This window comes from Malurus melanocephalus, unplaced genomic scaffold (assembly GCF_030028575.1).
Source record: "Malurus melanocephalus ecotype Western Australia unplaced genomic scaffold, MMel_1.1 scaffold_116, whole genome shotgun sequence".
NCBI classification, from domain to species: domain Eukaryota; kingdom Metazoa; phylum Chordata; class Aves; order Passeriformes; family Maluridae; genus Malurus; species Malurus melanocephalus.
This window is the reverse complement of record NW_026623348.1, coordinates 1,471,844-1,607,816: the sequence shown is the minus strand read 5'-3', so window position 1 is coordinate 1,607,816 and position 135,973 is coordinate 1,471,844. Positions and strand designations below refer to the sequence as shown.

Below are 135,973 nucleotides of genomic sequence, written 5' to 3'. Positions count from 1 at the left end.
CAAAACAAATCAATTTTTCTTGTTGTTATCTCTATTTCAGCATGTTGGGCTGTTTCCTCAGTTCTGTAGCTCAGCCTAGTTTTCCTACTTTAGCAAAAAACTTAGTGTATGCACCTTTCTGAAATGAAAGATGTGCTTAGGGCTTTCAAAGGCTGGGTATCTGCAGCTGATATGCAAAGTGGCTGTCAATATTTAACCCTTGTAAACTGTGATTACAGCTATTTCCAGTTTGACTTGTATCTTGTCAGYCCATGGCCACCATTCTGACCCAGAAGTGAGGACTGAAGTGACTTATCCCAGTTGTGGATTTTGCCAGTACATTTGCTGGATTTATATCCTCATGTACTCTGACCCATTCCGCAGTCTGAATTCAGAATGATAGCAATGAAAAAAATTTGTGGTATTCAAAAGGCTTAGCTGTTGTGTATTATAAAGAAAGCAATCAAGGATAAAAGGTAATCTGTGTTTCACTCGGCAAAATACGATGCAAGTAGAAATGTTTTTGGAAATATTCTGGGTCTTCTATGTGCAATAACAAYCTGCACTTTTATATCCATACCTGGTTTTAATTTTTCCTATTCCTTGCTAACTTATTGTTTCTGACAGTTAGTAACAGAAGAAAAAATACATACCTGAGGTTTCAGCTCCAAAAACCTCGAGCTCTTCATGGTCCAGGCATAGGCATGTATTTCTCTTGGCTCTGAAAAAATAAATCACTTATTGTGAGTTTTTTAAAGTGGTGCCTCAGTTCTCTGTAAAGTTTTGTAGTTAAGAATAAATGAAAAGTGGCTTGGATAAAGCACTAGCTCTAATTTTAGTTGATGAACAATGCAGTTACTCTTGAATTATTGCTGATAACATTCATATACTCTTTTTTTTTTTTTAAATTACAGAATAACATCTTTCCACTGGGCTTTAGCAGCAGTTTTCCTTAATTACACATTTTGATGTCTTGCTATACAAAAAGTACAACTCCATATTTTTTAGTGGAAGGATGCCATCTTGCTGTGCATGTGCACATCAGGCTTGTTTGCAGGTGTCTTCAAGCCTCTGAATGCATCTGTTTAAATCAAGCATAACTGATATCTCTCTCAACTKGAACTGGTTTAGGTTTAGAGGAGGTTTAGCTTGACCATCACTTGGTCCTCTACCTGTTCACAAAAGTGAACCAGGTCTTTGCATTACAATTCCAAGCAAATCTTTAATAATATATATAAATTTTCCACCTAAAATGCTTGTGATTTTCTGTTCCTTTGGTAATGTGCTCAGGTTTCAGGAGCACAGGAAACATGGSAATGTGCAAAATGCACATGCTGTAAGCCATCCTTTAATACTTAATGCATGCATTGGTTCCCCTTTCCTGTTGATAAGAGTTTTCTACAGCATTGTTACAGTGCCTGTGCTGAAAAGGAAAGTGGAAATGAATTCCAAGCACTTTGCTTCCAGTTGTAAAGCTCGTGCATAGGTCTCCAATTCAAACAGAGCTTAATTAAGTTTATTSCCTTTTTCCTTACATCGGAAATTACTTTTTGTCCTTTTAGATGAAAACATGACCATGAGGACCCATGCTTTCCTCATCTCCAGGCTGACCTACAAATTTACTGCCCAGGTTGGGTCACAAATATGACTTTTTAAAAACCTCCATTTTGTCCAGTTTGCCCCCAGGGCAACACAAACCTGTCAAGAAACCATCATTCTCTTCCTCCTTGTTCTGTGATGCCTTTCAAATTTGCTTTAGAACATCTTCCACAACTTCCAGAGTTAAAGACAGTAAGAAGATAAAAATCTCTGTATCAGACTTTAATCTCATAATGCTGGGTTTTAATGCCCTTCAGCAATAGCTAAAATGGGATTGGAAGGTCCTAGGGAAAAATACAGTAGATGTGAAGGTGCTAAATCTTCTTGTGGTTGAATCCTTTTCCACAGTTTCCAGATCTCAGAAATCAGGATCAGATCAAGGCCTATGTTTATTACATGTAAAAGAKACAAGAAAAGTGCTACAGTTTGAGCAAATCTTCGATCAATGTTGCAGTATCTGAGAAACAGTGCAATGTGCATGGAAAATAAACTCATATAACTAGGCAGTAAAAACAGGAGACACTATGAATATTGCACTTCAGTTTGGATTTATCTTTTCAGGTTGTAAGCCTAAGATTGAAAACTGTAAGTATGAATCCTTTGTCTCCCTGACTATAAGAATGTGTTTTCGGTTTTGGCAACTGGTATGGGTTATTAATATCATATTGAAAAGACARCAGTAATGTTTTCCTAGCAATTTTCAAAACAGATCTCCTCAATATCATTCCTTTTTTGTTTCTTTCTATTCATTCAGATCATATTGAGATGATTTAGATCTACAGGAAAATTTGAATGGGATGCAGTAGATACTTGGAAAAAACCCTCCCTTCAARCTATCAAATAGTTTGACAACTACRTAATTAATTCCTTTTCTCTTATTAGTTACAGCAAATGTGTTTTCTATAGCTTCTTTTAGGGAAAACAAAGCCTGGGAATACCTCAGCTCAGTTCATAGTAAACTTAAAGGTACATCCATCCAGGCTTTTTTCACTAGGACAATGGTACTGACTTTTATSATACTGACTTTTGAAGGAGAGAGAATGAAAAAAATAATGCAATGGGCAGCCAAATGARTGCTCCCTTTCTGAGTGGAATTTGCACTGTAAATGGTTATGCTTGATCTGCTTSTTATTCATAACAAASAGCTTCAGGGGATCCTAYTTGTGATGATATCAGGACACTTGGRCTATGTTCATCATAGCCTCACATGTTGATGCAGAATTGTAACAGTKCATTTTTGGTGGAGATACAAAAAMTAGAGAACTGGTATGAGAAAATACTGAGGAGTGTAATTTGGTTTATATCATTTATTACCAGGTATGATGTTCAGAGATCTCTCTGCAGTGATCCATACATTTGCAGTCAAATTTTTGTTTTACCAAAATACTTATCCATGCAGTGTTTTTTTCTGCCTGACTTTGAATATATTCATTTTACAAAATACAAACCTTTGCAGCTTCTTTTTATATATACAGATGGTTGGATAAGAACCAGCTTTAAAACGTGGATTTATGGAATCTGTGTGCTTAGAGCCACCTTCTGTTTCTCCAGTTAAATAGGTGTKATATATCCAATATGTGCTTACTGTAGGTGCCAAAATTCTCCTGTGATTGAATTCTAAAAACCTAGACTCACATATATACACATCATACACTGAAACATTCTTAATAATGTTAATAATGTAAAGCAAAATACTGAAAAGGCACAAATTCCAGTTATCCATCTCATGCATTCAGTCAGGGAGGAAAATAATGAAGAAAACAATAATGRTAAAACTTAGAGTCTATATCATTCTCACACACTCTACCAAACCAGTATTTATCAAAGTAAGCTCTTGCCATCTCTGTATGCTTCAGCTAGTCTAGGATTTCACCCAAGGTTTGATGTAAATTCCTTCTTTATGGTTTTGTGTTATTTACAAGTGTCTTAAGTCTTGAGATTTAACTAAACTTTTTATCAGTGGCTTTCTCTTTTCTGTRCAAAGAGGCAATAAAGCAGATTAGTACAATCAATGCAAACAAATGCAAAATAACGAAACGTTGGGCTGTGTATGACAGAAATGCTACTGGCTKACTTGTATTTGTGGTTTTATTTTGGGAAGCAGCTGGAGTAAGACCTTGCCCAAGTTTTAGCTGATTTTATGGGCGATTGTTGCATGTGCTCTAAAAGCAAAATAAGAGAGGGGGAAACTGCTCTGTTCCCTGTAAAGCTGTGATCCTTGTAGAGCTCAAAACTCACCRGCTGACTCAGAGTAAGAGTGATTCTCTGTAATGATTGCGTTATTTATTACCTGTCTGTCACAGACAGGGACACCACTTAGGCACAAAAATGTAAGGTTTTCCAGCTGTTTGCCATTTGAATGGTAGATAAGCAYTTGCTAAACAGAGGGAATCTAATAAAAGAGTGTCGTTCCTAGGGAATCTGTGTTAGCAATTGGCTTACAGAGTGAACTCCACCACATTTCCTCACTTTTTCCATTCCCTCACTTACTGATAATGAAGTCCATGATATCCTACTAAATCCTATGTAAATTCAGGCCAGAACAGTCATTTCATAATCTAGTAAGGGTGTGAAAGAAGGATGTAGAGTGCTGGAGATCTGAGTGCAGTTCAGCATATCAAGTGCAGGGTCAGAACAAGCATATCAGCATTATCCCTGCGGCATCTGCTGTGGGCACAGACTGGTGAGCCAGTTTTTCTAATTATAAAAGGAAGAAAGTGTCAAAATACCTTTGCATTCAAAGGGCAAATTGAGGCTATGTCAAAACTGCATTTTCTTTCAGAGCTCCTTCAAGAGAGGCAAGAAGGGATGCTATTGATTTCAAACTGGCTGGAATTTAAAATTGCTTACACTGAGGGTTACCAGATAGTGCTATTTATTTGCAATATGAACCATCCTGCTCCTCTGTACGTATAATTCTGCAGATTGCAGGAGTGATCCCTTCTATCTGGGAATAGCTGTGCTTCCAAGAGTTTAAATGTCTCCCACTGCAGCTGTTGCTCTGTTGGATGGTTATTTGCCTGCTTGTGGCATCAGCAAGGATTGAATTTTGTCAGGGACTGATGAGGGTCAGGCGTTGAAACAGATTGTTATCASACTTAATGTTGTTCTGATTTGCCTTCTTACTCCTGCCTTGCTTTGTTTGTCATAACGATCACATTGCTAAAGTAATTTCTACCTTTTTAATAGTAATGCTGTTGCTAGTTTTTCGCAGCTTTGATAGAGACTGTCCATTGCAACTAAAACATTTGTTCTCCACAAACCTAAATATTACTGTTCTGTGAGGCTGGAATGCAGAACATTTAGGAGGGGATAGAAAGAAAGAAAGAGGGGGGGTTAAAGAGCTGGGACTAAAGGATCTGTGTATTCTTTTCTCCCCTATAAAAGAGGAGGGAAAACTTGATTTCCTGATAGGAATTTGTCTGTTGTTGTGGTAAATTCCCTTTATCAGCCTTTTATGATATGAGTTGGTTGCATCTGTAGCATCTGTCTAGTTTGTGTGCCTCTTGCATCTGTGTTATCACTGCCGTGGGTTATTGCACCTTGCAAAGTTTTCTGGAGTAGAAAAGTTTTATTGATGTGACTTTGTGAAAACTTCTTTCACACTGAGTCTGTRTRTTGGCTCCAGTGCTGAAGTCACTGTGCATAACTCCGTCATGCTGAAGTACAAAGTCCCTTGACACGGCAATCAACTGAACTAGTTTTTTTTTTTTTTTTAATCTAGTTGAATGAAAGCCCCAGAATAAGAGGATACAAATATAAAGGGATGTTACTGAAAAGCTATTTTTTAAAGAATTTTGACAGGCAGTTTTTTGCTAGTTAACCACATTTCAATAAAATTTCTCTCTGAAGATCATGCCATTGTTTGTTTGTTTGTTTCATAGCATTGTTAGACAGGAACAATAAGCTGGCAGTATCTGGTATGAATTCTTGGTCTCTAAAAAGTCTCTGGTGAATGGTTTATCAAATTGAACATGAATTCTATAATCTTAAATTACAGATTAAGTTTTTTTTCCTCAAATTAGTCTGCCATGCCCTTCCTCATTATTCCTAATGGTGACTAAAACTTTTATATCTTTTCTTGTTGAGAAGCCTGTGGAAGAAAAGACAGCTCTCTCAAAGTGACCTGAGATTTTGGGAGCTTATTATGATTGAGACTCTTCGGTGAGGATTGTGAAGTTTTTATCATTAATCCCAATACCAAYATGATTTTGATAGCCAATACTTCAAAAGCAATAAGAAGGTATCTTTTTATAGGAGTCTCGAGTTGTGGAAATCCACAGATGTGGAAAAAATTATGTGATAATGCAAAGAATAATCAACAGTTAAAGTAAGGCTACRTGAACAATGTTATTTCTGGTGTTTCCAAAATTCAGAGTGTTTAACTTTATGTTCTTAATTTTCTTCTGATATTGGAGTAATTGGTAGTTTTAATTGCTGATTCACACAGTTGGCAGCAGCATCTCAAATGTTGCAGGGGATGTCTCAAAGRAGGGAACTTTGATCCAATACCACTCTTTCAACATCCACAAGTGCTGCTCCTCAGGCAGGTGATTGTCTGAGTGCACAAACTACGTGAATTTCTGTGTGAAGGCAGGGATGGGTTTCCTGAAATATCCCAAGGGGCCCATTAATGTATGAGCAGGTGCTGACATGTGTAAGAGAATGGGGAACTAGATATAGGAAGAAAATTAGGAGCATTATAAACTGTAGAAGAGAAGAAATAATGGAAAAAATTTAGTGAACTCTCAGGAAGAAGGAGAAAGATACAAGACAGAGCAGAGGAAAGTAATGAGGTCCTCATGTATGGGGTATGTCAGAAGAAATGGGAGCCAGAAAATAGGGGAGCCTTGGAAGTCACTCTAAGATACCAAAAGAGATCGAGGAATTTCTCATATAACCCCCTCTTCTTCTGTCTGATGCTTTTTCAAAATATATCTAAGACAAATAACATCATTTGGCAAATCAAATGTGTATTGGGCTGCATGAAATCTTTAGTTCTAAGTTTGTATTCTGGCTCTGGTAACTGCAGTGAAGAACTTCTAGGGATGGAATAATTACTGTGCCACATGGTGACAAAGCTTTGTTCACCCAAAAAACAAGGTGCTGAGAGTGAAAAGAGGTAATTTAGAAATAAGTTTATCTCTTCTGCCTTTTATGGTGTGCTATTTCAAGTTTTGCAGGCCTGATTGTGTGGCTTGTKCTTTTCCCATTGTAAGTGGCACTCAGCTGCAGCAGAATGACCTGGCACAACTGGGACAGTGCTCATTAGAGCTGGCACTGAACAGGCCTAACCCAGTCTCTCTTTAGTTCTTTTGAAAATAGGGTAGRCATGTGACAGAAATATTTTTTTAATCTGTTTTGAAATTATTATTTTATCTACCCAGTGAGGAAATCTCTTCCTCTCCATGCTTGCCAAAGGAGACTGCCACCCTCTTCAGTGGTGCCTGGTTCCCAGCCTAGGTGTTAAAGTGTAAAGGAAAAAATGTGGCTTGAGTAAAGGCACACTGCTATCTTCAGGAGAAGCTGTGATGTTGAGAGGWGTTCCTATTATTTCCTTTGTGCTTTGTGATCCCTATTCCTTTGTRATTTGAAATTTTGTTCTTTTCTATTCCGTGTGAAGAAACAGATGGTCTACTCTCCAAAACAGTGCCATTAAGCCATACTTAGTCGTCAAGATTGCAGATACTGGCCTGCATTTAGCAGAAAAAGAGCTTCCATCAGGATTGGCACAAAGATTTCCATTTCAGCTCTCTGGAGTTGAAGATTGATATGAAGGTTCCAAAAAAATTTATCTTACTTACACTCGGGTAAACCGAAATGGTATTCCTGTAAAATGCTGAGGTCTAAATGTAAATTAGTCTTTTTCCTGTGAGCTTTATTTCTTGTGGATTTATGACCAAAATTAAAAATAGAGATTTTTCTTTGTTTTAGTGTTGGCCAGTACACCCAGTTTTAAGCTAATGGTACACTGGAGTATAATCAAAATAGGTGTCTAAAGAGCTAGATTGCTTCATGTTTCTTGGGGATTTTTTTTCTGAGAGAGATTTCTGGGTTTGAGTGTTTTTCAGTTCCTACCCCACCCTTCTAAAAGATACATACACTCTCCCTCTTCAGTTTCGAGAAACACCCCCAGGGCATCCTTTTTATTTGAATTGATTTTCTGGTTGTTTATCTTTTTCAATCTGGTCATGAAAAGCACATCTGGTTCCTATTTTAATCAGTATTCCAGTGGGAGCAACATCATATTATAGAAGGCTAACAATGCTAAAATAATAATCCGTAATGATGCAACTTCTGGTAATTTAAAACTGTTTTATCCACTGTTTGTAGAAGTGTGTTAATGATGTCGGCCAACTGATCTCTTTGCAGATTAAGCTCACCCTGGGTCCTCATAACAGAGAATATCTGACATCCACCTAGGTGAACCCTTCGAACTGTCAGCAATTCCTGAAATGTCTGAGCATTTCAGTACTTACAGAAAATGCAGAACTGACAGTTGTGCAAACTGAAGCAATCACTTGACAGAGAGGCTGGGTAAAATGACCCCAGTTCTGGTGTAGATGTAAACTACTTCTGCCTTTTATTTGACCTAGCTCTGCCTCTAGAGGTGACAGAGTTGGAGCTCTTGCTCTTGTTTTGCTTCACTTTGTTAGTTGATTCAATACTCAGCATACACGGCAAGCTCGCCAGAAAGCAGCAGTGGTTATTTTATTACAAAGCTAGCAGATAAACTAAGATAGGTTGCCAAACAGCCTTCAAGTGGTAGGACTTGTTTTCTATATTTCTTGTCATGGTTTAAGCCAGCAACAAGGAGGAAAGACTTCTACTATTTCTCTAACTAATGCATATTTAGCAATTATGTAAAAGTGAAAYTATCTCTGCAATTCCCCCATGAATGGTCCAGCAAAGCAGCAGCCTCCAACACTTTTGCTGACAAGGTCTTTGTTGAAGTGTGGACTTCTGAGTCGTGTCCATATTGCCACTTACTTTAAARCGTATGATTCTAATACCATCTCCAAACTAGAGTTCCACACCATAGCAGAAAAAACTGAAGAGGCTGCCCTTTAAAAATAACTTTGAGAGGTGGGGAGAACATTCTCCTGTTTATTGAGAATACTGTAATGACAGAGTTTTCTATCTAAAACTTTCATTCAACCTTCAAAATATTTCTTGGAACTGTCTCTTTGATACACACCTGCTTCTACCTTGACTCTTCAGTGAAGTTTCTCAATAAAGCAGGTTGTAGTATATCTTAAATTGGGAGGTCAAACTTAATAGTGGTGTGATCAAGTAAGGAGAGGCATTCTTGGCAGGATGACAGTTATACACTAATTATTTTAGAGACTAAACTTACAAGTGATAGTTGATGTTCGTGACCTATTTTTGTCTCTAACCTGGTATTAAGAAGACCTAAAGTCCAAAATAARAAGAAAGATTAAAATTTTGCAAAATCAGTTTTTAGATATAAATGGCTCTGTTTTGGAGCTCAGTAACTGCAGTCAGCATTAGTGGAATCCTAAAAGTCTGTGTTCTGTGAGAGAGTATAGAGAAGGTGTGAAAGTTAACCTCAGCACTAGGTTTTTATAGTTCTCTCAGAAATTCTGCTCAGAATTTATTACTCACTTTCCTATTTTAAGACTGCTGATTATTGGATTACTATCTTTACAATTCCATGGTTTTATTTTGTGGAATAAAGCAAGCCATTTTCCTCACAGTTCTAAAAGAATAAATTATGTAAATATGAGAGCAGAGCAAGGGAAWTTTCAGAAGAGCTGAGCTTTTGAAACTCTGGGTCTGAACTTCTGTAAATARTCTGTGCTCAAGGTCAGAATATCAGGTCAGGGATATCCAGTGACTACACACTTAAGCAAGGGAGCTGCAATATCTCTCATTACTGAAGTTTTTGGTTTGCATTTTTAAATAAACCAGGAACAAGTGCAGGGTATATWTAGTATCTCAGCCTTATGCTGGTGGAGGGAATGTCTTGAATAACTTTATTGCAGCATCTTGAAACATGGGGTTGGTTAAACTGGTGAAATGTTGTATTTTCAGCTACCCTTTTACAAAAGAGGATCTCCAGATTATAATTTCTCATTTATCCTTGTTCTCATTTGAACTGATGCTACATTCCTGGTTGCTTTTATGACCTGGATTTTCTTTTTTGTTTTACTTTTTTCCTGCTTTGACACTATATAATTTAGGAATTTAATCTGTATTTTAAAAACCATTCTCATCTTTARAATGTTTTATTTTGAAAGGACTTTAATCAGTCCAAAAATATTTTTGTTTCTGCTGAAGGAGGGGGTGGAGAATCACTGTACTGTCCCTTTGGCACATTTAGATTTCCCTAGTAGCCAATTTCAAGCTGTGGATACTGAAACAAGTTTCCAGTCTGGGTTGCTCTTCAAGTCATAGATGGTGTGTGTTGTTTCTGATGTTGAAATTATACCCTGAATACAACCCAAATTTGTCTTTCCAGATCTGTGGTTTAATTTCTTGTGGTCTAACTTTAAGTGATTCCTCTAATATATTTCTCATATGTATCATAAGTTCTRCATAAATACTTTCAGGATACTTGGRGAATAACTGTGTAAATAATAAAAAGGAAATAAAGCTTCCCATATGTAAATGTATTATTTCTTCAGGAAAAAACTTTACTGACTGCATACCAAGGGGCATACGCAAGCAGTAGGCATTCTGAAGAAATAACAGAGAAAGTTCTTGTAACTTGATATCATAGCAGGGGAAAGTGAGGTAAAAAGAGGAGATGTACATTTTCCATGGCTATGAGGTGATGTAACCATAGATCTTGGAGTTAAATGCAGGTGGCCTCACTGCAGGAGCTTTCAGAATGAGATAACCTCTTGGGCTGCATACTGAGTGTGCATTTCACTTTCTGGGTTTCCCCTCTTTTCATCATGTTTTTSCTTTTTTTGGTACTATTTGCAGAAGAACATATCTGTTCAATTTTCTATGTACATGGAATTAGGAACAGTGTATATATTGCTAAATAAAACACATTCCTAGAATGGGATACAGGCTTAGAAAATTATGAASTCATGGAACTTCTGAGACTTTTGAGAACTGCTTTTATATCCCRCCTCACCCCCAATATATTGCTCAGCTTGTTGCCACTCAAGCATGTAGTTTTTCACAATTCTTTCCTTGACTTCAGTGTTGGAGCAGATGTTCTTTTTGTCAGATTTTTTCGGAATACTTTCCCTCCCTTTTCCTCCCATAAAAATCATTAGCTCCACCTTTTATTTTGAAAGATGCTACTGTCTTGTTTATGCAAGCCAGTTCAWTTTTTCCTTTGGCTCAAGAAGCATTTGGTTTCCTAAAATTGTTTTTTTCTGGGTGCATAATGCCAATTTTGAGTTTTGCATGGTAAATTAAAGAAATACTAAAAGAACTGTTTGGTGTGAACTCACTTTCTCCAAGTAGTTACAGTGAAATATGGTTTATAAAGCAAAATTTCTCATTTTCTCAATGGCAATCTATTAATAAATCAGTAGCATAATACAGCCATTTCTGTTCTATTGGTTTTCTTTCACTTTCTTTCTACGTGTAAGATGATAGTGGATCACACAATTCCTCTGTACTGAAACAGAAAACCCACCTGACTTCAATGATTTTGCTTAAAAACTGATGGCATGATAAAGTCACTCTATTTAACATACAATATTGTAAGATAAGAATACTAAGAGCAGCTTTATTGTACAAAATGAAAGCAGATAAATATCTCTGCTTTATCAAAGCTTTACACGTTCTAGAAACAGATGCCTTTTAAAACCAATACAAAATTCCTAGATATTAACTTTTCAAACAATAACAGCTGTAAGAAATCAATCCCTTTTGATTAACTACTCTTGGAATAGGCAAGATTTGTTTTAAAATTAAGCTCTATCACAAAATGAGTTTCTAAAATCAGTGTATTGTTTTGATACTTAGTCCAAAGAAAATTCATATTAATTCAGAATTCATTTATATTTAGCCCATATTTCATAATAAGGGAAATCTTTTGTAACCTAAGTTACTATGTTACTTTTGCCTTCGCTCACAATTTAAAGGCTGTGCAATRCAGCTTTCCTATTTAATTTTTTATGGCTGTTTTAATCTCTCCATGGAAGTGACTAAGGAGTTAGGGCTGGTATGGATTCAGACAGTTGTATTCCTTGATAGATTAAATTTTTCTGGCATCTTCTTGAAGAAATGAGTCAGTTAAGGAGTTTACCTTGGTCTCCTTTTTAAAAATTAATATTTTTATTGCAGACAGATAAATGTGTAAGTTAAACATTTCAAGATAAAGTTTCAGATTGTGGGAGAGAGTCTGAAATCAGAGCTGGACTCTCGCCCATCCTCTCCACATGCCTGTGTTCACATGCAATTCCCTGTCCCACTGCACCTGTTCCACTTTCTGCTATTCTGAGAATACATTTGTGTGTGTGGCAAAGAGGCTGCTTTTTAAGTGCCCATGGATCTCCAGTGCCTCTGGGCAGCAGCAAACAGTCTATTCAGAGACTGGGATAGCATCATGCTTTCCCAGTCATGGGTTTTTTTCTAAAAAAAATGGTTAATGATTCTTTCTTTCTTTCTTCCTCTGATGTTACTGCAATTTTGTGCTAAAAGRTTTTGGGAATTTGGGTGTTTTGATCTATAAATTGATGGTACAGTTTAGTGAGCAGTACTGAAGATAAGGAGTAAAGCTGAAATTATATTCTATTCATAACCCTTATTCAAGATAGTAATTTCTGTTAACCAAAAGCAGCTTCCTGCATTTCAAGTGATCAAAAGCAACATGCAGATTTACACAAAAGAGAGAAGGATCTGTGGTTTATTGTCCTTCTTAGGGACTACTGCAGTTCTAACTTTGCCCTCCATTTAGAAGCAGCAATAACTGCATGACTGCACTAATGAAGCTGCTAATTKTCACTGCCAGAGATCCTGTCATTTGCAGAGGTGTAAATTAACTTTATTTCAGTGCTTTTCCTCTACTTTGACACTGAAGACAAGTGCAATCCATATTTTGACCTCATACTGGATTTTATCATGGGAGCCAGTAATATACCCACAGAAGTGCATGCTTGCTTTCCTCAGATGTTGAGTCTGTATCCAAAAAGTAATTGTGTGAGAACTAAAGTGTCAGATCCTCAAAATAATACAATCAAGTATGATTAAATTTGTGTTCAAYTTAGGTGCTTCCTAAGCGGGCAAATCTGTAATAAACTCTTCATCTGATGATTTTCTAAAAGCACTCAGATTGCTGTACTAGTGGCAATAATTATTAATGAAGGATTAAGAACTATAAACTATCTTCTGGCATTCAAGCAGTCAGGGAGAAATAAAGCAGACTTTACTGTCTGAAAGAAATACAGGAGTGTGGAAAATCTGGTATTATGTATCAACACTTTCAGGAAAGAAAAAGTTTTAAGTAGTTTTAGGTATTTGCACTAAGAAAAGTAGATCTCAGAAAGATTTGCGTTCCAGCTACTGCATCACTTATTTCTTCTGTCTTCAAAAATAGGGGAATGTATTAAAGTGTTACCAGGTCCTCATCACCTGATAGTTGTTCATTCAAAATTACTCTAATAATTAGAACCAGAATCTTAGCTCCTTCCTTTTTCTAAGCCTCAAATAGCCTCAGAGAATAGAAATGCCTTGGAGTGTTTCATAATTTAATGAAAAAATGGAAGCAAGCTGAATTCCTAAAGCCTCTTGGAAGTTGCTCTTTCACTCAAAATTTTCTTGAAATCTGAGTGGCAGTAATGGGGAACAGAATTTCTGTACCTGTTTTTTTGAGGTGGACTTTTTTTCATGTWTGCCTGTTTCAATGACCAAGATATCACTACCCACTTTCAAGGACTCCCACATAAAAAAGTTTGCCACCATGTTAAAAATGCAAAAGTTTCTCTTGCCAGTACTGTTCCTGCTGTTAGTCAGAGCGTAACATGCAGTATTTAATCAGAAAGAAAGAAAGAATACACATATTTTCTACTTTTATTCTTCTATCACTCAAAAATATGCAAAACACTTTCTGTAGATTATTTCATGACCAATAAAAAAGACAGGGCAAATTATTTTCCAAACTTTTTAAAATTTGGACTTAGCCCATTTCTGTGCCCTAAAATCTGCTGCTCTAGATTGTTGAAATATTTTGTTAGTACCTCCCTAGCTGAAAATAGAGACTTTTTTACCTGCCAGCAAAGAAGKGCTGCTTGGAGAGGTTCTGGAAGCATTCATCCACCGTGTAATCTCTCTGACAGGGCACGCACTGCTGGTGGAATTTCCTAGAGAGACATGCAACACTCGTTTGCCTCATCTCATCAAAGGGGCAGGGGGAACCTGACCCATCAAAATTGTCATACTTTTTTGACTAGGTAATTATAAATACAGCCTCACTTTCGGTTGTTAATAATTCCTCATTTCTTACTTTCATTTGTGGTTATTTCATGGCATGCTGCAATAACTAATGACAGCCTAGGTACTCTGGTTTTTAAATCAAAAACATTTTTAAGAGTTAAATGCTTTCATTTAAGTTGGAAAAATCCCAGCAGAGTAAAAGCTTATATAGTACAATTTGTGCATGATACCAGAGCAGACTCAGAGTTCATTCTAAGTTTCTGCATGCTATGCATCTACTGAAATCAATGACAGCTGCACATGAAGAGATATTGCAGAACTCATCCACAGCGTAATGATTAATAAATAGTAAGTRTGAGATAATCTTATTCTACTTTATTTTAATTAGAAAATTTTGATTCAGAATTTGGGATTAAATTGTACCTAAACTTCCATATGAGCTTCTAAGATATGAATTTACTTCTGAATRTGTCCTGTAGAATGGCATCAGGTACTCATCTTGAGCAGTTTGCTCATCTGGCTTTTCCTCCACACCTTCAATTTATAAATCTATTTTGAAATCAGCTCTTTGTACATATGAGGTATTTTCAACAAATTCCTCTGAAAATTTATTGTAGCAAAAGTGATATTGTTTCCATCTGTTTCTATCCAGAACTGATATTAAATACTGGAAGATAACACAACCAGATCACTTTCTCTATCAGACTTTGACACTAGGTCATGGGAATTAATAATGTTCAAAATGTATCTCAGATTGAAGCTGGAAAGGCCAGAGATATCAACCAGCAGCAGATGTTAAAGCCCAACTCTGATCCAGTTATTACCTTGCACTGCAAAAGAGGTGAAATACTCTGGAGCTCAGTCACAATGTCTGCTCTGTCTGGGTGGGCCTGTGTGTCTTCTCTTCAGCTGATCRAGTCCGAATATTGCTCAAGACACTTTCAGGTCATTCAGGTAGGGACACATTTTGTTCCTTCCCGCCACACATTGGGATATTGGTGAGATAAGATGTGGGTAAGATATCGAGAAAGACTATCTGGGTTAATACCATCAGACTTATTGCAAGTTTTTACTCTTACTGCTGTGTTTTGTTAGGCCATAACATAGCTGTAGGTCAAGTTTCCAAACTATTTCCTAATTGTGTGTGGGAGATCACCCTAAGGGAGATAGAGAAGTAGCAAAGTTGAAGGCACATGAGCTCCCAGTTGCTTGTTCACTGAAAGCAGCCAGTTCAAAGTCCTGAATGCCAACTACAAACTTGATATGCTCTTCTAGTTATTGCTGTGATGAAAATACCAACAGCCACTAATATGTGGCTGCTTGGACATTTGTATGAAATAAAGAGTATCTTTTGCTCATGTGCAGCAGACAATTTGCAGTGCTCTCTGAAGACTTCAGACTTAAAGAACCCTTTTCCTGAAATCGTTCTGRAATTTGGGGCAGTGCAGTCTCTGTGGCACTGAGATGTGGCATAGCTAAAGTAGCCTGGGCTGAAAGCTCTCCCATACTTCCTGGGAGGCAGATTTTTTTTTTTTTTTTTCAAGGATCAAGGTGATCACTGAAATCCAGGTGKTTTTTTACTTATTCATTATGTGTTGTACAGTAAAATTTGGCTTCTAAGAAACAAAGTAATTAAAGGGGGAATAAATCCTTCTGTTGATAGCAACAATATTGGTTCTGTAGCAGCAGAAGTCTGGGCAGCAGCAGGAGCAGCAGGAAGATATTACACTGTAGAGGCTGCCCTGCACAGAACATTCTAATGGTGTTGGGCTACCTCTTGATTGAGCATACCTGATGCCAGGTAACACATTGGCATGTCTGTGCACCTCGAGCAGCAGAACACTTTGTTGCTCCATTAAGTGAGCTTTGTTTTGAGGATGATTTATTTCTTTTTTTTTTTTTTTTTCAAGAACGTGTATGTGTAAATCTAACAACCCATCCCAATAAAGGAATAGTTCTGCTAGGAACAGGTCTAAGTGAATCCTGAAAAATCCTACTCTGCTCCTCTGATCTAGTTTATTTGACCTTTCTGCCTGTGTTCCTCCCACAAGGGCTCTTGTGAAGAGCTGAATTTAAATTGCTGTCTACTGACAGCTACCGAGAAAAGTTTGCTTTARCTTCTGAGCTGTTTGGTTTGCTTAAGGACTGAGATGAGTGAGGTGCACTTGAGGATTCGTGCATCTCAGTATCTCAGTCTGCAGACAAGCTCATTTTAATTTATAAAAAGGCAGGTGGAATGGATGATTTTTGCCTGGCTAAAATTTGTTGTAAAATCATCTCTTAGAAAAAAATAGTCTAACATCAAAGTATTTGGTAAAAGTTCTATTTTGGTCATAATATAAGATCTTGGAAATGTTTAATCCAGAAAATGGAAATTCTTCTCTATTAGTTTGGGACTATTAAATGAGCAGAATCAGGAAAAGGAACCTCTAATGAGAGAAGAGCTTTTGTTTGCAAGACATCTTAATATGCAAAGGTCTTCAGCTGTCCATAGCAGGATTTTATATGTTTCAAGAAGTCTTCTGATTATTCACTAATTTTAACATGAGCAAGGCTAGCAGAATGTCAGATTAAACTAAAATAAAAGGAAAATGGCTCTTCATGCGATATTATAAGCACCAAAGGACATTGTAGATATTACATTTTTTGAAGTTACAAAGATTACTGTAGTAGTCTGAAGAAACTTGTACAGAGCTGTCCAATAGAGTCACTACCTCTGGTTCCTGAGCCACAAAATGCTTGTGGCCAAGAGAGATTTCTGTGGAAATATCACTATGTGCTTGCCACGTTCTCAGTCTTCCTTCAGCATCCGATGTTGGTCAGAGCTGGAAATTGGATCTTGTGATCTGTGTACCTTTGGTTTGACCGAGTACAGCTATTCTTGTATTCTTCTGTTGTAATAGGAAACAATCCAGATATGTCTTATTTCTTTTTCTACTGAGAGAAATCAGATTTTCAAGTAAAGCAGATGCAGCATTAAGCTGTCTGGTGACACTTAGTCATACAAGCTCTCAATTTGTTAATTTTAATTTTTAATGTCTTCTCATCCACTGATGAGCAGACCTATCAATACATAGATTCCACATTTTAATAAGAAGGAGTTGATAGCAAATTTTATTAATTTAAATTACCTAGTTCCATTCTTACTCAGAGCCTGCGTGCCTTGGCTCCACAGGCTTGTTTAGAAAACCATCTTTTTTTCTCTGTCTTTTTTTCTTAGGAGTTTTAGAAGATTCAGAGGTGCTGAGTGGTATCTGATGGCTGACCAAGTTGTTCTTTTGCTTTAGAGCTTCATTAGAATGATGTGTTGGCTACATTTCAAAATATCCTTCTACCACTGGTCTCTTCTTGAATACCWAATTTTGAATGTCCAGCCTCTCTCTGATGTTTGTGGTTTACTTGTCCTGCACTTATTCCCTTCAGTACTGAACATTTTTCCCTTTAGTATTCCTTGGCTCACTAATTCTTGGTTCTTTTAGCATCTCAATGTTTCTCCAAGTCTCAAAGAACACATCATGTGAGTGATTTCAATAGAAGAGCTGACATGATATTTGCACAGTATCTAATTTTGTGTCTTTTAAGCAGTGAGAAAAGGTAAGTTACMCTTACACAGTGAGGAAAAGCTCTTCAGCTTTCCATGATGGCAAAATAAAAGATTGTGGATCTTAATTTAGTGAAACAGGCTGTCCTCTATAGAACCCTTACCTCTTGTTTGATCCCAATCACCTAGGTTAATTAATTAGCCCAYCAATACTACTGTTTTCATATTAATTATTTTTCTTTTGGGAAAGCACGGAATTAAAAAATTCAAGCTTAGTCTGGCAGTAGACTACAGCCAGTCATGATGCAAAAAACCAGATTACAATTTCCTTTACAAGACTGTCATGCAAAATAAGCCACTTGGTTTTGGATGCCGAAAGTGTGCAGATACATCCTGTGAAAGCGTAGTTTAAAATTTCCAAAGCTGCTTTTACAATTTTTTTTTTTCCTTTGTGAGAAATGGTCTTGTGAGAAGTAGTGGCTGTGCTTGGTTCTTATTGAGCCTGTTCCATAATGGGTGTCTATGAGGTCTGTGTGAGGTGGCTGCTGCAGCTGATTTTAAAGCTGACCTGCTTTAATTTTTTGCTTTCTTTTCAGAATGGCTTTTTTTCATCCTAAAGAGAACTTTGTAATCTTTTCACTAAGCAAACCAAAGTTTTCTTCTTCTTTCATTACAGTTCTTTCTCCTTGTTAGGAGCTGAGTCCTTTTTGAAAAGAAGGCACTAATTCCTTTCCAGTAAGGGAGAAATCGAATAAAATGAAAGCCTGTGARGCTTTTCTCTGTAGGATGACAAGTTGTAAAAATACAACTGTATGCTGAAAAGTGACTGTAGAGATGGCATCTTGGGAGTGAGTGGGGGAAGGTTATGTTTATTATCTGTTAATGACTTCCAGATCAACTTTGCTCAGTTTGTGAGTAAAAAAAAAACACCAAAACCCACCCTTTTTTAACTGGCTTCTCTACAAACTTATTTTGGGATTTAAAAATCATGCTGTGCTAATTTTAATCCAAGTATTACTGTCAGCAATAAAAAGTTTCTTCAGGGTATATTGTGCCTTTAGTTAAACTGTCCATTGCTGGAAGGTAAGTCAATGTTAATGCTGTTGATGAGAAGCTTATCAAAATCAGGATTTGTCTAGTTCTCATTAGTCTTAGTTAGGTCTTATTAACCCTTTKAAACACATCTGTTGAATTGGTTTTTGGACTTGTCTGCTGTGAAGGAATGTAAAAGGAAGAGRAATAAACCTCAGAGCTATTATTTTTGCATTGCACATAAGGATGTTGGGTGAGCTCATAGGAGTTATAAAATAAGTCCCATTGACATACTGGCCATCTTGTTAAGTTTAAATTTCTCCTGGATTTGAGCATGTAGTGTTCATATGGAACGCAAATGAAAAAAGTTTGTGGGAAGAGTCAGTATTTTAATTAAATCAAATGATGTAATTTGACAGATGTCAGCTCTCAGACATGCAGGWCCTTTAAATCCAGTTGGAATCGTTATGTTATCAGATAAAGAGCCAGCAATTTGGAAAATGCTGGGGTGCATTCGAGTGTGGCCTCTGAGGGTGCTTTGATGGCAGCACCACTGAGTTACAGTAAAGGAAAAAAGGGATACCAGTGGTGGCTTTGCAGTCCTTCCTCTCTCTGACAGATATTCAGTTGTGCTCAAATTGCACTCAAATCTTGTCCACAAAGATCTCGTTACTGACTTGTCATGCTGCAGGGCTCAACCATGCTCTGAGACGTGACTTTTCCACTGCACTTCTCACTGGGCTGGCAAACTGGGCTGGGTATTGCCTCTGCCTGTGTCTCCTRGCCTGGCACACTGGCATTCTGTCAGGATCAGGGGATGAGGAGGAAGTGTTCATCATCCTTGYCATGCGTTTCTCATTCTGTCCCTCTCAGATCTGGCACTCTGCAATGACAGAAGCTTTTCTTGAGCCTCATGTTGGTTACTGATCCTGTTCTGTTCTGTTCATTTTCTTCTTTCCAGGGAGAACTGCTTCTGCTGGACAGCACTGCAAGGGTTGGAGGTCACTCCTGGTTTTAACAGGCAGTAAAACTTCTGTCCTCATTATTCTGTCAGATGGGCTCCTCATCTTTGTTTCTGGTGTGAGGGTGTTTCCTCCTGTGCAGGACCCTGCACCTACGACTTCTAAATCTGTTGCTCCTACTGATCAGCCTTACAGGCCCTTATCTGCCTGCTTGCTCCTGCACCTTTCCACGGTTTGATTTTTAGGTTTTTTGTGCAYGTCACTTTTGCATGCAGTGGGAGATTTTCATGCAGCACACAGATTCCAGATAGTGTGTCTCTGACCCCCACATTGTGAGTGAAGTTAGATTGTAATTTGTTTGGAGTCAGACGTTACTTTATCCCTTTTCTTTCCTAAACTCACATCTTGGGGCTAAAGAGTTTTTATGCTTATTGGTTTCAAAAAGTCCTTGGCTATATCTGAAAACTCAGGTCTTTWAAAAGATCTTTCTAAGAATTCAAATAAACTGATTTGGGAGTGCTTGGTACCTCCTTCCCACTCCTGCTAATTTTTAGCAATCTGGAACATTGTTCTCACACACATTCTTCTTATGAGTATATTAATTGTTTTGAAGCCCTATGGGATAATTGTCATTGGTGGAAAACTTTTATTGAATGGTGTTTTTCTGCCAGCATCAGAACTTGAGGAGGTTATTTCATCTTGGCTTTCATTTCAGTTCTATTTTAGCAGTTCTTTGTCTTCAACTCCATCATCCTCTCTGTGTGCTGAGCTGCTGTGTTCAAAGACATTTTTTGAAATAAAATTCTTCATTTTGTGGTTCTTATTCAATGATGTTATTTCTCATTTTAGGAGCTTTTGTATTTCTTTAAGGCAAATGAGACATGTTAGTGGTTATTTGTAATTCTTTTTTGTTCAGTGGATTTCCTGTTATGCAAAAATGTAAAGCTTTTCTCACTGTTCTTCCAAACTTTTGTTTTCCTGTCTTGATAGTTTTGTACATCTGTGTCTGCTTTATAACCTGTGGCTAAGATGTACTTGCCCAGTTAAGATCTGGCGTTGTCTTCATGGAAGTCTGACAACTCGCTGTAACTCCAAGYTGGAACTCCTGCTAGTTTGTTTCAAGACCTTCAAGAAGTGAACAACTTTCCTTTCCTTTAACAGCTTTTCTGAATGGACACGAGGATACTGAAGATCTACATAAAATTATCAGCACGTTGTGCTTGCCTATTCCACGTGTCCAGTAATTTGTAACAAAGAACTGGGGGCGGGGTGGGGGAAGCTCTGAGAAGTTTAAGGGACTGGGAGGTGTGTGCACTGCACAAAGTGCCATTTGTACATGGAGCACAGGCAAAATCAGTCACACAATGGTTTGGTTGGAAAACACCTGAAAGATCATCCAGKTCCAGCTCCCTGCCATGGGCAGGGACACCTCCCACTTGCTCAAAGCCACATCAACCTGGCCTTAAACACTTCAGGGATGGGCCATCCACAACCTCTCTGAGTCGCCTGTCCCAGTGCCTCACCATCCTCACTTCTTCCTATTATCTAATCTAAACCTGCCCTCTCTCAGTTTTAGGCCATAACCCCTTGTCCCACTGCTTTGTGTCTTACTAAAAGGTTTGTCTGCAGCTCTCCTGGAGCCCCTTTGGATATTGGAAGTCTTTGCACACACCTCTGCTGTAGTTATTTTTCACTTCAGTAGCCAGGTGAGTGGGGACAGACAGATAGAAAGACACTGACCTTGTGAGACTGAATAAATACTACTCTTTACCACCCTAGAAATCCAGGATCACTCATACCAGTCTGTCCAGACACACTCTTTTAAAACATCTGAGACAGAGCAAAGTATCTGTGTTTTATTTCTTGTGTTAGTAGTAGTGYTTTTTTCTAGTTTCCAATGACAGATCTATTGATTCCAAATAACGTCATTTAATCTTTTAAGATACTGAAAGTRGATTAAACAACCTTCTTAGCACCATTTTTCATCAACTGGTTCATTATCTGTAGAGAAATCTCTTCACATAGCATTTTGTCTGAGAGGGGGGAAGCATGGAAAATGTACTAAGGGGAGATTCAGTTTATTAACATTTTGATGGAAGTGTGATGTGTGTGCTAAAGTACCAACAAAATGTTGTGTGTGATGTTTATATTTTTGTTAGAAGAGGATTCAGTTTGCAAACATCTACTTAAAGATAAGAAATATATGACAGATGAAGAAATAAGTTGTGAAATAAGAATGTTGTGAACATATAAATACTGTGCCAAAGGAATTCACAACCATTGCAGAGTTTTGCTTTACATACTTGTGATATTAAAAGCATCATWCCTGGGTAATGTACTAACAAAAGCTGTGATTCTGTCAATATTTATTAGCTRTGTTACTAAAATGCTTCTTTAGAATACAGAGAATTATGGAGGGAACACAATAATGCATGAAGAAAAACTGAGGGTTTTTTTCTCTACTGATCTGCAGTTGCAGATATGAAGTTGCAGTAATATTAGGCATGATATATTTTGAAAACTAGGCAGAAAAGCCAGAGGTGAATGCCATCTTTAAGTTGGTTGTGTAAGTTGTACCATCAGTGGTTTTGAACAGTGCTGAATTTATGTTGGACTTTTCCTTTTATAACCAGTATTTGTGCTGGGTTGTTTTTACATGTTTTACATGGGTTTTTTTTGGGCTCTCCTTTCTAATATGTTTTAATGCTTTCAATGCTCACAAAAGCAAAATGCTTTAGCCTGAGATAAGAACCAGTTAGTCATATTAAGGTAATGGTATGATTGTAGTAAATTGCAGTTCAAAGTGTGATATACTAGTTTAATTATCGATAAAACTTTATCACACACCTTGAGGTTTTTTTGAAAGCAGCTGTACCCCAAATCTGGCATTGTTTTTTAAAATAACTCTAGCTTGCAGGTGTTTATGTTCCATGCTTGTTTTAATCTGCAGTTTTTCTGCTTGAAATTGAGAATGTTTTTCTGTAACATTGGATCATTCCATCAATCTTTGTCAGAAATTCTGATCCCTTCTTGCACTGGTATCTCCATTAAGTAGTACAATACTTTTTCTTGGTGAAAACAAAACCTTACTTAAAAAAACCTCAATATAAATATTTTGTAATATGAGTGTAGGCATCACTTAGTCTCTTCTGTTATTCTTCTCAGTTTGATAATATCCTTAATTGACATTTATCCTGTTTTTCCAGCCCTCTTGTATTGGCTCAGATATGAATTCATGTCTGTGCTCCTCAGATATCAGTGGCCAATGTCGTTTATCTCCTGCATTCTTCATGCACATGATACTGATGATGCTGTACCATATCCCCTGACTTGAAGAGTAACTGTCCTGAAGTTTACAAACAACTACACCCCTTTTGACTCCCTGACCAACCTGTATTGTGTTTGAAAACCTTTCTTCAGAAGTTTTTGCCAAGATGGTTTAAACCAGCTGGGGCAGGGAGGAGAAGAATGTATTACTCAAGTCTCACCCATTTATTTTGTTTCCTTTTTCTGCTGTGATCCACAATAGCTGGGACAGTTTTCTCTTTTCTAGACTGAGACAGACCACAGTAATGCAGACAATCTCAGCAAGTGGTTTGCCTAAAAGACAGAAACTTAAAAATACAGAAAAAAGGTTTGATTGATTCCTCATCTTGTTATCCTTGAACCTAACATATGATTTAAAATGTCTGAAGTGAGACTGCACATCAGCTTGGTTATTTTACTTCTGTTAGATTTTCAGGGAATAAGACTGACTGAGAAACATAAATCAAGCCTCACAGAATGAAATGAAACTCCTCTCATATCTGGAGTCTAGCTTTATATATGGACTTTTAGTTCTACTATGGACCTGAACTATACTCTTTGATCCAAACATCTAACAATCTTGAGGAAGTTGAGAGTATTTTGTGAATTTGGACATATTTCTATCTGGCCGGTATCTTCCTGAATATAGAAAGGACTCATCTGTTGTGTGGTACAGATATTCAGAGCCCTTTGTTCTTTTTATCTTAAAGAGGTTTCAGAAGCAAAGATTTACTAATTAATTATGTTCTTTCACTGAAAGAACTTAGAACTTGTTTTATTACAATGTTTTTTTGAGGATTTAAGGAAGACTTACTTGAGTTTCTCTGAAACCTCTTCTCCTGGGATTCTTAGAATGTTGGTTTTCTGTATATTCAAGAGTTTGCACACAAGACATTAAAGAAAACCGGTTTGCCACTGTTTTTCAGCATATTCAGCATGGGGATGCCTCAGCTTGCTTGTAAAATTTCAGCAGCTTCTGTTACAACAGGGCAGCCCTTCTTCAGTGGATTCAGGGCTCAGATTATGTGTTATGGCAGTTTAACTCCACTGACTTCAACAGATTTCGCAACATCATATAGAAGAGTGGAAAACTTTTTTTTCCCAACTTTCAGTGTGGCATTTTTATATTTGTCATTGTTTTTATGAACTTTACAAGGACAAATTGTAAAACTTGTTATTAGGCTGATTAATGGGATAAAAAGAAAATTTTAGACTTCTTGTGAAACTGATTATGTTTTTCTCAGCAGATTTTAGGTGACTATTCACATTATGAGCACAATTCTGTCTAAAAATAAGTTGTGTCCACTTCTTTATGGGTTTATTGAGAACAGAAATTTCCACACCATTCTCCCTTCAATGTGACCACAATGGGCACTTGTAATTTGTCCATTTATAAAAAAGAATAAAGTAGCAAATTGGCCACCATAAACTGTTAGTATATCCACTTTTGCTGACATGTTTATTGTAGTTTGCAATATGCATGATGTTGATTTTCAAAAATGTTCCATTTTCCTTTTTGAGAGTATGAATTATAAATTCATTAATCACAGAAATCAAGACTATAATGCGACTCAGGAGTTGGAAACACTAAATAGAACTCATCTATGTCATCCTCAAAAAACGGGAATGTTGAAATTTTTCATAGTTTGATTAAAAGCCCAAAACCTTCTATTCATTGTACAGCTGAAGCCGAGCAAGTCAGATAGTTTTCATGAGCTTTTGTAATGAGCAAAGGGCAGCTAATGAACATGTCAGGAAATGTGTAGAGAAAACCTAAAAAGGGACAAATACGTACATTTCAGTGCACCACACGGGACCTTATATAGCATAGAATCTCATAAAATAAACATATAACTTTGCCTAAAGTCTGAAAGTAGTTTTAATGTTTTGTTTTTATGGTATGTTTCAAAGGAGAGGAACTTGACTCCAAAAAACACATCTAGGAATTAAAGATGGCCCCTAATGAACAGACAAAGGAACAAAAAAAAAAAAGAAGCCTTTGCAGCCTTAAAAGTAGAGTTCAAAATATCATTCCTCTTACAAAATATTTCCTGAAAATAGGCTTGTGGAGCACAAAAGTCAATTCTGGAAATGCGAGAACTATGAAAGCAAGTCCAGTAGTCGGCACTTTCAAAAATAAATAAAACCATCAGGCAACAACTGTATGCTAATTGCATTTAAGAAATAAAAGACCACCTACATAGAAATAAAATAAATCTCATTAGTGGAGCTAAAGCAGATAGCTGAGATTCAAACTCTGCTAACCAAACCCCTTAGGCTCACCAGAAAGAGCTTATGAAGTCACTGCCATTTTCCTTAGGATGGGACAGAGCTGTAAAAATCCCCCGTGTGCCCCTCACTCGAGCTCTCGTGGCTGATGTGCATTTCCTGTTGTGCTCTCACTTGCAGAGGAGCCAACAGATTGTTCTTGAATGAACACAGCTAAGGCAGGGGAAAGGAGTCACCCAGAGCAGTTGTGTGCAAGAGGCTGAGCAGAGTATGGTACTGAGAAATCCCACAAATCATGGCAGTGCTTTTCAGTGTCAAACAAAAAAAAATCAATTAATTTAACCATTTAATTTGTTTTATGAAAAATCAACTTTACAAAGGCATACCACTGCAATCTTGTAATCAAGGAAGTTAAACATTTTATGTTTTTTTGGCAGGACAATAAATTTTGAAGGTTTTCAGTAACAATAGTGAGAGGCCTGTAGGTCCATCTCCTCAAGCAGCTCCCAGTAMCCATCCTATTCCCTCTAGAGGAAGTATTGAAAATCATTTGCAGCCAGTGACCCCTCTCTCCCTGCTGGCCATCATCAGGTTATAGATCTTCAGAAACAAAAGCTGCCCAGGCCTCCACTTACTCCCTCAAATGGTCTTCTGAAAAGAAAAGGGAAAAAAAWATAAAAATCWAGGCTATTCAAAGCTCATCATCTATTCTGCTGCTGACATTGTTGGATTGGCTGTGGAAAGATTGCAGGGGAATTTGACTGGATATATTTGTAGGCCAAGGCCTGACCATCACCAACTTGCAAAAACGCCCAACTGCTATTTTTTCCTTGACCTTTAACCCTCTGTCCCCCMATTTTTCCATTCACAGTTAGTATTTAGCTCTAAGTTTAGGATTGAACTGTAGAGCTTTAACTTAATCTAATGGAAGTTCTGTAAATCCTTGCTAGATGTTTTTGGTTCTGATTTTAGCTCCTGTTTTTGGTTAGACTTTTTAATTCAGCTATGAAAGTTAGAGCTTTATGTTCCTCAATAAAATTAGGTTCAGCCCTTCAAAACTTACTATCTGTGCAGCTGCTATCGATGTTTAAAAGTGGTGCTCTGATTTTTTTTTTTTTCTCAAGTATAGGGTCTTGTCTGAATTCTTTTCTAGATAGAAGCCTGAAAACAAAGGAGACAGCATCAAGAAAGAATGTTCACCGGGAGAAAGTCAGTAGGAAATGCTTCAGCATTAATCAGAACAATTTAATTCTGTTGATAATCTATTAATAGAACACAATTAAAAATCTTGCTCAAAGTCAGAACAGCTTAGCCAACAAAAATAAATACATTAATTTCTCACATGAGGGACAGATAAGAAACGAGAAAATGTAAAACAACCTGAATAAAAACTTGCACCATTTGATATTTGGCAAAAAATATGGTCTTTAATAATATTCCTGGGGAATTACTGTAAGAGCTTCATACAAACCTGCTTCAGTGTCCCTTGAAAAATTGATTTTGATTTTAAAAAGAGAAGCCCACACATTTGGCTTGATCATTGGCTGATAGAATATATTATTATTCCCACCCCAAATCACACACAGCTTGGCTGGAAAGAAGAAAGCTGCTTGGGCACTAGTTGTATTTCAGTCTGAAGTACATMTAATCTTTATTGAGTTATTTGAGCTTCATGTGCCAAGTGCAGAAAGTTGTGCTTTTGTGGAAAGAGAAGGGTTTTTTCTCTTTATAATGTTAATGTGTAATTTTGGCCAACCAAAAAAGGTTTAGGAGACTATASCCGTTCTCAAAATGCATTAGACTTTAAATCCAATAAATATATTCAATGCTTTTGCATAAATCCTCATTGGTTTGTGCTTCTGCARGAAGGACTGCTAGTAAAAATCAATTTCAAACATTTTCATAATCAATTAATTCTGAAAGACATCCTTAATGTCTTCTCAGCTGAAGCTTAAACATTTTTTACTTGTCTGCAGATTTTCCATTACTTGGTCTGGCATTTACGATGGATTTGGTATGACTGCCTTAAATTCCATGTGAGATTTGGGCACACGAGTTTTATGTGCACGTTCTCACTGTTTGTTATGGTRTTGTGTGGACTGTTTGCAGGGAGCATGGGCTGGGTAAATCCACATCATGCTGAAATCAGTGAGCAAATCTGCAGGGGCTCCAGAAAATGTTCRTCTGCAGGTTGTGCTGGTCAAACAATGGAAGCTGACCTGAGGAAGAAGCTCWGCTCAGGAAGCAGCAGTTCCAAAGTGGCAGCTCCAGCTCTGTGCTGCTCTCCGAGGTGCGGGAGCATTGCAGAGGAGGAACTGGGGCACTGTCCMCCCTCGGCACAGTGACAGCTCTCTGGAAACCCGGGGCTGTCAGGGSATCTGTGCTCTGTTGTGTCTCCCAGAATCTCAATTACTTGTGACACAAGTCCAAGRGCACAGGGCAGAGTATGAGAGATAAGGTCAGTGACAGAGTTAATCTCCTGTCTCTGTTTTACGGGATATTGAATCTCGGAAGAGCACTCAATGAAAGAACTGGCTGAGCTGCAGAGCTGAGGGAGGACAGATGTGTTGGCAGCATTGCTTGGCACTGCTTCCCCTGCCAGTCTTCTGTGCCCTGGGAAAATCTGTCAAACGGAGCTGTATCACATCAAGCAATTTTCAGTCAGTTTTACCTTCCCCACTGTAGTCCTTTAGTTCCCTAGCACTGTGAATTAGTCTCTCTTATCAACACCGAGCCTTCCATCTCAAAATTAATGTGCTGCACTATTCGCAGCTTTCATGACGTTAAGTCTTACCAGTCCAGTGTCCATGCTACTGACACTTCATAGTGTTATAGAGTTCACTTTTTCTTGATGAACCTCACAATGGCAAGAATCAGGGAGCACTACCTCAGTCCTGCCCAGAACAGCTATGATTTGCAAGGTATCTTTTTTTAGAACAGGATRTCTCTTGTGAATGTTGTGTGTGTATCTTTAAACTAGATCGGGTTGGGATTGGCACACAAATAAACTTCATAGTTAGCTGAAAATACAAATCTTTCACTTGACTGAAGMTGTAGTGCAGCAGTTGCTCCAACATACCAAGATTATTAAAGAGGCACACGGACTCGGAAAGGAATTTCAGAAGGATTATACTGACTAAGTACGCAGCAGTTGCTAAAATAGAAGTTGGCATTCAGATYATATTAACTAGAAACCAATATTTCCCAAAATGTTATGTAAGTAATTACTATATATTAGGTTGCCATATATCCATGTGWGTGTGCTGTGTCCAAGACAGCAAACGTCAAATACACAGTCGTGATCCCTTCCCGTCAAGTGAATGGTAAAACTGCTCCCAGGCTATTTCAGAGGACGAGCGTGTTCCTGTGCATAAGACACACAGTCAGCAAATGCAGTGATGAAAATGTACATGTCAGTGGGATTACCATAATGCAGAGTATTAATATGGCACCAGGCAATGATGCTGCACCCGGATGTCTCACGGTGTCTCCATTCCAGATCCTTTTTGGAATGGTTTAGAGCCCATTTACTGCACACCAAGATTAAATTCATGATTGAATGAGTTACAGGCAGGCATTAAAACAAGATAAAATTACACTCCATGGATAAWCATAGTTTGAGCTAACCTTTCTTGGATGCGGGGGGAACACAGTGACAAAGGATGAGGAAATGGCTGAGGTACTTAAGGACTGAGGCACTTAAGGACTGAGGCAGAGGAGGCATTAATAGCAGGAGCAGTTGTTCTCTGGGTCCCAAACCCCCTGAGCTGGAGAGAGGGACAGGGATTAGAATGAAACACCTGTAATCCACGGGGAGATGATCAGTGACTTCACTGCCACTTGGCTTCAACACTCAMAGGTCTCTGGGGCTGAATGGACCCACCCAGGGGAACAGAGGGATCTGGTGGAAGGGCTCACTGAGCCACTTTCCATCATTATCACCAGAGGAGGTTTAGATTGGATATTTGGAAAAATATTCATGGAAGGGATTTTCAAGCACCGGAACGGGGTGCTCAGGGCAGTGGTGGAGTCACCATTCCTGGAGGGATTTAAAAGACAAGCAGATGTGGCGCTTGGGGACACAATTTTTGGTGGGCCTGTCCGTGCTGGGTAAATGGTTGGACTAGAGGGTCTTAGAGGTCTTTTCCAACCCAAACAATTCTATGATCTGATTTACCAACTGGTGTTATTCTAGCTATAGAAGAGAATTTTAAAAGTTATTCACGAAAAGCTATTAAAAATACAGACCTGGAAAGACTTGCTTAGGCAATATGCTCATGAGCTGCTTTAGATTTAGAAATTTTCATCAAAATTGAAATCTTGCTTTGTTAGACACTAGCTGCTCATCATTCTCATGCTCTGATCATTGGGGAGTTTTAACATTATGTAGAAACKTATCTTTAAAGGTTTAAAAAGCAAAGAAAAAAACTTCCAAAACACTCATTTGTTCTTGCTTTTTWAAAAAGAAACACTTACTTCCTATATACAGTCAGTAAATAAAAATGCCTGAGTGCCCTTTTTATGTAAATAGATTGAATTCTGTAGTTTTTTCGATTAAACTTATGTCTAAATTATACTGGGAAAGAGACTGAAGCAATAAAAAAGGAAAGAAATTTTTCAGAAGTTTAGAACTTTTGGTTTTATTCTTTTATGCTCTGCTAGTTTTCTGGGTTTTTTTTCCTTTGTTTATGAGAATATAATTTATAAGATTCATTGACAGAAAAATTTTGAAATGTACTGCAGCCTGTGTGTTTTGGGGAAGATTCTATGACTTCATGTGTCATGTTCAACCTAAAAAAGAAAAAAATATATATATTTTTATTCTGCTCATACACTGATTAGTGCTTTCATGAATCCAGCTGAACTAAAGTTCAAATATCAATTCAGTGCAAATATTTTAATGAAAGGACTGGTATGTGCTGTGTTCTATTCCATTTTTATGACAGGATAATAAATAGGATGGYTTAAACTCAAGATTGTATTTCATTAGGCAGTTGGTGACAAAGTGATGGCATTATTTTCTTCAAAATCTCTATGGTTATCTTAGACTTTCCTGAAAATCCTTACCTGTTTTTTTTTTTTTTTGTTTGTTTGTTTTGGAGTCCTATGTTTGCAGCTTTATTTGAAAGCGTGGTATATCTACTGTAGATTACAAATGAATTACAAGATACTCAGTTTCAAAGAYGGCAATAGGGAATGTTTAGGATTAGCCCATTCTATAATTCTGCCTGTTGTTCAGAACTGTTTCCCCTATCCCTTGCTTTCCCCTTCTTGTGTGCATCCTTTTAACCATCCTCCCTCCAAACCATCTTTGCATCTCCCCTCCTTGTGCCCAGACCCCATTCTTTTCCTCTCCAGTGCTTGATTTACTTGACCCAAGCACTCTGTTCCACACTACTCCTGATTGTCAGAAAACAGAAATCTTCTCTATTACTGCCATGACATGGCCCCTCTGAGGTTCCTGAAAAGATCTGGTAGTTTGCATTGGCTGTTGTTCATCTGCTGTGCTCAGATTTGGCAGAGTCTTCTCATAGAATTAGGAGCCTCTGAGAATTTGGGTTTGGCCTGAATTAGCATGGGTAATGTACAGAAAATCTGAGAGATCTCTAATTTGATGCAGACTTCTGGACATTAACTTGTGCTCAGCATCACAAAAACATGCCCAGGGCCAACTCGTGCTGTGTCTTTTATGGCTGCAAGAGCTGTGACAGGACAAAATCTTCTCTTTGGTTTTCTTTGGAAAAAGCAGAGAAGTGGAAATTCGTGCAAGAGAGAGGCCATAGGTACACAGATGTAYATCTGTGGTTTGCATATTCAAACTTTTCCCCTGGGAGCAGGGTTAGGACATCTTTGGGAGGCTCCTGATGTCCTTCTGCAATCACAAGCATTTCATGAGGAAGTGGGTTATGAATTGAAGGTCTGTCCTGCCAGAGCAGTTACAGCCTGGAGATGYTGGAGCAGAAAGTGGGAGCAAGGTCAGGATTTGTCAGTAATGGCAATGACATTTTCCCTTGGTCCTACCTAGACCTTATTTTGCTTAGTACAGTTGAGAAAATTATCTCATTAATTATTTCTTATAAATTTTAATTTTTTACATGGTCAGTGGATTATATTTAGTCTTTTGTAATACTTTTGCATAAAATGCAAATGGTCTACGATGTAGAAGCACAGCTGGGACTCAAATATCAGAGTATAATGTTTAGATAACTCAATATTCTACTTTGCTTCATTATTTGTTCATTCATTTAGGTTGTCGTATCATACAGCTCACGAATGGCATTCATTTTTGTCGAAACTTTCATACCAAATCATCTTGCACAAAGATACCTAGGAAATATCACTAGGAGAAAAGTTGTCCTACTTAAAATAAATTATTTCTAACACTTTACTTGGCCTGCAGGGGCTCCTCCAATATTATCATTAATTACAACAGGAATTATCCTACTTATGGAGAATATAAAACTTCAAATATTTAGCAAGGTCCTTCCAGTTTTTTGAATGTTTTCAGTTTAATCTTCCTTTTTATGGAACACTCAAAATAATGTCCAGGACCCGAAGAGAAAAAGCGCTGAATAGCCCTGCAAACACTGCAGGGTCCCCACCCTCTGCTGAGGCAGCTCAGTGCACACCTGGTCTCCCTCTGGCTACAGGGAAAAGGGAAAAGGGAAAGGGAAAAGATGAGAGAGACACTGTAACMAAGTATCATCTTTATTTTGATTTCAGTTTTCCCTGTCAATAGGTTTTAGTAAATCAACATTTATACTGAAAGATATATTTAATATGGGGGRAAAAAGGACTTTTATAATCAAAGAGTTTTCTTTTAATTGCTTCTTCAGAAACACATTTTGATAATAGCAACTGTTCATTACAATACAARCCAGAAAAAGCCTTCATTTACTGTGGCATAGGAAGTACTGCCAGTTCTACATGCTCTACATAGTTTCTTTAAAATTTTTACGTTCTTTAGGCCTCAACAAAAACCAAAGCTCCTCTTCCAGGTTTGGTAGCAAACAGACAATTATTCTCCACTGCTAACCTCTGGCCATCCATTTGGTAATAAGCTTTTTTTACATTTTTTAAGAAAGTGTTCAGCTTGTCAGTAGGCACCATTGACACAGTGCAGCCACCCCATCCAGCTCCAGTCAGACGTGACCCAATGGCCCCAAATTGCCTAAAACAAAAAACAGGGAAAAAAATAATGTGAAATAAACCAAAAAGGGGTACTTTGTCATACATAAAATTCATATAGAAAACTCAGATKTGTTTTGGGTATTCCCATGTCACCTGATTTTTCTGACGTTCACTYGCTTTTATGTAACACTGCAGCAATTTGCAGTTACCCTTTTGGACAGGAGAAAAGTGYTGATGCTTTAAACTGCAATTCCAAAATTCTGTCAGTCCCAAAAGTCCCCCTGTTTTGTAATGCTTCAGCATCAGCTGATGTTAGGATCTCAGTGAGGCTGAGATGAAGAAAGCAGGAGAAGAAAGGAACTGTGTTAGCAACATTCATAAGACATCAGAAGTGAAAACAGAAATACATGACAAAAATAACAAGAGAGGGTTCATAAACTAATKGCACAGGATGTAGGCATGCAAGCCATTTTCTAATGTGGCAAAGACAAATAGCTCTATTCTTCCAGGACAGATCTAAACCATGCTGAAGATTCACAGGCTTCTGCAGGACTGCTGAGTGTGCCAGTSGAGAAAAGCAGAGTTCAGAGACTCTCAAAAAGTCAGTCACTGCACAMTGTATAAATAAACTCACATAAACTTCTGTTTATGCTGAATGGACAGAATTGGCYATCTCTCTTTAGAGGAACCTCATGAACTTAAGACTGACAGCAGTAGAGGTRAAGTAAGAATGTAGTCCCAAAAGAAAAACATGCTCTTACTGAGGAGTGTGAACAGARAGAACAATGACAAATAAACGACATCCAAAATATAAACCATTCCCTGCTCCAGATACTGGCCTGCTAGAAATGTCCTACAGCAAATCCCATGCTGTTACACTGCAAGACTCAGATGCCATCTCATTAGAATTTAGAGTGGTTTTCAATAGTTTGCTTACCTATGCTCCTGTGATCTTTATTTAGATCAGAAAAAGTAGGAAAATACTGTGTGATAAATTACTTTGGGGCTTTTCTAACTGAGTGAGAACAGAACCAGTCAGATTTAGAAAACTCATCTGAAATCTTATTCTTGTGGGAGATCTAATCTGATTTACAAACAAATACTTTGATGTGTTTCCAATAGCCATGCAGAGAGAGATTTGCCAGCCCTAGAGTAAGTTAGAGACAGCATCATGTGAATAACATTGGAAAATGACAGCTCATTCGGAGTGGGCTGTTGTAATTTTTCATGTGTGCATTTTATGTTAAATGGATCTGCTGTAGTGCTGGGTTAGTAGAGGTTTAGGTCATATTTCAAGCAAGTACTTGCATATGTGTTTGATTCTAAACACACATCTCTTCTTGAACAGAAACACTTTTTTCAGCGTGTCTGTGTGGTGCCACCCTTCATATTGACTCGATTTTATGTTCATTCTGCATTTCCTGTTGGTGTTTTATTTTACTTATTGTTATTCCTGTAAGCCAGTCATTCTCTGATGCAATTTTGGTAGTTTCTAGCCCATGGAGTAACCTCCTAAAATGAGCAGGATCCAATCCAGTCTCAGTTGCAATCAATAAAGAAATTCCCATTGACTTTATAAGGCCCAATCCATTTTTCAGAGTCTGTTAAATCAGCTGTCTGTACTCATTTGGTCTGTTACCTCAGTCAAAACTTCGTATTTCAGATGGTGTCTGGCTTTTATTTTGGTAGGCAACTGAAATCCCTTCAGAATTGTTCTGAACCGTTTAYTGATTTCATAATTCTCTGTGGTCATGCTCATGCCTCGTTTTTACTGAGTCATTTTAAAATACTTAGTTGAAATAAAGCATAAAGTAGACAGAAAATAYGTCTGTTGCAGAGTTCAAGTTGCTGTGTTTCAAAATACTGTGGCCTAACAGTGTCAAATGTGGTGATATCAGACACTTGGGGCTTACGGCTGAGGAACTTGATRAGCAGTGCATGAAAACTGGGTACCTGACATTGCACAAATTCAGGAGTGAGCACCTAATTCCGTCTCTGCAGGAGATGTGGTCCGAGGGAATTATCTGGATCAAACACAAGGAAGTTTTCTTTGGAGCAGGTCTGAAACAGTCTCATTAAATCTTAATCAGTTCAGTACTAAGCTGGACCTCCTTGGTAAAGTGGGATTCCTGGCCAGACACTGTTCTTGTGCGCTGCCATCTAAATGGGTTTTTGAAGAGGAGTCTGAGCAGGCAGTGTTGTGGATGGGGAGCTCACTCTCGCAATGGGAAGTGTGGATTTCATGTGTGGGAAAGGCCCCGTGTGCTGCCTGGGCTGTGCTACAGCACCAGGACACGGAATTCAGGGAGAGATGGAGCACACAACAAGGACAACGTGCCTGGAGTCAGGGCTGGGGGCACTCAGATCCCCCTCCCAGCTTCTGGCCTTTGCTTCTGGAAGCATTTATGTATCTTGTTCCAGTCTTCACTGGATACAAAGAGAATTCGCTTATGGAGGTAAATGAGAGTAAAAGTATGAGTACTGCAGCAAAGGAAAGAAGAATAAAAGAAGAAAAGAGGAAAAACAGAAATTGCATCATTTGRTGTATGGAAACAGTAGGCAAGACATGGCAGTAGTCAATTTTAGAAATAATTGTGCTGTTAAGATGTGGCAAAAAAAAGCAATATTTTTAATTTGGAATACTTAAAATTAGCAAGTAGCTTTTCAGAAAGCTTGAAGTTAACATGATAAGATTTAAATTTATAAATGGGGAGGATTACACTTATTCTGCTATGTAATTTAGTTTGCATTTGAATAGCGTCTTTAAGCCTTTCTGGCTTTGTTGAAATTTCAAATTATTCCACAATTGYAGGGTTTGCAGCTTTAAGAAAAGCATCAGTGGTAATGGTAAGAGTCTTGATAAAATACAGAATTGTCTTGGCTACCATAATGGACTTGGATGTAAGAATCAATCTGTGTCTCTTAAAAGTCATCAGAATTCAGCTGTCAGGTAAGAGGCATGGCTGGGAACACAAAAATTAACAGGATTTCTAGCATTAAAAATTAACAGRATTTCTAGCATTAAAACATGGAGAATATGAGAGTGAAAGTAAGTTAGGTGCAACACTAAGGACAGAGATTTTCAAGAGTGCCTAACTTATTCAGGAACTCTCATCCAATTTTTTGTCCCTTAATTGTTTRGTAAATCTGCTGTGTTACCTGCTTTGAAAGACTAACAGGTAAAACAGCTACTAACAACATGACATAGGTTAGAGAAAGTACAAGTCTTTTGTCTTTACAAAAAGGAAAAAAAAAAAACCCAAGTGACCAACTCGTGGTTACAGTTTTCAGCACTACAAACCACAGCAAGTATGGATCCCTTTCTTTCTTGGCAGAGGTCATACAGTAAAACATAAAGATCTAGGCAAAACAGAAAACATCTGGATATGCAGATTATTCTTCACAGTTTAAACCTTGTAAGGAGAGAGCAGCAGTAGACTCAGGCAATTCTGTGGAATGTATTTTTGGAAAAGCTTTTGAAAGTAACAGGGCAGCTGTATATCATCCTAAGTAAAGAATGTAGTTTATGYAGTTCCTGGCCATTTCTATAATCACATCAGCCAAGTTTTCCTAGAGTGACTAGTGATTTTATGTCTTTTAGGTTTTTTAATGTACAACTTGAGAAAAGTTAAGACTTTTTTTTCCAAAAATTAGATGCTGGCTTAAGCTGCATTGATCCAGAATAGCTATACATTTTTAGAAATCTAATTACTGAACCAGAAAAAGATTTAGTGCTAAACTTCTAAAGAAGAAAGATGAATTTTTTAGGAAATACTGTTGATGGGACAAGATTGTAAAGAATAATGAACAAATAATTTACTTCTTTCTGTGCAAAGAATACAATAAAACCCCAATTAAATAATTTTAATATATAAATTTGAAATAATTTTACATGAATGACACTCCCCTGTGGTACTTAGCTCTGCCCATCACATTCTTTGGGGTCTTCTGCTGGTAAATCAGAATTGCTATGTAACATGGGCACACAAGTCACATTTTTTCCTTTACTATATATATTTTGTTCCCTGGAGCAACAGGCTGTTGCTGCCCTCCTCACTGCTCTACTGGAATGTAGCACAGGTTCCATGCTGCAGTGCAGATATGGCCACTTTGTACCTGCTTGTTTTCCCTTGCACAGGGCAGGAGARTTTCCTTCCAGCTTTTCTAAGAACAGGCCCTGCCAAAATGGGCTCCTCAGATCTGCCAAGTGCAGTCATTGGATGCCACTGATTGAGGCACCCAGCTCTGAGCAGTTACTGTACCTAAAAACAGTGCAGATGTTAAGTTTTAAGCCTCTTGCCCTCTCAGAACAGGCACTGCTGATGCCTTGCACGGGATTCAAGACTTTGCTGCCCAGAGCTCAGTTCCTGTATTCAGCTGACCCTGGAGAAGTTCTCCCTTCTCACACACAGATCAGCAATTCCCTTAAAGCAGCTGGGAKAACTCTGGTGGAACTGCCCTGCTGAGTGACTGTCACAGCTCATTGTATGATGTGCTCACTATGTGATACAACAAACTGATCACAGCCTGGGGATTACTCCCTGGATTGGCTCCCAAGAGAAGAATCAAAACTTCTGCTCAACTGCTATCAGTCTGTCCAGTGGCTATMAGGCTGCTTTGTGTTTTATCACAAAACAGCACGTGTATCCCACATGCAAACTAATCTGTCAATGTCCATAAGTCTCCARTTTTTAAGTTTGTAGCTTTCTGCCACAGAGGCCATTCCATCTTGCCTGCAAAAGAAATCAGACTCATCTAAATAATCCTATTTTGTACTAAGACAGTGTGAAACAGTATTTCCTGACCTCAGGCCTGAAAACACCTGTGTCACCATGMATTTCCTTCTTGGCAGGGCAGTAATGCTCTGGCTTAGGGCAGAGTTTCCCAAACTAAGCACATCGTTCTCCAAGGAGAAGCAGGAACAGTTAGGAGCAGAAGTAGGAAGGTGGTATCACCAGGAGCTGTTATGGGACTGTGSGAAGCAGCTGGGACAGGGTGGCTGGGGCAGAGGCAGAGATGGAGTAGAGGTGGGAGAGCCCAGGTGAGCAACTGTTTATTTCCCCAAGTCAAGGTTAAATTATCACCTACCGCTGAATTCCTTCTATAGGCACTGACTTTAGATCAAAGTTAGCRTAAGATGTCTGTCCCATGATTAAATGTACCAGAAAAGCAGAAATTAGGAAGGACTCAAATGTGTGTATTGTTTCATGCTGACGCTGTGGTAGGGCTGAAATGCTATGTAAGATGTGAAGTACTAAGTGCTCATTATTTTGTGTATTAACGTGCTTGTAGCAGATCTCATTGTCTCCTGTAGCTGAGTTATGAAATCAACAGCCTGACACCCTAACAACCTGTGTGTGGGAGAAGAGAAGGGACAAAACRGCACTCAGGGAATGTGCTCTGGAGTTGAGAGAGATTGTTTCCTCATGAACAAACTGAGTTAGGAAGGGATTCCAGCTGAAAGAAAATGCTGAGGCAGAGATGGAAAGCTCACACAGCACAGAGAGAAGTAGTCAGCCCCTGTAACAGTTAACACACTCATTTTTTAAACGGTGAAATGCTATCCAACCTGTCTGATCCTCTAGACAATTTACTTTTTAATTGAAAAAATTCAAATAGCATTTCCTTCATTTCATTATAATTTCAAGACAACCTAAGCTCGCAGAACAGCTTGCTTATGTCCTGGACTCCTGCAGCAGCAGCACTGAAATGGCTAAGAAACATGAAAAAGGTAGATTTAGATTAGATATTGGAAACAAATTCTTTCCTATAAGAATTGTGAGGCACTGGAATAGGTTGCCCAGAGAAGTTATGGATGCCCCAACCCTGGAAGTGTTCAAGCCAGGTTGGATGGGGCTCTGAGCAGCCTAGTCTGATGCAAGGTGTCCCTGCCCATGGCAGGGGAGTTGGAACACAATGATCTTTAAGGTTTCTTCCAACCCAAATTGTTCCATGATACTCTGAATTTTCTGTAATTCTAAGAAATACAAAAAAGGAACAGTTCAGATAGACCAAGTAAGATGATGTTTTATGACTTCTTCTGCTTAAAGAACTTAAAAAAGAATAGCCAACAGTCTAACGTTACACTTGTGATGATGAGTCAGTCCAAAAGCAAAATCTGTAATAAAGCCATAAACCGTAGCTTTCATCTGAAAGTATTACACAGATGTCAGCAGGGAAACAATTGACCATGTAATGTCCCTGCAGGAGATTAATTTTGTAATAAGAGACAAGAATACTTTCATTTTAAGATTGCAATAGCCAAGGATGTCATATTTTCTCCTCAATTCGAACCTTATTCTCCACAGACTATTACTCTTGCTTGTGGTCAGAACTTACAGGCAGATGTCGACCAGGCGATCCAGTTCAGGACAGCTGCACTCATACATCTCCCTGCAGCTGATATGGCTCTGCTTCATTAATTCTCCCAGCAGCTGGAGTGCATTGGCAGGTGCTTCACTGCARATCTTCTGAAATTCCAGCACTCTGGCAGCCTCGCTGTACACGTGCTTTGCACGCTGGTATAACTTAAAGGTGGAAACTAAATGAAAAGAAAACTGCATTAATATTCACTACAAAATATTAGTATTCTCTCTYAGTTTTAGATAAACGTAACAGAGTTATGTTTTTTAGCAATTCATCCTTTATATGAGAACTCTCTGGGCTAAAAATCTTCTGCAAAAGTTTACCTACGTCTTCTTTAAAAGCCCTAATTAAAAATAATGTTTAGAGTTTATCAAAACTCTAATGTACACATTGCTTTTGACAACTTCATGCTCGTACTCTGGTTATTTGCTGTGCCACTGAACAGGTTCAGTGTCACCCCTTACTTTGCAGAGGCAAGGCAGAAGTGCAAGGCTTGGCAGCAACAGCATTAGGGCATTAATCTAAGCTTTCWGGTTTTCAAATAGCAGCAGAACAGAGGCAGGAGAACACCTGGAGGGTCCCCAGTGCCCTGTAGACAGCTGTCAGCCAGCACCTGCTGGCCCAAGGCCCTGTATGTGGCTACTTTAGGCCAAATCTACATCAATTATTAAACTTGCAGATGGACCTTTGATTAAAAAAACCCAACCACCAAACCACAAAAAACACCACTCACTCTTTTTCTTTTTTTTTTCTTTTCTCAACAATGCAGGCCCACTGTGACTGTAAATAATACTGGATTAAAAGTACAGTGAAGAGAACAGGTGCTTTCATGTTGGTTTTCAGGGTTTAGTTTGGTATAGGTTCTTTGCCACAGTGTGAGTGCTGCCTGTGTGGATGTGAAGAGATGCCAAACTCAGACAGGAACTGATCAGTACTGACCTACTACGATCAAAGCCTGGTGCAAGGATTTGCCTAAAATTTTTCTGTTGTGCCATAAAAAAGCAATTCCACTGGGAAGGGTCAGGAGGGTGCCCAAACCTGTGTGGCCATCAGGGTAGAGACCTCCATCAAACCCGAATAATGGGGCATAAAAAGGAAAGAGATGGCTGTGGTTAAAGACTCCACAAACCACCCATATTTACAGGAAGGTTTGGTTTGTAACTAATATCTGAGAATTGATCTGCTGTTCCCAAGCTTGTGCTGTAGTCATTGTTTTCCTCTCCCAATATAGTTCTGTTTGCTTTAATACCATGGCTACTATTAAGGAAGTATTGTTCACAGAAGCATGCTTGACATAATTGAATTTGACTAAATTGGTTTACTTGAGCTATTTGGGTGGTAAATATTAATGGAYTTTAACTTCCATATGGAGTACCTACTGCACCATGTTTCTTATTTTAGCACAGCACATCCTTGTTAGAGCACTTCAGAACATCCTTCCTTTTCTTTTTACATGTAAATTCTCTTTTAGAGTTAGGTTTCTCTCTCAGTTCAGCTCCTGGTGTCTCTTGCTTTCTAAAATGGCTGATMAAACACTCAAATAGAGGTAAAAGGAGAAGCGAGACCAGTTCTATTTAAAATAGAACTCACAGATCCAGACACACAGAGCTCCTACTTGACTGTTCTCTGGAGACGGCCAAGTTTTGGAACCACTTCTGACACTTTCAGCAATCTATATTTGCAAAAATATGTAGAAATCTTCCCTGAAAGACTGAAAATGAAATTAGATCCAGTATGAAGTCTCTCACATTGTACACTCCAGGCAGCAACCCTTACGGACTAAAACTTCATCAGCACCTCTAGCATGCCTTTTTATTTCTCCGAAGTATTTCACAACTGTAAATGCTGAAAATAGTGCTGAGACACAAGTAGTCTAAAATGAGACTGAAACATTTAACATAGCAAATTCTGCTACTGCTGATATTGCTTCTGCTCCTATTTATTTTGTAATTCAATACAGCTTGCTACTGAGAAACCCTGTGCAGTTTGTCTTTTGAACAGGCCTTCTGAAAGCATTTCTAACTAGGACAGAAATGAGAAAATTGAGTGCCCCCCAGAAACATGGACTTGAGAGTATCACACAGGAARAGCATATTTTGGTTTCTGATTTTGTTGCTGCTGGAGTTAGTTGCACTGTGTTTTGCAAAGTGGTACCTCGGTATTTTTGAACGCTAAAGAAAGGCAGCTTGGCTTATTTTTAAGGATGGTTTCTCTTTAAATATTCTTTTCTTATGAGGCATTGTTTTAGAGCGAAGAGATTTCTAAATGTGCATTTGTTTAAGGAATATCTAAAGTTGCGTGAGAGATTGCCATAGCTCACACTCTCTTGTAAATCACCATCGAACAGTAGTAACCCAAAGAATGAACTGAAAACATGTCTGGTTTCAATTGTCGGGCCACAGACTTGCCAAAGGCTGTGATTGATTCGGAGACCACCCTTTGGTAGAGCAATGCTCCACTGGCCAGATTACCTTGAAATCTCTGGGGATGTGCTGTGCTCRTCATGTTAGGAACTGGCAACCAGAATGGGCACTGGGCTCCTGGCAGCCAGCCAGRGCATCCGAGCTGTGTCCTGGGCAGWRCTGGCTCCTGGGAGAGCCTCTCAGTGGAGGAGGGAATTTGCTACCTTGACACAGCTTCCTCTCGACAGGAACACGCTCCTTCCAGGCAGGAGACAGTGGCTGTGTGTCATTTGCAGGCTCCTTTGCAGACGTTTACCAAATTAGTATCGGTTAAAGGCTGGGATCCTGACATCAGCTATTGGTTGGTTATGGGCAGCATTTTATTTCAAAAAAATTATGTTTGTGTTTAAAAAATTTTGTTACAGCTTGGCTTTCTTCTCAGGCAGTTTTCTTCTCAGGAAAAGTTCTCTTCAGGACAGCAAACAGCTYGGTATTCTCTAAGCCTTATTCTAAAATAATTATATGATTCACACATTTTCAGCTTTCAACACCAAATGCCTCTGATAATACAGAAACTTTCTTCTATCTCTTCTGTTTGGACGGGTAGTCCAAACAAATCCTCTCTACCTAACGGAAGATAGAGTACAGATGATATTTCCAAAAGTAACATCTGTACTGGAATCTGTTTGCTACATCACAGCTTGTACATTGGCTCCACTGATTTCCTAAGCCATACTCTGTCACAGTTAGAAGAAACAAAACCAGAGGGCCCACACCTGATTAGTTCATATCTGAGCCAAGGCTGGAGTGGTCTGAAAGAGGAAAAGCAGAAGCCCTCAAAGAAACCTTTGCAGGATTGCACAGAACTGGGTTATATGGTCTCACCCTCTCTGGTGCCCAAAGGCGATCATAAAAAGCAGGGTTTAGGGAACTAATGCCAGATTCTTAAAAGCATGTGGATTCTTAGATCCACTACAGTGTATGGAAATTAGGTAAACAATTAGACCAAAAATGTAAATATACTTTCCTAATCCATCAAACTATAATAAAGGCCTGGATTCTCCCACTTCAACTTACTTTTGAGTTCTCTGAGCTTTGCTCCTGCAGAGGATTTCTGTCAGGTCACCCACAAACTCAGTTCACTTACAAACCACTAAATGCCCTTGAAAGAATGGTGTCATTTTCCAGGGCACTAACACATTGCACTGCAACAAGAACGTTCCAACTTGCTGTGACCCAGCAGACTAACATTAATGAAAGCTTGTTCTAAATCCATATAAAATCTYTAAACAAACAAAAATCTGGGCTATTAGTCCCAAATAATTGTGGGTTAACTAAATATAACAGAAATGTTTACTGTGGATTTTCAACTGTATGGTCATATTTTTAATTTTAGCTTTACAAAAATTGTGCAAACCTGTCCAGTCCATTTAAAGGAATTTTTTTTCTGTGTAAGTAAACGTTGTGGCTTCTCAGCAACTCACATTATTTGTTACAACTTCAACTTCAGCAGATTCCTTTCTTTAGAGGCTTCCTGTACAATTCTATCTGACCTTTAGCTAAAGACCAATCTCTCCAGGCTATATATTTTTTTTCTAGTTGCTTTGACAGCTTCTAAAGATACATTTCACTGTAGATTAATGAGCTACACATGGCTGATGGGACTGTTAGAAATTTACAACCGGAAAAACTCACGGACGCACAATCGTGTAGGGGACAGTTTCTAGCACCATTACTCACGTGGAATAGTACCCTTCTCTGTTAGGCATCCTGCTGATTGAACATGATGAGGGTGAAGGTTTCTGGCTCATAATGTATATAAGAAAATGCTGCCAGATGGCTTTAATTTGAGCCAGATTGTGAACCCCCTACTTGAAGTGGGGAACAGTTACTCCACTGGGACTGCTCAAGTAACTGTTTGCAATTTGGCTTTCTGAAAATAAACCAGGGGACGAGTCATCACTGGATTTGGTGACACATTTAGCAGACACCTGTTTTGAGATTATGATAACTACTGGTTTAAAGTGAGTTTTCCTTCAGAGGAATGATGGCTTTAACAAGGCTTTTGCAACTAACCTAGACTATTCAGTGCCTGTGCCTAACCTGTGGTACATCCCAAAAGCCTCCATCCTCCAGGTATGGGATCTGCCCGGAGCAGCCATATCTCTGTTTCTGTGGAAGGCAAYGTTATGTCCCAAAATTTCTCCATGACATGGATCAGGGTGAGGCTGAATGAGGCACCCAGACCCTCAAGATGAAAATTCTCTTAGGTATATCAGTGTGGATGTGTAACTTCTGTTCATTGCAGGGCATCTACAGAGAGAGCTTCTGTACTCCAGAGCCACCTGACAGGACACCCAAAACCCCTTCACCTACACCCATGGGAGCAGGGAATGTGGAAACTGCTCTGAGATCACCATCAATGCCCATGAAAGGCTATGCAAACACCACTCATGGAATTTGCAGCACAGATTTAGAATTCTCTTTCCAGGGGACAAAGGAATTAAACAGACAAATCCATATAGCAAATGGATGCCTGTTCCTCCCATGACAATTTCATTCTCTGTTTAAATGTCAGAATTAGATTAAAATTTTATACATGAAAAGGAAAAATGGGTTTAAAAAATACCTCATTTAAGAAGAATGGAATTAAAGGAATACGCTGTTTTACAGAAGAATATCCTTTTGTGGTGAAGCTTATAAATACTTAATGTCCCACAATCACCACACACTACATGTTCTGTGAAGTACTCAACTCCAAGCCAAAATTATGGCACAGTGCACCTTAGAAAGTAATAAATATTATTTTTCTAGAGATGTTTAGAAGCCACAAGTGCAATCCATGTGTAAACATTTGCAASGGAGCTTTAAACTTGAGATTTTGAATTGGCCAAGGAACAACTGCAAGAAGTTTAGAGAGGCTTTATACACCATCTGTACTTCTCCAAATGTGGGGAACGAAGAGAACTGCAGAAATCTTTGAATATTTGTTCTATAAAAGGGATGCAGAGCTGCTGTGTGCTTCCAGACCKGGCCTGGGACTTGACCAAAGCTGGTCCATACCATGTTCCTTTGAGATGTGGAGTTTTTAACTGGTTATCCCTACATTCTGATAAAACTTTATGTAAGTATATAGTACTGTCACTGGAGGACTAAAGATGGGGATGTTGGACTTAAGGYTAAACTACTATGTACAGAGCACTTTTASTTTCTTAAACATRAGACACAATGMCAGTACAAAACAGTATTTGTCACGATCCCTGGGCACGAAGAGATTCCCGAAATGCTATGGTTTGTTCTTCATGTTGAACAAAGAAATTCAACCATGCTCTGAAATTTTCTGCAGAGGTTACTTATTTGACAGTATGTTTTCTCTCTCTCTCACATAAAGAAGCCAAGCACTGTCATTAAAATAGAGTGGCAAAGCAGAGAGAAAGTAAGAAAAATATTTTCTTCAAAGAGCCCCTGGTGTTCTAAAGCCAACATAATGCATAATTTGTATAGTGTATAACAAATCCAGCAGATTTAGAYTCTTTCTGTGTCTGTCTGGTTTCTTCTGCATAAATTTTACAAAAATCTGTTATTTAATTTTATATTGTACATGCAAAGAGGCTTTCAGCATAACCCTTTTTAATTTATCTTATCAAATGAAATCACGGTCATGGAAGTTTAAGAGATTCTGTTCAGCAAACATCTGAAAATGGTATTCAGAGCTACAGTATAAAATTTCCTTTGAGTTTTTTCTATAGCTTTTGTGTCTAAATTTTTCATCCAGACTTTGTTTTTTGGAAAAATAATCCAGATAACCTGTATAAACAAGTTAGTTCTGCRGAACTGTAGAATTTTATTTTATAAACCAGGTATAAGGAGTATAAACATCTGTAAGTTAATAGTCTTGCACTGCTTCATGAAGGAGAGTACAGAGACAGTGTRAGAGAATTACAGCCTTGCAGTTTCCCATTAAAATGCTGCATATTGCAGGTACATTGTTCATATATTCCTCATGTACAGACAGAACAAAGTTATCAAAAACTCTGTCTATGGAGATAAAGAGCTGGCTTAAGATATTTCATTCCATCCTGGAATCCTCTGGCAGTGTAATTAGATAGTGTCTCATACTCTGATACCACTGGGTATCTGCAAAACAGGTTAAAGATTCAGGATCTGGTCCTTGGTCAATATGTAAAATTTACAATCGCTCCAGATGGAWGGATTATTTAAGTAAGTGTCAGTATAAATAGGTATGTTAGGGATCTATATAAATCAAATGTATACATTCCTGAAAGCAATCTTGGGCAGGATTGGCAAGGACGTAATTTGGCTCCGAAAGAGTMCAGGTATTAAGGCTACAGAATGGAAACAAGGAAGAAGGATTCTATGTGGTTCTTACAGAAAGATTCTGATCTCAAYTGGAAACCTGTTATGAAAGCAAACAAATTATTTTATAAATTCTCTAGTATGTGGTATTATTAGCAACCTTACTATATGCATCCAGCATACATTTCATATGTGACAACGCTCATAACAGTATGATGTAATCCTAAACAATAATACATGGGAAATACTTTAGATAGTAAATTGTTCATCTCCACCAACATTTTCCTAAAAGAAATATTAACAGTGACAGAAATTTTTTTTCTAAGGAGAGATCAACGTGACTTGCTGCCCAGTGCATGTTTTAGGAAGTGGTCATGTRTTTATCAGATCATGTATAAAAACAGGAACATAAGCCTAACTATACTGGTCTTGAACACTAATTAAGTGATCTGCTATCTGCATCATTTTAGAAACAGTWCAATCAAAATCAAAGTTTTGCTCTATTTCAAGTTACAAGTTAGAATGAAAATATTAATTGATAATGGTATCACTTCTTTCACTTCCCAGCCAAGATTCCAGCCAAGTGTTCTGGCAAGACTTCCACTTGCACTACTTAATAATGCATAAACTTTTTATATAATACAAACATTGTACAGTAAACCCCACCATTTCATATATGCTCACCATCTTGCATGTTTTGACTAAGGATCTGAGAGCGGAGCTCCTCCAGGCTAATTCCCAGGCATTTACAAATTTCCTCTGTGCTGTAAGGCTCAGGATGTAATACCTCCTCGACAATGGTCAGCATTTCCTCTAGGCTAACTCCTAGCTTCGTTTGCACATCAYGGAGTCTCAACATTTTTTTCCAGTCCAAGCCTTTTGACTTTGAGAGAAGCTAAAATTTAAAAAAAAAAAGAAAACAGAAAATATTGTGCTTTCCTGTTTAAAACTATTCGTTATCTGTAAGTTTTTTTCTTTTCTCTTTTCACTTCTTAATTGGCAACCATCAGAACCTACTTTCTATCAATACAGAGCAGTCAATTGTATTTATTATAAAAGGTCTGTGAATGACAGCTATTCTTCCCTCAAATCAGACACTGTCTGTAAAAGCCCTATTATTTGTGTGATATCAAATCAGTGATTTCTCCTCTTCCATGGACTTTGTTATTTCAAGTTCTTACTAACCTTTTACAATCCCATCTGGACAACTGTTCATACAAGTGCTATGATGCTGTAACACAAAAAGTCCTTAAAAAGTCTATTTCCATACTATCAATATTGGCTCTACATTGAAAACTCAGTTTGGCATTTCCAATACGCTTCTAGAATTTTCTGATGAACATTTGAGGTTGTCATAAAAACCTTTTCTCGTAATAATCTTGAAAATATGAAGCTGGTCACAAGATTTGCGGGGAGAATAACAATAAGCTTTCTCAATCTCTAGAGTTTTGAGTAAATTTTAGGTACCTTCTTTTAATATCAAATTTAAARGAACTTTTGAGCCTTTACAGGAACATTACAATGTTGGTAAGAATCTGTTCCATTCCTACATGGTTSCTGTGCTATTAATCAGTTATAGATGGATCTGCTTTCCCCACTCTTGGCAATGATATCCTGCTTTGTGTATCTCTGTGATGTTTTGGCAATTGACAGTYGTTACTTCAACACACCAGAATCCTGAAAGGCAGTATGTCCAACAGGCTTTTCTCTGGGAGGTTGAGATATRTGTTGATGCTCCCATGTGTCCAATGAAAGTGGTAAAGAAGCTTTCCTCATAGGATGAAATRTATTGCTTATGAATTACAGAAGAATAGTTAGTGGTCATTGACATACCAACTGTAATTTCAACAGATTACAAAGTAAAACAGAGATTAGCAGGTACACACCAATGTAATTTTACTGTGTTCATAGGCATGTGGTGTATTTCCATTTAAACTGAGTTTAAAACTTCTAGATCAAGCTGTGTGTTTGTTAAGAGTTGAAACCAGTGCACCAAATTGAGAGAATGAAATCCTTTTACTGTACAAATCAGCGTTCAAACCTCTCATCAACAAGCACTGGTTTTGACTGAGATTGGTTTGAAATAATTTATGTCTTGATTCAGCAAARCCATTTAATTTCCTGAGTTAAAAAAGTCATGGGATTTACATACATGTCTGAAAACTATTTGCTTTGTTGTGTGCAAAGTTAGAGCATGAAAYCTAAGCAGACGATCCACTGCCCAACTATCTGGTGTAGATTCTCTCTCCTCCAACAGTGCTTCTGCAGGGGCTCTTCCCGTTTTGCCTTACTGCAGTACCTAAAAATTAACTACTTTTGGTGCCATCTAGTGACTTGCTGAGATTTATGTGAGGCTCAGCAGAGCAAACCAAACAAAATCCTAATCATATAACTCTRCTGCCATTCAAAACACAATTTTATATGTTCATTGGTAAAGAAAAAAGCAGAACTGTTTAGTGCCTAATGCAGAAATCAGGGTGAGATAATTTTTTTTATAGAAGACTGGTTAAGTCACTTCCGGCCTCCTTTTCAAWGGCTCTGAGTACCTAGAACTCCACTGCCTTTATGTAATTGTATTTTAGCTTAYTTACTGATAAGTTAGAATAAAAATTACTGCTTCATTTTAAATATATTGTGTGYTGGTGCATATTTATGACCAGTTTTTAGATCTGCTTCAAGGTGCTAAATGAATGGAAATTATTTTCCTCATGCTTTAATCCCAATATTCCRCATCCCCTGGACTTTATTACCAGAAGTTAAACAAAACTTAGAATTTATAAACAATAATATTCTATAAGGCAATGAAAATTTTTCTACTTCCTTTTCAAATAAATTACCCCCTGCAGAAGTATGCCACATGCATTGTCACATCTGTTCCCATTTCTGTACTTCAAGGGAGATGCTGTATTTCAGGCGAGCCAACTACACTGGGGTTTTACAGGTCAAAYGTTCCAAATGGAAAATGACCCTGCTGGGCCAGTGGGCATGGCTTTGCTGGAAAGGCCTATCCTGCTTATAGCAAAGTTTTGATTCTAACAGCACTGGGGAAAATATTTTGGGCAAACAGAAATGGGTTTTGAAAACAGACTAGCTGCTGCAGCTTAAATTGTAATGTACATGGAACAGAAATGGGGGGAAAAAATCCCATCTCTTTAATGTTAATAAAGTAATCCCAATACTGCTCCCAGAGTAGGATATTTTCTTGATGATCTCTGATTAGATGGATTAAAGATRTGGACATCATGCAGCTGGCCCTTAACTGCCAGGATATAGCTCTGTGGGCTTTATTGTTCTTTATTGTTCAACATAGGCACMCTGGAGAACTGTAACTAACTGAGAGGAAAACATACTTGGTAAATGATGGGACAAATATAAAACAAAGTCTGACTAGGAGTGGGTCCAGGAATACTTCTATATCAGCATCACTTTCTTACACACTGCATTTCCATAGTGCCATCTGGGCATCTTTGTCCATGTAGCAGCCATGAGCTGCTCATGGTTCTGCACTGCTGGCCCCACAGCACACTGACGGTGAACAGGGAGAGCAGCATCCCCAGTGCCCACGTCCTTACACCGGGTGGGAGCTGGGAATGATCAGGGACAAATCAATTTCCTTTGGAGTTGTGAGTGCTCTGCAGAACATAAGCATCTTTAAACACACTGTAATAGAGTGCAGGAGAGCACTCCAAGGCTGCTACAAGAATAGAGAAAGGGAAAGAAATAAAGCAAAAGAATGACTCTGTAGAGGGAAGGAAAAGGAACAGAATCTAAGAAAGATAATTTTGTCAGGRTGATCAAGAGCTCACTTGCCATAGGACAGACTGATATCAAAATGTTCTACACTAATGCCAGTAGGAATATGTTTTGTTGGCATCTTTACTTACACAGAGCTTTCTGCAAGCAGTATGAAATTCTAGAATTACCTAAAGCAGAAAAGGGAAAAAAGCCTATCATAAGGCACTTACAATAAGAATTTCTTTTAAAGCATTATTGCAAAGCCCAGCTTGTTAGTTCATAGTTCCATTAGCTWAATGGTGCTTAAAAGACTTCCCTGTTTCCACTTACATACCTGCCCTCCTTCACCCCACTGTGACCTCTTCCTAAAGACAGTCTTTTCCTGGCTCAATGTATTTTTATAGTGTGTGCAGATTTCCATCTGGGTAGCATATGTTTAAAAACAGGCAGGTGTATGTTGTTAGTCTCCTTACAATCAAGCATCTGCAAAAAGTACATTTTTAGAGATTGCATCATAGCTGACAGGAATGTAAAAAAAAAAGTTTCCTTCCAGCCTCTTCAGTTTACTGCACAGAACGAAATATTCAAAGCTATTTGGAAAACTGTTATTCAATTCACAAAGTCTGGTTTATGGAACAATAACTTCAAAAGTTCTCACTCATTARTACACTCATTGTACAATGCCTTTTTGAATAGATAATCTGTGAAGGCACTCTATTCCTTATTTTCAAAAAAAAAGGAATTTCCAAAAGAAGCTCTTTGTGAAAAACATGTATTTTTGTCAATTAGCAATCCTAAATTAGAGATTTATCAGTTATAACAGAACTARCAAATAGACAGGTCCTTATCTTTGTTTTCTTAATGGCATAATTCTTATTAACTTCAGTGACAACAGCTTTAACTGTGGTCATTTGTTTTATCATCTCTTACRTACAACTGAAATCAACAATTTCTTTTATACTTGAGTTTAAAGCTCATTTAAAAAGAAGTTCAGCTTCCCTCCTCAAAAAATATCTCAACACATTATTTTATAATACATTTTGTCAGTGTCTGATCATCTCTTCAACTATTTTTTTAGCACTAACTAAAACTTACAGAAAATTATCTTTTTAATAGAATAATGATGCCAACAGAAGTTCAAAGTACTTCGAATATTGATCAGATACTGGTCAAATGCTCTGCAGCAAGGAGTTCCATGCTGCATTTTTCAAAGCTTTCTTCTGGATTTTGTGACCCATATTCTGTTCTTTCACACAGCACCCTATGTTGAGTATAATGGCAGTGAATCTTTATGCTTACTCCTCATTTACTCTTATTAAAGAAAAATGTACTGTGCTCCCAGAGAAACCTCAAATTAAACCCTGCATCTACATATTCCTGAATGTACAAAATGCAGAATTAAAGCACAACTTAAATTTCCCCTGTTCAATGTCCACACATTTTAGAGATAATTTCAAGCTGTAAACTGGCAGGACAACCTAAATGCTGGGGTTTGATTCAGGCCKGTTTTTAAACTTTACACTGACATACATGCTGCTATTCAGCATTTCTAATATTACTTCCAGGCCTCCAACTAATAGCTTGGATGTTCTCTAAATCCTAGAAAATACACATCTATTGCCATATATACATATAAACATGTGGCCATACTGGTTGCTTTCCATTATTTGTCATTATTCAGCTTTAATTAGAAACAGTGTATCTTACTAATTGGGAATATTTTTTTTTCTGAAAAATAGACTTATTTCTTCCACCAAAATATAATACAAAATAAATTTAATAGAACTAATTCACATGATCTTCTATATAAGGACACAGTCCTTGCACTTCCATTCAGCTCAGCAGGAATTCTATTCCTGCAGTTGGAAGTGTCTGCTCCTGGAAAGAAAAATTATACTCAGAGTAGCACCTAGCCAGGTGTAAAAACACAATTGGTAAGAAGTGGAAAAAAGCACATATTTAGATGAAGGTTTCATTAGAGTTTGACATAAGCCATGTGTTACCTTTGTAGCCAGCCGACACTCCATTACCCTAATATTGTAATGAGAAGTTGCTGCTTTATTCATTTCAACACAACTGTTAGCAATAACAAACGTTGCTCCACTTGGAAGTCTAACATCAGTTGCCCTCAGTGGACTGAACTCTATCAACTTGGCCTATTGAAAGAAAAATGAATGGTTARTTTTAATTTACTACTAGCTAACAGTGCACTTAGTTCTATAAATCAAATGCAAATTTGAGTGTTTTTTCTCTTGAAAATCCAGGGATGGTTAAGGAAAGAAAACTGACATGAAACAGCAAGAAAAGAGGTTTAACCTCATTGGTCAAGTTACACATACATTTCAAACCTTTCCCTGTAGCTGGATTTTAAAATGTTTCCATTAAGTCTTTGGGTTTTTTCAGCTTTTCACAGAACCCCACCCAACCTATTTTTCTTGCCTGTTTAAGGCAACAGTTTTACTTTGATCTACAGAGGAGTACCAGGCCTGGCTGAAGCTAATGTGCATGCCACTAGAAACAAGGGGCTTCACATTCCCTGCCCCTTCATCAATGTCCATCTCCCCCTCACTCTTCTGATTTTGCACTACAGCAAGATTAGTTCACWGAGGTACAGTATAGTACCAACATTTTAGGACTGATTTGAGACAATGATCATGGTACATATATGCAGTCAAACAAAGAAATTCAATAAAACTGTATAAAAGGATGTAGTTACTGTTTCCTAATTTCTGACATAAGAGACTGCCTTCCCTTGCACATGCTTACACAAGCTGCCTAAGATGGTCCCAACATTTGTGACCTTTTCATGGAATAAGTTAGGCATCCATTAATTAAATAATTCAGGATGTAATGTAATCAAGAGATTAAATTCACATCTGGTTTTTCACTGGGATAAGTTGTAAATCATGTGCCCTGCTTTGGCTTGACTATAACAGTGCAAGCAGGGACGTCTTACTGGTTTTGGCATTGTTCACCCCCAGAGAGTTCCTTGAGCAGCTAGAGTGCTAAATAAACAATGACAAATCTGCTTGTACATTATGTACAGCATGTGTGTTACTCCCTGTCACTGAGATTCTGGACCCCATCACAGAATTATTATCAGGACAGACTTGCTTACATTTAAATATACCCTTTAAGATGTGCTACATTAGACCAAAATGCACCACTAAGCTGGTGTAGTGTCCTGATTCTGACAGTAGCCATAAATGGCTATTTAGGGGGAATATAAAAATAGARCATAAATAAAGCAATCTTTTGTATCTTGGGGTATATTTTTCCAGATTCCATAAGCAAAGATTACAATGGTTATACTTACACTGGAAGAAATATCTGACCATTATGYTGAATAGCTACRAATAGGTTAATACTCTATTAGTGTATCCACAAAGGTCTTTTCTGAATCCTTCTAAAACTTCTGCCTTCCACAATGTACGGTATTTCTCAATTTAACAATGAATGTTTTGGAAAAAAAAAATCAACTTCCTTGTTTGTTTTTTACAAGCTGCTTGCTAATGTCATTGTGTTTCTATTAGTTCTTCAGTTATGAAAAACATTCAATTCTCCATTTACCTTCTCTTTACTTGTTTAGGGAATTTACCAAGCTTCAAAGTAACACCCTCAAAGATTCTTGTTTTCCAAGCTAAATGTTTTAAATTATTCAGTCAGTTCTCATATTAAAAAAAAAMCAGCTTTGATAAACCTAAGTGTCCTTTACTTTACTATTCTTGGTTTTTTAAGATGGGAGGCTAGAGCTGCATTCAGCTGCAAGTACACTGAAGCAAGGATATTTTCTGGTTTGTTCGCAATTTCTTTTCTCATCTTTTTTAACACTGTCTTTTTGCTGCCATCACTGTATGGAAAAGCTTCCATTTACATGATCATCTCTGCTATGGCAGGAAAATATAATGCTTACTTCTTTCATTGTCCATGTATCTGTTTTTACTACTAACAATATAATCATGAAGGAAAGGTGTAGAGTAGGTGAAGGTAATGCGAAATTCAAAATACATGCGAATCATAATGGCATTAAATATTTGTTGTACTTCTAGGAAATAGTTTTTTTTCTGTGTAATCTCATCCAAGATATGTCATTAAGAAACAAAAGCTGTAGAAATGTAATGTAATCATATGGAAAGTAAAGGCTGTCATGAACCACTACATTAATTCCAACAAAAGTATTTTGACAGGTCTGAGGTTTAACAGTTGCAGTCCTGTGCACCTTCTGGGACACTGGATGAACCTCWCTGTAAATTCTGCAAGCACTCATGCATAACTTGGCAGGTCCCGTTTATCACAGCTAGTTCACCTTCTGTCACCACATTTAAGACTACTAAATGCTTTCTACATCAAAATCCAGCCACAGAATTGTTTGGAATTAGCAAAACTGGTGAAAAAAAAGTCTCCATTGTCTTTGTAACTGAACCTGGCAAAACTTCCTAGAACTGTTTGGTTATAAGAAGTTTCAAGAAAGCATTTTTGTAATAATTATCCCATTTGCACTGAATACAAGGCATGCTGACCATTCAGATTTCATTATATGGGRAACATTCTAAGTTTAGCATGAATTAGCCAAACAGTGTGGAACCTGGAGCTCTTCTAGAGTACATATTTTCCCACATCTTATCCTTCTTACTTGCTAGTTCTCATTTTCCTCATCTTATTCATTCAAACTTGTCATACTCAATTGTACCCAGGTTTATTAATTTAATTTCTGATTCATTTGTATACCARTGGTGCTTATACTGCTTACTAAGGTATTCCAGTTTCTTGTCTTTCTGCTAGATACCTATGAAGGTATTTTTTACTTGTGTAAGTTAATATTACATTGTTAGCTTAGATTACAAYGATCCACATACAGTGCCTTCTTCTGCTAGAAAAGAGATCGACTGGTCCATTCCTCCACCTTCGGTGCCAATATAGCRTTCACTCTTTGTGCAAATTTCTGCGAGTTCCACCTGAAAAGATATTAACATRTGAACCTTCAGCTAAGGTTAAGGGTGACACTTTTATTCTGTTTACATATTAATTAGTGAGAAAACAAAGGAAATAATGACAGAGTTCTGAAACCATTATCTCTCACACATCAAAGAGCGTAAGCAAGTATCAACCAGGATACCACATGGCCCCTTTTCCTTTTTCTTCTGAAGCAAAAAAGAACCAAYGACTCAGCCTCCAGAGGACTCACTATAGTCAAATGCTTTTCAGAGTATCCTTCAGACACTTAACTCTTGTTCACTTCAAACCCTTCCATCCCAATAGCCAATATTTTGTTGATTTAATCAGTTGAATCCATCTACATGTGAATCTCAGTAGCTCACACAAAAACGGCAAATTATTACTCCATATTGTTTTCATGTACTGATTTTCATGTACATAATGAGAAATTACTYCAAAACTGTTTCTCACTCTAGATAYTCAATTCAGTGATGCTTTTCATTTCTTGAGATACTGTAGTCTGTTTATCTGAACTAATTTGTAACTATATGTGATGTGCATTCCTTTCTGATATTTTAGGCATATCTTTGTGCATTCTAATACCTGCAGGTCAAAGGATACTATGGGAGAGTGGAATATCACTGTCATAACTGTCAAAATAATAATTAACAGTAATGCTTTCAGCTATCAGGCTAAGTCAAAACAAAACACAAGAGAGGCCTTGGAGAATGGTCAAAGAACACAGACTAGTCAAAAAGAAGTGGGTCACCTGTTATGTCCCCTACCAGTTTGTTTTTCTAAGCACAGGGTAGCCCCAGGGAAGATGGGAAAAGAACTTTGGAAAAGCCACAGGCCATTTTCCATTCTGGTGGCAAAGTCAGATTCAGATTCCACACTAAGGATGTAGCATTACAGGACTGARATCAGCTAACCAGCGAGACAGGGACATTAGCCAGCACACAGCTGTAAAAGGCAGCAGACAGAGGCAGTAAATCACGATGCTGRGAGAGGTATGTGCAGGGTGCCTGCCTGCTTGCTCACTCAAGTTCTGTAATGGCCCCACTGACAAARCTGCAAAATTGGTGCTTACATGAATGTAATCAGGCTGAACTGTTTGCAAAKTCACTAACAACCAATTTACTCAGCTCACGATGCAGTTATGGCTAATAAGCCTTAGGCTGATAAGCAGAAGTTATCAAAAGAACATTAGCAAAGTAACTCTAAAACTATGAAGAATGGATCTCTTTGAATCAAACATGGTAAATGACCTCTTACTAGAAAAAGACCATTAATGAGAGAACATCAAAAGTACAATCAGCAAAAATACTCTCCTTTTGGGCACTGCTTTTCCTTTGTGTGTTTTAAAGGTGAACTGAAATGATGTTTCTTTTCTTTTTCTTGAGAAAGAATAGAAACTTATTGCATTTTGGTGCTCTTTCTTTTTAAAAAGAACTATCTCCCAGGTTAACAAAAATTAGATTTTCCTCCTTGTCCCACCATTTTCATTTCCAGTTTGAACCTCAGACCTCTTCAATCCTGTCAATGAAAGTTTGACATCTAGTTACCATATCTACTTGCTCCACTATAAGCTGAAAATAATTCTGAGTGAAATGCTAATGAATGTAAGGATGTTTTTTTCTCATTTAATGCTAAAATACTCAGCAACACCTCCACAGAAAATAACAAACCTCCACACACAGCAGTCTCTAGATGCTCACTCCTTTCTWCTTATAAGGCATACCTATTTCAAAACAACTGTGGCTGGGATGTGGGAATGCCCGTGTGTTTTGGCCAGTTCTGCTGAACCTGTCTTTCACCCCTCTGAGAACACAGCAATGCTACATCCCTAAYTTTTGTTGCCACTGGCAGGAGCTTTCAGATTAGAGCCTATGAGTATTACTAACTGCATGAGAAGACCATGGCAGCCGTCAAGCAGGAGCTGTGGCTGTGCAAACCTGGCCTGAAGTAGAACTCCTGAGGTACTCACAATGTATATTCCATTCTTGGGCACAGCTGCCTGAGGTATTACTTCATCTGTAACTGCCAGATAAAGCTTGGCAAAGTCAGAAATAAGCATTTCACTCTTCACTTAGTCTGGCTGTATCTCTGTGTCCACATACACATCAGCTACCACTTGATTGCTTAATTTGTTTAGACTTTATGAGCCTGAGATKATTAAATAAATATCAGGAGAAGTCTTGCAGAGGAGGAATGTTAACAATTAGGACAGTGGCACTCCCRTGTCCCTTTACAAGTTCTGGTGAACTTGCCTGGTGGAGCGCTGGTCCTTGCTTGGTCTCAGCTCTCCAGCTGTCCAGCTGCGTATGCTGGGCGAGCAGCGCTGCTSCCGCTTGAGCAACTTCTGTTTTGAAACTTAGAAAGGATTGGCAGGACCACCAAGTAGTAACTGGCAAGGGTTGCAAAGAACCCTCTCCACAAGACAGCCCAAGGCATCCCTGAAATATTATTTGGTTTCTAATTTAAACAGGCCCTTGCTGACACAGGCTGGCCTTCTAATACTAGGATGAGAAGCATGTGAATGGAGAGGAAATTGTCATCTGTATAGAGAGCAGTTTCTACTTACTATTGAGACAAATGGGCAAATGTTTGCCTTTTTGCAAAAATGAGTGAAAGGGCAAAGTTTCATTGGAAACTAATGCTAAGACTAAACTGGAGAGCCCTGTGTACATATTTGATACTTGGARAAGTATGGTCATATGACTGAAACCATGAACTGAATTGCAGGAGGTCTGGGCTCAATTTTGAGCTCCACATTAAATTTATTGTRAGTCAGGGAAAGTCTCTTTAATTCATCATGGCTTAATTTCCTCAGTAAAATGTGGAGTATCTTCCCCCTCTAATTAGTAATTGCTACTTGGGATTCTCACATGATGATGCTATAAATATGTGTGACTTCATTACTAGAAAGTTAAAAAACCCACATTTTACTACACAAGTTCTTAGAGTTTAGGCTTCCATGGAAAATATCTCTAAGGAMAAAGGCGTGTGAGAACCATTTAGTAAAAGGAAATAACTTTTGCCTATCTCAGAGWAATGCCTTGTTCCCATTCAACTTGCAACACTCAGAAGCTCTTTAGGGCAGGGACTGTTTGAATCATCTGCTATTTATATCTTTCCAGTGTGTGTATGACCTGTAAAAATACAGAACTTCTTGGATCCCAGATTTCACCGYACAATTCAGAACATCTCAAATGTCTGTCTGAACAATACCTAGGCACAGAATGCCTTCCTTCTGGATGCACTGCAGCTCCTGCAGAGAAGTAACTCAGAGCATTCTCACAGCCACATTTAGGGGGACTGCACCCCAGGCTCCACCACAGCATCACCTGTCAGGCTGGAAGTCAGAGGGGGCCTAATACTCCATAGCAGACTTCAAGATACAATTTTTATGGGTATAAAATAAAAAAAWTTAGCTCTGTTGTGTTCTGCAGAAGTCCTAGAACAGGCTGTCTCACTGAACTCATGCATAATTTTAACAAGTTTAACATGTAGATCGCCCAGGAACTAGGACTTCTACACCTTGTCAGGTGAAGAWTGTGTCCTTTTGTTGATTATTGATGTGTACTGGACTAGCTTTATTTCATACCTCCGGGCTCTAAACTATTGAGGGGCAACAAATGWTTCCTATCCACTCCATCAATTATACTCATCATTTGATGGATCTCTGTCACTTCCTCCTTTAAGTGATTTGTTCCAAAGAGTCCTAACATACTTTTATGATGGTCATTCTGTACTTYTAATTGTCCATGTGGCTTTTTCCTGAATCTTTTTCAGTTTAACTGTCTTGGTTGGTAAGAAAGGAGAAAGGCAGACTTACAGCTTTTCTTAGACACTTTAGAGAAAACTTCACTGTATCATTTGCAATTTTAGTGTGATAAATGAGCGACATAAAATGTGTGTTAATTAGTGTTGACACAAGCAAATTGTAATGCAGCCTCAAGCCATTCAGCACTACTATTCCACTTTTTTCCCTGAGGTTACTGTCTGGACACCARAGTCATCAGGAGAGATTTTGTGACCACGTCTGCCCTTCCTGTGCAAAGTCCCTTTCTTCAAACCTGCTTTAGCAATGACGTGGCTGCACCAAACTGTTCCCTTCTGCTGACTGTAGCGAGATCAGTAAGTGGGGTAGTTAGGATGGATGGACACTGAGAATACCTGAAGTGATTGTAGCAATGCCCGCTCTGTTCAGCCTCTGAACACGGGCACGGGATGAGTGTAATGTGACAGCAGCAGTAGCTGGTGGGTGAGTTAAACCTTGAAGTCTCCCTGGTGATCTGTCAAGAAACACTAAATATTGCAGCTTTTGCATGCCAGACCAAATATCATCCATGCAAATGCTACTTTTATAGCTGTTGGCAAGTACACATGCCAGGCTGGCTGTGCTTCCATGGGAGATGTTTAGAATCAATGAGTTTCATGATACATTAGCATCAGATTTTTGTTGTTTATCCAACAAAAAAGATACAACACAAGAAATTAGAATATCCATAATTAAAACAATACAAAGCCACATCACTAGGAATAGAATCTCAGTGCACTCAATTCACAAAGGAACAATTAAGCATTAAAAGTTTGATGTAAATTAATTACCTAAGGAAGCCACTCTCAGGTGTTAGACAATGTTAGCTGAAGCTCTAGGAAAAATCTAAAACTAACGGTTTTCAAAACGAATTTTTTTTTGACTGTTCCTTTTGCAAAGCTTAATGCTAAAGCCTGTCCAGAATATATCCTACTGCAGAAGGTAACACCAGTTTGTTTAGGAGGCAACTGGCCCCCTGTGCAGATGTACATTAGCTTTTGATCTAAGACTCTACTAACCAACTCTGCTTTTTGTTTGAGACAATTTAAGGTTCTCCCTGATAAGGAGCAAGTCAATCTTGGGTTACAAAGAAAGAAATTACTACCACTTAAATCCGTCTTATCTTTGAGTCACAAGATTTCCTACCCAGCATGCAGTAAATCTAATCTGGGAAATCGTATCAGTGGAGATATAATTTAGTCTGACAAAGAAAGGTTGTGATTTTTTATTATTAGTTGCCTTATGTGTGGTTACCCTAGATGGAGAGATTTCTTGTAATAAGAACTCATCAGGAGCTCTGCATCATGTTACCTGGTTTGAATTTTTAATGGAAAAAGTGAGTTTTCAGTAAAATGATACTTTTCACTAATATGTGCTTTTCTCTAATTGTTTATGTTTCAATATGAAACACCTCAAATTCAGGTTTAGATTTACAAGAGTGTTTTTGGTCTTTCAACCTGAAAGACCAAAGAATAGACAAATACAGCTTACTTGATTCTCTGTTRCCCCTCAGTTTATTTTCTATCAGTTTGATGTTATGAAGGCCTAAATGTAGAAAGGTACTTAGACATCCTAGGAATAATGAAAGTGAACAGATKATCACTTACCTATAAAAAAATCCTAAAAATAGAAATCTAAAGAATTATCTGAGTGAGAACARATAAGGTAGTTTCACCTTTAACAGTCCTCCTGCTCGCAAAGAGGCCAAGGGCCAACTGCTCTGATTTTCATTCATGCAATAATGGGTCTGGACAACATGTAAACTGTGACAGAATTTGTCCCTATATAACTGTCAGTGTTAATATGTTCCAAACCAGTGATCAATCCCTTTCAATCTCACATAGCCCTTTAAAGAAGWAAACTTATGTAAGAGTAAACCCCTTAAAAGAGTAAGACAATTAGTGAGTAGGAGACAGGCAAATATTTGTTAGTAAAACAGAATTAGTGTTGCTTAGTATTTTTTTGGAACAGCTCACCCTACATTACACAGAAACTTGATATATACAAATCCAGAATGACAGCAGCCAAAATAAAGCAATCTTCTCCATAAAATGATAGTATTAAATTACATCTGCCTCAGTGGTTTAATGTAGTTCATTTTGACTAAAGTAAAGTATGCTAGATTTTCTATATAATACAGTGCAGTAGTAATGGTAACTAATCTTTAAAATAAAAAAAAATAGTTTTCTTCCTGTTTTAAATTTTATAGTTCATGAATGGAAGCTCCATGGAGAAAATATATTTTTAATATAAGTTATTTTTAGCACTGTCATTTTCAGGGCTCCAGAATTCTCTTCAGCRTGCAAATTTAAGTAACTGGAGTATTTAAATATCTATTCAGTCAAAAGTCCTGTGTGTACATTTACTCCCTCTGTGGAAATACAGTAATGTCTTCCCAATGAACATTCCTTAACATTTCAGCAAGTTTAATCTGAAAAGTCAGACTCAGTCTGCTGCTTTCTTTTGTAACAAATAATGTTGGTAATTTAATGGCAAATGTAATGTAGATTTTCCATTAAATTCTACAGAATATGGTTTACAATACACAAGACTGAAAATGAAGAAGAAACATTTATAGATAAAGWTAAGTATTTTGCAGTAAGAGGGAAACATTCTCTATCAACATTCTCCAATATAAGGCATATTTAAACTCTAGTTAGACTCATATTTTTTTCCAATCTGTGCACATTTTATATATATGTATATCAGTATGAAAATAACTTCTGAAATATAAGGCACTATGTTTCATTTAGTTAGGTATAAAATGATGCCCAAATTTTTGAGGTTATTTTTACCACCAGAAATGCCTTTATTTATACTATCTGGTTTTRACTAGGAGTAGGTTGCTGAAAGTTACCATCTGCTTCCAGTTTGCACATAAAATCCCAATTAGCTGAATTTCATATACATTTTGCAAGGTAATTATGCTTACTTTTTTCCAAAATGGGAAAATATTTGTCAGATAGTATCTGGATGTCCTCATAAGCACAGCAATCTTAGCTTGACTTCGTCTGCCCGCTAACATGCTCAAATAGAAGGTTATCAATTTGGTTGATGAGAGATTATGGCCTTTGATTACCACTGCTCCAAAGTGCTCCATTTCCCCTTGATTACAAACACACATAGTCAAGTTTAACAAGAACCCTGTTTTTTGAATTCCACAGGGAGGAAGGAACTTCAGCATTTCTCCATATTAATAATACTTTAAAATAAAACATCTATGTGCCATTTTTGTGTCAACAATTTGGTTTCTCATATAAATAACCTGAGCATGCATCTATCAAAGATTTTTGATAGATCAATAAAATAAATTATAAAAATAAAATTCTAAAAAGAAAAGAAAATAGATTACAAAATCCTAAGGAGTATTCTCAGCAATAGTTATTAATTTCATCACACTATCAATATGGATACTCACAGGTTTTCTTCCCAGATGRCTGGGGATTAGGAGTGGCAAAGGGTTCAACTCAAGCACCTTCTTTATTATACAGAGGCTTCAGRAACAAAGTAGAAAGAATTGCAGTTGGCCTATCTACTCTCCCACKGAAACCAGTGACATTAGAAAGTACAGTAACTTTTTAAATACTATTTTAAAATGTTTAATATCCACACTCAAATTCATCTGAGCCATAATTTGGGAAAATTGAAGCCAATGGACACTGTGCCATTGCAGATTAGATTCAGGTCCTTTATTTACTCTGACTTAGCTTTTTCTTAGTCTAGATAAAACCAAATATAATTCCACGTCCTATGCCCTACATTTCACATTAAATTAGATAAACCCTATTCATTTTTCCCCAATAAGTATGTGCACAGCTACCCAGTCTTGAGTAACAGAAAAAATGTTAGGTGACTGAACAGACCTTAATTTCACAAGATCTACCATTTGGACAGCAACACTATCATCACATCTTTCAAGTCAATTTAGTCATTCAAAGTCCTAAGTGATTTTCTGTACTCATTAATTCCTACCACGAAACACAAAGCTGTGACAGTTTAGAGCATTGTTATGTTTCCTTTACAAAAAGTATCTTCTCCTGATGAAAAGTTATACAAAAGATTGATTTTGTTAACAGTGAAATAAAAATCACTTTAAAATCAAGAACTACTAATACTGAACACTGCTGCTGTTTGAGTGATGCCAACACAGCCTTAGACTGGTATCCTGTTTGGAGGAGAAAAATGGATTCTTTTTAAAGAYTGGATTCTACATTTTCCATCTTGTCGTTTGAATGCTATTGCACTGTTGTTTGAATTGCTGCAACTGGTTAGCACTGCACATCTGGCTGAATTGTCTTGAACTGGTATTTTCCCTAACTATTGTGTATGTGTATGATGGGTTTTTTAAAAAAAAATGCTGTGCGCACACTGAAACAATGCCCTATTGCAGACTGCTACACACAATTAGTGAGAGCATATTTTTTTCTGATTTTGTTTTCAATGTCAAAAAAGTGCTATTTTTAAAGTAAGCCACCATGAAATTTTAGCCATGCTTTTACAATGTTTTTTAATTTTGTGGTTTTTYGGCTCTTAATCTCATAGGCCTRAACTTCACACTGGAAGTGTTATCTCATAAAAGCTCTACATTTCAACRACTTTTACTCTACAGCAACTATTTTAAACTTACATTTATCAGGAAAAAAGAGCATGTAACTAAAACATTCTCATAAAAATAGTTTCACAGAAACAAAACAGATAAATGTTCCATTCAGTAAAAGGTCAATTTTTCATAACTTTGGCTACAGAAGCCCTACGATTCAGCCAAATTTGATTCCAAAGCCAAAAGTTTCCTGTCTTCCTGCTACAAACCATCATACTAAGATTTTGCAGTCCATCAGACTAATGAGGGGCAAAAAGTCAATCTTTTCTCATAAAATTACCATCATAACCAAATATTGTTACTTGTAAATACTACAATTTACAACTTTCACAACTCTAAAGCATTTGAATAAAAAAAAGATGAATAGGAGGGGTAAAGTGATATTTCTTTTTTAAAATAAACAAACACATAAATATTCAGAGCCTTAAAAATGCAACGTCCTGGTTTGCTTTCTAGTAGAAATGATCTGGAAAGTCCTTATTTCAGCTCAGCTAAGAATTCCCCTGCCATGGGGGAGCTCCCTGCTGACACAGAGCCAGCAGGACTGGATCCTGCACAGATACCACTCGACACCAGCACAGGATGCATTAGGAGCTGGCAAGAAGTGGCCAGAGCACGTTTTCTACTTCTGAGGGCTCACACGCCTAGATTGCTCTAATTTATACTCAGACTAGCTCTGCCTTACACACGGCAGTTATGCAAGGCTAAGCATAAATCCAGTGCAACAGAGATTCTGGATTTAGCTAGATGTAAGAGGTCTCTAATGCTAAATCATAAATTAGCCTAAAACGCTGAATGTGGTTTTACTGTCCTGTAAGATTTGGGGAAACCTAAAGCCTGGACAAAAGCAATCAGTCTTCGGGGTCATTATCCTTGCTCTTAACTGTGACAACCATGTGCCTTGGTCTACACAAGCACATGAAACCTTGGATATGTTCTTAACTGCTCCTATGTTGGCTATTGAGAATTCTCATCTGTACATTAATTGCTCATTTTTCATCACAAGTGTGAAATATCTGGCTGCAGACAGCAGGGCTTCCTTACAAAAATGTGCAGTTGTGTCTCTTGTGTTTGTCTAACTGTATTTCAGACACAAGCTTAACTTTCAGCACATTTTTCAACCAGCAAGAAGAGGATTGAACAGGACATATGAGGAAAAGRAAAGATATTCAGTGGAGTCTCTGTCTTCCTTCTGTTCTTCCATAATTTTCTATAAAAATSACAGAGTTTTGCACCTTTCTTTACAAGTCTGGCATAATGCTGGCCCGTACTCCCAAGCCACGTGTGAATTAAGCTCAAGATATGCAGTGTATCATTTATTCTCTGAAGAACACCGTACTGTATTGGAATAATGAAAACCTAGCTTCTGGTTTTCCAGATACAGWTTTTTACTACCTAGTAAAATTTGGTCTTTCTGACCTCTGTCAGTTTTATGGATTGTGMAGATACCCAATTTCTGAACATGTGCATCAGAGATGGTGCTGACCTGTGGTGGGCAAAACCAGMAGCTTTTTGCCAGGCCAGATACACGTCCTGTCACCTCCAACCCTTTAACTGCAAAGTCTCATTCATCCAAGAAGGATCCTCAATTCCATATTTTCATCTACCATGCTCTGTGTCTTGCCTCACAAACCAGAACCTCTGTTACAGTGTCCAGTCCCTTACTGACCTTTTGATCACACASCAACACAAGTCAGGGTGACAGCAACTGTCGCCACATCCTCTTACAAAGAAAGCTTCCCTGCCTCACCAACCCTGCTTCTTTCTGCCCGACACTCCTGATGCCAGCCAGGAGAGCTGGGCAATGTGGGATGGTGCACTCACTGCTGAGAGGATTCCTGCAATTGCAGCTACATAGATAAGAATAGATCAACAGATCAGCAAAAACCTTCTGTGTGGATCTCATGGCTCAGAGAAGTGCTTTTTACAAGCAGAGTYAACAGCTGCCATCATCACGTACCACTTTCAGTTGGCTTTGTACAACAATTTGGGAATGTCTGTCTTAAACAATAGGCACAAATATGTGTAACAGTCACATTTAGATCTGGGTTTTTTTTCTCCTCCTGACAATGTTCTAATTTAAGATCCTAGTTTCACTTAACCAGACATTTTTAATAGAGAACTTCATTCTCATATGGCACCTTCAAGGACCATGACTCCTCCAGAAATCTGTTTACACAAGCCAAACAGTACTAACAGTTGTACTGCTAACAGGTCACATAGTTGGGGTTTGTTTTTAGACTAATGTTTGTTTAAAAGTGAGGAATACATTCTGGATTGTAAATACGTTCATTCCAAAAAAACTGTGAAGAGAATAAGGAGAGTCAGATGGAAGAATTTTGCCTCTACTTTGTGCTGATTATATAATTTATCAAGAAATTGTTCCACAGGCCTCCAACAGATGCTCTGCTGTTAAAGCCATGAAAAGTCATTCAGGGAGACAGTAAAGGCCTCGGGGGTGTGGTCCACATGCTTCAGCACATATATCCTCAGTCCTGGCCTGCAGATAGCACATCTGGTCCAGGCATGGACCTGATGGTTGGCCAAAATACAGGCTTACAATAATGCTCCTTTTTTCAGCTTTAATGTAAGCCTGTTTTCTTGCCAAATTCAAATCCTGCCAAAATTTGGCCAAAGATGTTTGCTCAATTGTGCAATATCTTAAGTTTATATCCAACAACTCTTAGCAAAAACAATTGTATCGTGTTTTTAATGTTTACAGGCATTAACAATATTTAATTTTAAGTTGAATTTTACTGCTGACACTCTCGTGTTTTACAGTAAATTACCTTAGAGAGGGTTTTTCCATTAGCTCTGAGTGTCACGAGTCCTGCACAGCACACCAAAGCACTGGAGCTAGAGAGACCAGAACTTGGAGGGATGGTTCCATCTAGCAGACAATTCATTCCAGTTGGGTTATTAAGACCAAAATGTTCCTAACAATGAAAAAATAAACAATCTCAGTTTCAAGTACAGACAGGCTCAGGCTTGCAATTATCTTATACTTAGAAAGAGAATCCTTCTGCTGAGTTGCTGGAAACAAGGACCTGCTTCTGCTAYCTCCAAAATAAAGCAAAAGCAAAAATTTCATTCTATTCCTTAAGAACAAAGCCAACTGTAGGGCTTCAGCCAAAGGTATGTCTGAATTGTGTGCAATTCCTGTACACAAATATATTACCCCAAGCAGAACTCAGCGTGGGCTCAACGCCCAAGAATTCACCAAGCTTCGTGGGTGGGTTTTGCAGCAACTGGCTCTGCTTTGAGCTGCTGTGGTGACCGTGTGAAGTTACCAATCCTTTTGTACCTGACTTGTGGCCTTTTCTTGAYAGCTCACAAAGAGCTTAAGGTCCACTTCATGCTTCACTCCCAATGCTGGCATGTGGTATTAGGGAGCCACACGATGCTGATGGGGAACCAGAAGCCATGCAGCTGTTTTCAAAGCCAGAGACTCATGTCCTGAAGCACCCACAGGACTGACAGTGGGAAAACCACAATAGTACTTGAGCAACTCTGTGCTTTAGGGCACAAAGACACACCTACCAGAAGTCATAAATCCTAATGTACATATTCTTTTACTTACTCTTTAGTTGCTTTGTCCTTTTATTTACAATAATTTTAATATAAATTTCTCTCWGCGGTTAGTTTGAAACAAACATACAGAACTTATTAAAAAATCATTGAATGGGGGGTATATRAATAGCTAACTTCTGATGCAATTTATACATCAATAAATTATGTTACAGTGTCAATAATCAGAAAAAATAGCAGTATTTTCCTAAAGAAATGTCCACCTTCTAAAGATTTCTTCTACCTCTCCTGAAACAATTTCAACATAAATTGAATGGTAGAGATCAGCAAACACAGAGAGCCTCTTTAAAGTCTTTTGCCCTCACTTCAAATTATATTTTGAATTTYCTGTTTTACAAATAAAGGCAATTCATATCTAGAATACTATTGCTGCCCATACCCCTTCATGAAGAACACTAGACAGGCTTGTTCATAAACAGAAAATGCTTGAGTAACCAGAAACTGATCCACAGTTTCTGGATTGTCTTGAATGTGAATCAGGCTTGSAGACTTATCACGCGATGTTTAAATAGAAAACGTACTTCAGTTTCAAAAATGAAAATGGACTTTGCCAAGTTCTGCAACAGTTCTGTCCCAAAAGGATAGCATGTTCAACTTAATATAAACAGATTATCCCRCTGGACCCTCTGAGTACTTGTATTTCAGTGTTTCTTAAGTCTGTAACATTTATGCTTATTTTCTGCCAGTACTACAGTCTGCAAACCTGTTTTGCAAATTAACCTGCAAGTATGAAAGCTTGTCCTTAGGAAACAAATCTCAGTAGCAGACTGCAAAATAAATAAAGTCAATTGGTCATGCTAGCCTTAATATAAGAAAGGACATATTGTAAAGAAATCTAATCTATATCTCCACAGTCAATGCAATTTAAATGCCTGTGTTACTGAGCAATACAAAATTGAAAATACTCATGTTACTGCACACATAAGTAATTTATTGGGGTCTATACATAGGAGCAGGGGGCTGTTTAGGACCTGTGAATTGTAATAAAGTGATTTGTGGCACTGATTGTTGTGTATATTGTATTCTGAAGCCTCCAGTGGCAGGTCTGAGGTAAGCTCTTYGGCTGTCTGCAGTTCTTATCTATTGGATCGTTGTGTGGGGTGACCTAGATGGCCTATCCTGAGGCAAACTTCACGTGCTTTAAAAAGAACGTTTACCCATAATTTGGGCTGGCTGTGGTGACCTGTTTATGACCTGGCCATCACTGTTGATACCATCTGCCTTTCCAGAAATATCACTGGATTGACATCGAGCAGAGAAGTCACCTTCTTTTCTTTTTTCCCTCAAAGGGCCATGAATTCTGTGAATTCTGTGACTCAGCTGCAAAGAGCAGGTGAGATTTACAGGAGCCTTGATGGTGAGTTGAGGCTCACCAGGACAGCACKGACGAGCAGCACTTGGTTTCACAACAGCTGGGTTTTCAGATCAGTGTGGAGACAGACCAGCTCAGAACAGAGATAAAGCTCGAGTGGTCAGACAGGAAAATGTCTGTGTGTTCATGCTCCTGCCTTTACCATAAGTGTGCCCTTCCCTGCAGAGCTGCAYTTCTAACTCAGGACATTCTGAAAATCCCATTCAAATTCCAAACACTGAAAACCAGGATGAGTAATGGCTATTAATGGATTCTTTCTTCTGTATGCTGTTTACTTGGCTTCTACATATTCTTTTGCCTACTGCATGAGTCAGCTTCACTCGGCTGTTGTGCACAAATTACAGGTTTTCAGCATTCATGGAAGTTCATGTTTTTAAAATGTTTCCACAGAAAGAAAGGACTAAGATATGATCTTCATGTCCTGACAGACAAGCCTCSGAACCTTTTYCTAAGCAAATTTTCATTAGATGATTCCATTGGAAAGAATTCCTTTTAACTTCAAAACASAGAAATGTCATCCTGATAATGTTTGATCATGACTTTCGTAAGTAATTATTTGCTATTGTAATTTATTTTATAGAGATTAAAATAGTGCTCTGCAAATATTTTAAAGCAAACCCACTCACTCATATCTCCTCTTTGAATTTTAACCTATACTTAACTGTACATCTGTTTTTTAAAAGCTATAGAATGCAGAGAAACATTGTGAGGGTAAATAGATATYCTTGTTGTATTTTACTTCTACATTCATTTCATAAGTTAAATGAATTTGGCTTACCTGAATACCYTTCAGTCCACAAAGGAAGTAGTTATGCCACTGAGGTTTGGTTTTGTTAATCTGAATGTTATTAACACTAGTACTGAAATCCCTGCAAAAACAGAAAAACCTTGAGGCTTTAATTGTATTAAATTTAGTTTGAAAAAACATGGCTTGTTACTGCCACCTGCTGATGGACAAAACCGGTTTGATGGTTTCCAGTGCAAAGTTTTCTAGCTTGTTTTTTTGTTTCATCTTTTTACATATCTTCTTCATTAATCATTTTTGTACGATTATTTTAGATGAAAGCATAAGAGTTTTTGATTAAGTATAAATAATTTATTAAATAAATCCAGAAATTAAGCTGCCTTTGACATCCTTAATTAAGGCAGGATGCCTTCCATCATGTATGTGTATGCTATCATGATTTCTTAGAAGCAAAAATCTATATAATAATATGTGTCAAACCTTGACTAGAGACACATAAATTTCAGGCTCTCTGGTRATTCCTGCTCAGGATTTCCTCTTCATTACCTTTGCTCTGATGGCACTTCACTAAAACACGCCTAGTCCTGCAAAATTGTATTATGTATGTTACAAGATAAAATTATTTAGYTTAAATATTTTATCTCTTTCCTCCAGGATAATTCCTACTCCACCTTCCTTTCAAAATTATAAAAATAGTAYGCTTGGATGTTCCTAAAGAACAGACAGGTGCTGTCAAAATGAGCATGGAGTGGCATGCAGAGGCTTAAGAGAGAGTACATCAGTCCCCAAGGCATGCAAGTTGTTTGGCAGCCTGTGCTCTTGAACACGCAATAACTTTATCTGCTTGATGTCATGACAGCAGGTGCCCAACACAGAAACAGCAAAGGCACTAAGAATGTCAAGAAATCCAATAAAAAATATTAAAAAATTTCAGACTAAGATGCGCTTCACAAGGCAAKGTCTGCTAAAGAATATGAACAGAGGCAGCTGAATTCCTGCAAATATTTAATGGAGATAAAACCAGTTTCAAGAAATAACGCTTCAGGGGACAGTCTGTAACTCCTAAGAGGATGGAATTTTTCCTTCTTACACTGGTCCCAGTAAACTATGTAAGTTACTGATTTGCTGGGTTTATTCCTATCCAAAATGACATCACTGATTAATACCTGTAATGATATGAGTGAAAAGATGTTTTTATCAGTTAATTATTCTATTACTTATGGAGAAAAAGTTATACAAATAKAAAGCATCTTTACTATGATACAATTGTCTTCAAACAATGTCTCACTTTATTCTCACTTTATTCTGGTGCGCTTAAAGGCTGCAATTTTTATATTCTGCAACCCCCACAGCGCAACAACCAATGTTGAAGTGGCTCCACAGTTCTTATGGTCAATTGTTTGCCACACTGTAGTGAGGTACTCCACTTGTACTACCAGCCTACAACCTATTCCTATCTCAATGGCACATCAGGCATCAGGTGAGATAATTTATGATGAAAAACAAATAAGTGGTTTTTCTAGCAACCTGTTCTCTGTCCTATTTCTGCTAGAAGTTAACATGAACTATCAGGGTGGAAGAGTGCTACAGAACTRTTCCACAGTTTACCAGTACAGAAGAAGAATTAAATAGGAAATCGTGATTCTGAGGAGGATTCTGGTTAATGCTTGTTCACCAAAGGCCTATATATAGGCATTCACCACAGGCATAAATCTACCAGTGTAACAGGCTGGGAAAAAAAGACATATTGTCATCAGTTTTGTTATGTGGTGTAACATTTGAAGTGTTGAAAAATATTTCTTTGTTATGAAATTATGGTCATGTTTTAGCTTTGTTTTTAAGCAACAGTGTCTCAACAAAACCAAGATGCTTAATGCTGTGTTCTGAGACCTCTTCTTGGTTTATGGCTTTAAGCATATGATTTCAAACTGTAACCAGGGCAGATGTAAAAATATAGTGACTGTGGGTGAAATATAAATTCAAAGGCTGTAATTCTAGATTGGGCAGGAACTGTCCTGAGAAGGCCATTTCAATTGCAACATAATGCAGCAAAGCTTGAAGACCAAGYGAAAATGTTTACCTTTACTGCTTTATTTAGTGTCGATTATAACAACTTTTCTTAATCAAACTTATTATAATTCTGAAGCTATTGTCTCTTGCAGAATGATTTTGCAATACAGTTTAAGCCCTGGTGGGAGGCTACTGTTGAAGAAAGGCAAAGGTCCTGGGCACATCTTCCATTCCCTTTCCCTATTCACCACTGCTTGTTCCCACTGTTTACCYCAAGTCAGCTTTAGTGCTGAGTGCATGGCAGTTCATTAAAATGACAGAAAATTCACCAAGCAATAAATGGGGGAATAGTGCACTTTACCTTAAGATCAAACAAGTACTCTACACCTGCTAAAAGGCAGAGGATGAATTGATCTTAGAGGCAGGTACAGAGAGACTGGGGGTAAAAGAAGCCAAGCCATTGCCTTTTGGCAGCGGCAAACTCTTAATTCAGCCCAGTTAGAATGTGAAAATATACACCACAGAGTGGAAAAACTCTGAGTATTTATACTTAGCATGAAAGTAAAAATTCCTTTTAACTGTCTTAGTCATAGGCAGCAGCTCAAAACATGTTTTTTAGAACAAACTGAGCTTTTAGCAGGAATATGTGCTCAAGTATTTCCCTCTCTTGACAGWATGCTCCTGTGGTGCCACACACTGTGCTTTCAGGGACTAATTTACCAATTAAACCAATGGCTCAATAAAAATGGCTTAAACTAAGCTTTTGCTGATTCTGATTTTTGCAAAATGTCCACAAAAGCTCATGTGGATGAGTGACCTGCTCTGAACTGCCATGCAACCATACAAATATCAGTCTGTTACAAAGAGGCAGAAAAACATGGCTGAAGTTGAAAAGAGTGGCAGGATTATTTCCCTATGWTCAGCCCTTGTGAGTGTATACATAACTGGAATATTGCATACAGCTTTGGGGTTTCCTAATACATGAAAGACATCGGCAGAGAGTTCAGTAGAAGGCCAAAAAGATATTTACAAGGGATCTTTAAAGGTCTCTTCCAACCTAAATTGGTGTATAATTCTGCAAACAACAGCTGTGGAGGAAGTGAAAGTGAGGGAATACTGATTTTTTGAGCCAGGATTTTTTTTTTTTTTTGTTGCTAAAGCCATTGTTTTGTGAAAACACAGCCCCAGGTTCTCCAGAGCAGGGGAGTGTAACCTTACCTATGCAGTAATCACTTACAAAACATTTCACTCCCTTCTCCAGGAGAAACTGAGCTGCTGCCAGTTATGGGGATTATATTGAGAAAGGGGAAGACAGAATTGCACTTTTAGAAGGATTAAAAAATCAGAGGCCTTTCAAGAGTAATAACAAACAGGTGGGAGATAGCAGCTGCAAAGSTGTTGCTCTGAATTAATACACACAGCATGGAGTCAGTCAGTGGGATCCATCTGCTGATATAAATTGTTTTACACAATCAGACTCTGTATTGCAATGGAWGTTTATCACATCTCTGAAAAGGTAAACTGTCTTGCAATCGCATGAAGAGTTTAATAAAAATTAGTGAATACACAAAGTAATTACGTACAAGTACAAAGAATTGGTATTCGCCAGTTGCACAACTTGAGTTTGTACAGGTTCTACTGCAACCAGGATATCTTGTTCTATAGCCATCGGGAGCACAGCATAACCACAGTAGTCTATGTGTTCTCCTACCAAAGAAACAGACAAAGAAAATACTTTGCAATAATTCTTTCAAGAATATCAGTAACAGGGCTTCTGCAGGAATTCAGTRCTGTTTACTGGATGAGACAATTTCTTAATGTAGTCTTAACTCTTATTACATAATGTTTGGGGTACATTTTCTCCATTTCATATTACTTCACAAAAACTTGTTTCTTTAGTGATTTTTATCTATTGCACGTGTTTAATGTTCATGTTTTAACACAAGCTTACCAAAATTTAAAAAAAAACCCCACCATGTAGATTATTGTCCATCAATGAGAGCTGTCATGTACATACCATTTCTGGACCTTATTCCAAGAAGATAATAATAATTAGATAGAAAATGTATGTAGTAAGYATCCTCTCCCTTGGGAATAATTCCTAGTTACCATATGCTGTCCATTTAGTGTATATGAGATGTTCAGACAACACTGAGATAAAAATTAACATTAACTGCACAACAGACTAATAGACTTTTACAGCTCTGTTTTTYGGGATCCTTTTACTTACAACATCTTCAAATGTGTAGGATTACTTTATGAACATATGCAAGAAACTCAGCTCCAGGGAGAACGCAATCCTAACATGGATAGAGAAATCTCAAAAATAAGGCATCTACAGAAATACAAGTAAGTCCTGAACACAAAATGATTGTGACTCTCCAGTCTGCCAGTGAATCACACCCTCTGTTCTGTGGACACATCTCTATGGAAGTGTAAAGCAGAGATGATGGTAGAATCATTTCATGCTTTATYATATGCATTGCTGTGTGGCTGGTTATATTTGATAACTTTAATTAAAATAGAAGAGAAAAAAATTTACTAATATATTTTCTGGATGTGCTGGTTCATAAACTAATTTAGATTTCCAAAGCCTTAACAAAAACCAAAAGATTACATGTTACTCCACTTTTCAAAATGATCACTACTTGCCTATACATGTTTTTTTTCCAAAACGGATATCCATGTACAGTTGTTTATAGCAAGATACAGTAAAATCTACTAAATTACATACAATTTTCMATTTATCACAAGAAACTTCTCTGCAAAATAAAATTAAGAGCAGCATTACTTTCATTCCATGTTTTAAACTACAACTACTTTCATGATGGCAGATGAAGTAAAATTACATGAGGTTAATTTTTCTCTTTTACCTATTAAGTTGACTCGTCCTGGTGCACGAGCATAAAACTTGGGAGCTGATCCAAACTTTGATATAAACATCTCCTTCAGTTTCTGCAGTCTGAAAGGCAGGTTAGAAACATTTAAAAGGACTATACATGCACAAAAGACAGGAAATTTCAATGTTTCTTGAAGCAAATTCAATTCAGCTTCCTCAAGTATGTGGAGTTTTCTCTGCTACATCAGGAGTGACATTAAGCTGCTTATTTCTGCTCTTCACATAACATTGTGACAAAGACTCTACTCAGATTTTGATTTTTTTATCGATTTCTATATTTGACACTACTCCATTTTAGTACAAATACATACACAGAGAACTAAAATTCTAAACCTCAGATTATCCCTGGGACTTAAAACTATTTACTCCACAGGATTACAGCAACAGTAATTCAGGTTTTCCATTTAGAGTTGCCTGATGTGCTACTGAAAGTTCAATGCAAATAAACTGTGGCATCCTGCTATATTTCCTGCAACTGTAAAGGTACCAACCTTCCACCCAATGCTTGTAAAGTTGAAATACTTTAGTGTGTCATGCAGAACAGTAGGAAAATAAAGGCTGAAACAGATGAAGCCATTATCTTAGTCAAGTGTAGGAAATTTGATAGTAATTCATTTTGAAACTACCTTAACACACAATTTTAGTATACTAACAAAAATCCAGTCACAGAAATCCTGGTAAGGTTTCTACATTTAATGTAAAGCTAGAACTGGAAGTGTAGTTAATGCAAAGTGGAAGTAAGAAGACAACAGTGAGAAACAGACATTAGAAAATTTCACTATTATTTAGTTTGTACTTCTTTGTAAAGGCGGTGTTACTGTCCAATTACATATATTCAAATGTTTTGTACGATTTTTTAATGGAAAGTTACGAAATGTTTTTTGTTGTGGTATTTTTTAACAGATCCTTCAGTGTCTATCTTTTTGCCCAGATAATTTTCCCGTCTTATAATCTCCCCTAGTATTGACTGGTATATCACTCTTCCAATTAGCAGAAGCAATTTCTGTTGTTTCATTGTTCAGTCCCTTCTCTAGATCACATTAATAATATTATAGTCCACTGGGGAATCTGTTGGCAGAATTCTAGGTGTTAACTTTATTCCTTTTTGTGTCAGTATTTAGAATGCTGCTTTGTTTCACAGATATTTTTATAGAAGTGTTGGTACCAAGAGACTAACAACAAACAAAGCAGTCATGAGGGCATGTTTATCTAAGTGCTGATTGATCTCTTTTTTTAATGTGGGTTTTACAAGCAGGCCTGATGAAAGGCTATTTACAGGCTTTGGCCTTGATGCTGCAACACGCACAMTGCATTTTAAACACCTACATCAAGAAAAAAAAATTGTCGGAAGCCTTAAAGCAAAGGCACTCCTCACAGTTTCACACTTCCGAGTCTGGAAATGCTGGACTTGTCTTTTCAGTGGGACTTATGGTGCAATCATATGCAAGTAACCAACTTTTTAAAAAGTGACCCTTATGCGGTGCTACCAACAGGCAAAAAGGATCGTTTGTGTGCGTTCTGCTTCCACACACCGAGCGCAACTCCATGGGGYAGGAGAAGGCGCTGGTATGTGCCGCAGCCATTCCAAGCATGGGCCAGGCCAGCACTGCTCCAGGGACTTTTAGAGCAAAAAGGACGAGAGAATAATCAATATTCCCCAAAAATTCTCGGTCAAAAAAACCGTAGGTGGAATGATGAATGAATGATCCCTCCTGCTGCTCCAGCGCCACCCTGCGAGGGGCGTCAGGGCGGGCCGGGCTGCGGAGCTGTGTCGGGCAAAACGGGCCCGGGCCCGGCGCGGCCGAGGAAGGGAAAGCTTCCCAAGAAGTCTCCGGTGGTGTCAGGGAAAAACCACAACGCTACGAGTCCACACCCCCTCGCGTCTCAGCCCGAGGCACGAGGACGGGCCTGCCCACCCATCCTCACACCTCCCCCTGCCGCCCGCAGCCCGCCCACCCTCCCCGGCAAAAGCAGCGGCGGGGCCGGGGAGCGACCCACCCACCTGGGCTGCTCCACCAGCTGCACCGGCTGAGCACTGGGGCTGTCTCCCGCCATGGCGGCTTCACCGCCGCCCGGGGTAAGGCGGCTCCGGCGGGTCTGCGGTCACGGGGCAGGCGAACGCCGTGTCCTTCCGGGCGGCAGCGTCGGCAGCCCGGCCCCGTCCCGTCCCGTCCCGCCCCGCCGGCGGTGCTCCGCTCTGGGCACCGCGCTCAGGGCCCGCTCGGCTGTGGGGCGCCCCGCCCTCCACCCCGCGCCCGCCACAGCCCAGGCGGGACAGAGAAGCTGCTGCGAAGGAAATTTTCGGCGTTTGCCGGCATTCGTGCCGATGCTCCTACAAAGTGCACGTGTGGTGAAAATAATACATGGGCAGTGGCATCCCTCACGGCATAGAGAGATGAGCATCCCTGTCCCCATGTTTTTTCTGGTGTGTGGTTCTGCCAGCTCCTCTCCCAGCAGGCAGCCTCATGGCATCGGATTATGGCTACAGATACTTGCAAAAAAGTGTTTGCAGGCTCACTAGCTCAGAGTTTCAGCATATATGTGGGTCCATTTTGGTGTCTTATTGCCCCTCATATCCCATTCGGATCCCACTCAAGTGCTCAGACTGAAGGAAGCACAGTAACAMATTTCATTGTGGGTTTTCAGAGCTAAAACTTTTTCCGCCCATTAGTATAGTTGCAGAATACAAACACAGCTTTTAAAAGACTTGGCAGTAGCTGTAGGGGGAAAAAAAAAACCAAACAAGAACCCAGTGTTAGAAACCATAACAATGTAAAATCAACAACATGAAAATCTGGAGACCCCATAAATCTTGCAGATGGATCTGGCTGTCTGTGAGAATCTCAGGCCTTGTGGAGATGGAGAGGCAGAGCTGGCCTGTCAGGGGTTTTGTCTTGCTCAGTTGGAAGGTGGCAGCAGAAATTAGCATGTAAAGATCTTTATAAAGCCACTGCTTTGTAAGGTATGTGGATTTTAAGAATTCAGGCCTTTAAAACTGCTGCTCTGGTATTATTTGCTAATGGCAAATGGAGCYCAGGTAAACTATTCAGCAGCACTGAGTGAAGCAAAATGGGGCTGATCAGCACTGACGGTCACAGCAAGGCCGAGCTTTTCACAGAATAGGTCAGGTTGGAGGGACCACTGTGGGTCATCTGGTCCAAGCTCCCTGCTCAGGCAGGGWCATCCTAGGGCATGTGGACCAGGGTTGTGCTCAGAACGTTCAGGAATATCTCCAATGAAGGARACTCCACAACCTCTCTGGGCAATCTGTTCCAGTACATGGTCACTTGTACAGTAAAGAAGTTCTTCCTCATGTTTGCCTTTTTGTGCATCAGTTTCTGCCCATTGCTCCTTGTTCTATTGGATGGCACTGCCAAGAAGAGCCCAATTCTTGACACTCACACTTTCAGATATTTATACACAGGRCTCCTCTCAGTCACCTTTCCTTGAGGCAGGACAGGCCCAGCTCCCTTAGCCCTTCCTCATGAGTGGTATCTCCAGACTCTTGACCAAATTGGTAGCTCTCCGCTGGACCTKCTACAGGAGTTCCGTATCTCTTTTATAGTGTGTAGCTCATAACTGCACACAGTACTCCAAATGCGGCCTCATGAGGCCTGAATAGAGCGGCAGGAACACCTCCCTCCACCTTTCCGACTCTGCTGCCAGAGACGTGCCAGTCTCGCAGCCCCCACGCCGGACACACGGCGAGCGGCCCCGGCACCAGCACGGCGCAGTCCGGGCGGCAGCAGAGCCGGCCCGGGAAGGCTCTGCCGTGCCGTGCCCAGGCCCCGCCCGGCCGCCGTTGCCAAGGGCCGGTCGCTACCAGGGGGAGGGAGCCGGCGACGGGGCGGTGCGGATTGGGCTCCGAGCGGCCCGGGCCGGGGGCGGGAGAGGCGCGGGCGGCAGCGGGTTCCGGGCGGAGCGGAGCCACATTGGGCAGCGCCGCGCGGGGTTGTGGGAGAAGGGGCCGTCCGCGCCRCCGCCCCCCGCCCGTCCTCCGGCCAAGATGTCTGACATGGAGGATGATTTCATGTGCGATGATGAGGAGGACTACGACCTGGTAAGGCGCGGGGCGGCGCGGGGGCTCAGCGGTGCGGCCGGGGGTGCCGCCGGCGCGGTGCCGCTTCGGGCCGGTGCTGGCGCGGGGCGCCCGCCGCAGGAGCCGCCCCGCCGGGTGCTGGCTGCCCCGGCAGGGAACACGGACACCCAGGATGAGTTTCTCTCCCGGGGAGGAGGATGCGGTCAYGGGCTGCGAGGGGCGAGTGCTGCTGTCGGAGCAGCCGCTCGGCCGCCTCTCCGCGGAGGAGCAGGCCGGATCCGGGCCGGGCAGGTGGATAGGCCCCGGCTGGTGCCCCGGCCCCGGGCTGGACCCCGTGTCCCCCGCAGGGCTCACGGTGAGGGGAGGGCTCCGGCGCGCTGCCTCCTTCCCTCTCTCCTCCTGCCCCGGGCCCGAGTGTCGGACACCAAGTGAAGTGATAAAGTTGCCCGCCCTTCTTCCCACCCGCGGCTGCGAGAGGCCCTTAGAGGCAGACACTGTTTATGTGCTTGTGCGAGCAACAAACTGGGGGGAAAGTGGGGGGAAGAGAAAGGGGTACGAGGAGAAATGGCCTCACGGCCGGTTTCTGATGCAACGCGCCGAAAAGTACACTTATTTCTTAACTTTTTGTCTTTRTAGTCTGTGACCTTTCTGCCGATCTCTTTTTGTTTTTAATTGCAAGGTTTGGGGGTTTTCCTGTTACATTTGGTTAAATGTTGGCATCAGGTTTTGTCCTAAGCTTTTTAAGTTTAAAAAAATGCCCCTTCTGTGATTAATTTTAATTGTATAGCCCTTGTGTTTTATTGGAGCTTGAGGTTTTCATGTTTGTGTTTTTGTTTTTTTGGTTTTTTTTTTGCTTTTCTGAACTTAGATTGGGTTTTTAGAACTAGAGACTTTTTTAAAAAAAAAAGTTGGTTGAGTATGTTTGAGACTTTGGGTGTATTTCATTCATTTCAGCTAAATCTGTATTAACACTGTTGCAGTTTTTACTGAAAGACTCTAGACACTTGCTTCTGGAAGACTTACTTTCTGACACGGTTTTTGGTCGTCRTTGCTACTTATGAATTCACTTAAAATATTTACCTGATACTATTTGGACTAGTTTCTCAGAAATTTTTGTTAGGAACGGCTCAGAATGGTTGGGTGACGTTAGATATAGAATAAAAGCATCTSCTTTTGGTTTTGAGAGATTTTTCATTCATGTAAGAGTGCTTGTTTGACAGGCATTGTCATCATAACCCTATGAGCTGCTTATGTCATTATTCCAAGAAATGTTTGTGTTCCCCTTTAAGTTCATGAATGAATTCACATACTTCAGAGACAAGGTTACTGAAGGAAATACACAGAGACTATTAAAAACATTTTGTTCCAAAATGAATTGCCATTAGTTTTTATTAACACTGAAATTTGTGTCCTGATTTGAAATTCTGTGGTATTTTTTTCCATGCAGTGCAATCAGAGGAATATTAAATACAGGTGAATTTATGTTCCATATCCATCTATAACATGAGAACTRTGCCTGTAGAGAAACCACTGGAATTGCATTTTTCAATCTAGACAGATATAAATAASAGTGCAGCTCAGACTTAGCCTACTTTATGTCAGTTTTCCCCAAGAATAATTGGTCTAAAGCTTTTTCCTGTTTCTTCTGAAGTACTTTCTTTCTGATTGGAAAAACCTTTCTGAAACACCTTGATTTTGGGAGATTTCAGCCTCTGACTGTAGATACTTTTACTGAAACATTTTTATTATCATTAATTATCCCCAGCTCAGACCTTTAAAAAATTTTAAAATACTGCTTGTAGTAATTAGTTAGTATTTTTCTTTTTGATATATAGCTCCCATGTAAAGCATCAACTAATACTTAAACTACAGATTAAAAAAAATTAATTTCAGTTCATAATTGTTGGGGGGAAAAACCCAAGAATTGAGGAGTAAAAATATTCCAGCTACACTAGTTTCAGCATTCTGGGACTAATAAACCATGACTGACTGTTGTTTTCAAAAATGTTGAGACTGTAATTGCAGTGTTACCCAGAATTGTTTCAGAAAAAAAGTTAAGGGCTCTGAAGATAGGACCTGATTCCTTCCTTTCATGTTGGTATCTAGTTAAACTAAGAGAGGACTATAACGGGGTGCATGATTCTCAAATTCAGTGTAACAGCTGCTGCAAGAGACTTTGCAACAAAAGAATGAATACAAGACATAATATCAGTGCAGAATTGAAAGTAAAAGCACATGTGAGTGCTATGAATACTTTTTTAAGGAACAGGAGGAGAAGCGGTGATTACCCAAACAGTAAATGAATGAAGAAGTAGCTATTGTCAAAATATGGTGAAACTGGTTTCAGGTCTCCCAGGGCAGCTGCCATCATAACAATAGCAGTGAAGACTCCCCAGTAAAATTAATTTTGKCAGCTTTTATTAGACATGATTATGTCTCTTCCTCTTAAATGTGCACTTGACCTGCTGATAATGTAGAGCCAGTCAGTTAAATTTCCTTAAGTATGCAAATATTTCACACTTGAACTGAAATGTGAACGGATRTTCCAAAGGCCCGGCTTCTTCCTAGCTTCATCATGGAATTTTGTATAATTAGAATAATTGCTACACTGTTAAACAATTGAAGACTATCCAGGTTGTACTGCATTGTTTCWGTTTAGTTTTTCAGTGCGTAAAAAGTCAAAGTTTTACGTGTAAATTACCTCAGCCACTCCTACAGAGGTTTAGTTTATTCACTGGAGTCTTGATATCAGGAAGAAATTCCATTTATATTTGTGGGTGGATGAACCTAGATTCACAATTTGCTAGTAATGTGCTGTGACAGCTTTGATTATAACATGAATTATTCCACTTTATGCTTCAATGAACAGAATAATGTTTACTGGTCATTATGAAAGCCACTCAATTTTAATTTCTAGTTTGGTGCTGCTAGGTGCCTTATATGATTTCAGTACGAGTTCTTTTTACTAGATTCAGCTTGAGGGTGGAGAAGGACAAAGAGGAAAGGACCATTGTAAATTCCATTTTTGTTTTCAGTCTGGGACAAAAGASTATGTTTAGAATTGACTTGGAGGCTAAACTGAGCCTTCCTCCAGAAACTGATTATTCCAGGCACAATGACAATGCATTGACAATTGTTGTAGTACATCTACTGGATTTTTTTTGTTTTGTTTTAGATAAATAAGGAATTGATGGTTTTCTTATGAGTCATCTTACTGTATTCTGAAGTTTAACTTTAAAATTAATCTGAGGAAAGGTTGGACAAATATATTTGCTGAAAATTGGTCTTTTTATGTTATGAAGTTTTATTATTTCAGTGACTTGTAGAAGATCTGTAACAATTCCAGTGAACAGTTTGCACCCTGGTGAGATGGCTACAGGTTCATGAGGATTGGCATGAACTCAAATTTGGGGGCATCMCTTCAGATTTCTGAGAAGTTCATGTTGCAGGATATGATGATATTAGGAAATAGACAGTCTTACTACTTATTTCAAATTACATGAATTGGCTCTTTCTTTCTTTCCAACTGAGTGAAATACAGTCCATTGCAAAAAGAATTTCTTCATGTTTCCAAACTTGATAAGCAATCTCACTGGTAGACAGAGACATTATTCTGTCTTTTACTTATGGTTTTTAATAGATAGAGTTGAAATTTCATGCAGATGTTGTCTCCTCTTCCCAACTCTTCATAATTCACTATCATAATTTTATGAAATACATACATATTTTGCAAACAAGAAAGTGGTAATGCTGCAGAAACAAGTATTCAGATCTAGGGAAATACCAGATCAAGCAGATACGCTTGGCCCTCTTCTGTTTCTTTGTTATGTTTCAGTAGTATGTGATTAAAAAAAAAGAGCTTCACAGAGGACATAGGATGTACTGTTCTCACAATTAATTATTGTTCCATATTTTATGTGGATTCATCATGTGTTGTGATTTTTTTTATGCATTCTCTTCAGACTCATCTTCAAACACAGAATATATATGAGGCTTATTTTGCTCATTACCATAATGTCTCAGAAGRAAGTACTGAGGCTAATTAGAATAGTTAGTCAGTAAATTCTTTCTGTCTAATCATTGACAAATATCAGTATCGGTAAGTTCTGGTTTTTGTTGGCTTCTTTGGACAGTTATTAAGGGCTGTGTTCAGAACGGTGCTCTGCAGCATCTGATGTGCAGTTGGATGTTAAACAGGTAACGTAAATTAGACCTAAGTTATGCTGAAAACTGGACTTTCAGAAAAGAATGCACATAACTACAGGAGAGCTGCACAACAGAGGTAGAAAGAAAAGGCACTTCTTTTCTGTGCTCTTTACCTGTCATAATACCAGATTTTTCTTTCTGCAGTCTTCTGTGTCTCATTTCTGTGAATCTTCCAACTGGAAAAAAAGTAAAACAAAGGCAGAGCATTTTCTTTCATGGAACTCTTGTGACGCCATTGCAAATTGCTGGTTTTAGAGACTTCTATTCCTGGTGTCCGCCCTGGTGTGAGCCAGCAGGCACTGGATGACTTGCAGAGTTAGTGAGTAGCAGCAGAGGAGCAGAGACCTGGAATGTAGAAACCAGGACTCCCAGTGCATGGCTGAGCAGTTGCAGACTTTTTACCCAAATCCCACTTGTTTTTACTTTCAGGGTTGCCTCTTCTTTTCCACTTTGCTCTTTTGCATTCCAGTCTGATTGCTTTCTTTATATTCATGTGCCTGGATACCAACTGGCAAATGCACATAGAACTTGGTAGTTGCTGTTTGTCCTGGTGCCCGTGAGCTGATGGTTCAGAAACAGCAAATGCAAAGAAAGTTGTGCTTAGCAGACCTCTAAATGCCACAGTTATGAAACAGTTAGCTGAAGTAAAAATCAAACTTGTGCCAGACTTCTCAGAAACAAGTGCACATCATAAAAAAAAAATTGTTTGAGTCAGCCAAATGGTTGAAATTTCGTAAAATTACCAGCAATTGACAGTAGTATTTCAGCAATATCCTTGAAAGATAATTTTTTTACAGAAATAAAACTCTTTGTATTGTCTTTTTTTTTCTGGAAAGTATAGCTTTTCTSTATAGCTATTTTCTCCCTTTTCTTTTTTTAGAACAGGTTTGCAATGTAGGAATTTTGTTCCTATAGTGGTGGTGAATGATAAATAGAGGAGCACAAGTTTAGGTAATCACTCCAGTGATAATGTCGAAGTTAGGGATGTGTTTCAGGCAAGAGGAGACCAGAAAATTGATAACAACAGTAGTTTTCACAAAATGCTAGTATCTTTGTTTTTATTCAKGTAGAACTTTACCAGATCAGTGTGCTACTGTGATCGAATGCCACACGTCTACCTCTAAATGTCACTGATACACTGTTACGGTCTCCATGCTCCTGTTCTTTATTCTGGCCGTGGGCATAGGGGCCGTTCTTCAAGACCTGTAATCTCTTTAGGCCACATTGACACGGCTCCTACCGCAGTTCTCTGAAATCAGCAGGAGCCAAACAGCACAAACAGCTGGACCTGCTGCAGGGAATGGAAAGGGCATGYTAGGAGCAGGCAGGGACAGGGACAGTCTGGGAGTGCTGGATGCTGTTAGCCTGCCTTATCTGGAGGAACTGCAAATGGATCCGTGCACTAAAAAGGATGACTAAAGCTGACTCAGATCAATTGACTTCCATGGGTGCTCATTTTAGAAGCTGAGGCTTCATGTTTTAAAGCTGTTTACTAGATGAAGTTTTCATAAAACTTAATATGTAACATAATAATGACTTCTTAATTAAATTGGTTTCTTGATACTAATTTAACTTTTCATTAAAACTGTTTAAAAGAATGGTGTTCCAGACAGAGTAAACKTCATCAGAGGTTTTATCTCCATTACAATTGAGCTAGTGTGGTAATTTCTCTTCCCTCAAAAAGCAGTGGGATGGGATGAGATTGAACATAACTGATGGCATTTAAAACATKCAGATTTTCAATGCAGCCATTCTTAAATAATGTCCTAACTTCTTTAACTGCATTTTTTCAAACTCTATCAGGGCTTTCTAATTTCTTGAGTAATAATAAAAAAAAAATTGTTTGTTTTGATCCTCTGAGGAAGGAAGAACTCAATGGGTTTCAAAGATCAGTTCTATGTRCTCAGCTCTTTTTTTAATTTGTACTTATAATGTGGATGTCCATTTGAAAAATATCACCAGGGTCTTAGTTTTAAAAATTCCTAGGCCTTTTACATTTTTCACATCAGCTAGAGATAAATTATATCATCCAGCTGCTTTTATATCTCACAGTTTTAATTAAGTGTATTAGTCCTTATTTAATTAAGTATGTTAGTCACTGTACAAATTGTTAGGTCTGGATGCTATAGTGAAGATTTTTAAAGTATGTAGAAATCCTATTTKTAAACCATACATTTCTACCTAATTTGCAACAAACTTTCTATCTAGACAGTTTTGATCTGGGGARGTTGTTCAGGCAGGAACCAGGGGTGTTAAAATTGAGGGTGAGGAAAGGCTAGGCTTTTGCTATCTGAATATATTAAGTTAAAAGTTAAAAGAACTTTTCTGTTTTCAGAACTGAGAAGGAAATCCGTCTTTTTTTAATTGGAACTTTGAGGCCGCAGCTTTATAYGTTCCTCCTTTTTTGCTTTTGGCAGAAGCTTAATGTTCTCACATTTGTATCCTACTTCACTAAGCCATCTCKGCATCAAAAGAAGACGGAGTGCTCATCCTTCTGAGTTTATCAGCACTGGCATAATTAGCATCAATGCTTGAAATAAGATGCAGTATATATAAGGCTGATTTTTTTAGCGTATTTTCTGAAGATTAATGGTATCAGCTCATTTAGTTTGAGGTTTTTAATTTTTTTTCATAGCCATTAAGTCTAAAYATGTCTTTTAAAGTAACCACCTTACATTTTCTGGAAGTAGGAAAGCCTTATCTCCCTTACAACTTTGAGTCCATATCATTGTCCTAAATCTGATACGAGGYGAGTGGGCATCAAGTGAAGGAAAAATACAGCTGTGGAAACATAAACCAGTACCTTTGATGCATTTCAATGCATTTCCACTGGGGAAAAAAATTATCAGTGGACTTAACACGTCTTTATTATGTGTTAATACTATGAAAGGATCTTTATGGGATATTTAAGTAGCAATGAGAAAAAAATTACCTGAAAAAAAGGCTTCCTGCATGAATTCACATCCAGAATCATTGCCAGAGCTAAGATGAAAGTTCAGATGTTTCTGGCTTSAGGCTAACGAAGCACATTGTCTTCTAAAAGGAATTAATTCAGTTTGCTTTCCTTTTATCTTTGCAAATAGACACTTCTGCCAAAAATATTCCCTGTTCAAGTTAAACATAAACAAGACATCAGCTGATTACACATATCTTAAATGTTGTTTAATTTTTGGCAGCCTGTATATTCATAAGGTGCCTGATACAGCTGTTGATATGATGTGCATGTACTCATAGCCGCTTCATTGGAGTTGGATCAATAGGATAAGGAGTTTACAAAAACAAGCTCACCAAAATGAAARCCTGCCCAATAAAATAAGACACTTGCTTCCTGTTTTCTTTGCTGTTTTCAGTATCACATTTTTATAGTTCTGTGTTTTCAGAAAACAGGTTTGTGGAACTCACAAGACTTCATTCATTCTCACTAGTGATAGTACTTTGTTGGCTGAAAATAAATGCATACCTGGGCAACTTGCCTGCATGTTACAAATAGAAACATTAAAGCATAGAAGGAAAAATGTCTTAAGTACCACATTTAGTAAAATTTGGTTTGACTGTTAGTTTCCACAATTAATTTTTGCTTTACAACTTCAGAAAACTTAAACTCTGAGAGATCTGCTTCCAGTGCAGGGAKGAGAGAGCTAATTTAAAACTTCTCTTTTGCCTCTTTTGCCTCTTTTCTTCATTCCTTCCTGTGGTTTTGGAGGAGTCCAGTAATAGTAGGAGTGAACAAAAATTAAATGTGCCTGAAGAAGTACAACAAGAGTAAAATCCATCTTAAAGGAGGGGACCTGACTGTGTATTGCTTGCATTGTTACAAGGGAAAGTTATTCTGACAACAGYAACTTTGAGATTTAATCAAATTCTGTTAAACAGTTCATCTCCTATTAGCCAAAATTTTGTTCAGAGAAGTTGGCTTCAAAATGCAGAGATGTGAAGTAGTTTTAAATAGTGTAAACATCGAATAAAATTCTTATKTGAGCTTTGTTAGTGTTTTGTAATTTGGACATGCAGCATTGTCCTTTAGCAGAAGAAAAAAATATGCAGGATTTTTTCATCAGAAAAATTCTCAGAGTACTTTTAAAAAAAATTAAGTAATAATTGTTACAAGTAAGTAYTTCAGTTTGTTTGGCACTAGTGTACATGATGGGTAATTATTTTATTAAATTATTGTGCCTGTGCTGCACCCCACCATCTTTGGCAGCATCTTTAGCATTTTCTCAATCGTCTCCYGCTTCTCAGTGCAGAAGCAGCTGGTGTTATCGTCATTATTCTTTCTTTTCATTTCCTTAGACAGGGATAAATCATTATGGCATAAAAAGGCAGATTATAGAGAGATTCGTGGAAGCATTTTGTATTCTCCATGACTGAATTGTTACTTGTGTGGCAGCTCAGGCAGGGTCTTTTCTGTGGCTAGCACTGGATAACAGGAGTGCCTTGTGGAAGGCTGGTGGGCAGCGTGTTCTCTCATCCCCCAGAGATGACGTGTGCTATTGGGCCTCCAGCATCAGTGATACAGTCTGTACTTGTCATAAAGGTGAAGTTGGTAGAGCTGTGAGTTCATTAAGCCAGAAAGAAACCTGCTGGCAGGCAAATGTTGGTGAGTGGTGAGTTTGGCCTAGTAATGGGAGAGAGAGAAAATGATCATGTGGGTCCATACCTGTTCCATGCTCTAAAACCAAACACTGCCTGTTAATATACAAGCATTCCCTGTCACTTGAAGTAGTATGTCTTACTATTTTCAGCAGATTATTAGATGTTCTGAACCCTTTTTTTTCCCCCTCAGATTTTTTTTTTTTATTTTTTTTTAATGTAGGAATATTCTGAAGACAGCAATTCTGAACCAAATGTGGATCTGGAAAATCAATACTACAATTCCAAAGCTTTGAAGGAAGATGACCCCAAAGCAGCATTAAGCAGTTTTCAGAAGGTTTTCTGTCTTTATGTTCTGTCTCTTCTTTTTATATTAATCCATATTTTAAAGTTTTTGATACCATTTTAGTTACTTTCTGAAATTTTAAGAGTAGCATTTATCTTTTGGCTTACTAATGTGCTAAGTTTATTATTGAGCATCTTAGATTCCTGGCTGAGTGCCTTTCAGGATCATTCTTAGGGATAATAAATAGGASATGTTATAGTCTTATCACAGATCTGACTTTTTAATCTTCAGCATTTACTAAGTTAATTAAACAGTTACAAATGTGTTTTCATGTGTCAGCGATAAAAACCTGATCCATTTGGGTTTTTTAAATGAAATGATGTTTTCTCCAGTGTCTTATGTCACATTATGTTTGCTTTGCTATCCGATTCCAAAGCTTTAAATGTATAAATACTAAATGACACAGAGTTTCTTTTCTTCATCTCAGTTTTAAATTTTTAATGTTTTGCACATTACTATGAGAAAGCAGTATGTTAAATGTAACTTTTAAAATAAGAAATAGATTTTTACGTCTCTTGGCTTATTTATAGAGTATAACGAAATTATATAGATGACTTTAAAAAAAAAAAAAACTTTCTAAAATTTTTACTTATAAAACATTCCCTTAACTATGTTACATTAAAGCCCAGGAGTGTTTCTGCTTTGCGAAGGAACTGTAGTAATTCAGAAGAGCTTTTAAACTAGTCTAGTCAAAATTTAGTTAACTTAATTTTGCAGGGGCTATTACAASTATTTTTACCTATGTATTTATGGAGTGGCATTGAAATTTAATGTTTGGCATTAAAGTGTTTGCTGTTAGGCAACAACAACAACAATCATGTTCACTWTCCCTACATCAGCTAAGTTGTGAAAACTGATAAGATGCATACCTCTCACTAACTTTTTCAATGATACCAGCAAAGAGTAAAATTGAAGAACAGGGCAGAGTTAAACATTACTTTGTAAGGAACAAAGTGGGGGGGGGGAAGGCATGTATGGGATGTATGTGTATTTTAAAAAATTGAAGTTTGAATAAAGCTTTTATAAACATTGTTAAAAAATTTCTTCTGTTTCAGGTTTTGGAGCTTGAAGGTGAAAAGGGAGAATGGGGATTCAAAGCTCTGAAGCAGATGATTAAAATAAACTTTAAATTGGTAGGAATTACAGCTCTCACTTGGGAGTAAATGGCATAAATATGTATTTGATCCAGGGATCTTAAGTTATTATTCTAATTTATGTCTATGACACGTAAATCTGCCAGAACTTGTCTTTTGCAGCCTTTAATGGTTAATGCATATATGGCAGGGAAATGATGTGGTGTTTGCAAGTGAAAGGCAAAATGGATGCAAAATAACTGCTGTAGTCAGCTGATACTCCATGGAAGTGCGAGGCTCAGTCCTTGCTGTCCCGGGATATCACAGCACTGAAGGTGCTCAWGTTTCTGTGTGTGTACTGTACCATGACAAACAGTGAAAAATGGGTATCCTATGATGAAACCATTCCAAAGAGTTGTATAGCYAGCTCTGTTTCCTTCATTGAGATAAATATTTTAAATATGTGTTCCATGCAGTCCTGAAGTTATTTCTGATTGTGCAGGTTATGAATAAAATGGTGATATGAAAGTTTTCATAGCAACCACTACTGCATTGTTTTTCTTTTRTGCTTTTTTCCTCTATGTACACTTGCAAGATATCTCAGTTTTTAATAATTAAAACAAAAATTACAATGTGATTTGTTTTTCTTTTAGACTAACTTTCCTGAAATGATGAATAGGTATAAACAGCTATTGACCTACATACGGAGTGCAGTTACAAGGAATTACTCTGAAAAATCCATCAATTCCATTCTTGATTATATCTCTACTTCCAAGCAGGTTGGATCATCAGTTCTTTCATTTTCATAGTTTTCAGTGTTGCATTTTTAGCTATGGACAGTTTCTATATTTAGTTTGGACTTTTTTGATCTTAATAGAGGAATTTTGAGTATTCATTTGTTGTCAAATGTAAAAATATATTTCCTACATGTAGTGGATTGTATAAACACAGATAAATTTTCATAAACTTGTCCTTTTTTGGCAATATCTTATCTAAAATTTCTATGCTAATGAAAATTTTTTTTAGTATAGTACAAAATATAAGTCCCCTCTGAAATATAATTTCTAATTAAACTATGCTTTTTTTCTTTTTTTTCCCTTTTATTATTTTTCTGTATTTTTTGTTGTTGTTGTTGGGGTTTTTTTTTGGAGGAGGTTGGAGTGGGGAGAGGGGAATCTTTGCAATGAAGTGTTGATGTGGAATATTGCCTGTCTGCTGTGCAAGTGAGGTACATGTCCAGAGATCCACAGCCCAGCTCCTTTTGTGTTGTTGTAGAAGCTTTACAGAGGGTAGGAAACTCCCCTCACTGACTACCAGCACCTTCATATGGAGGATSATGGATCTTTAGTGATGAGTCCTTGGTCACTATCACAATCCTTCCTGCCCTGCACTCTTACAAGTGGAAGTTTATGAATAACTAAACAAACTGTGGGTTACTCTTAAAGTCTAAAGGGTTGTCTTAGACTGTCCCTTCTTGGCAGAGGTGAATGTCTCTGGTCCAAATGCAGTTGAGTGAGCCAGATCTGGAGGGACAATCTGGAAATCTTAACTTGATGTATAGATTTCTTATGCCCAAAGGAGCAGTGGCCATGAACAATACTAATGCATTTTGTAAAACCCTTGTAAAAGGTAACACTAAGCACTTCGATTTCCATTTTAGATGTTATATTTTTGGGATTTATGCAAAGAAACAGTTTGATGTACTCGAGCTTTCTTTCACTCAGCATTGCTAGTCGAGAAAGAAGAAGGCATCCTTTCCTTTGACCATTTTCCTCTCTTTGTAAAGCATGTTTTCTTTTTGATATGTAAATTATTTTTATTCTTTTAAGTGGCAACAATATTGCCTGTGTTTGTTACACAACATGAGAATTCTATTCCTTGGTTATATAAGATRGGTTTTATAAGGTGGCTTTCATTTTTCACAGATGGGTACAAATCTGAAAATGTGAATAGTTTTTAATTATATCTATTTCATATAAGAAAAGGACGTGTAGTTAGCTTTGTTGCTCTAGAAGCTGTTTACAATTTAGATGCAGATACCTTTCTTATTTGAAGTTCAAGCATGCACTTTTAGTTTGTTCAGATTGACTTTATTAACAGGTACAAATTTGCTGTTTACAATTATAGAATTCTGATTTTTTATGTCAGATGGATTTGCTTCAGGAATTCTATGAAACAACACTTGAAGCTCTGAAAGATGCTAAGAATGATAGATTGTGGTTTAAGACAAACACAAAGGTAAAATATATAACTTCCTATTTTCTGCTTTTGTTTCACAACTTCAGCTAATTCTTGTAATTGTGAAATTTTAATAGACCYCAGTACCTGAACTTCCTTTTCATTACAGCTTGGCAAATTATATTTAGAACGAGAAGAATATGGAAAGTTACAAAAGATTTTGCGTCAGCTGCATCAGTCATGCCAGGTACCTTTATATTCTAAGTCACTGTGGCTTAGTAAACAACATTGATGCATTGATTTTTTTTTTAAATACATCTGTTGTTGGCCTTTGAGGCATTTCGCTGAGCTTTACAGAGGGAAGAAATTCTGTGCCTGCATTAATTTATTTGCTTGATAACATGGACCAAAAATGCTTAATGTTTTATTCTTTCCTTAAAGATGATTTTTTTTAAATATTATTCACAACTGCTAATTAGATTTCTCTTCAGGTGTGAGGATGTGAAGCACATATCAATCTATAATGCATAGACATTTATTTTAAAACATAGCAAAGATTCCAAGTGAGCTTTATTCAAAACTGAAAGTACAGTTGTTACTTTGCCATCTGGAAGGGGAAAAAATAAATTAGCCATGCAGCCTGCTGTGCTTGTTTGTGACATTTCTCCTCCTTCAGTATGGAAAATAGGTTACTAATATCTGGGAACTGATTCTGTTAGAGGCAGCAGAAGAGTCATATGTGTTACTTATATGCATTTGTGTCAGTCATTGTATTTATACACTTACGAGTATGGCTTAAGAAAAGTGGAAAAGAATAAAGATAAAAGTTTTGAGGAAAACAATTAAACAAAAATACTGACTTCTTAAATAAAGTGCTTCAAAATGTGGCCTGTGGAAAGTTCTTTGATTGCTATATTTTCTGTTATTAGTTACATCAAAATTKCAAAGTTTCAGGAATATTCTTATTTTTGACAGGAAATTACTGAGAGTATTTGGTAATCAGTCTTTTGATAGTATAAAACTGAAATTACTGTTCTCTTAAAATTTCACAGTATTTATTACTTAATCTGTCCTAGACTGATGATGGGGAAGATGATCTAAAAAAAGGTACTCAACTATTGGAAATCTATGCTTTGGAAATTCAAATGTATACAGCACAGAAAAATAACAAAAAACTTAAAGCACTATATGAACAGTCATTGCACATCAAGTCAGCCATTCCTCATCCGCTGATCATGGGAGTTATCAGAGGCAAGTTCAWCTTGAATTTTTCATTTGTCTTCTGTTGCATAGATTTGTTTCATGAAAATCTGATAACCAATGGTTTTTTTTTCCAGTTCCAACTGTAAAGGCAGAGGCTACTGTAGATTCACAGTCTCATCATTTCATGTTTGCTTTTTGCAGGACTTCAGCTCTGCAGGTCTGGTGCCCAAGTACCAGATACACTGCTCAGAAGGGCAGGACAGTTGGCTACATAATGGTTAGGAGAGAAGCAGTAGAAAGAAAAGAGGAAGATTTGCTGTTTGACACCATGGCAGGCAGCAAAAGAGAAATGCAAAGGCATCTGCAGGGGATAAAAACAAATGCTTGACAGGACTGCTAGCAGAAAGGACTGCTGTTTCTGCAGTCCCCTTTTCTAAATCTGTCTCACCTTGCTAAAACTCAGCAGGAACCAAAGGGCTTTAAGATGTGCTTGAAAATATTATTTATTATCTGCAATAATGAATTGTAGTGGAAACACACTGTGTGTCTTGAAAAAAAACTTTCTTCAGAATGCTGTTAAGCTTTCCTCCTTCCTCTAGTGTAGACATGCACAGACAATCAGGCAGCAGTGGGTACTTCAGAAATAAAAGGATGTCTCATTTTTTCTGTGTGGTTTTGCTCAACASATAGGGAAAATTCCATAAATACACAGTCTGTTGCCATTGAAATGGAGATAAATTCTGTCTCAGCTTTTGCAGTATTTTAACATGAGGGTGAAGTAATTATTGGCTGTGAGGATTAGTGTTCTTTAAGTTTTATGGTGTGGGTTGGGTTTTGTTTTTYGTTCTCTGGATTGGGTTTATTCAAATGGCAATGCTGTATGTGAAGGCCTTAATGCTTTTTTTTCCTACTGATTTCAGAGAATGAAATTACTGAAACATTTTCAAAAGTCATCTATTTAGAAATAGCATGGAACTTGAGTACAATTACTGTAGTCAGCAACAAGCACACAGTGTTCCTTTTCTCTTCATCTGTGTTTTCTTTTCAGAATGTGGAGGCAAAATGCACTTAAGAGAAGGAGAGTTTGAAAAGGCACATACYGATTTTTTTGAAGCATTCAAGAATTATGATGAATCAGGGAGCCCCAGAAGAACCACTTGCTTAAAATATTTGGTCTTAGCAAACATGCTCATGAAGTCTGGAATAAATCCATTTGATTCTCAGGAGGTATTTTTCTCCTTTTCCTTCACACCCCCTCCACATCCCCTCACCCTTTTTTGAATATATAGGGAAATTATCCAGAAGATGGAAATGGAAAAATATAATCTAAACTTGCGTATTATGCTTTCTGTTCTGTGTAGGCTAAACCATACAAAAATGATCCAGAGATTCTAGCAATGACGAATTTAGTAAGGTAAGGTTTTAATTTTTCTGGAGAAACAAACAAAAAGATAAAAAGAAAAAAAAGCATACAGTGTCCAAACCAGAAAGAGAGTATTTTTAGAAATGGCTTTTCCCTGCATAATTAACACAATTATTCATAAATATTGGGCAAATACTTGCCGACTTAAGACTGTTTTTCTTAAGAAACATAAACTGAGAGACCATAGTACAGATACCATACTATGTAGGAGCACAGAAACATGCTGTTACCTTCTGCTATGCTGAATAATTTATGCTGTGACAAAAACCTCATTTCTCCCCTTAAATAAAGTTGTCCCACCTTGTACTGCAGCTGGTCTTTTTAAGCTTTGGCTAATTACATAAGAGAAACTGAGTTGAGTGACATCTCATACCAAAGCAAATGAAATCATTTGATGCATGGACACGTAGTGATTTCCCAATGTATGAATACAAAACTTAAGTCTCAGTTATCACCCGTAACCTTCAAACGTGTGAAAATTAAAGAAAGCCTAATCACCTCTTACAGGCAACTTTTAGTGTATTATGGTCATCAGGTCAATGGACTGAGGCTGGTTTTGTATAATGTGCTTTGAAGCTCACCTATTGCATTCACTTTGTCCTGCCTTTGCTACTTTTCCCATCTATTCACTACATAAGAATGTCTGCTCACATTTTGAGACCGTTGATCCTGCTTTGGAACAAACCTTGCTCTGATACTGGTGTTGTGCTGTACCATGGTATACAAACTAATGGTTACTGAAAGTGAGGAGGCTCATCCATTATTGACACTGATTGAATAAATTATTTGGCAGTTTATTAAGGGACTATTTCCAGCWATTCATTCTACTTCAGATGTTTTTGCTAATTCACTGTCATAGTTGCATGTGAATTTGAGGCAGAAGGTTCTCCAGATGGCCTTACCCGATCTGATTTTRCTCATATTTCTAATTTATATATTTTATCTTGACATTTGAGTRTAACTGCTTCTTTAAAATTAATAATACAATTAAAGCAGTGTAGATATGCAGAAGTTAAAATTAATTTCAAAGATTACAATTACGTTTTTAATCCCTCCTATACTTTACAGTGGGAACTTGAATGATGAAAAGAGACTTCTGAAATAAACAAAATATACTGAATGGAATTCCTTTTCATTATGAAGTGAAATTTCCTGGTTTCATGTGATACAGTCCATGCCAGTCACACAACTCTATTTATAAACTGCTCAAGTTCTACCTTACATTTAACAGATCTTTTTCTTGGCCATTTTTAAAAGAATTAATCTTTTTTTACCATTTTCAAAACAATTATTAAATACACAGAATATGAAGGACACATAGATGTTGATATTAAAATGTTTGATGTTAGTATTAAACAGAAGTTRAAAATACGTTTTTCAAAAAAAAGTCTTTCTTCAGAGGTTGCAGCTCTTGACCTTTAAATGATGCTGTGATGGCACCTTCTTTTTGCAATGCTTCTCAGAGGACAAGATTGACTCTTGAAAGGATATATACCCAAATAAGATATAAATAAAAATCTGAAAAGTRATATTAGGCCAGAATTATTGATAGATAATACTGGAAGTCAGTATTTGTTTTACTGTCCAGTATTTTTAGCATTCAGCTTAAGACGGACATTGCAGAGACAGCAACAGCCTTCTAGACTCTTTTTAGCTCTTATTTGTTTCATAAAGTATGACTTCATGAAGCCAAAATTCATGTAATGATACTTTTCAAAACAGGCTATTTAAGAATAGCTTCTCAAAGTACCAAAGTTTTGAAACGAGAGTCCACTTGTGGAACAACTAAATGTCCATACTAAACTTCAATAAATGCTGCTAAAATTGAAACAGGAGAAAGGTAATTTCTGCTGCATTTCATCTTGAAGGAGTTTTTGCTTATAAAGGTTCTGAATATAAGTATTTTCTACCAGTGCTTAATAGATGGTTTTTCAGAAGTTATGGAACGTAATCCTATGAGTGTTTAACTTTTAAAATTAATAATTCAGTCTGTTGTTTTTTTCTGAAGTGCCTATCAGAATAATGACATCACTGAATTTGAGAAGATTCTGAAAACAAATCACAGCAACATCATGGACGATCCCTTCATAAGGGAGCACATTGAAGGTATTTTTGAAAGCTATTTCAATCTTTTTCTTTTCACTACTTAGTAAGCTCCTTTTTTGTCTTTTCTCCCCTCCACCCTGGCTTATTTTTCTTTTTGGCACTAAGAGTTCTTTGTAATTGCATGTGGATGATTCCTTTACGCGTTATTTAGATGTTGATCAGGGCTAACTTGCACCCAGGCATGTGGTATGACTGTGAAGAACTGCAGGAATGATGGAGAAAGTTCTAGAAGAGTGGCTATTGTAAGATAATATCTATGGTGGTGTTAAAAACACTGAGTATTTTGAATGTTGTTCTTGTTCTTTCATTTTTTTCCCATTGGAATAGTAAACTGAGAGCAACCCTCCCTGTAAAGATGGTTTTTATCAGTCTCATCCAATTTGACATTTGGTGGTTGATAAGGTTAATTTTTTGCTTCAGATTAGAGATGATTAAATACACAGACAATGTGATGAAGGTTGCACTAATAAATATGTAGGTATATAATACGTAAAAAGATGCATAGTTTTTATATCTTGTAAAAAGTGTTTGGAGTTACAGTACCTATAGTTAATAAAATGGGGACACATTAATACATGCCTTTCTGTTCCATTAAAATGACAAAACAAAGTTACCTCATCTATTTTTCATGTGTCTGAGAATTAAAGAGTCTCATCACTTGAATATAATTCCCAGTTCTTCAGGTTTGTTTCCAAGAGTGGGTTTTACTGTGGCATTACAAGATCATTTCGCTGGATAGTTACATGAAAGAAAAGAGTTAAATCCAGAGACCTGGTTTTCTTATGCTTGTTGCTTGTTAAAGAGAGCAGGGCAAACAGCAGGGGAAACTAAGTATAACCCCCTAGTGCTGTTCCATGTTGTGACTGCTGGTGAGCTGCAGTCTTGGAGGGAGACTGTAAGATTAGAGGTRGATGCTCATGGAGGAAGGTGTGAGAGAACTGGAAAGCAAGAGAAGGACAGCTCAACCAAGGCATGGAAGGGAATTTGAGTGTCACTTCTTATATTCTACTGATGTCTCATCATTTTCACTCTGTGGTGATACACAACGTGTTCATGGTTGTGTTTACGTACCTTGTCTTGTTTTGATCTCTATAGCTTTATTGAAACACATAATCTGGTGTTCAGTAGTATTTAAATATAKAAACAGTCATTGCTTAAACAGGTCAAAATAGATCTAGTTTGTTGGGATTTTTTTTCTTGTCTGTCCAACTTCAGAGTTTCATATTGCTTGGATCTCTGGAAAAGGAGGGCCTTTGTTATTTTGCTGTGCTTCCCCACTCACTGAATTACTASCTTAAAAGATCATGATGTTTAGTGTATCTTTCCATATGGAGTGGTGTTGCATCTTTATTTCAATACTGTTGCTTTTACAGTGTTTATTTTTTCTTCTCTTACAGAGCTTTTGCGAAACATCAGAACACAAGTGCTTATAAAATTAATTAAGCCTTACACAAGAATACATATTCCTTTTATTTCTAAGGTATGTGTCAGTGGAGCCTTGCATTTGCTTAAGTAAATGATTAACTGAATAAAAGCTTTTAAATAAATCCAGTGCTCTCAGAAATAGAACATCTAAAATATACTCTAAACCATGAAGTACTGCCTATGCATTGCTGACAGCTTTGCAGTGCAAAAATGTTAATTTCAAGTGTCATCCAAATGCTTTTTATAATATATACTATGATATACTTGTAAAATACTCAACTACTGTATTCTGCTTGGTGTAGAAAATCACATTTCTGSAGAAAAGTGTAAGAAGTGAAATTTGCATAATTAAAAATATCWTTATAAGCATAAATTTTGTGAATGTAAAAATTCAGATTTTAATTCCTTTTGTTAAAAAGCTGTCTTCACATGTTTGTGTTGTATGAGTTACAGAAYTGTGGCAGTAGAACAAACCAACTGTTATCACAGAATCACTGATTTCATTGCCTAATRTAGAAAAGAACAAAATAAAAACCCAGTGATAATATATGACTATTTCCATCTCCTGTGGGCCTGTGATTTTGCTTGCAAAAATTCACAACGGTACAAAATATGTCATGAAATATTAGCAATGCCTACGTTTTATCCTTAAATTCTCTTTAGAACTTAGTATGCTTTTTTTTAAGCTAGAACTTGCTTGAGCCAGAAGATGCAATTACATTTCTAAATGGTTTTGAGTGCAGATCCATTCTTTTCTGATAATTGTGTTATTTTATTTCCTGTTTTTTTGTGGTAGTGGTTTATTTTGTTGTTGTTTGGTTTGGGATATTTTTTATTTGTTTGTTTTTTCAGCAAGTCAGTAAAGGAGCTCATTTCTGGAGCTTCCAAAATCTTGCTTTTTCTGAGAGGTGACTGGTCTCTTGGCCATGTGTCCTTTGGGTGGAGGTCTTTTGCTGGATAGATCATTCTTGAATTGATACTTTTRAACAGAAAGAAACAGGTTAAACCAAATTCTGGATATGAAAATAAAGATTGGAGAGTTTTAATGTTGCAAAACATTAAACAGTAGCAGCATAATGAGTTTTCTTTTTTGTTTCAGGAGTTAAACATAGATGTAGCTGATGTGGAAAGCTTGCTTGTGCAGTGCATATTGGATAAGTACGTACTTGATTATTGATCATTGATTACTTTAAAATAATCAAACTATAGGAGAACCAACAAAACAACATTTTAGGGCATTGTGATAATACTGATTGGTTCTAGAAGTGAAAGGCAATGGTTATGACTTTGGATTTGCTTGGTTTATGTGTGAAAGATAGGAGCCAAGAAAATTATGCAGAGACACTGAGTGGCATCTTTCTACTTTAATTTTTAATTAATAATWTTCCTGAGTTATTATGAAATCATGAGAGTTGTTACTCTTAGTAATTGCTGCTTGTACCTGTGTATATTTTTGAATGCATTTTCAAGTTGACAGATTGRTAGTCTGCTCTCCTTAACTAGAAAAATTTAACCACAATTTGTAAAACCTGTTTTTCTGGAGGGTAACTTGTTATAGCTACTATAAAAATATAATCTATAYATGGGCTTATATTGTTTGATTTCTTTTTACATAAATCTCCATTTTTCATTATTCTTAAAAGTCAAAGAACTCTTTATCTCATATTGCTTCAGATTTTGTGTGGGTTAGAGCTAAGCAGATAAAATAAGCATTGCCCAATGAATTAGTTCATTTGATTTCCAGTTATGATGACAGATTAATAGGCAGTTCTGCCTATTAAGTGCTGAAATTCTGAAATGGACTTGGTGCCTCTCTTGTATACGATTTGTTATTTTACCTCTGATTACTTGTTAGCTCTCATTTCCATGTCAGTTACCAATTTACAGTTTTTATTTATTTCCTTCTAGCACTATACATGGCCGAATTGATCAAGTCAACCAGCTCCTAGAACTGGATCATCAGAAGAGAGGTGGTGCACGTTATACTGCATTAGATAAATGGACCAACCAACTAAATTCACTCAACCAGGCTGTAGTCAGCAAGCTGGCCTAACAGAAAACAAGCTTCTACAAACGTACTTAAGGCAACATTGCAGTGATGTAAACCTTAAAAGAACTGGGAATGGCAAAACTACTGTCGGTTGGTGTGCCCTGAAATTATTGGAGTTATGGCAGAAGTGCTTTTTTGATCAGCTGGTTTGTGTTTTGCTGCTGCATTTATCCCAAGAAAAAAACAGCTTTAATCTCCAGAAGAAAACCAAAATGCCACGGGATTTATGCTGTATTGACATCTTGCCCTAAACATACAACATCCTAGTAATTTGTCAAGGGGCAATTAATGACCAGAGAGAAGATTTTTGTCATTATTTTAAATACACTGACACGTTACTGTTGGTTAAATTTAAACATGTTTTACCTGCAGAAATTCTCTCACAGAAATAACCTGCAATAACTTGAAATGCRTACCCTTTTGAACACTTCCTTTTCTCATGTATAAATTGAAATGTTTGCTGCATTTTGCAAAATGTCAATTCTCCAAAAATGTGTCCATATATTTCTGTACCTGCAGTGTAGTAAAGGTTTAGAAGAAACCCCATAATTATAGTGGCATACTGTCACTTAGGTTTCAAGCAGCAAAATAAACAGTGCAGTTCAGAAATTGTACAGTTTGTTTCTTGATGTGCTTTCATTATACTTGAATTTTATTTGTGTTATTTTTGAAAGAAAATAGGTATTACTTGATCTCAATTGTGAAGACTGGAGATTCTAAGTCCAAACCCAAATATGGAGATTCTAAGTCCAAACCCCTTGGTATGTGTGCAGTTGATTCTTCTTTTTTCTTTTTTTCCCCTTGAAATAGTGAAACATAAATACTAAAGAGCTGACATTTAGCAGTCTTGCCAGCTGGCTTTTAGCTTCAAGATGCCAACTGTTAGTCCTGTCTAGTTATGTTGGTGGGTGTTTGGCATCTCTCAGGTAAATGCTTGGTTTTTATTTTGCTACTTCAAGAACAGAGATCTTTCCAAGCAGTACCCCAGGAATAGAAATACAGACCCTGACTATTATCTCTCTTTGCCTAATCTGTGGTCTTTTTCAGCAGATTCAGTGTATATAAAATGACACCATGTGTTTGGAGTGGGGACCAAGGACAGTGACCTTGGTGGTAAAGGAATCTGTTCTGTCTCAAATGTTTGAATGTATTGCAGTCCTTTCAAAGCTGCTATTCAAGTCCTCAAGTCCTACCACAGTGTAGCCACATGCCTTTTGTGCCCTAAGATTTTGGGATCATCAGATAATTTTAAAATACTTCAAATTTTTAAAATTTTTTAATAGTTTTAAATTGTGTGGAGCTGACAGAATAATTCTCTTGCAGGTCTTAAATATAGTAAAAAGATGGCAATTTCCCTAAGTGCCAGTATTCCATTTTAAAGCTGAGAGTAGTGTGTGATGGTACACATGCAATACCACACACTGACATTGTAGTAGTAGAAGGAAAAATACATATGTAGAGCAATTAACACCCCMAAAATAATGAAAAAGCCTAATAAATGTCCATCACATACATGCAAGGCASTGTGGTATACTCAATGTTCTAGGGCAGGATTTAAATTGGTAACAGGGTATAATTAAATAGGATAAAATTAACTTCAATCTGAAGAATAGTTACGTCCCTTAGAAAATTATTTTGCTCTGCARTTGTCAAAGCAAGTGATTTTTTTTTTGTTCCTAGTGTTTACACCATAAAACTTAGTGTGTACCATGAGTAGCATAATGCTGTATTTTGGGTGAGCATTTCTTCACTCATAGGTGTTTTTAATTTATCCACTTACTTAAAACAATAGTAAAATTAAATTTTTAAGCAAAGGTTTTTTCCCTTTGTAAAATCTATAGATAACATTTGACTAAAGCACCTTGTATTTTGTGTCCTTACAGTGCTGTGATGTGTAACATAGTTTTTTAAAAATTCCAGTAATACCTGGTGATGTGATGTGAAGTTGAACTTAACACTGCACAGTCACTGGGACCCTTACCAACAGATCCAGAGACTTTATTTTGGATAGCAAATCTTGCAAGGTTCTTCCTCCCATGGGGACAAGTATTGTCACAGCTATTTCAAGGTTCTCCTTTCCATGGAGACAAGGGACAGTGACAGCTGTTGGAGAGGTTTCCTTTCACTGCCATTTCCCGCCACCCCCTTGCTGTGGGAAGGAACAACTCCTCTCTTTCGTAGCAGGGGGAAAAAGGAGAACTGTGCATAAACTCACAATCAGTGAATTTTTTTTTTTTAAAAAAGGTCTTGATTTTATCTGTTGTACCTCATGTAACTTTTTCCATCCCAGCTGTGTYAGGGAGGCATTATTTGATGTTTTTCAAGAAGGAAATGGGAATAGTGCAGTGAATATTGTCCTGTCCATGTAGTTTCCTTATCTTTTTGTTCAGAAAGACTAATTATCGTAGCTCTACTCTAAGTAGTGAAGGACTCTCAGTCTGGATAGTGAGGGCTAGCAATGCTTTTAGACAGAAAAAGTGTCAGTCTACCTCTAAGAAATTGTTGTGTGTTTTGGCATACTTCAGTTCTCAATTCTGTGCTCTAGGCACATAAGGAAGGTTTATATAATCCCTAAGGGATTCCTACCCCTTTTCTGAGTTCTCATAATTCTTAACCTGGAAGATGAGGATTTTCTCTGGGGAAATACAGAGGAGCTGTTGTTGTACAACTGCAGCAGAAATCACCAACAGTTGCTGTAGCTCACCTACAGTCCCTGGTAGATCTGGCTCTGGTGTTATTTCTGTCTCTTCAGGAAAAGTGAATAAGCACTTGAAGAGGGTGAATGAGTTTGTTTTTTTTCAAGGAACACTGCTGCACTGCAGGTTGTTTGAAATGTGGTAAGCAGCTTCACTGCATTCTCAGTCTCGGGTCAAATCATTAAATTTCTGCAATTGTTAACTGTCAGAACCACACTGGTCAAAACTTCTTGGGTGTTTTTGGAACACCTCTTGTTGCTCTTGGTCCAAAACAAATTGGCATCTTAGCTAGTTACCATAACACTGTTTGCAAAAGAACATTTTAATAGCTGTTGTAATCTTATGTAAGATTACAACAGTGATTAAGCTGTGTAAATATAAACCCTTCTTTTGAGTTGCTGGCAGCTTATGCATTAAAACTGAACAACAGGCAAATCTGGAAGGATGTGGGTGCTAAGTCTGCATTTTAGATTTTTATTATTTTTAATCAAACATACTTTGAAGGAATTTATTCTTTGTGCATCTCAAAGTCCTACTCTAATTGATTGGACCTGAAACCAATTTAATTTCATTTCCCTTTTAAATAGGCCTAAAAATACATTGAACAACAGTGACAAACCCCAGAAAAATGGCAAGGCAGTTGAAATACACACAACAGAATAATAAAATGAAGTTGTTTGAATTGTAGTCTGTAAATAAACTCTGGTTTCATAATTACTCAGGAGTTGTCAGCTGTAAAACATGATTGTAATTGAAGATTGTATTTTCATATTTTTGTCTTTGAGAGGTAGTGAATTAATTGACTTGAGCAGGAATTCTATATGTATGGAGTAGAGTAAAAATGAYATCACTTGGGACAGTACCCCTTGCTTTCTCAAAAATACAGYAATTATTTGAACTAAATTTCCATATATRGATGTTAATRTGGATTTTAAATATAAAAGTGTAGCTGTTACTTTATCATTTTCAAAGTGCTAGAAATGTATTTTAGAACCAGGTTAGTGAACTAGGTAAAATACATTACAAGCTAGTCATTAAGTGTTAATTAAGATATTAAGAAAGGATTATCACTATCTTAAATGCCTTTGTGTGGTAAGGTAGATTGCAAACTATCTGTGTTAGAATAATTGCATATGTAGTGCTGAATTTTAGATGTAGTAAGTGTAAGCATTACAGCAAGAGTAGAGGCTAATCCCTTCCTGGCCGTGTTAGAAAGAGTTGCATGGCAGTTCTGTCCTGGCTGGTTCTGCTGCCTCTCTCTGCAGCTGCTCCTGGTGGGAGTGCTGGGCTCACTCTGGCTGCTGCCAGGTAATAATCATATGTTGCTGTTGGAATCGTGATTCTCAGGCTCCTGGAGCAGTTCCCAGCTTACCTTCCCACTTGGTTCCAGTTGTGTTCCCTGGGGTGTCTGCCCGTGGCTGCCTGTGCAGGACACCACATCACATCAGCAGATAAGGTTTTATTTGCCAAGACATACTTTGCTTTCTGTCCTTCTCTTTTTCACTARTTATGTTGAAGATTTTAGTCCTGGGCCAGTCAAACTGTCATTTTGGAGTCTGTTTTATTCCTGCTGCCTTTTCCACTTGCTCACCATGGCAGCCTCCAGCCCCACTGGTGCTGCTGCAGTCCTTGTTCAGGTGCTGCCACTGCCGTGGAACTGAGTCTGAGCCTGCCTAGACCTTCTGGTGCAGGGTGTTACTGAACAACCCTTACTTTATGCTCCCATGCCAGGGCCATTAAGCCTGTACATATGTTCAAGCTTTCAATATTAGAAGCTGCCTTCATTTCAGTGAGAGGTCTGTAATTGCATCCTTGTGTGTTTTGTAGGACTTTGTACCTATCAGATGTAAATAGAGCCCATGTAAGTAAGGGCGTGAGTAGCCACACGTGCTGTTAGATTTGCTTGTAATCCTGTGATTTGGATTCTGAATACAGTCATTATCAAGTGCCTTTCCAAATTGCTGAGGTATTTTAATTTAGTCTCCCATTTCTTATTTTTGTGTCGACCTAGATTTTCTTCTTYGTTTGATCTGTATCCTCCATTGTGTTTCAGGAAGGATATCTCTATTACCCAGCAGATGCAGCAATAAAGCCAAAAACTTACTAGAAAAATTGCAGTCAGCACCTGCTGTGTTCAACCATCATTTTTGCATATGAACTATTCACTTCGTGTTGCAACAAAGAAGTAGAAATAATTGTTTRCAAACTGCCAGATGTGAGAACTGGACCCTTACCATTGGGTATTCAAAATCAGCTACCAAATCTGTTTAAATTCAACAGTGTTTTTAGAATTTTTTGATGGCTTCCTTAACTGTAACACTGTTGAATTCTCTTACACAACACTTGATCAAGATGATGATGTTGTAACCAGATACCCTGGCATATTTGTGATAGCTGTGGATAGAGGACCTAACATAACTGGTTCTGAGTGCTTTGGTTTGTTTTTCTTTTTGGTGATAACACAGTTAAATTTTATGGGAGACTTGAGATTTTTTTCACCCGAGTGGCCACTCAGGTCACCCAACATGACTTCGTGTATTATGTATATTGTACAGATTTATGTAGATCTGATGTCTATTTAATCACTGCCCAATTTAGATCTTAGACGTTCTTGTTATTTGAGTGTGCATAACAGCCCTTTCAAGTGTGACCTTTCTGTTGGTATGTATCTTGGGAACAAAAGAAGAATTTCATAACGGACAGCCTTGCCATAATGAGTCATTATTTTTTAAAAACACAGCAACTATCTTAAGCAAATGTCATAATATATATTCCATGGTCAGCACCAATTTGAACAAATTAAGCTGCATTCCACACTAAAACACTGGTGTGCTAATACAAGAAGATGATTGTTCTAGTTGTTTCAGTGGGATTTTTTTCACTGTTTTCTGTCCAGTCAGGCAAGTTCTCCCACATTACTTGGAGATGAAAAGTGATTAAGTTGAAATAAATCAACCTAATTTCACACAAATAAGCAAAACACGTCCAACTACTGGGAATGAAATACATTTTGCTCAATAGAGATTAGTTGTTTGAATGAGATTAAGTTTAGGTGGCTTATGTTTCATAATTATTTATCTGTAGATTTCTATCTCATATTTAAGTTCATCAATTACTGATGAAATGCTGTTCCATTGCATCAGCTGCAAACTCTGCATACAACCAGCTTAATCCCCAGTTTTACTTTTGTGACTTCCCGTGTTGAAATAACAAATCTCATTGTGTAAAAGATCTTGGGAACATAACCTCATAACCTCAAATTAGTCTATCTTACCACCTTGAAGTGGCTTCCCAGTTACAAACACAGGTGTGAGTTCTGCTGATGAGTTAATCTTGTCAAGAAAAGAGCCTGGATACAGAAGTGCATATATAAAGCATACAACTGYGGCAGCTTCTCCAGCTCAGATGGGTTTCTCTATCAATTAGGGCATTGCAGAGAACAGCAAATCTGCTCTTCTCTTCATTGGTAACAAAACTTTGTCCTTACTGAGGTTAGCAGAAACTCAAAATTTAAGTTTAATTGGGATTACAATCTCMCCTACTCCTTTTCCCATATGCTCCATGGACCTATGATTCTGTGTGCTGTGACCTCATGAAAACTTGAATTACTTATGTTCTGTGATGGTACAGATATCTAGGCAAAATTACACTTTAATGGTGATCCTGCTGATGTGGATGGAATAGCACAGAAGGTAGCAACAGTCTGCACAATTCTCTGTTCATGTCATCTGTTTGCAAGATGAGATTTTGCTGCACAATGCAATAGTCATCTTCCTAATCCCATATGTTGCATATRAAGTTTTAATGGTGAAGAGCAACGCTTAGGGAAATACAAAGGGGTCATGTGGATTTATCCAAGAAAYAGAATTTTTTTGACGTAGGAAAAAWTTTTTCATGATATCACAAACATAAATCTGAAAAGATTAAATAACTATAAAATAAAGATTCCATCTAGGAACTTACAGCAAGATTGGTCTGTAGAGACATTGCTGATAGCTTTTACTTTTGTTAAATTCAGATAGGGACTTGCTTACTTGTTTCTTTAAAAAAGCAAGCTATTTATTACTCAAAAGAACCTCTACCAGGCAGAAACCTGATTGTTGTATTAATACATAATACATTTATAATGTATTTCACCTGGAAGTGCTCAAGTCTGCTCTGGGACATCCTTTTGTGTATTCCTTTCACAAAGGTACACAGTCTAGTTCTGCTTTCCCCCCCCCTTGCCATGAATCAACCAAGTTGTAAATAAATCATGTCTCATTTCCATTAAACCGAGGCAGCAGCCCTATTAGCGTAATGAAATGCGGGGACATCCCCTGCAGAACACACGTCCGGGATCATGTGTTGTGCAGCACGGCTCCTACACGCGTTTCCCATTTTCTAGGCTCGGGGTGAACAGTCTCATGGATTTCGCTGGCGTTACTCATAATTAACCRCACTTTTAAACCAGGGCAGCAAAATAAAGGAACGTCACACACGTTGTGCCAAACCCCACGTTTCAGAATCTCCCCGCTTTGCTGGCGCCCCGGTCCCGCACACACGGGACCCGCTTCACAGCTCGGCCCTGCGCTCCAGACGCTGCTGCGACATTTTTAGATTTCTGCCTCTAAATAAATCACAGGGKTTTTTTATCCTTTCGGTGTTCCAGATAATTTCAAGGACACCGTCGGCCTGAGCCTCTCCCAGCGCCGCCCCTGAGCAGACGGGCCCGCAGCGCACCTGCCGCCCTCGCTCCTCGCAGGGAGAACGGCACCGGGCGGGGGGAACAACCCTTCCCTCGCTTATTCCCGCGGCTTTCTGCACCGTTTGTGTCACAGCCGCGCTTGTTTTCGGGTGGCCGGAACGCGGGAGATCAACACCCGCCGTGGGGGGAGCAAAGGCGTGCCCGGCCTGAGCCCGCCCGGCTTCCGTCCCAGCTGGTCCCTCCCCGCCGTCCGTCCCGCCCCGGCCGTGGCGTAGCCGGTCCCGGTTCCCGTGATAACCGCGAGTGGGGCCGGCGCCGCTCCGGGCGTGTGCGGAGCGCGGCGGGGGAAGCAGCGCCATGGGGGAGGCGGTCCGGGCCCTTCGCCGCCCTCATTAGAGCCGCCGCCCGGCGCAGCTGGAGCCATGGACAAAGCGGACAAGGTGCGAGGGGACCGCGAGCAGCCGCGGCGGGAGGGGCGGCGGTGAGGGCGCGGAGCAGAGCGGAGGGGAAGGGAGCGGGCCCGGCGGTGTCAGTCCCGGCAGGGCCGCCGGCAGTGCCGAGCGGCGGGCAGGGCACGGCAGAGCAGGGCGGGGCGCGGCTCGCGGCCTGCGGGGCGGGGGGCGCCGGGACCGGCCCTGAGGGGCCGCCGCCCCGGCCTGGCGGAGAGCGGCCCTCGGAAGGTACCGATCGGGCGTTCTCCGCTGGAAGGGCAGCTCGCCGTGTGTCCGCCGGCGCCGTCCCCTCCCCGGGCGGGAGGCATCAGGCCGCGCCCGGCCCGGCTGTCCGGGGGAGCTGCGAGCCCGGGAGCGGCTCCCCTGGCAATTCCAGGCGAATTCAAAACTCGGTTCTGTTCTTCTCCCTCTTATTCAGGCTTTGTTTCAAGCTTAGGGATTGCAGTTAGTGACATTCAGTTTAAACCCGCCTGGTCATTAGTAGGGACTTGTTTTCTTGAGAAAGAAACAGGTTTCTTTGAGAACTTTGCCGCACAATTGAGGTGTGACTTGTTGAAATCGTGTAAATGTCAGGGTCGGATTGAAGTTTTCAGTGATATGATACAGCTGATGGTCTCCTCATAGCTGAGTGGGAGAGAGGTGGGTGTAGCTCACTAATTCTACAGGTCGCTGTATTTTTTTTCTTCCATATTAAACTTGGCTKTGTGAGGTAATCAGTCTGCATTATCTTGAGACCTTTTAAAGTATAGTTATGAAAAAACKTAAAGTGGGACTTAAGAATTTGTGTGGTTTGTTATATATGTGCRATAAAACATTTCATCATCAGGAGGWWGTTCTAAAAGATCTATCTGAAATGAATGATGTCATCTGTAACAGCCKGATACTACTTTTAAGCTTCTGTTTYAGCAGAATACGTTMAAAATTGTTGATTTACAGCTCTTTGTTCCCTAGTTTTCAGCTTTGGCGTCTCCAGGGGTAGGATTAAGGAATATAATAACACAGGTTCCTGTACCAAAGTAGATAATGACTAATAATGAACTCTCTAAAGATACACTGCTTTTCATTCTGTACGTATATCTGAGAAAGTTGCTGAACAGTGTGTCTTATTACAGTATGGTTCCCACTGTGGCTTGCTTCCTGGGCTTTCTGGTGTGATAATGATTTTAAATTACTTTGTTTTTCATGCTTTTTATCTGCCTTCATGTAAAAAAAAAACTAGTTTTATTCTATGAAATTTACACTAGTCCAATCTATAGTAGTTTTTGCTTTAAAATCTTAGATTTTGTGTGGGTTTTTTTTTTTTACCCTTTGTTTCATCTGGAATTAGTACTGCAGTACACTTGTGAAATATTTATTCCTTGTTGCTTGAGCTCTTCAGTAATGGAGGTTCACACACATGCCCTTATCAAACCATTTTCTTTTTATCTGTCAAAATAGTTCATGAAAATGCAGCGTTGTTGTGTTATTTACAGTATAAAGTGTTGATTCTGAGCGATTGTCTTAACTAAGTGCAGTATTTCAACTTGGAGGTGTAGTTAAGCTCTGAAGCAGGAATCATCTTGTTTGTTCTGTTTGCAGTGTATCTGGTATTGTTGGTTCCTTATCCACTTGTAAGGCTTCGAGGCAGAGAAATAATTAATACCTGATGAGTTTCTAAAATGATTCAACAATCTTGTTGCTTTGTCTTCTCATTATACAGTAGCATATTGATTAGGAGACTCCTAGATGCTTTGGGTTTGAACCTTTGGTGCTCTACTAATTGAATATAGTCATCTTTACCAGTGTAAGTGTTTGGTAAGGTTGCATCAGTTTTGGGAGCCATTTAATTTTTCTTTATTTGGGTTCCTTTCTGTACCTGTACTGCACGACATCTGATAAATGAATATTAAAGCTTGTAAGTGTGCATTAGCAGTACTCATTCTTTTCTTCCTTTCCCTCAGAATGCTATATCAGGCTCAGTATAGTAACTGTATGTGCTTATAGGAGTAACTATTGTGGAGTATGAGCAGCTAGGGCTACTGTACTGTGTTAGTGTGGTATTTCAAGAGTAAAGAAAGATCATAAATGCTTTTGATGGGTAAACAGTTTTGTGGTTGGCTTAGTAAATCAATATGAGGTTTCATGTCACAAGATYATTTGGGCGCCTGATAGATGAAAAGATGTCACTTTTGGATTGCCTTTAAGGTTTCTGTTACCTATATTCTGGTATGACTTGTTATAATATGCTCAGTGATATTTTAGCAGCTGATATGGATGAAAACAAAATAAAGCTGTTTAAAAACAATAATTCTATGATGGGGATAGTTGTGATTTTTTGTAATGGGTGTGTAAGTTTACTTCTGTTTACACTAGAACAAAACTGTTCCCATTAAAAAGTGTATGGGTTTCTGCAATTGTGTGTAGGTTATTTTCCTACAAGAGAGAAAATGCAGCAGATGACCTCTGATGCTATTTCTGTTTAAKCAGAATATTATAGAAAACTAAAGAGAAACAACTTCCCCTTTCAAAGGTAATGCTGCGCTTTGATTTTTCTCAGACTTATATTTCTGTTTTACCTTGTGATTAAGACACTTGGTTCCTTTAGTACAGTTGAGAAATCMGGTGAAGTTGCAAAATCAGTGACCTGTGTTTTGTTTCAGTATTGCTTAAAGACAGCCTATTCTGCTTGCCTCTGCTATTCTTGACCACTCAACAGGTGGCTTGRTAGTATGGTTGCCATAGAAGTAGATCTAGATCAATGCTTTGTGCTCTTTATCCTATCCAGTTTCCTTTGGTGTTTCTTACCCGTGGTGGAGTTTTCAATTGAGGCAAACTGGAAAATGTCTGGTTTCCTGGACTGTYTGCACATTGCTTTCTCTTGAACCTTGCAAGTGCAGAACAGTTTGAATTTTGTAAGAGTTTTATATTGTCTTTAGAATACATTCTCTGGTAAATTTAAATGTTATTGATACGATTCCATGAACATCTTAACTGTTCGAGCACAAAATTATTTATCATTGGCTAGTTTGTGGACATTAGGAAACTGATGTGCATAGTTTGGATTAATCTTTTTAGTACACTGTCTACAAAGCATTCAAATATTACTGCTTCATATGGATAGCATGAGTTTAGAAGTTTGTTCTGTTAAATGCTGTAAAGTAGGTAAGCGAAGAGGATCCTTTTGGTAGCTTTTTTTTATCTTTGGACAAGCTTTGTGTAATTTTATTTCCCCCCCTTTTTTCTTAGAATATTCTGGCTTTGAGTTTAAACATGCCAGCTTGTCATGTTGTGCCACTTGCTTGTTTCCTATATATAGGTAAAAATGTTAAATATTTAGCTTTGTTGTTCTGATCATGATACTTAATACTATGAAAGGGAAGAGAATTATGTGTGCTTCCCTCTTTATGAGCTGAGGGAAAAGGGAAAGACTCACTTCATAGTGTATTTGCTTTAAGTGCTATGTTGAAATGACTATGGTAAATGTAAATAGGGAGGATTAAATTTTGTGCTTCGTTAAATGGCCTGCTGCTGGTGTTTCCAGTCGGACTGCATATTTACCATTCCCRAGGTATCTGCCACTTAGAAGCAACTAATTATAGAAACAATGACTTCCATATTTGTAAAGTTTRTCTTAAAATAGATGAACTGTGACTTGCCTTAGTACTAACATGGCATTTAAATTWTGAAATCCAGAATACAGAAATAGGATTGTTTTTCTTTAAAAAAAMCCCAAAGTTTGAKCTATGTTTTTATTTTACATTTGGGATGAGGCTTCTTGTTTCCAGACTTTGAGACTGTAAACCAGCTGATTTTATTRTAGGCCTCTGAGATGTGGCATCTGTGTCTATTTTCTCACCCTGTAAATGGTGAGATTGATATCTAARTGTTCTCTTCTGAGAGCAGGATGACAGAGATCCTATTTAGTGGAAAATGCTGAATGACATTAAGCTACAATGAACAAAAACTTTTCTAAGATTAAATGTACAGTGCTATAACTATAGGACAAAGTTTACCAGTCTGTTCCTGCTTGTGTCATCTTCTGTCTTTGCAGCTGTTGATGACTACAGTAGCTTTTATATAGGGAACAAAGGAGCTSTTCAGTATATATGCTGTCTTGAAAGACTTGTAATTGTTGGACTGAAATATGTAATGAGCTACAGCAAAACATTTTGTAAATTGAAACTAGGGATATCTACAAAGGAGACTTCTGGCTAAATCGGTTTCTTTTGAAGGGGTGTGTTTCCATTTATAGGCAGCTGATTGAAAATCTGATGTTTCAGCATGATTTATATTTAGAATTGAGTTTGATTATCAAAGGTTGATTTCAATAAAGCTTTATTTAGTTTTGTGATACGAAAGGTTGAATAAACATGAAAAAGTTGCACTCAGAACTAAATTTGGTCTTTCAATGTTTGCTTTKAGATTGCCTGATCAAACCACATAGTGTTTTGTATTTAGGTCTGACCCTGCATTTACCGATGGCAGTTGCAAAGTGCTGATTTGTTGTAGAGGATGGAGACTAGAATAAATCTCAGTACTGTGAGAGCAATTAAAACATAAGCTTGTATCACAAGTGCTCTGTTGTAAAGATTAGGGAAAGTATAGCAGCCTTCCCACCAAATYCTTTCGGGTTTGACAAATCTTTCTTGTCTGTGGTCACAAACCAGTGGCATGATCAGTCCTGTTTGTGCGGTTAATGTGCACTTGGCACTCCTTTGTACTGTGTGGGTGAAATCTCTGAGAAATCGTGTTCACATATATTTGCATGCACTTTGTTTTATGTATTTTCTTGTTTGATTCTGGAACAAAAAGGAGCTTGTTTTGTATTCTGGAGTTTACTTGATTTGTTATTGGTTGCATTTTCCACTGAGTCTTAAGCACAGCAGTATTTTAAAAACCAAACCCACCATCAAGAAACTGCTTATTTGGCATTATTGTTTCTGTAGCTCACCAAAGGAACTGCATCTGTTAGAAGAAATAACAGGTTTCAAGAGGAGATAATCTTCTGCCTGTGCAGTGCAATGAGAAATTAGCAGCACTTTTACTTGGTACTGAATGGATTTTTTTTTTTCTTTTTTCACTTTTTCTCCTTACACTATGAAGGAAGACAATTTATCAAAAAGAGGGGGTACTTTGCTGTCTCTCTTCACCAATGTGTCCTCTTAGCTGAAAAATCTGTAGTCCTAAAAAGAACTGCTAAGATAACTTCAGACAAATCACTTAGCATTGCTCTTTTGTTTCCCTCACTTGTCCAGTGAAACCACTAGCGGTCTGTGAAATGTGCTGAGATGTCTGYAGAATCACACTGGAGAGTTAATTCTCTCTGTTTTGGTTTAGTTAGCATTCTGACTCTACTTTAGTACATTTGTTTCCCCTTTTTATTTTAAGTTTGGTAAAGTTTACTGCCCCTATCTGAAGACACATCCTGTTTAACACASAACTCTTGAAGTATTTTTGAAAGACTGGCAAAATGCTGTTTTTCAAGGATGTTGAAGTTAGTTTAGTTGGTAACAAACTTGAGCTGGCTTTCTGCCTTCTACCCCAAAGTGGAAATGAGGCCTTGTTGTCTAATAAAATGTGTAAGTTATGCTGAGTATTGGATGTATTATATTGGCAGAATGATTTTGAAACACCTGTACTGAGGTTTTTAGGTTTTCAGTTGATATTTTGAGGAGTTGGCATATGTGTGTGCATTACAGAACCAAATGCAGTATCTGAAAACAGTGGTTTACCCTAAATTCTTTGCGGAAACAAGTTTCTTGAAGGATTAAAAAAACCCAACTGACATAAACCAAACAAACCTATAGGAGCAGACTAAACTGCACAAGTAAACTGTTTAAGATATAATGCCTGTAAAATGTATGTGAAATGCAGTTTTGATTCTTTTTAATAACAGATACTCTCCAAGTTCTGTAAACAAAAAAAAAAGGAATGGACTTTCACATGCACCCATATGTGTTTATGATTGCAGGATATGCTGTATCTTTATTTTACAAGCAAGCTAAACTTGTTATGAGCTGTACAGAAAATGRTAATTAAATATATCAAGCAATTGCTCTGTCACAGCATTAGTAATCATAACCTGTAAAAGACTAAGCAACAGGAAGAATTAAAGTTGTCTTTCTAGTTTGGGCATCTCTGAKTTTTTTGAACCTAACAAAATCAAGCAGAATAATCTAAATTATTTTCTAAAATCATAAAGTTACATAAGCGTGTTTTGTCTTTTGGAGGTTTTTTAATAAATTTGCGACAAAGAAACAAAAAAAACCCAACATATCTCATTTTTGCTGGACAGATTTAAATAAATCAATTTTATCCAATCCACCTTGGATGTAAAAGTGAGRTAAGATTTATCTTTGGGAATTGACAAGAAATGTTGTGCTATGGCAGTCTTGCAGGTTGGAGTCACCTGTTTCCTGCTTTGATCCATTATATCTCTGTTTTTAATACCTTATGTGCAAGACAGTTCTCTCATAATCCTAATAATGAGTGATGATGTAGTACAATATCATAAAAGTCGTTGTAATGAGACCATTCTGCAAGAGACTTGTCAATAAAGAATGATTTTTGTATTTTCACATCAATCTCCCAAATAAGTGAAAGGGCAGGCAACCAGACAGGAAAGACTTTTAAAATGGGAAAACTGGTCCCGATGTGAGTGACAAACAGAATGTTTTGACTATTTTCTGAGCCATACTAGAGTTTTTATTATTAGTATCTTGGCTAAAGTTCACTTGACATGTTGTGGTAGGATAGTGACCAGCAGCTAGGAATAGTTGTTTGGCAGTTTTCAGTGTTTCCTTAGAAATACCAGCTTTATGAAGCACATATTCTGGTTTTACTCTTGCATGTTCTAAGGATGAAGCACCCTTGGTGTGTTCTTTAATGTTTAGATTGCTCAGTTGTTTAGAGCAGGKTGCTAATGACACCCTGGTTGTGGTTCAATCCCCATATGGGCCATTCACTAAAGAGTTGAGCTTGATGATCCTTATGGGTCCCTTCCAACTCAAAATATTCTGTGATCTAGTTTTTCAGGCTACCCCGTAACTGAATCTATTCTTAAGCAAATATTTTTGTCTGACAGTCTTGAAATAACATGGAAAAAACCCTCTTAGCTTTCAGTGAGGGATTTCAGTGTTGGTGTTTCTGTTACTTATTATGTGATAATTGTACATAAACATTTTAAAAAAACCTACAAAAGATCTTTCTCTTGTGTTGAGGAGAATGTCTTAGAGCTTTGCAGAAGGGTAGGTGAATCATGAGGCAGCTGAGGGATGTGCCAAGGCCAGAGAGGAAGCTCTGGGTAGAGCAGGTCATTGGATTTGTGTTACGCAAGTTCAATGCTGCAGCTACCCCAAAGCTTTTCCTTTGAATGGAATTTCAGGAATTGGAAAGGAGTTACTGTAGAAGAAATGGATGTTCACCCACTACTAATCATAAAGAAATGCCTTTAATTGATGTTAAGGTGATTGTTCYGCTGTAACACAAACCGTGTTGTAGAGCAGTAGTGGTACTTCTATGCTTGTGGAATCAGACTGCCCTGCATTGGAAGGGGCCTTAAAAATTTGGTTCCGGACACCTTCCATTACACCAGGTTGCTTAAAACCCCATCCAGGCTGGCCTTGAACCTTGAACCCAGCCAGGGATGGGACACCCTTCCATATATATTATAGCCATAATAYAGCCATTTTCTGAACAGTCATTAAAAATACTCTTCTGCCAAGAACAGTGTCTTCTCAGTTTGAAAGACATACTTTTTTTCACTGAGACAAYTGTATTTTTCAAAAAAATTTTGGACTTGCCATTCCTACCTCTTTCACTCCCATGCTGCTAAAGCAATATGGGATCTTATTTAAGAAGAATAAGTTCTGGAACTTGGAGATTCAGATATTGGATGGTAAGGCTGTCTCTGGATGCATTGTGGATGTGACACAGAGGAAAAACATGGGCTGACAAGTGTATGGTRGGTGTGGGACTTCTTACCATGATACCTCCAGATCTCCCACTGACTCATGTGGATGTTTTGGAGGTAGTAGCAAGGATAGAAGACTGTCTTCAGCAAACCTTTAGGATTTCCTGTTTCTAAAATACGAGCATGTACTCATACAGGTTATGTGTTCCCTTTGGAATTACTTCTTAGGTATATGGAAGGAGAAATATCTGGAGTCCTTGTCTGCTTTAGAAAGAATCTTCTTAGGATTTGGAACTCCATGAGGTAGCAATGTGCAACACATATAATTAAGCTGAAAACTTCATACCAAAAAAAAAGATTATAACTTACATTCAGATGAAAATAATGGAATATGGAATTTAAGGGTTCTATGGATCTGCAGTTGTCTTATTGAATAGAGAGTTTTTCATTGTTTAAGATAYATCTTTGTACAAAACCAAAAATGTGAGCAAAACCATCTTAAATAAGGATACCTTCAGGTTTGGGGAGATAAAAGCACAGTTTAAAACTTACTTCTAAGCAGTCTTTAATGTCTTTTTCATGACAACTTTTAATCATAATCTTAACACTTTAAAGTTGTGCCGATAGAGTATGTGGGGAGGGTTCTTCTGTGGTGCATCATGTCTTAGCAGTAAAACTGTGGTTTAGTGCTAAAAAGTCTCTKTTATAATTGCCTAGAAATACGGTCAATTTTGTAGAGCAGGCCAGGCATTACTACATCATCCATATGTTGGTTTCACTTCTGAAAGCCTACACAACTGTGCTCCACATACTGTGCTAATTTGGTTTCTTTCTGTGCTCAGACTCATATATCCTCTGCAAGAGCTGAACTTCAGTCCCTTTTAAATTAATTAGTGTTTGTATTGCACTTGTGAAGGTTAACACAAATGCTAAATGTTGGTGATCTGTATTACACCCTGAATTGATTGGAAGGATGCAATAAGCACTTGCCAACTGTTTTCCACCTCTCTTGGTTTGCTGCAGAAATCCTGCAGTCTTGTCATCCATTTGCCTGCTGTTTGTGGTACTTTGCGTACAACTTCATGAATCTGAATTTTCCCAAGCAATTTGTGATTGTAATTAATGAATACATTCTTTCTTTTCTCTTAAGAATGTCAAGCTGTCAGCTGAAGTAGAACCATTTATTCCTCAGAAGAAGGGTCCAGAAACACTAATGATCCCAATGGCGCTTCCTAATGACAGTGGAGGAATTAATGGCATGGAACCRACTCCAATCCCTAGCTACCTGATCACTTGCTATCCATTTGTACAGGAAAACCCATCCAACAGGTAATAAGTCRTTGTCATCTTCGTGGCAAATTATCTGTTTTTAAATGAGTTGAAACTTCAGGTAGGCTTGAGAGAAGTCAGTGACTGTGGGCTTTATATTCGTTTTTTTTTTTTCCACCATACATTGTCTTCTGACCCTTCATAGGTGTGGATGAAGTTTCTCTGTCCCCAGTCTTCTACTTATTTTCTTCCCTCTGGTTTTCTCCATTCATATTTTTTGTTGCCTTCTATTTCCCGGCTATGTTTCCTTTTTTTTTCCTGGTACAAATCCCTCCCAAAGTCACCTGCTATGGTCTTGGATCTTCCAGGGCAGTCAGGAGATTTTTTGTCTGAATGTCTGATGCTTCTCTGAATGAAGCAAAGCTTTGGGTGTCCAACTTGGGTCCTGCTTGGTAAAACAGTATGCAGCTGATTCAGTATTGATGTAGCTGTATATCCAGTTTTCTTCACRTAACTATAAAATAATTAAAATATATTGAATTTAGGAACTTACTGTAATAGAACTCTTGATTTTGAAGGGGTGATGAAGGTCTGAATTTTCTTTGTGAACGGAAAATGTACTGAATTTTCTTTCCTTTTGTTTTTTTCTATAGACAGTTTCCATTATATAACAATGACATCAGATGGCAGCAACCCAGCCCAAATCCTGCAGGACCATACCTTGCTTATCCTATAATATCTGCACAGCCACCTGTTTCTACAGAATATACTTATTATCAGCTGATGCCAGCACCATGTGCTCAGGTCATGGGTTTCTATCATCCTTTCCCTACCCCGTATCCTGCACCCTTTCAAGCAGCAAGTGCTGTAAGTACAGTTACTGCAGAATGCACTGAGCGTCCCAGCCCGTCAGGTCAGATCTTTCCCTTGTCCACTCAGCGGAGCAGAAGCAGTAACAGGGGACCAGTCATACAAAAAGTAAGTCTGCTTTTGAATAGGATAAGTATCCTGTCTTTGCACAGGAAGCAGGTATCTCATTTTTTTTATCAACTTTTTTTTTTTGTGTGTGCCTCATGTTTGAAAGCAGCAACAGCAGTTACAGATGCACATAAAAAATAAACGTCCTCCAGTGAAAAATGTTGCCACTCAAAAGGAGACCAGTTCATCAGGTCCTGAGAACAGATCAAAGATAGTTTTGTTGGTTGATGCATCACAGCAAACAGGTAATTTGTTTCTTAAKTTCTGGGTGTATGAAATAACTAGAACTATGTGTCAGTTGTCATCTTTTCTAAAAGAGGGTTGGACCTATTTTGATGTGACTTTTAAGAGAAGTCTTCATGGATCGAAAGGTCAATGAAGAAAAGGTGCTGATGGTTGCAGATATYTACTCAATATGTCACCTTATAATGTTGCAGTAATATGGTACTCCTGCAGAGACTTTGCCACTGTTAGAAAMACTCTTGAAGGACTTGGTTATTAATAACAGGTGGATTTAGACATTATTTAAATTCAGCACTGGTTTAATGCAGACTGGCTTTTTCAGTTTGTTTCTATGATGTGTAGCTTTTTCATGTCTCTTATCAATTCCTGCACAAGTAATTTTGTTTTTATTGTTTCTTGAAGACTTTCCTTCAGATATAGCCAATAAGTCACTTTCTGAGAGCGCCTCCACAATGCTTTGGAAGTCAAAAGGCAGGCGTAGGAGAACTTCTCACCCTGCTGCAGAGTCCTCCAGTGAACAGGGTGCAAGTGAAGCAGACATTGACAGTGACAGTGGCTATTGTAGTCCTAAGCATGGCAATAACCAGGCTGCAGCTATGGCTTCAAGAAACACAGATTCTTGTGCAATGAATGTATGTAAACATAACYCAGTAACTTAACTATATTTGTAGCCTACAGACTAATGCAAGTTACTAAAATAATTTTTTTTTCCTTTTCAGGTTGTAGAACCATCGATGAATACAAGTAAGCATTGTCTTGACTGAGCTGTTTAAAATTTGGTTGGGTCACATTTGTATTTTTGCTTTACATTTTGCTAGGAACAACCTCTTGATCTACTTCAGCATGCTGGTCTTACTGATCAGATACTTCTGAGGATGTATCTTTATTATGGTTTCCAACCACCTCCAGTAAGACACCTGTCACTTGCTGAATGAACAAGTGTATACCTATCATTAGTGATTTATTAACAGATGCTTTTCTTTAATGGGTTCAATCAATAAAGCTAGAGACCCCAGTGGAAGCACAAAGATGTGCTTCTGTTTAGTTTCTCCTCAGGCGTCCATACCCTGTTGGGCTGCAGTTCTTTTCTGGGTAGTAACAGAGCAAAGGAGTTCTCACTAAGTGAGAACAGTTTAAGAAGCACTGGCATTTTTTAGAAGCTTTAAACCCTGACCAAACAGTTTGATTAGCCTGGTATTAGTAGGTAATGCCAGGGATTGCTGTTTATGAGTGAACTGAAATTGATACGGATGTGAACCTGAGATTCCCTTTGTCTCACTGCTTTGTGGTAATCAATTGTTGGCAGCCTGAATGTTCTGTAAAGATGACTCTGCCAACATCTGAAAATAGCTACGGAAGTAAATGTTGTCACAGGAGAATTAGACTTTCTGCAAGAACTTTATTTGTATCAGAATTGTGTTCTTGGCTCTGGTGGCATATGAATCATTATGATATGTTCCGGATACTAATTCAGTTTTTCATAGATGGCACTTCTCTTTCAGCTGGTATAAGCTGGACTAATGTAAATTCCCAAGCAACTCAAAAAAAACCTTGGACTGAAAAAACTCAGACCTTTTCTAGAGGTGGAAGACAAGCTGAGCAAAGAAATAATCCACAGGTGTGTTGTCAGTGATTTTAAATCAAACTTTTTTTTGTGTTTTTATTATATGCGAAAATAAGAAATTTGAAACTAATTATAAACATACATAAAAAACTTAATGAAGACAGTATAGAAACTCAACTTTAAAGTGTAGTTTCATGTTTCTTACTGGCATGTTTTTTGAGCTATACATACATAAAAATTAATTAGAAAAAAATTTAATGTGTTTGACAGTGTTCTGCCTGTAGTTGTTTATATGTATCTACCTAGGAAGAACATTGCATATATAAAGTAACTTGTGAAACGAAGGCAGTTTGGGTGTAGAAAAGTTAGTTCAGTTTCTGACCCATTCACACTTCAGAAGAAAAGAATTCTCAAACTTTCCAAAGAAAGATTCTGATGTGGTGAACTAGAATCTTGTGTTCTCACTCCTGTTGTCTTCAAAACTTTCTTCTTAAAACTTATATTAGCATATAATTTTTTAGCATTTCTTAATTACTTCAAAACCTTTTGTGCTAAAACTTTAATATCTTTCTGTGAAACTTTCTTCAAGTGGRACAGGATTTCTGGAATTAGTTTGTGTGGAGGAAGGAGAAGATGGTCTTCCTAATTTTGGTAGATTTTATTGGGTCAGGTGGTCCAAGGGGTAGAAAGGAGCCTGAAGCATTTGCCTTTGTTAAACGTGGGTTTTATTTGAACTCTCTTACTGCAGATGAGAAAGCTGAGCTCTAAGTTGGAGCTTCATTRAATGTGCCTGTTTGTGCAAACATATGTGAGCCATCTTGGCCTGTTAAGGGTTTTAGACGGAATTGTTAAATTGGTCTGAATCTTCCTGTTGGTTAACTGTGGGTTTATTATCTAAAGATGCTTGTGGATGCTTGTATCTGGCAGTGTAGCAGTTCTGAATCTTTTTATAACCTGTTGTTAAATCAGAAACTTTAGAAGCCACTGTTGTTAGTTTATGGCATTGGGAGAGTAGGAAGTACCAGATTTTTCTTTCATCCARTCACAGTTTAGACTCTAAATCTGGCAGTTACTTTAGATATTTAAAAACAAAGCTGGCACCAAGAGTTTTAAATGAGGTTGCCTCAGCCAAATTCACAATACCTCGAGGCAGAATTGTCCTAGAAACTATTTTCATTTGAAACTAATCTGGTACTGTTTGTATAATGTTTGAGCAGGCTTTAAAATAAGACAACTAAAAGCAACCACCAGACAGGCCCCACAAAAAAAATTTAAAATAAGACAACTAAAAGCAACCACCAGACAGGCCCCACAAAAAAAAAAAAAATCAAAACACCAAAGCACAAGTTATCCTGTAAAAATTGTACCTAGTTGCTAATTAGCARGCACGAGAAAGCTTTATGTCCATGCACATACACATTTTGAAAAATTGAAATTGCAAAATGCCAATCACATTTGTTATTTTCAGTCTGGTTTCAGATGCAGAGACCACAGCACATCTTCAGAAAGAAGGCAGAGTTTGCAGAAACGACACGAAAAATCTTTAGCTGCGAGCCAGGCAAGCAGAGCAGAGCAGAGTCCTGAACCGCTGTATTTTGAGGTATTGTATGAAAACTGTCTCCACACTGTAGCAGTGCAAGCTGTGCGTTGAATAAGTGATGTTCTCAGTGGGATCTTACAAAATATCTGGTTCCAAGAGGTGGACAGTCATGGTCACTAGCTCATTAGATGATTCTTTCATTATATACACAAAGACCTGTATTTGGTTGTTTTGGTTGTTTAGAACTGTCTGTGATTGACAGATTATAAGCAGCCTTCAAGTAACTTTCTCTGTTCACATGTGATTGATTCAAAAATGTGTTCTCTGGTTTATCCCCTGAAATTATAATAGGGATATTTTTTGTGTAAAAAAAAAAAAAAAAAAGGTAATTTTCTTTTTTAAAAAATATACTATTTGGATACAGAAAAACTTTCCTAATTTTTTGTTATTTTTTATTAATTTCACTTAATCCATTCTAGCTTATGTGGAACTTAGGAATTTGGTTTGTTTTTCTACCTTTAGCCGTTTCACTCAGTGCTTCTCAGGTGACTTTAATTCCATTTGTTTTATTCTTAATTTCTGTATTGTTTAGGATGAAGATGAATTTCCAGAGCTAAATAGTGACAATGGCAGCAGCAAAAGTAGTACTATCCAGCAAAAGATTTCACCCAAAGTAGTRAGTCATTATTTTGTTTTTCAGAGCATTCTCTTTTGAGACTATTCAKTATGTGTAATTGTTTATGAATCTCTGCCACAAGACTTACATTGTAGTTACTGTGATGATCTTGATCAGCCTTGGATGCTAAAGAAATGACAATTAAAATAAGTGGTGCAGGGAACCCATCTTAAAAAAGAAACCCCAAACTTTAGGGTTTTTCTCTGCTAATGAGATTGTAAGATAYATATTGTAGACCCTCAGTATCACAGACTGTCCCAAGTTGGAAGGGATGGCTGCATCATAATGCTTTCATGCAGCCATCTGTTAAAATTGTGAAATCTGCAGATATATAGTCATGGTGTTCCCTTTTTCAAAATAATTACAGTTTGTATAATTTCATTTCAAAATAAACTGCATCTTCTTTAAGGCTGTGGAAGCAGTTGTTGGAAAGGTACTTTTTTTAGTACGTGATCTACTTAAATATTTTGTTGCAGAACTGTGCGTATAGACTGCTTAATCTATTTGGCTGCTTTCCAGGAAAGTCAAGTCCTATGTGAAATCCTTGGGAGGGGGAAATTCTTTATTTAGCAATGAGACTGGAAAAGCTTCTGAAGCCATAATTGGAGCTAAATAGAATAGCTTTCCTATGCAAAAATGAAATATAAGTAAGTTTCTAGTTTTATTAACTTGCTGTGTCATCTATCTGTAATTAATYAGGATGTCATGGTAATCAAAGCCTTGGGTGATTTGATTTCTGAAATGCCACATATTCTATGGTCTGGAGAGAAAGGTCTTTTAATTGTGGGTTTTTTGCATTTTGTTTAAAATTCTAGTTGGGCGACTTACCAGAGAATTCTCCAATCAATATWGTCCAAACTCCAATTCCCATTACAACCTCTGTACCAAAGCGTGCAAAAAGTCAGAAGAAGAAGGCCTTGGCTGCAGCTCTTGCAACAGCTCAAGAGTATTCAGAGATAAGCATGGAACAGAAAAAACTTCAAGTGTGTAGCACCCTGTCCACCCCCAGCAGTTGGTCAAGAGGAGTATCAGTTACCTGTTGCTCCTCTTACTCTCTAATAGCAGTAACTCTTTGCAAACAATGTTGCAGCTACCATTTCTTTGTATTTATTGTATATGATRTTCCTGTTGCAGGAGGCTTTATCAAAAGCAGCTGGAAAGAAGAGCAAGACCCCTGTTCAGTTGGACTTGGGTGACATGYTAGCAGCACTTGAAAAGCAGCAGCAAGCAATGAAGGCTCGTCAGATCACCAACACCCGGCCCCTCTCATACACAGGTATTTCTGTTCTGCTTGACAATGGCTAAATACATTTTGTGCCAACAGGAATGTGATTGATCTGAGTGTCTTAAATGTTTTTCTCTCTGTCAAGTTTTAGCTTTTGAATATAAACATGATAAAAACCGTGAAAGATTATTTTTAATGTATTTCTCAGTAAATTACCTGTRCTATCATCCTCTCAGCTGCAGTATGCAGTGGTGAAAATCCCTATAGAACTGASGCCAAATGTCTTTTAAAAGACTTGCTATTCAAAACTTAGGATTTATGTCCTGAGAGTAATTCAGTACTGAAATGAATATGTGAAAAGAACATCTACAAATGATAGTATAAAATACTGTTTGAAAGAGAGGATATCTATGGMTATGATATGGAGGGATATCTCCCTAGGATATTCTTCCCATTTCTTCTGCGTATGATTCAGGGTATCYTGACCCAAGGCTTTCTTAAACCAAATTTGTTTCTTAAACTGTTCATTGTTTCTGTCTTATGATTTTACCATCCATAATATCCAATGGCACTGAATTCTAACTGTGCTACATCCTATGTGGAGGAAGTTTTCTTTTTGCTGKTTTTTTTTGGAGTGGGGGTCAGTAAGGAGTTATTTGTACCCTAACTCATAATTCTGTTAGTTTTCGTAGCCTTTGTATTGCAAGGACTGAGCAATCATTCCCTGCTTTCCTCCTCTGATTCTTAGATGTCTGTCATGTCTCTGAAGTGAGAATAAAAGGGAAGTGAGAACTAAATAGCTAGATAGCTAGTCTGTTTAGCTATTTAATTCTGGAAGTATCTTTTCTGAGAATCCATATTGCTTTTTCTTAACTTTTTGTAGCTCTACTGTATCTTTTTAAAAGAAGATTAGACTTACACAGAACGTTATAGTTCCATCATGAATGTATATAATGACTTAATTATGCTTTCTTGTTTGCTGTTTCTTTATCAACACAACATTAAACTAGCTTTTTTAATACTTACTGCCAARTACAGAGTTGACATTTTTGTAATTACTTAGTATAACCTGCCAATCTCATTCCTAAGCACTTGTATGTAGCCYGGAGTCTATCAGTATGCACATAGTTACCATTTTCCTTCTGGTGTGTTCTTCCTTTACCTGCTTTGAGTTTCAGCAGTGTTCAAACATTAATTCAAGTTGGCAAGGTTATATGAAACAAAGCTCAGAAAGGAACTGTTGGCATTTCCATTGRAGCCAGCACTTGTTTTATTGTTTCTGGCAAAAGATCCACTTGACTACATGCTGCACTCTCTCATCTGTTTTGTCCTGTCAACTATTCAAGTCTTTAACAACTGAAAATCAATGTTTGAATAAATACTTGGAATTTACCTTACCATAATTATCTAACTRATAAAGCTACATGTAGTGATTTGAGAGAATTCTCAWATCCCCTTGCCATTTGCTAAAATAATTCCTGGAATCCATAGCTTCCTAAAACATGAAGCTAAGTTGAAGAAAGCTTAAAACCATCTGGAAGCAACAATATCTGATGATGTAATTTTCCTGTCATTATGAACTGCTTTTTTTCCAAGGAAGGAAAATGTGCTTAGAGAATTCATCAGTGGAAATTCTGAAAACAGTGTTGAAATAAAGCTGACATGTCTTTTGGTGAAACTAGTATCTGTCTTGCATTTAGTTGGCAGTGCTGCTCCCTTTCATACCAAAGAATCTGCCAGCAGAAAGTCCTTAACAAAGGGACAGCCATCTATGGGTTGCCTTAATCCTTTGGATTCGACTGCCCCAAAAGTGAAAAGAGGAAAAGARAGAGAGATTGCAAAACTGAAACGCCCTACAGCACTTAAAAAGGTAAATGTGCCAACCTTGGGGTCTTTTGACCCACACTCAAATAAAAACTGGTGTTCTCTTAGTTGTGGACTAGTTCCCTTGAGCATAGTGCAAGTGAGTTAGGAGCTTCTGCCTCTAGCTCCTGCTGAACTGATGTCCTGTCCTTTGGATCTAGGCATGTAACTTGTCTGTCCCCAGAATTAGTTGAAAGTGATAAAAATGTATCTAAATACAGATTGCAAGGGTGTTTTCTTTTTTTAACTACAGACACTAGGGCACATGGCAAAACTTCTGTCTTTTTTTCATGTGGCTGGTATGCTAACCTTAATTTTTGTACTCCTTTTTATAGAGATGGGTGTAGAACTTGAAGCAAACCCACAATTTTTAATKGAGTAAATTTAGAAATAATTTCTTGTATATATCTATACACAGGCAGTCATAAAATAGGTATAGAAGGAATAGAGTATATATGGAGAGCAGAAGGTACAAAATAAAGATGTGACCCCTAAAAATGCAAGTGTGAAAGGCTTTTTCTGATCTGCCTGTGATCTGGGTTAGAGGAATTCACCTGTTCAGAAGAGTTCTCTAGACACTTTCTTGTCAATGCTTTTATGTTGTTGCTGTTAAACATCATAATACCAGTATGTCCATGGGTATTTACCTTTGCACTATACTTTCTTTTATATAAAGGATTGTCTTTACTAGGTGCTTCACAAAGATGCCTAGCATGTTTGCATTAAGTATTTTTTTACAGGCAGGGGATGAAAAATTGTTAATAAGGGAATGTTATGTGTCAGAAAAGAAGCTGTGAAATTACTTAAACTATTGAAAATATTGTTTGTGTAGAAGTATGAGAGTATTGAGTATACCATCTATAAAATGCTGCAATGAAGGACTTTGTGGTCGAAGAGGAAACTGAAATGATTTCAAGGGTTTCTATCCTGGCATGAGTAGGAAGGTTCAGAATAATTTGTTTAACTTTGTGTTATGTTCAGTGAAAGGGATGTTTTTTCTTTTCAGGTATCTCTACAATTTTCAGATGCTGACAGCTGTTGGTTTTGTTTCTAGATTATTTTGAAAGAGAGAGAAGAGAAGAAAGGCCGTTTATCAGCTGACCACAGCCTTCTGAGCTCTGATGAACAGAAAGAGGCTCATTTAAACTTGACTGCTGACCAGTCTCAGGAGCTGGCCTCTCAGGAAGGTTAGTCTCTGTATTTCTAGACTCCCAGCACACCCCCTCAACTGTATTAATCTGCCTATTTTCATACTTTGTCTTTCTCTTTTTATGCCACACAATTTATTGGTATTATCTTTTAGCTTTTTTTAACTTTATGAAATACTAGCAATTGAAACCCTCTTCTAAAATGCCTTGTCTGTCCCTCAGTTGTGGAAGGCTCAGTACACTGTGGGTTATCAGTATGTGATCTCCATAGAGCACTTTAATTATCATCTCAAGTGGGTCTTCCCAACACACATCAGAGTTGATAGTAGTGTTGATAAGCAAGCAAAATGTTTTCAACCTGTTTTCAACCAAGCCTCGTTGTTCACAGTTCTTTTTAATTATGAACATACTGAAAGTTTTCCAGATACAGAAGCTGCACMCTGTAAATAGGGTTTTCCAGTTTGTTGAACATGTCTATCAGCTGCAATGTCTGGACTGACAATTTGCTACAGCASCTCTGAGCAACTGAAAAATTGCAAAGAATTTTAAATGTCTTCAACATGTTTGGGGCAGTGGGAGTCGGGGAGGGAAGTGTCTGTCAGAATTCCAGATGTGCTACTTCATAACTTCTGAATGAGCTGCCTGTCTAAACTGGGAAAATCCTAAGCATTCTAGGAATAAGTTAGTTGAATATTTTATATATATAAATAGTAAGAAATTATTAGAAGGTGAAATAGCATTTAAACAGGTTTTCTCCTACTGTTCTATTAATTTCCCAAAGTAAGCTCAAGRTGTTTTGATGAATGCCCAAGTATTGCTYATTTATCCARTCCATGTTGAGTGGTGGATATGTGTTCAGTTTGTTTTCTCCCATTTCCCCTACCCCTCCAGAAGGGGAGGGAAAAATAATTCGTGTTTTCACAATGTAATTTGGATGAAATAAGGGAGCAATACACAAAGTGTGATTCTGTTCCTCTTACAGAAAAAATGTATTTTATAATGTTTAAAAATTGTCTTTCAGAAACTGGACTGAGTATGCCTAGTGATACTTCACTGTCTCCAGCAAGTCAGAATTCTCCGTACTGCATGACCCCAGTGTCACAGGGTTCACCYGCTAGTTCTGGAATAGGCAGTCCAATGGCATCTTCTGCAATAACCAAAATTCACAGCAAGAGATTCAGAGAGTAAGACTTTTGCATTATTAATATAAATTTAAGGCTTGCACTTCAGTCACCTTTGTGTTTTAAGAGAGGGTAGATATAGTAGATGTAAGAGCTTAATAAACGTAAGCTTCCCTTTCAGAAATAGAAGGTTCTGCAAGTATTTTCTTCTTTTTTTTTTTCCCCCAAATGGATCACTTGTGTTTGTACACAAATATGTGTGTATGTGTGTATATATATATATACTCTCACTTGAGACTTTCTTCGGGTGCCACAGCAAATAAGCAAGGTGGGAGGAGTATTCTCTAAAAAATACTTTTTAAAGGAAGGCTATATATGCTTTGGATGGGGAAGGAAGGAATACTTAGGCATGCTGAGAATACTGTAATAGTACCTCTTAAAATATTAAGGCTTTTTTATTAATACATCTTTATAATGTACTAAATTAAGGAAAAGAACARTTGCTTGAGGCACTTATTGAAGTACTTTTTGTATTTGAAATACTATTTTTGATTGGCTTTGTGAGGTAAAGGATATTGCTACAAATACAAATGTTTTCAGGATGTATTTTTAACTTACAGCTTGCAGTCCAAATCCTTTTAATGACTAGTTAAAAGTTTAGTAACTGCTTTGAGGAAGCAAAATTATTTTTATTTGGAAAAATACTCAGTGAAACCTYGGTTATGCTAATATTTGTGAAGTAGCAATGCTGACACTTGTGAATGTTGTTTTACTGACAGATACTGTAACCAAGTTCTAAGTAAAGAAATAGATGAGTGCGTGACTCTCCTATTGCAAGAGCTTGTCAGCTTCCAGGAACGGATTTACCAAAAGGATCCCACGAGAGCTAAAGCAAGAAGAAGACTCGTTATGGGGTTGCGTGAGGTCACGAAGCACATGAAACTAAACAAGATCAAGTGTGTAATTATATCCCCCAACTGTGAAAAAATTCAGTCAAAAGGTATAAATGATAAAAACAAGTGGTGCACTTAGCTGTTTTCAGTTTTCTTGTGCAGATTAGATATGTTAATTAGCAAGGTTAGAAGCATTTGTTACTCTGCATAATGTAACACTTCCAGATTCCAATTAGCTAATTACTATTCCACATTTATTATTTTCTACTTCATTCTGGAAGAAACTCATTCATGAGGGATGAAAAGCTTAAAGAAAAATACATATTGTAGAATTGAAGTCTGCTCTATGTGTTACTTCATTTGGTGTTCAGTACACCTTGCAGAGTCCTAAGTTCTGGATGCTTTTGAGGATGATTCCTTAAGAGCAATGTGAGTTGGTTAGTTAGCCAACCGACACATTTTGCCACAACCAGAAGTATAAACAGAGGCTTCCTGAGATAGAATAGGTAAGCTCTGCATAAGAAAATACCTGTGAAACTCTGGTTTGTGTGCGRGGCTAATAGAGAATACAGAGTATCACCTTCATCTGTACTCAGTATAGTTGAAATGTATTGTGTGTTATCCTCTGGGGCACAGGAGCTGCTGATGTGTGTATTGGAAGTTTTACTGACTAATTGCAGTCAAAGTGGATTAGAGTGTTGTATCATGCCATATGATGACTTTACCTGACTAGATAACTATATAAAATTGCTTCCTTCAAGGTGGACTAGATGAGGCTCTCTATAATGTAATAGCCATGGCACGGGAACAAGAAATCCCATTTGTCTTTGCTCTTGGCCGCAAGGCTCTTGGYCGCTGTGTGAACAAGCTGGTTCCTGTTAGTGTTGTGGGTATCTTCAACTACTCGGGTGCTGAGGTGAGTAATTCCAACCACATAAATGGTTGGAGTAAACAATTACGATCCTTGTAGTAAAAAATTGATTYGGCATCACCTAATATGCCTTTGATAATAGCCCTRATCTCATCTGTCATTAGTRTTTCTATTCTTTKAAATTCAGTTTTTATGATACTGAGGGACTATGCTGAAACACTTKGGTCACAGCATCTCCTTTTAGCTTTCAAACTTAAAATATAATCTGAAATTCTCTGGAAGGCTTAAGAATGTAAGGAAAACAGTATCTTAAAATATGTCCATCTCCTCAAAGTTGCATAAATGTGGGGTGTTTGTATTCTTTAATACAGAGGAGAAGAACTGGTTCTTAATTGAAGTTTAGGTGTTTGGTGTTAATCTTGCGGCTCATATGTGGTATTCCTTGGACTGAAAGAAGTAATTTAAAATGAAAACTGTTAATAAGGATTACTGCTGATAAAACTGCCTTTGTACTTAGGATCTGTTTAATAAGCTGGTATCCCTGACTGAAGAGGCCAGGAAGGCCTACAGAGACATGGTGTCTGCAATGGAGCAGGAACAGGCAGAAGAAGCCTTGAAAAACGTCAAGAAGGCCCCACATCACATGGGTCATTCTCGTAACCCTTCTGCAGCAAGTGCTATCTCATTCTGTAGTGTTATTTCTGAACCCATATCTGAGGTCAATGAGAAAGAATACGGTAAGTAGGTTAAAACTTACCTTTGTAAAAAGAAGATGGAGTTTTTCAATTTTTAGTTAGATGTAACTAAAAATACAATCTTTCTTCCTAATTAACAGTGTTCTACAATAATCAGGGATAAGAAAAAATCGATTTGTCTTCAGTTAATTTCATAAGTAATTTTTTCTCTAAATGATATTTGAAAATATTTCTAACCCTCAGAAGTGTTATAACTATCTAACATCAGTGAAGGTGGCTTCTCAAGTTTTATTGAACTGTTACAAAACTGATAGCTCAGAATTGATTGTATGACTGAGGAAGAATTGAAGACAGAGCAGGAGTTAAAATTTGAAGTCTCTGAAGATAGGACTTGTAGCTTAAATTTTTAAACTTGAGATGGCAGTGAATGATTCTACTGTGAGCAAAAGTTGATTTCATTYATCCAGTTGCTTAGGCCCAGATGAAAAGGAATATAAAAAGGAGAGTACTTGTTAGGAGTTCAAAGACTKATCTTTTTTTAGCCTGAGAGTGAATTACAGAGAATGATACCTTTTTAGTCAATTCTTTTATGGTATCYTGAATTCATTTCAGGTGTTAAACATTTTTTGAGAAATCTTAAATGAATAACTTAAGAGAGTGGCAATGTTCTTTAAATTTATACTTGAGAGTAACCTCTGACTACACTCGGTGCTACATTTGGTGTTTACATAGAGAGCTAAATGGCACAAACTTTCAACTTGGTAATGTCTGCTTGAGGGTACTGTAAAACCCCAAAGTTATTCGCAGCTCTTTTTGTTGTCTCTCCTCTTCCTTTCTTCCTCTTTTTTCTAGTGGAAATTTTTCTAGAAAGCATAGAATAATATTCAAATTAGTAGCTCGTATTGCTGTTTAGCCTGTTATGGCATGCTTAGGAGAAATATTTTCATATATAAGGAATTAATGCTMCCTACTTAAACTTCTTTTGAAATTTGTAGAAACAAACTGGAGAAATATGGTGGAAACATCTGATGGGCTAGAGACCTCTGAAAATGAGAGAGAATCCGTGTGCAAGGSTGCGGTATCAGAAAAAGCTGGTAATGGCCAAATGGAAAAAGCCACTCTTAATAAACAACCACCTCTGGCTACAACTGGCGCTACCTCAGCAACAAATCATGGAAAATCCACCACAGGTGACAAAGATGAGGTGAAACCAGATGACAATCTGGAATGGGCCTCGCAGCAGAGTACAGAAACAGGATCCCTGGATGGCAGCTGCCGAGACCTCTTGAATTCCTCCATGACCAGTACCACCAGTACTCTTGTGCCAGGAATGCTGGAAGAGGAGGAGGAAGAGGAAGATGAYGATGATGAGGATTATGCCCATGAACCAATTTCTGTAGAAGTTCAGCTTAACAGCAGAATTGAATCTTGGGTTTCAGAGACCCAGAGAACTATGGAGACGCTGCAGCTYGGGAAGACCCTTAGTGGTGCTGAAGAAGACAATGCAGAACAAAGTGAAGAGGAAGAAATAGAGACTTCAGAGCAGGCTGATCCTRTCACTGATGGGGAAGAATGGACAAATGATAAGCACGCAAGTAACACTCAACATAAGCCCACCATCTGCAGTTCTTTGAATAAAGAACACATAGATTCCATCTATATGCCGTAAAAATAAGCAGGAACTCAGGAACTTTTTAGAAATTATGTTAAAACTAAACTGTTGTAAAGGTTGCAGCCATTATTCCATATGCTTCATCTCAACATTTTGCACTGTTAAACATTTAATACGTGTATTTAATTCACAACAATATTTTTGTAGCTGTCTGTTACTTTTTTGATTTAAAAACTAGCTTAGCACTTAATCAGTATTGATTTCACAGATTAGAAACTGTGTGGAGAATTTGTCAGTAAGCATTCATTTGATCTTTTGTAAAAGGAAGCATCTTGTAACTCACCAGTTTTGAGCAAAATTCTTTTGAGTTGTGACTCTTTCRCTTATTTTCTAACAGGTAACCTATATTAACACAAATTACCAACGATTCATGTTGGTGGTATGGGGTTTTACTAGGCCTGTCAATGTATTTGGCCATGCCCTTCTAGTCCTATCTAGAAATAAAAGGAAAATTTTTATTCTCTTTCAAGAAAAGCTAGAAAAAGCCATTTATAATCTTAATGAGAATTAAATAGTAGAGAAATTGTGTATGATTCTTACGCTAAGATAGATGCAGCATTTTAGTTGATCTYGGTGAATGCATCATTAAAAAGCTGCTGATAGCTGGTTATGATAAGCTATAATAACTTTGATTCCAGAAAAACTTTAAACCAGAGAGATATAATTAATGTTTTGCAGGGTTTTTTTACAAGGTAGAAATATTTCATTAAGAAAAAAAAAAAAAACAAAAACAGGAAAGAAAACAGAAATTCTCCATTCTCTCTGCAGTTGCTGTCTGCCAAACCACACTAAGTGACTCACTAACCATAATCCCTATTCAGGGCTTTTAGTAAACTGATGACTTCCTCTCTCTCCTGTCACTTACCTCAGGAATGCTGTTTTGCATATTGTCTTCTGCATAACATTGCAAAAAGCAAGAATAATCCTTTAACAGGTGTGAATGGTATGGTGGCTATCTCTGCGTTCACCTGCGTGCTGTGATCCTGACCAGGATRTATCTTAACAACTCCTGCTGAAAATGTGATCTCTTTGTCTGTTCTTGCAGTTGTAATGGCTTTAGGAGTTGACCTCTGAATAGAAAAGAAAGTAGTTATTCCARGAAAGGAGGAAGTGCCCTGTAGTTTGGGGAAGTATTTCAGTGGTGCAGAGGTAAAAGAAACAAAAATATGCCCTTCCTGAGACATACCTGTTGCTAGAGAATTGTTTCATGCTCTGCTCCAAATACTGAAGTGAAATGCATTAACTGAGGAATTTGTTTCAGACTGAGGTTGGAGTTTGTGTCTAAGCCTTGCACATCAGGAGTCTGTTTTCCATCTTTGTCTGGTATTGGCAAGGGATATCCTAAAACTGCCAGCAGCAGGAGCTTCACTACAAGAGTAGCCAAAGAGTAACTCACGTRAATAACACTTTCATAGCAAACATATGTTTCTTTTCATTTCACTTGTTTTTTCTTGATCACTTGTATCAAAATGCATGAAAAGCCTCTGCGTAGGCTGAAAACCACAGGAAACTGAAGTTAGCTGAGTTGGGTGTTCAGTCCACACTTAGGAACATGGGACCAATGTTTATAGTAGTAGTGATGCTGGCGTTTTAAGTTGCACTGGGAAAATAAGACTCCAGGTTTAGAAGACATCTAGCCCTGGGTTTTTGGATGCTAATGAGAATAATAGAAACTGTGTATTATGTAAATAATGCTTTGATAGCTATAGGCATAGCAAATGCTATGTAGATAAGCAGTATAGAGAGCTGCTACGACAACTGGCTGTTCTGTCACGTTCTTAGCTCCTTAATGTAACCTTCCTAGGTGTTAGAACAGGCGTTTCATAGGAAAACAAAGACTAAGGAATGATGCTTCCTGAATGTTAAACCTTGTACTGTCCCTATGGCAGATTTTTACTGTCTGTATGTTTTAAAAGTTTTTGCTTTAGGACATGACAGGTGTTTGAACTGCTGACAAGCAAAACTCGCCCTTGGATGTGTAAGCACATCTCAGCACAGGTGAGATTAGTGCATACACTGAGGGCAAAACTTCACCGGAACATCAAAAAACAAAGGTGTTTGTAGTTTCTTCTTTTGCTTTTTCAGTGCCAGTGATTCAAATGACTTTTGATCTTGAAGTATTAACATCAAAGGCGCATCTTTTTATATGTCTTTTCTGAACTTGGACTGTCATTTTAAAATTTTCTGACATTTATATCAAAGAAGTCTTGTAATATTCAGCCCACTATTTAACTGCAATTTTGCTACAGGTTTAATAGAGTTCTTGAAAGTGATACAGCACTTACAATTATCTCTCAATTTGCCAGCAAATAAGGAACTAGTCTCTTTTTAAAATGTGGCAGATCACCCTTAGGGGAGCAAACTGAAACTGAGTAAAGAAAACTGGGTTTAGTGCTTCCTTTTTGATAAGCTGGGAATGAGCAATAACTGTAAGAGTGAAATTGCAATTCCTTTGGGAGTGATCCATTTGCATCTGAAATTAGGGAAGTTCCTTGCCACTTGAAGCACTTAGGGAGAATATCTCACTGTGGTAATTTTGGTTCTATTATCAACAATTTAAGAAGAAAGCATACAAATGTTCTACAATACCTTGATTTTTTTTAAAAAAAAAGTAGTTGAATTTCTATTTCAGTGTAAAAGTGTGCAGTTTATACAGGTTGTTACTGTCCCCATGAAAAGATGTTTCTGTAGTTATAGGTGTATAGATATTTTTGTTGTGAAAATAATTATTCGGGAAACAAATCTACTTTTCTTAAGGCATTGTTYATAGAAATGATTTCACCACTTACTTTATCTGGTAAAATAAAAAATAATGTATCTGTGGTAGGGGTAGGGATCTTTAAAACTGATAGAGGTGGCTATGTATACAACCTATTTATATAAATACTCTTAAGTATCTCTGTCAATAATAAAATATGGATTACAAATCTGTAAAAGGGAAAATTTCCGAMGAATTTCTGTCCTTGGTTGGACCAAGTAGCAATGTCTGAGTAAGGTTTAAGGCGCTGATCCTGCTCACACATGCTTTGGAGTGTTAGTGCCACTGGCTTAAATTGGTGGCYTGTTTATCTGCTTAAATTGTGTGCAGGTTGTTGTCGGATTGGAGCTAAACAGTGACAGAGGGTATTGACCTGTGTTTTAAAAATTCATTATAGAAAATGTTCAGTAATGCACTTGTTGGTGTTCTTGGTAAAGCTAAGAGATGTCTTTATGGGTGGGTGGGAGCTTACACRATGTGGTTCTGTCCGGTTCCTTAACACAAGCTTAAATTTTAATAATGTTACTTTAAATATGTATGTAAAAAAGTATTATTGTTTGAAAAGCTGCTGTTGCTGAAACTGTCATTAAGTATTTCTTGTGAAGTTGTGCCAACTAATGAAACTGTTGATTTCAGTGTCAGCCATTTAAAAATTAGACATGGCAATTTATTAACAGAACAAAACCCAGCAGAAACAAGCCATAGAAACCAGGAATGGGGGAGTTCTACTCACCCTGCCACACACAAAGAACATGAGAATGTCTGACCCAAAATTTCCTCACCAATGAATGGCAATGCTGAAAGTAGAAACCCAGTTGGCACAGCCCACCTTCTAAATGTTCATAAATAGTTCATATAATTTACTTTTTAAATAGATTCTAATAAAGAAAGCTGTTTAATGTCTTAAAATTTATATGATATTTAGGTTAAAGCAGTAGAAAAACCATTATCGAATACAATATGAAGGGGTTTGTTCCATTTCTTTTTTGCTGTATGAAGGATAACTGTTCTGTCTACCGTACTTTTTGGAGTAATAACAGCTTTTTTGCACTATGTAAATACTAGTGGGGGTTCTTCCATAACTAATAAAAATGATTGTAGAAATTTATGGCTTTATTACAGTAACATTTGTTGCCGACTTTTCGATGCTGAGTTGGTTTGTGAGGGCTGCTCTGGCACCGCAGGTACTGGGAAAGGTCTGTGTCACTCTGTGTGTGGCCACAGGGGGGAGGAGCTGTGTGGTGGCACCCGGGGCCCAGCTCGGGGTGACACCAGTGCAGGGAGCTGAGCTCCTCAGCCAAGAGGGGGAGTGGCTSAAGCGAAAAGCAGGATGAGCTGAGGGCTTTTCACATGGATCCCACCCGCTACGTCAATGACCAGAAAAATATTACATAGAAAAACCCACACTTCTTCAGAGACCAGGCTCAGAATAGTGAGTTAGAAATAAKGTTTTACTTAAGAGGAAATGAGCAAGGATGAGCACAGGTACCTCCAAAAGCTGGGATTTCTCGCATGTGCTGCTGGATGAGATCTTCAGTTGACCTGCCCTTTTTGTTGGGGTGATGCATGAAGTAACTTCTGGAAAATAACAGGAAGTTCTCTGCCTGTAGTCCCTATCTTCCAGTTAAACTGCTCGCACCTCCATGGCAGTAACAGTGGCTTGTAACAGTGTCATTAACTGGTTTTGYAACTCCCACATGAAAATACCTGTCAATTAAAAAAAAGATAAAGCTTCATCCTGTAATTCTGCAGTTTCTATTTATGTACCTTGACTTCATGTTTCAGTTCTGCTATTGCRGTTGTCTTTCTGGTGAAAGTGCTTCTGTTACAGACCCCACTTCAGMGGTTCTAAGACTTGCAGTCAGAATTACTCCTCATGTCTGGGTTCTGCCTCTGTCTCCTCAATCTGATACAAGTGTTGGAAAGTATAAAAAAAAGTGGGTGGCACAGTGTGACCTGTGCTGTAGAAATGACAAAACATTAGTTACCCCCAAGCCTTACAACCTGACTTTCTTCTCTCCCTCTTCATTTCTTTACCATTTAAGAAACATTAATCTTGAGCAAAGTTCCTTGCCTCTGGTGAGTTTCTAAAGGATGCTTGGCACTTCCGCACACACACAAAAAAAAAAAAAACCACAAGAAAAAAATTGCTCCTGCTAAATTCCTTCAGGCAGAACTAGCCCTGCCTGTGTTTCCACAGCAGCCTGGGCTCTCTGATACCAGGTTTATAGGGATAGGGCTGGAAGTTTATGGAACTGTGTATCCACTGTGTGTGGGAAGACCCCAGTCAGTCAAACTGCACTATGCAAAAGTGATAGCTCCTTGGACTTGCATTCAGATCTTCAGGAGTACAGTGAGTAAAAGATAGGGCTTCATTAAATTGGTTATTTATTGTTGCGGGTTTTTTTAAAGCAAGTCTGGGCAAAACCAACACACCCCACAGGAGATGATCCAGCTGTGGCTCTTTACTTGTGGGGTCTTCTCTGAGTTACCAGAGACAGGGGAAGCGGAGTTGGAATGCATTTCTGGCACCAGCTGCAGGCCCTGTTGTGCTCCGAGCTGTTCCATGACAGTTTCACGGAGCCTGCTGAGCTTCCACACAGGGGGATGCTGTGGGGTCTGTCCGGGCACTGTGAGAACACCCAACTCTCTCCTGTGCTGTTTTCCAGGGATACATCCTCGGTGAGTAAKGGGGAATGTAATAATCATGTAACACTGATAACAGACTTGTTCTCATACAAAGGGAAATGGAAGGGGGCCATGGAATACACTGCATGTCCCACAGTTATCTGTGGAGCTCTGTTTGTTCTTGTGTTCCCCTGGAGACTCGGGAGGCTGCAGCAGCACCGCATACACCCACCACAATTCAGTCTGTGGTTACAGGGTAAGTTAATGTGTGTCCAGACCAAATTTGGAACTTTATCCTCCTCAAAGCTTTGTACCTCTGCCCTCGGTTACTAATTTATTGCAGAGTTATAAAGCAACAATAAATATTGTCACTCAAAACATTTGGGGGTTTTGTAGTTTACAATTTTTTTGAAAGTCCTCCTGTTCAAGTGGCATCTCTCAGGGAAAAGAGCCCTAAATGTATATTTAGAGCATCAAACTCTTTATAATGCTTTTCCTGCAAGGGAAGGCTGCATTTTCAGATGGATTCTGCCCAAGAGTGCTGTTTCAAGCTGTTGACAGGGACTTCCTGTCTGCAGCTGAGCTAAACACAGCGTGGTGCCCAAGAAGGGAAATTGCAACTTGACTTTCAGTCACCCTAGAACACGATTTCTGGGATTAGCACTTCTGAGCTAGAATAGGAGAAAAGCAGTAATAGTCTAATCTCTGATTTTTTTTATCCAGGGCCCTGCCTTTGCCCTCCTCMAACCCAGTAGCTCTGATCCCTGTGTTTTCAGCCCAAGCAAACCCTCTGTGACTTCCCTGGAAAGTAGGAGGGGCTGCAGTTGGCAAATACACCTGTTTTTGTCTCATTCAGAGCAATGGATATGAGATGAAACATTAAGAATGATTCAACATGTGGGAAAATAAATTTCTCKCAATTCAAATAAAACAGTTTGTGTGTGTGTAACTTTCTCCAGCGGAAATAAGCTATTTCAGGCCAGGCAGCCACCACCATGTTGTTACCTGCCATAGGATTTTCCTGCTGCTCTGTAACATTTTGCTGATTTCTGCCAGGATCAGCCAGGCATGTCAATGAGGAAGTAAGGCAGATCAGCTTGSTGCACCTCAGCATGAGTTAACTCTGCTGTTGCTATTTATAAAGGCAAAAAAGTCCCCTGTTTACTCCATATTCTAACAGAAAGCCCAAGCTCTGCTCTACCAGTTGCAGGCAGCACATAACAGCTTCCTCTGGGCTCCTGCAAGATGCAGCTGCTGTTCGGGTGTGCTCTGCAGGTGGGTGACAGCTTTTCTCCCGTGCTGCCCCCACACTCCCGGTGTGAGATTGCTGAGCTGCCTCCTCTCCTCTCAATTGGTCTCCAACTCTCTGTGAACTCTCGTGTCTCCGGAGAGTGCTGTGTGCACCTGTCCTGCTCTCTGCACTGCAAAGAGAGGCCGGGGTGGTGGCATTGAACGCCTGCTCCAGCTGGGATCCCACAGCCCCACATCTTGAAATGGTGCTGCTTCCAAGGGGGCCTGAGGCTCCGGGCT

General features: G+C 38.1%; 3 protein-coding genes across 5 annotated transcripts; 2 read left to right on the top strand and 1 right to left on the bottom strand.

The window, feature by feature from the left end:
- Nucleotides 1-31,710: 31,710 nt before the first annotated feature.
- On the bottom strand, nt 31,711-75,111 carry GALK2 (galactokinase 2). The gene is made up of 10 exons (XM_057369905.1): nt 74,937-75,111; nt 72,909-72,997; nt 71,619-71,742; nt 68,059-68,149; nt 65,110-65,256; nt 53,819-53,917; nt 50,966-51,118; nt 45,912-46,122; nt 38,482-38,683; nt 31,711-32,182 (listed from the first exon to the last, which is right to left on the bottom strand). The coding sequence occupies exons 1-10, from the start codon at nt 74,987-74,989 to the stop codon at nt 31,975-31,977; spliced, it is 1,377 nt and encodes a 458-aa protein (XP_057225888.1). The 5' UTR covers nt 74,990-75,111; the 3' UTR covers nt 31,711-31,974.
- Nucleotides 75,112-76,827: 1,716 nt separating this feature from the next.
- Nucleotides 76,828-98,187, top strand: COPS2 (COP9 signalosome subunit 2). 2 transcript variants are annotated; one of them, XM_057369904.1, is made up of 13 exons: nt 76,828-76,994; nt 85,993-86,106; nt 87,171-87,248; nt 87,842-87,967; nt 89,337-89,426; nt 89,536-89,613; nt 90,443-90,617; nt 91,618-91,796; nt 91,931-91,983; nt 94,001-94,098; nt 95,496-95,578; nt 96,623-96,681; nt 97,432-98,187. In XM_057369904.1, the coding sequence occupies exons 1-13, from the start codon at nt 76,941-76,943 to the stop codon at nt 97,574-97,576; spliced, it is 1,332 nt and encodes a 443-aa protein (XP_057225887.1). In that variant the 5' UTR covers nt 76,828-76,940; the 3' UTR covers nt 97,577-98,187. The 2 variants fall into 2 exon arrangements, with proteins under 2 accessions (XP_057225887.1, XP_057225886.1); XM_057369903.1 differs by having other exon boundaries at nt 89,316-89,426.
- A 7,010-nt stretch (nt 98,188-105,197) lies between these two features.
- Nucleotides 105,198-131,656, top strand: SECISBP2L (SECIS binding protein 2 like). Of its 2 annotated transcripts, none has more exons than XM_057369901.1 (18): nt 105,198-105,396; nt 114,450-114,628; nt 115,222-115,546; nt 115,653-115,791; nt 116,192-116,421; nt 116,509-116,533; nt 117,292-117,407; nt 118,822-118,953; nt 119,486-119,569; nt 120,385-120,552; nt 120,704-120,845; nt 122,495-122,664; nt 123,712-123,844; nt 124,827-124,989; nt 125,706-125,926; nt 126,581-126,735; nt 127,208-127,427; nt 128,381-131,656. In XM_057369901.1, exons 1-18 carry the CDS (start codon nt 105,379-105,381, stop codon nt 129,052-129,054), a joined length of 3,294 nt encoding a protein of 1,097 aa, XP_057225884.1. In that variant the 5' UTR covers nt 105,198-105,378; the 3' UTR covers nt 129,055-131,656. The 2 variants fall into 2 exon arrangements, with proteins under 2 accessions (XP_057225884.1, XP_057225885.1); XM_057369902.1 differs by having other exon boundaries at nt 105,199-105,396; nt 115,656-115,791.
- Nucleotides 131,657-135,973: the final 4,317 nt, after the last annotated feature.